The sequence below is a fragment of the Lampris incognitus genome, chromosome 9 (genome assembly GCF_029633865.1).
Source record: "Lampris incognitus isolate fLamInc1 chromosome 9, fLamInc1.hap2, whole genome shotgun sequence".
NCBI lineage: Eukaryota > Metazoa > Chordata > Actinopteri > Lampriformes > Lampridae > Lampris > Lampris incognitus.
The window spans coordinates 61,831,803-61,975,981 of NC_079219.1; the positions used below are offsets into that span (position 1 = coordinate 61,831,803).

General features: G+C 44.6%; 2 protein-coding genes across 3 annotated transcripts; one reads left to right on the plus strand and one right to left on the minus strand.

Annotated features, from left to right (window-relative positions):
- The first annotated feature begins 10,367 nt into the window (after positions 1 to 10,367).
- Positions 10,368 to 26,116, plus strand: LOC130118630 (amyloid-beta precursor protein-like). Its single transcript, XM_056287071.1, has 5 exons — positions 10,368 to 10,543; positions 11,569 to 11,631; positions 15,874 to 16,034; positions 21,402 to 21,449; positions 25,626 to 26,116. The coding sequence occupies exons 1-5, from the start codon at positions 10,368 to 10,370 to the stop codon at positions 25,799 to 25,801; spliced, it is 624 nt and encodes a 207-aa protein (XP_056143046.1). The 3' UTR covers positions 25,802 to 26,116.
- A 5,530-nt stretch (positions 26,117 to 31,646) lies between these two features.
- pik3r4 (phosphoinositide-3-kinase, regulatory subunit 4) lies at positions 31,647 to 108,886 on the minus strand. Of its 2 annotated transcripts, XM_056286032.1 has the most exons (22): positions 108,630 to 108,886; positions 108,417 to 108,487; positions 107,235 to 107,969; positions 106,510 to 106,643; positions 103,875 to 104,088; positions 103,009 to 103,416; positions 98,031 to 98,165; positions 93,643 to 93,864; positions 93,042 to 93,215; positions 88,396 to 88,541; positions 81,091 to 81,294; positions 75,989 to 76,190; positions 72,542 to 72,633; positions 65,049 to 65,271; positions 59,342 to 59,507; positions 52,160 to 52,324; positions 51,553 to 51,764; positions 50,720 to 50,851; positions 46,548 to 46,648; positions 43,625 to 43,713; positions 39,488 to 39,608; positions 31,647 to 31,951 (listed from the first exon to the last, which is right to left on the minus strand). In XM_056286032.1, exons 3-22 carry the CDS (start codon positions 107,950 to 107,952, stop codon positions 31,781 to 31,783), a joined length of 4,029 nt encoding a protein of 1,342 aa, XP_056142007.1. In that variant the 5' UTR covers positions 107,953 to 107,969; positions 108,417 to 108,487; positions 108,630 to 108,886; the 3' UTR covers positions 31,647 to 31,780. The 2 variants fall into 2 exon arrangements, with proteins under 2 accessions (XP_056142007.1, XP_056142008.1); XM_056286033.1 differs by lacking the exons at positions 93,042 to 93,215; positions 108,417 to 108,487.
- Between the last annotated feature and the right edge of the window lie 35,293 nt (positions 108,887 to 144,179).

Consider the following 144,179-nt stretch of genomic DNA (forward strand, 5'->3'; position numbering starts at 1 on the left):
GCTTCTATTACTCTTTCCCATATCTTCGTGCTGCGGCTGATCTTGAGCTTGAACAATGAATAATAAGTTTTTTCCCCATATTTCCCATTCAATCAACTTGGGCGCTGTGCAAAAGTCTTATAATGGCAGGAAAAACAGTTTTTTCTTTCTGTGTGTGCATGTATTTCCCTCTTCCAGTAGGTGAAAAAAGGGGTGGTTTGTCGCCAAGTTCAAACACCACAGAAGGGGAGATACGTGCACCTGGCGGAGATCTGCACTCTACTGAGTGCACTCCTAGTTTTACTTTTGTTTATATTAGCGATGATATTAATGTATATCAATATGGTGTTCTACTCTTTTGATTTAATCATGGGGGGGTTGGGGTTCTGGATTGTTTTGGTTAAATGAATTACGTAATACTACAGTACATACTAACGCATTATAAAGGGACAAGACTTCTAACAGACTAACACAGTCCCACAATACTTGGCTCAGTATAGGTGACAAATGAAAGACAAAATCTGCTTAACCCCATACAGTGAGGGGGCCCGGGGGCTCTGTTATGCTGTAGGGGATATTTTCCTGGCATGGTTTGGGTCCACTTGTCCCCTCAGGGGAGGGTCACTGCTATACAAAGTTATTCTGAGTGATTGCCTTTATGATGAAACAGCTATGATGAAACATGTCTAGCCTGGTGGGAGTGGTCTCTTCCAGGATTACAGTGCTGCCATCCACAGAAGACAAGGGGTCGCTGAATGGTTTGATGAGTATGAAAATTATGTAAATCATATGCCGTCCTGATCAAAAAGAAGAGGGCCTTTAGAGCTGGCAATAAGGAGGAGTTGAGAAAAATCCAATGGGACCTTAAAGTGAGAATCAGTGAGGCTAAAGATAACTACAGGACGAAGTTGGAGCAAAAACTCCCGACAGAACAACGTGAGAAAGGTCTGGAGTGGTATGAAGACCATCACTGGTTTCAGGCTGACTGGCAGCAGAGCAGTGGAAGGCAGCGTGGACTGGGCCAATGAACTTAATGTGTTTTTTAACAGATTTGACACAATGACCCCTCCCCGTCCCCCCCAGTCTCATCTGTTGCCTGCCCTCACCAACCATCAACTTCACTGCCCCTCCACCGCCTCCTCCTTACATCCCCCCAGCCTCCAGTGGGGCCCTACCCCCCCCTCCCTGGGTTCCTGGACTAATGGCCCTCTCCATCCTTACGACTCCCCCCCTCCCCCCTACCTGTAACACTTACAGTGTGCTTCACGGTTGACCATGTCAGAAGACAGTTGATGAGACTTCACCAAGCAAGGCGGCAGGCCCTGATGGTGTTAGCCACAGGGTGCTCAAAGCCTGTGCCCCTCAGTTATGTGGAGTGCTTCACCATGTCTTCAACATGAGCCTTAGACTTCAAAGGATCCTCATGCTGTGAAAGACATCCTGCCTCGTTCCTGTGTCTAAAACGTTGCATCCCAGGGACTCCAAGGACTACAGACCGGTAGCATTGACTTCACACATCATGAAGACTCTGGAAAGACTCATCCTGGAGCAGCTTCAGCCCACGGTCAAGCCGCACTTAGACCCCCTCCAGTTCGTCTACCAACCCCGACTGGGAGTTGAGGATGCCATAATTTTCCTGCTTAACCGTGCCTACACCCACCTGGATAAGACAGCAAACACTGTGAGAGTCGTGTTCTTTGACTTTTCCAGTGCCTTCAACACCATCTGGCCAGCTCTACTGGGTGAGAAGCTGACAGCAATGCAGGTAGATGCCCCCCTTGTCTCCCTTCCTTTTCACCCTCTACACCATGGACTTCAACTACCTCACAGAGTCCTGCCATCTTCAAGTTCTCTGATGACTCTGCTATAGTCGGATGCATCAGTAAGGGCGAGGAGGCTGAGTACAGGGCTGTGATGGGAAACTTTGTCACATGGTGTGAGCGGAACCATCTGCAGCTCAACATGACTAAGACAAAGGTTGATGTGGTTGATCTGGTTGTTGGTCTGGTTGTTGATCTGATGAGGGACATGACACCAGTGACCCCTGTCTCTATCCAGGGGGTCAGCGTGGACACTGTGGAATACTACAAGTACCTGGGGGTGTATCTAGACAATAAACTGGACTGGGCTAAGAACACTGATGCCCTCTACAACAAGGGACAGAGCTGTCTCTACTTTTTGAGGAGGCTGAGTTCCTTCAACATCTGCCAGACAATGCTCAGAATGTGGTGTGAGTCTGTGTTGGCCAGTGCTCTCCTGTTTGCTGTTGTGTGTTGGGGCAGCAAGTTGAGGGTAGCGGATGCAAACAGGCTCAACAATAAACTGATCCACAAGGCCGGTGACGTTGTGGGGGTGGAACTGGATTCTCTGGCGGCGGTTTCTGAGAGGATGCTGTTGAAATTACGTGCCATCATGGACAATGTCTCCCACCCCCTCCATGACATGCTGATTGGGCACAGGAGTACTTTTAGTAACAGACTCGTTCTGTCGAAAAGCACCACAGAGCTCCACAGGAGGTCATTCCTGTCTGTGGCCATCAAACTTTACAACTCCTCCCTCAGACTCAGACTGTCAGACACTCTGAGTTAATGGTCATTGGACTGGCCCTGTCGGGTTTTGTTTGTGCTGCTTGTTGTGTGCTGCAGTAGTGCAGTATAGATAGGGTGTTATGTGCACCATGCTTGTTGATATATTTTGTTCTTATTTCTATTTCTTATTTATCTTTTATTTCTGTTTGTTTCTGTTTCTATTTTCTTATCTTGTATCTTGTTAGTTTTTAGTTATTAGAGCTTGAGTGTCTGTAATAGAACCCAATTTCCCCTCGGGGATGAATAAAGTATTCTGATTCTGATTCTATGGCCTTTGCAGTCACCAGATCTCAACGCAATAGAACACCCATGGGAGATTTGGACTGACATGTCCACCACCACAATCTGCTACTACTACTTTTGTCTGTTCCCATTAGGGGTCATCACAGCAGATCATCCGTTTCCATCTCTTCCTGCCCCCTGTATCTTCCTCTATCACGCCAGCAACCAGACTGTCCTCCCTCATCACATTGATTAACCTCATCTCTGGCCTTCCTCTTTTCCTCTTGCCTGGCAGCTCCATATTTGAATCCTTTTCCCAGTATACCCAGCATCTCTCCTCCACACATGTCTGAACTCATCCACATCTGTCACCTCTGTTCCTTCCATCCTCACCATTTCACTGTCCTCCCTCTAATTCACACATATGTATTCCCTCTTGCTCCTACTGACTTTCATTCCTCTTCTCTCCAGTGCATACCCCCACCTCTCCAGGCTCTCCTCAACCTGCACCCTACTCTCACTACAGATCACAATGTCATCAGCAAACATCATAGTCCACAGAGACTCCTGCCCGATCTCATCCGTCAACCTGTCCATCACCATTGCAAACAAGAAAGGGCTCAGAGCCGATCCTTGATGTAATCCCACCTCCACCTTGAACCCATCTGTCATTCCTACCACACACCTCACCACTGTCACACTTCCCTCATACATATCCTGCACCACTCCTACATACTTCTCTGCAACTCCCGACTTCCTCATACAATACCACACCTCCTCTCTCGGCACCCTGTCGTATGCTTTCTCTAAATCTACAAAGACACAATGTAACTCCTTCTGGCCTTCTCTATACTTCATCAACATTCTCAAAGCAAACATCACATCTGTGGTGCTCTTTCATGGCATGACACCATACTGCTGCTGCTGATCACCACCTGTCCTCCTCTTAACCTAGCTTCTACTACTCTTTCCCATATCTTCATGCTGTGGCTGATCAACTTTATACCTCTGCAGTTGCTACAGTTTTGCACATTGCTCTTATTTTTGAAAATTGGTACCAGTATGCTTCTTCTCCACTCCTCAGACATCCTCTCACTTTCCAAGATTGTGTTAAACAATCTAGATAAGAACTCCACTGCCAACTCTCCTAAACATCTCCACGCCTCCACAGATATGTCATCAGGACCAACTGCTTTTCTCCTTCCTTAGTGTCCAACCTCTCATACAACTCACCATACTCCTTTTCCTTTGCCTTTGCCACCTCTCTCTTTGCTTTACGCTGCATCTCCTTGTACTCCTGTCTACTTTCTTCATCTCTCTGACTATCCCACTTCTTCTTTGCCAACCCCTTCCTCTGTATACTTTCTGTACTTCCTCATTCCACCACCAAGTCTCCTTGTCTTCCTTCTTCTGTCCTGATGACACACCAAGTACCTTCCTAGCTGTCTCCCTCACTATTTCTGCAGTGGTTGTCCAGCCATCCGGCAACTCTTCACTACCACCCAGTGCCTGTCTTAACTCCTCCCTGAACTCCACACAACAGGCTTCCTTCTTCAACTTCCACCATTTGATCCTTAGCTCTGCCTTCACTCTCTTCCTCTTCTTGATCTCCAAAGTCATCCTACATGCAGGCCACCATCCAATGCCGCCTAGCTATGTTCTCTCCGTCACCACCTTGCAGTCTCCAATCCCTTTCAGATCGCGCCTCGTACATAAGATATAGTCCACCTGTGTACACTTTCCTCCACTCTTGTTCATCACCCTGTGTTCCTCCCTCTTCTAGAAATATGTATCCACCACAGCCATTTCCATCCTTTTCACAAAATCCACCACCATCTGTCCTTCCACATTTCTCTGCTTGACACCATACCTGCCCATCACCTCCTCATCACCTCTGTTCCCTTCACCAACATGCCCATTGAAGTCCAATCCAATCACCACTCTCTCCTCCTTGGGTACCCTCTCCACCACTTCATCCAACTCACTCCAGAATTCTTCTTTCTCGTCCATCTCACATCCAACTTGCGGGGCATATGAACTGATAGCATTCATCAACACACCTTAAATTTCCAGCTTCATACTCATCACTCTGTCTGACACTCTCTTCAGCTCCAGCAACCTCTTGACATACTCTTCCTTCAGAATTACCCCTACCCCATTTCTCCTCCCATTCACACCATGGTAGAAGAGTTTGAACCCACCTCTGATGCTCCTGGTTTTACTCCCCTTCCACCTGGTCTCTTGCACACACAGTATACCTGCCTTTCTTCTTTCCATCAAATCAGCCAGCTCTCTCCCTCTACCAACATTCAAAGTTCCGACTCTCACCTCCACACTCCTACCCTTCCTCCTCTCCCACTGCCTCTGGACATGCCTCCCCCCTCTCCTTCTCCTTCACCCAGCAGTAGCATAGTTTCCACTGGTTCTCTCCTGGCCAACAGTACATGTGGTAGTCATTGGTAACCCGGGCCTCGACTGATCCAGTATGGAAATCTGATTTATGATCCGCATGTTTGATTTAGCAAAGGTTTTATGAGGGATGCCCTTCCTGACTCAACCCTCCCCAATTATCCGGGCTTGGGACCAGCACTAAGAATGCACTGGCTTGTGCATCCTCAGTGGCTGGGTTGTCCACTACCACAATCAAAACACCAAATGGGGGAAAATCCTTAGGATGAATGGTGTCCATCCCTCCAGTAGGGATCAGAGACTTGTAGAATCTATGACAAGGAGCACTGAAGCTGTTCTGGAGGCTCGTGGTTGCGCAACACCACGTTATGTTAGTTTTTCCTTTAGTTTGTCACCCATCTGTATCTGTTCCTGCCAGTTCTGGTTGAAGTGATTGTGACTTTGTCTTGGCTGCAGGGAGCTCCTGGACTGGCAGGAAGTAAAGGATCAACTGGTCATTGTGGCAGCACAGGACAGAAGGTGTGTGATATCGTTTACTCGACTTTAGCCATGGTCCTATTCAAACGGTGCTGTCTGGTACAGCTGTCCCTGCTGTGACGATGGGTTTGTTTGTTTTTTTCTTTTAGGGACAACCAGGTGAACCAGGAATCAAGGGGGAGCCAGGGTCCAGGGGTCCAAGGGGACTGCCGGTAAAATGTGACTTACTCTGTGTGTGAGGGTGGTGTGTGTATGTGTGTCTGCTTGTGTATTTGATTGTGAGTGCATGTACATGTGTGACCATGGAGAATGCACAAGGACTTACTTCGTTTATATGTGTGTGTGTGTGTGTGTGTGGACATATTTTGTGTGTGCACAAAAATGTAGGTGTGTGAATCCCCGTGTTACCTCCGGCTTGGTCGGGCGTCCCTACAGGCACAATTGGCTGTGTCTGTGGGTAGGAAGCCGGATGTGGGTATGTGTCTTGGGTGCTGCCCTAGCGCCTCCTCTGGTCAGCCGGGGCGCCTGTTCAGGGGGGAGGGGAACTGGGGGGATAGCGTGATCCTCCCACGTGCTATGTCCCCCTGGTGAAACTCCTCACTGTCAGGTGAAAAGAATCGGCTGGCGACTCCACATGTATGGGAGGAGGCATGTGGTAGCCCTCCCCGGATCAGCGGGGCGGGGGGGTGGGGGTGGAGCAGAGACCGGGACGGCTCGAAAGGGTGGGGTAAATAGCCGGACACAACTGGGGAGAAAAAGTAGGTGTGCTTGTGTATGTCTTTGTGCAAGCATATGTGTGCACAAGTGTATGTACTTATCTGTATGCACACGTGTGTGTGTGTGTGTGGGGGGGGGTAGAGGGTGCATATGTGTGTCTCACCCTCTGCTTGCTGGCTCACTGTTGTGTACACCAGGGTCAGGATGGCAGAGACGGCTATGGTCCCCCTGGGTCAGTGGGTGTAAAAGTAAGATGCAACACTCACACAGAACAGACACAGTAACAAACAGCCAACGTCTTCATGGCGCTAACACAAAGATGATGCGAAGTCAGAACGCCACCGTAGTCACGGCGAGGCAGCTGAAGACTGCGGACATTTGACCAGAGACGAACCGTGGCTGAAGACTGCGGACATTTGACCAGAGACGAACCGCAGCTGAAGACTGCGGACATTTGACCAGAGACGAACCGCAGCTGAAGACTGCGGACATTTGACCAGAGACGAACCGCAGTCCTCCAGAGACGAACCGCAGCTGAAGACTGCGGACATTTGACCAGAGACGAACCGCAGCTGAAGACTGCGGACATTTGACCAGAGACGAACCGCAGTCCTCCAGAGACGAACCGCAGCTGAAGACTGCGGACATTTGACCAGAGACGAACCGCAGCTGAAGACTGCGGACATTTGACCAGAGACGAACCGCAGTCCTCCAGAGACGAACCGCAGCTGAAGACTGCGGACATTTGACCAGAGACGAACCGCAGTCCTCCAGAGACGAACCGTGGCTGAAGACTGCGGACATTTGACCAGAGACGAACCGCAGCTGAAGACTGCGGACATTTGACCAGAGACGAACCGCAGCTGAAGACTGCGGACATTTGACCAGAGACGAACCGCAGCTGAAGACTGCGGACATTTGACCAGAGACGAACCACAGCTGAAGACTGCGGACATTTGACCAGAGATGAACCGCAGTCCTCCAGAGATGAACCACAGCTGAAGACTGCGGACATTTGACCAGAGACGAACCGCAGTCCTCCAGAGACGAACCGTGGCTGAAGACTGCGGACATTTGACCAGAGACGAACCGCAGCTGAAGACTGCGGACATTTGACCAGAGACGAACCACAGCTGAAGACTGCGGACATTTGACCAGAGATGAACCGCAGTCCTCCAGAGATGAACCACAGCTGAAGACTGCGGACATTTGACCAGAGACGAACCGCAGTCCTCCAGAGACGAACCGTGGCTGAAGACTGCGGACATTTGACCAGAGACGAACCGCAGCTGAAGACTGCGGACATTTGACCAGAGACGAACCACAGCTGAAGACTGCGGACATTTGACCAGAGACGAACCGCAGCTGAAGACTGCGGACATTTGACCAGAGACGAACCGCAGCTGAAGACTGCGGACATTTGACCAGAGATGAACCGCAGTCCTCCAGAGACAAACCGCAGCTGAAGATTGCGGACATTTGACCAGAGACGAACCGCAGTCCTCCCTAACCCTAACCCTAACCCCTAACCCTTACCCTAACCCTAACCCTTACCCTAACCTTGACTTAACCTTAACCTAACCCTAACCCTAACCTTAACCACACAAACTAAATGCCTAACCTTAAACTTAACCTAACCCTAACCCTGACCCTTACCCTAACCTTAACCTAACCCTTACCCTTACCCTAACCCTAATTCTTACCCTAACCTTGACTTAACCTTAACCTAACCCTTACCCTAACCTTGACTTAACCTTAACCTAACCCTTACCCTAACCCTAACCCTTACCCTAACCTTGACTTAACCTTAACCTAACCCTTACCCTAACCCTAACCTTAACCACACAAACTACATGCCTAACCTTAACCTAACCCTAACCCTGACCCTTACCCTAACCCTTACCCTAACCTTAACCTAACCCCAACCCTTACCCTAACCCTAACCTTAACTAACCCTAACCCTAATTCTAACCGTAACCCTAAAATCAACTCCTAACCCTAAAATACACCCTTCTGCACAAGGTGTGTCCTGTCAGGTTTTGCTATCCTTGTGTGGACATTTGGTCTGCACAAGGATAGCTAAACATGTACACACACACACACACACACACACACACACACACACACACACACACACACACACACACACAATAGTGTTGCTATGAAAAAGTCCATAATCACCCCAGACCCCAAGAAACCATGTCCCATAGTGAACGAATTTAGACTCATCCATAGTAATGAAGTTATTGGAGAGAATCATGGTAGGATACTGACACACAGATGTCCAACCATCCTGAGACCCCTACCAGTTCTCCTACAAGGGGGAGGGACACAGACAATGCCTTTACCCCTACCCGTTCTCCTACAAGGGTGGGGGGGGGACACAGACAATGCCTTTACCCCTACCAGTTCTTCTACAAGGGAGGGGGGGGGCACAGACAATGCCTTTACCCCTACCCGTTCTCCTACAAGGGTGGGGGGGGACACAGACAATGCCTTTACCCCTACCAGTTCTTCTACAAGGGAGGGGGGGGGCACAGACAATGCCTTTACCCCTACCCGTTCTCCTACAAGGGTGGGGGGGGGACACAGACAATGCCTTAACCCTACCTGTTCTCCTACAAGGGTGGGGGGGGGACACAGACAATATCTTTACCCCTACCAGTTCTCCTACAAGGGGGGGGGGGACACAGACAATGCCTTTACCCCTACCTGTTCTCCTATAAGGGGGGGGGACACAGACAATGCCTTAACCCCTACCTGTTCTCCTACAAGGGGGGGGGGACAGACAATGCCTTAACCCTACCTGTTCTCCTACAAGGGGGAGGGACACGGACAAAGCCTTTACCCCTACCCGTTCTCCTACAAAGGGTGGGGGGGGGACACAGACAATGCCTTTACCCCTACCAGTTCTTCTACAAGGGAGGGGGGACACAGACAATGCCTTTACCCCTACCAGTTCTTCTACAAGGGTGGGGGGGGGACACAGACAAAGCCTTTACCCCTACCCGTTCTCCTACAAGGGTGGGGGGGGACACAGACAATGCCTTTACCCCTACCCGTTCTCCTACAAGGGTGGGGGGGGGACACAGACAATGCCTTTACCCCTACCTGTTCTCCTACAAAGGGGGGGGGGGCACAGACAATGCCTTTACCCCTACCAGTTCTTCTACAAGGGTGGGGGGGGGACACAGACAAAGCCTTTACCCCTACCCGTTCTCCTACAAGGGTGGGGGGGGGACACAGACAATGCCTTAACCCTACCTGTTCTCCTACAAGGGGGGGGACACAGACAATGCCTTTACCCCTACCAGTTCTTCTACAAGGGAGGGGGGGCACAGACAATGCCTTTACCCCTACCAGTTCTCCTACAAAGGGGGGGGGGACACAGACAATGCCTTTACCCCTACCTGTTCTCCTACAAAGGGGGGGGGCACAGACAATGCCTTTACCCCTACCTGTTCTCCTACAAAGGGGGGGGGGACACAGACAATGCCTTTACCCCTACCTGTTCTCCTACAAAGGGGGGGGGGGGACACAGACAATGCCTTTACCCCTACGGGGGGGGGGGGGGACACAGACAATGCCTTTACCCCTACCAGTTCTTCTACAAGGGAGGGGGGGCACAGACAATGCCTTTATCCCTACGGGGGGGGGCACAGACAATGCCTTTACCCCTACCCGTTCTCCTACAAGGGGGGAGGGACACAGACAATGCCTTTACCCCTACGGGGGGGGGGCACAGACAATGCCTTTACCCCTACCAGTTCTTCTACAAGGGAGGGGGGGCACAGACAATGCCTTTACCCCTACCAGTTCTCCTACAAAGGGGGGGGGACACAGACAAGGCCTTTACCCCTACGGGGGGGGGGACACAGACAAGGCCTTTACCCCTACGGGGGGGGGGGCACAGACAATGCCTTTACCCCTACCAGTGCACACAATCTGCTTTTAAACATCAAAAGCGCTCAAAAGATGATCATTAATCCTAAATCTATCGGGGACCACACACCCATTGGTGGTGACTCCATTATACAGGTGAGCACAAACAAGTACCTGGGGGTCCGCATGGATGCACAACTGAGTTGGTGTACCCAGGTCGACTCTGTGTGTGCACGCATCCAGAGCCCTAGAAAGAGAGAGTTGCGTCAGTGAGGGGTCGGAAGGCGAGAGGGTCACGTGGTTCATGTAGCCGCCGAATAGTTCCAAACGAAGCTTGACGGGTCATTTAAATGAACTGCTTAGCCGCGATTTCTGCTAACTACTAACCAATATTTTCAGATTTTTACATTTATATATAGATATATTCCAACGTGACACATATTCTATGCGCATGTGTAGGAACACTAAAACTAATATTTTGTTTGAAATTGACGCGCTATCACGCTTTAAATTACATCGTTAATTTGATTCAAACGTGCTTGTAAAATGGTCCTCATTAAAATGTCAACTGTAGCTTCTTACCTGTAAATTAACCTTTGATTAATACGAGAAACACACCTTCGCCATGGAAACCCTGTTGCCCCGGCGGGTCGCACGGTTTGGAAGTACCCGGGGCTCCCGTGATCCGCCATTGCTGTTCAATAATTGGCCCATTGACGTCTACGGAGTTGACGTAACGCTCTCTGTCTGTCCAGGGCTCTGCATGCATCCGACATGCCTCAACGTCCTCCGTAGATTCGTGTTCTGTGGGGTGAGCGGCACATCGTGCTCTTCTTCTACGGATCCAGCATCGAGTCTGTGCTTTGCTGCATCCCCACCTGACTTGGCAGGATGTCAGAGTGGTGAAAAGCCCTGGTCCAATGCCTGGTCAAGCTGACAGGAAAAATCACGGGTGTGCCACCTTCCTCCCCTCCCCAGGAGATTTTTTAGGAGACCGTCATTAGGCAGGCCCTCAAAATCACATCCGACCCCTGTCATGTCTCAAATCCTGAGTACCAACTCAAGCTCTTCAGTAGGGGCTATAGGCTACCCAAATGCAGACTGAATAGGTGTAAACCGTCATTTGTCCCTCTGTCAATCAAACTGATAAGTGACATTTCTTCTGGGTGGCAATAATGCAAATTTGTAAAGCTAACCAAATGCCTCAGAGGCTCTCGTGCTGTAAAAAAACCATTCAATGAGTTACTGTTTGTTCCGTCATGTTTAGTTTGACTTCTCTTCTTCCTGTGCTCAGGGTGAAAGTGGCTTCCAAGGGTCCGAAGGAGGACCTGGCCCCAAAGGCAACAGAGGCAGAGGGGTAGGTGACTTGCCTGTGTGTGGGTATGTGTGTGTATAGTCAAGTCAGTTTTATTTGTATAGCCCAATATCACAAATTACAAATGTGCCTCAGGGGGCTTTGCAGCAACACAACATCCTGTCCTTACACCCTCTCATCAGATAAGGAACAGCTCCCTACAAACCTTTAACAGGAAGAAAGCTCAGAGAGCACCAGAGGAGGATCTCTCTCCCAGGATGCACAAGGTGCAATGATGTTGTGTTTACACAACTTACACAATACAACATTGAAAGAGAATAACACAATTATAATGGACATAAAATGTATGAAGAATATGATGTGCAGGATGCAGTCACTTAATGAAGTTGATGAAACGTCTTTTTTTATATTTTCTCTTGCTGGCATATTTAACACAAAAACTAAGCATGAATATGCAGATCATGAATACTATATGGTATATGAATACTATATGGTAGGAATCAGGCCATGTGTCTACTGGACACCTGTACATCCATGCTACAGACATACATACATACATACATACATACATACATACATACATACATACATACATACCTGTACATACATACATACATACATACATACATACATACATACATACATACATACATACATACATACATACCTGTACATATACACCAAATATATACATATCTGTACATACACGCTACATACATACCTGTACATACATGCTACATACATACATACCTGTACACACACACTAAATATATACATATCTATACATACACGATACATACATACCTGTACATACATACCTGTACATACATACATACATACATACATACATACATACATACATACATACATACATACATACATACATACATACATGCATACATACCTGTACATACACACTACGTACATTCATACCTGTACATACACGCTACATACATGCATACATAGTACCTGTATATACACACTAAATATATACATACCTGTACATACACGCTACATACATACCTGTACATACATGCTACATACATACTGTCACGTATCTGGAAAGAACCCAAAAGCAGACAGGACAACCAGGTAAAGGAAGAAATCAAGTCTTTATTGAAGTGACCGATCTCAAGGGTAGAGCAGGAGTTGGCTCAGTGGCAGGTAGACTGGCAGGCAGAAGTCCATGAATGGCGACGTTCCAGCGAAGACTGGGCCACAGTGGAGGCCTTTTAAGGGTGAGGGCGATTGCTTTGATGGCCAGCTGGTGTGCCGGAGTGAAGGGGGGGTCAGCAGGTGTCAAGGGCGATTGCTTTGATGTCAAGGGAGAGAGGGCGATTGCTTTGATGGCCAGCTGGTGTGCCGGGGTGAAGGGGGGGGGGGTCAGTAGGTGTCAAGGGAGAGGGGCTGTGACACATACATACCTGTACATACATGCATACATACCTGTACATACACGCTACATACATACCTGTAATACATGCTACATACATTCATACCTGTACATACACACTACATACATACATACATACATGCATACATACATGTACATACATGTGCTACATACATACCTGTACATACACACTACTTACATACATACCTGTACATATACGCTACATGTATACATACCTGTACATATATGCTACATACATACATACCTGTACATACACACTACATAAATACATACCTGTACATACACACTACATATATTCATACCTGTACATACACACTACATACATACATACCTGTACATACACACTACATACATACATACCTGTACATACACGCTACATACATTCATACCTCTACATACATGCTACATCCATACATACGTACCTGTACATACATGCTACATCCACACATACCTGTACATACACACTACATACATACATACCCGTACATACACACTAAATACATACATACCTGTACATACACGCTACATACATTCATACCTCTACATACATGCTACATCCATACATACCTGTACATACATGCTACATCCACACATACCTGTACATACACACTACATACATACATACCCGTATATATACACTAAATACATACATACCTGTACATACACACTACATACATACCTGTACATACATGCTAAATACACACATACCTCTACATATATGCTACATACATACATACATACATACATACATACATACATACATACATGCTACATACATACATACATACATACATACATACATACATACATACATACATACATACATACATACATACATACATGTACATACACACTACATACATACCTGTACATACACACTAAATACATACATACATGTACATACATGCTAAATACATACATGTACATACATGCTAAATACATACATACCTGTACATACATGCTACATATACTGCTCAAAAAAATAAAGGGAACACCTAAAAACACAATATAGACCTCGATGAATGAAATATTTCAGCTGAAAATCTTTATTTATTAGACAGAGCAATGTGTTTCGAGCAAAATAAGCTAAGAATGATCAATGGAAATCAAAATCATTAGCCCATTAAGGTCTGGATTCAGAATCATACTCAAAATCAAAGTGGAAAATGAGAACATAGGCTGATCCAACTTCTGTGGAAATTCTTCAAGACGATTCAAAATGAGGCTCAGTAGTGTGTGTGGCCTCCACGTGCCTGTATGCACTCCCTACAACGTCTGGGCATGCTCCTGATGAGACGACGGATGGTCTCCTGAGGGATCTCCTCCCAGACCTGGATCAGGGCATCGGTCAACTCCTGGACAGTCTGTGGTGCGACATGGCATTGGCGGATGGTACGAGACATGATGTCCCAGAGGTGCTCGACTGGATTCAGGTCTGGGGAACGTGCAGGCCAGTCCATAGCATCAATGCCCTCGACATACAGGAACTGCTGACACACTCTGGCCACATGAGGACAAGCATTGTCATGCATGAGCAGGAACCCAGGGCCCACTGCACCAGCATATGGTCTGACAATGGGTCTGAGGATCTCATCCCGGTACCTAATGGCAGTCATGGTACCTCTGGCTAGCACGTAGAGGTCTGTGCGGCCCTCCAAGGATATGCCTCCCCAGACCATCACTGACCCACCGCCAAACCGGTCATGCTGGAGGATGTTGCAGGCAGCAGAACGTTCTCCACAGCGTCTCCAGACACTCTCACGTCTGTCACATGTGTTCAGTGTGAACCTGCTCTCATCTGTGAAGAGCACAGGGCGCCAATGGCCAATCTGCCAACCAAGATGTTCTCTGGCAAAGGTCAATCGGGCTGCACGGTGTTGGGCTGTGAGCACAGGCCCCAATTGTGGACGTCGGGCCTTCATACCATCCTCATGCATTCTGTTTCTCACTGTTTGAGCAGAAACCTGCACATTAGTGGCCTGTTGAAGGTCGTTTTGTAGGGCTCCGGCAGTGCTCCTCCTGTTCCTCCTTGCACAAAGGACCAGATAGCGGTCCTGCTGCGGGGTTGTTGTCCTCCTGCGGCCCCCTCCACATCTCCTGGTGTACTGGCCTGTCTCCTGGTACCTCCTCCATGCTCTGGACACTGCGCTGGGAGACACATCAAATCTTCTTGCCACAGCACGCATTGATGTGCCATCCTGGATGAGCTGCACTACCTGAGCAACTTCTGTAGGTTGCAGATACCGCCTCATGCCACCTCTAGTGGTGAGGGCACTAGCAAAATGAAAAACTAACCAAAGATCGGCCATAAAGGTGAGGACAGGCAAATGGTCTGTGGCCACCACCTGCAAATCCATTCCTGTTATAGGGGTTGTCTCGCAAATTGTCTAATTTCCACCTGGTGGAAATTAGACAATTTACCAAAAGGTGAAATTGATTCACAAATCAGTGTTGCTTCCTAACTGGACAGGTTGATATCTCAAAAGTGTGATTGACTTGGAGCTACATTGCATTGCTTATGTGTTCCCTTTATTTTTTTGAGCAGTGTATATACAATTAATGTGAAATGAAATAGATCTGGATAGCAAACGTGAGTACAGCTAGCTCCATCAGGGCATGCCCTACAGAGCTTTAAAAGCACCTACTACCTGGAGGTTATTGTTCTTTTAGCAGTGCAAGTTTACAAATAGAAAATAAGATCATAATCCTCCAAAGAGCTTGGCCACTGCCATTAAACTGAAGCCAAAGATGTAGCTAACCCTCAAAATATGGAATTAAAAAGATGTCAACAGCCCAGGTTGGGTTGGACAATTTATGCAAATTCTCAGCCCAATCTGATTGCTTAATAATTTGATTGGTTGTGTATCTAGCCAGGGGGAGGCGCAGGAGGAGGAGCTTGGAGAAGAGGGACAGGAGGAGTTTCAGGAGCAGACAGGAGAACAAACCCAGACAGACCTGGGCCAGTTGGACCTAATCCAGACATTGTCCAGAGGTGATGGGGAGACCTTCCCAGCTCGACCCAATCTCAGCGGTAGTATTTCATATCATCAGACTGATGGCTCACCAGTTCTCTCATGGGAATCATCATCATCGTCATCGTCACTGCCTACACACTGGTTACACTTTGTTCCAACTGGGTGATAGATGACAGATGGGTGGACAGTGTTTTACTCGTAAGACCACACCACTAGTTAAGACGACTCCAGAAAAGCATGCCACAGCCAGATTCCCCTGGTAGTCCTGGCCTTATCTGCACCTTGAAATTGCCCTGCTACACTAAACTCAACCCATTCTGACTACCCGAAATCAAAACAGAACATGCTGTTGTTATGCCGAGGTGGTGTGCCGAGATCCAAAAGTGTGTGAGAAACATGTGAAATCTAAAAAGCTCTCCTAAACACACTATAAATCTAATCCTTTATTATTATTATTAATAATAAAAGTAGTTAGTCTGAAAAACAAGTTTCACTCCTTCCACTACAGCTAGAACAGGGAAAACTGCAGCTTCGATGGAACCCTGGTATATTTTCTTTAGTTGTGATTTTTTCTTTTTAGAGGGAGGTATTTTACGAGTTGGCTGATATGTGACTGCAGCCCTACAGTCGACTGACAGAGTATTCCTGCATTTTGTTAGCACGTTGCAAGGCCAAAGCTGTGCACAGGATGTTTAAAGCATAGTAGTAAGTCGGCAGTCATGACCGACGGTCTTATTTCATATCGTTCCAGCACAGATAACTGATTCCACCCATTTTCATTTAAAAATGACTCTTCAGTGTTTGTTTGCAAACTTTCTCCCCATCCTGTCTTTCTTACTTACTGTTTTATATACACGTATGTACATACAACTATGTACAGTAACATGTCAGTATTACAACATCAGCGTCACATTAATACAGCAAGCACACTCGAGATAATAGGCATCTGTTTTTGTTCCCAGACACCACTTTGCTTTCTTCTGGCTGTCTCTCTGTTAACCTAGCATCATCTTTTGTGTATTGCATCAGAGATACTGTCCGTTGGTCTGAACCTGTGCCAACACAAGAAGCCTCAGCAGCAACAAAAGCCAGAAGTGCTTCATGCTTTTATGACAGCTGGCGATGAGCAGGGGCAACAAGAGGTGCAATGCCAGCATCCAGAGGCACAATTTAAACCTGAGCTTAAGTCAACTTCATGCACTTTAATGATGACACACTGAAACAGCAACCACCTGAAGAAGGGAGGTCTTCCTACTGCACCACAGACCTGAAGAAGGGAGATCTTCTACTGCACCACAGACCTGAAGAAGGGATGTCTTCCTACTGCACCACAGACCTGAAGAAGGGAGATCTTCTACTGCACCACAGACCTGAAGAAGGGAGGTCTTCCTACTGCACCACAGACCTGAAGAAGGGAGATCTTCCTACTGCACCACAGACCTGAAGAAGGGAGGTCTTCCTACTGCACCACAGACCTGAAGAAGGGAGATCTTCCTACTGCACCACAGACCTGAAGAAGGGAGATCTTCCTACTGCACCACAGACCTGAAGAAGGGAGATCTTCCTACTGCACCACAGACCTGAAGAAGGGAGGTCTTCTACTGCACCACAGACCTGAAGAAGGGAGATCTTCCTACTGCACCACAGACCTGAAGAAAGGAGATCTTCCTACTGCACCACAGACCTGAAGAAGGGAGATCTTCCTACTGCACCACAGACCTGAAGAAGGGAGGTCTTCTTACTGCACCACAGACCTGAAGAAAGGAGATCTTCCTACTGCACCACAGACCTGAAGAAGGGAGATCTTCCTACTGCACCACAGACCTGAAGAAGGGAGGTCTTCTTACTGCACCACAGACTTGAAGAAGGGAGGTCTTCCTACTGCATCACAGATCTGAAGAAGGGAGGTCTTCCTACTGCACCACAGATCTGAAGAAGGGAGATCTTCTACTGCACCACAGACTTGAGAAGCTGTTGGCCACAGCTAAAACTGATGTCTGCAGCAAAGCCTTGAACAATGCTCCTCATTGCTGACTGTTGCTAGGAGGGGTTGTGGCATGCAGCTTGCTGCCAGAAAGACTGCTGTTCCCATGATGCTTCAGGTGTGAGTGCAGGGCATCACAGACACACTGGCGTTAGTACACTACAGTGGACACAAAAAGGCTCCACACTCCTGTTAAAATATGGCAGGTTTTTCCATCCATCCATCCATTTTCCAAACCCCTTGTCCTGCTCTCAGGGTTGAGGGAATGCTGGAGGCTATCCCAGCAGTCATTGCGCGGCAGGCGGGAAGACACCCTGGACAGACCGCCAGGCCATCACAGGGCAGGTTTTTGGGATGAAAAAAAAATTGAAACCAAGATAAATCATGTCAGAACTTTGGCCACTTTTTTTAATGCAACCTATAAAAAAGTGAAAAACAATCAGCAACATTTGAGGTAAAAAAAAATACAATACATACAGTACCCTTGTTGCATAAATTGTGCACACCCCTACACTAATATTTTGTTGAAGCACCTTTTGATTTTATTAAAGCGCTCAGTCTTTTTGGGTAAGAGTCCATCAGCTTGATACATTTTGACTTGGCAGTATTCAGTCTTCCTTTCAAAAACATTCTAGATTCATCTAGTTGTGAGGACATCTCCCGTGCACAGCCCTCTTCAGATCACGCCACAGATGTTCTATTGGATTCATGTCTGGGCTCTTGCTGAGCCATTCCAAACTGTTGATCTTTTGGTGAAACCATCCCTTTGTTGATTTGGACATATGCGTTGGGTCATTGTTGTGCTGAAAGGTGAAATTCCACTTCATCTTCAGCTTTCTAGCAGACACCTGAAGGTTTTGCTCAAGAATCAACTGGTATTTGGAGCTGTTGTTGATTCGCTCCACCTTGACTAAAGCCCCCGTCCTGGCTGAACAAAACCATCCCCAAAGCCTGATCCTGCACCACCAAAAGAGCACCACCAAAACAGCACCATACCCATGGTGAACAAGGGTATGGTGCTCTTTTGGTGATGTGCTGTGTTGCTTTTGCACCAAACATACCTTTTGGAATTATGGCCAAAAAGTTCAACCTTGGTCTCATCAGACCATAACACATTTTTCCACATGGTTTTGGGAGACTGGATGTATCTTTTTGCAAAATTTAGCCAGGCCAAATTTTGTCTCTAAGGCTGAGCCCAGACACCCTATGGAGGAAACTCATTTCAGCCGCTTGTGTCCACAGTCTCACCCCTTCGGTCACTACCCAAAGCTCATGACCATAGGTGAGGGTTGGAACGAAGACTGACTGGTAAATTGAGAGCTCTGCCTTCTGGCTCAGCTCCCTCTTCACCACAACGGTCCAGTACAACGTCCACATTACTGCTTCTGCTGCACCAATCCGCCTGTCAATCTCCCGCTCCATCCTACCCTCACTCGTGAACAAGACCCCGAGATACTTAAACTCCTTCACTTGGAAGTAACAACTCATCCCCAACCCGGAGGGAACAATCCACCATTTCCCGGTAGAGAACCATGGCCTCAGACTTGGAGGTGCTGACTGTCATCTTGGCCATTTCACACTCAGCTTTATATATATATATATATATACAGTGCATCCGGAAAGTATTCATACCCCTTCACTTTCCCCACATGTTGTTATGTTACAGCCTTATTCCAAAATGGATTAAATTCCTTTTTCTCTCATCAATCTACACACAGTACCCCGTAATGACAAAGCGAAAACGGTTTTGTAGAATTTTTTGCAAATTTATTAAAAATAAAAAACTGAAATACTGCATGTACATAAGTATTCACACACTTTGCTATGACACTCAAAATTGAGCTCAGGTTCATGCTGTTTCCACTGACCATCCTTGAGATGTTTCTACATCTTGATTGGAGTCCACCTGTAGTAAATTCAGTGGATGGGACATGATTTGGAAAGGCACACACCTGTCTATATAAGGTCCCACTGTTGACAGTGCATGTCAGAGCAGAAACCAAGCCATGAAGTCAAAGGAATTGTCTGTGGACCTCCGAGACAGGATTGTATCGAGGCACAGATCTGGGGAAGGGTACAAAAACATTTCTACAGCTTTGAAGGTCCCGAAGAGCACAGTGGTCTCCATCATTCGTAAATGGAAGAAGTTTGGATCCACCAGGACTCTTCCTAGAGCTGGCCGCCCAGCCAAATTGAGCAATCGGGGGGACGGGCCTTGGTCAGGGAGGTGACCAAGAACCCGATGGTCACTCTGACAGAGCTCCAGCATTCCTCTGTGGAGATGGGAGAACCTTCCAGAAGGACAACCATCTCTGCAGCACTCCACCAATCAGGCCTTCATGGTAGAGTGGCCAGACGGAAGCCTCTGCTCAGTAAAAGGCACATGACAGCCCGCTTGGAGTTTGCCAGAAAGCACCTAAAGGACTCTCAGACCATGAGAAACAAGATTCTCTGGTCTGATGAAACCAAGATTGAACTCTTTGGCCTGAATGCCAAACGTCACGTCTGGAGGAAACCAGGCACCTCTCATCACCTTGCTAATACCATCCCTACAGTGAAGCATGGTGGTGGCAGCATCATGCTGTGGGGATGTTCTTCAGCGGCAGGAACTGGGAGACTAGTCAGGATCGAGGGAAAGATGAATGGAGCAAAGTACCGAGAGATCCTTGATGAAAACCTGCTCCAGAGCGCTCAGGACCTCAGACTGGGGCGAAGGTTTACCTTTCAACACGACAACGACCCTAAGCACACAGCCAAGACAACGAAGGAGTGGCTTCGGGACAAGTCTGTGAATGTCCTTGAGTGGCCCAGCCAGAGCCCAGACTTGAACCCCATTGAACATCTCTGGAAAGACCTGAAAATAACTGTGCAGTGACACTCCCCATCTAACCTTACAGAGCTCGAGAGGGTCTGCAGAGAAGAATGGGAGAAATACCCCAAATACAGGTGTGCCAAGCTTGTAGCTTCATACCCAAGAAGACTTGAGGCTATAATCGCTGCCAAGGGGGCCTCAACCAAGTACTGAGTAAAGGATGTGAATACTTATGTACATGCAATATTTCAGTTTTTTATTTTTAATACATTTGCAAAACTTTCTACAAAACCTTTTTTGCTTTGTCATTATGGGGTATTGTGTGTAGATTGATGAGAGAAAAAAGGAATTTAATCCATTTTGGAATAATGCTGTAACATAACAACATGTGGGGAAAGTGAAGGGGTGTGAATACTTCACACCATGTCACCACCAACACACCAGCACACTATGTCGCCACCCATGGTGTGTTGGTGGTGACATGTTGTGCTGGTGGTGACATGGTGTGTTGGTGGTGACATGGTGTGTTGGTGGTGACATGGTGTGCTGGTGGTGACATGGTGTGCTGGTGGTGACATGGTGTGCTGGTGGTGTGTCTGCTGTTGCTGACTGTTGTGTCTTTGACAGAGCCAACGGCCGTGCTGACAACAGAACAAACCAACGTTCTCACCAAGGGTAAGTCCCACAGCCCCTCATCACTGCTTCTTCATTACAGTACACATACACACACATGAACTGTTGGCAAACAATAACGTACTACATGTTCATGCGTTAGACTACTTTTAGGGGCTGGTACGACTGTGTTCACCTTCATGTGAAGCTATGTGGTCAGATGGTGGAGTCAGGAGGTGTTTCCAGCAGCCAGATGCTGAACATCTGCTCTGACTCCTCTGCAACCAGCAGCCACCTTAGTCATCTTCTGGTGGATGGTCATGGATGGTCACATGATCATCTTTTAGTGCAGGGGTCCCCAACCTTTTTTGCACCACGAACCAGTTTAATGTTGACAATATTCTGGCGGACCGGGGGAGGGGCGGGGTGGGTTAATAACGACCGGAAGATAGGTTAGGCTTGTAAGTCAATAGTATCATAACATTTAAAGTAAGGTTTGGATTTTAAACACACAGCACATATTTTCCTTGCGTTAGCATAACATACATATAACATCATTGCAACTCACCAGTATCACTGAATCAGTGGGAGCCCTGGGCTGGTTTCCCTGCAGCAAGACGGTCCAATCGAGGGCTGATGGGAGACAGCAACACCCGAAGGGCGTTTGTTATGTCCAGTCTATTCCGCAGTGTAGTTTTGGTTGTATTCATTGCAGGAAAGCCCGCTTCACAGAGATATGATGTTGGAAATGGAAGCAGGTGTCAGTGCTTCCGTGGCCTTCTGAGGACATTCAGCCTTGACTTTATCCAGAATGTCGGCAGAGCTGTGACATCAAACATACTTCTCAGCCCACCGTCATTTCAAGCTCGCGGAGTTGACCTTCCTCCCACGCTGACATGGATGATTCGCTGGAGACATTCCCAGATGGGTCACGGATCCATTCCTTTACATCTCTTGGGTCATCTGCGGCCGGGAAGTAACACTCAAATTCTGCTGACAGCGAAGCCAGGTGATCGTGCACCAGCTGGGAGCAGGGGTGCCGGAATGGGGGGGAGCATTAGCCCCCCCTCTTTCCACATTTTTTAAAGTCGAGAATCCCTGTATCCCCGCTAATCAGTGGCGTGGCGTCCACTAGGGGCGCTAGGGCGCCGCCCTACCTACAGTTCCAGTTTGGAAAATAAGTATTGTAATAAATAAGTTACTTTTAAACTGTGGTGCCGTGTGTGTATGAAATCCAGTTGTTATGTTTGCATACAGCAGGCATGATGATAGGAAAGTGTGGCAACTGGTGAAAAACGCTGGCTGCTGGCCACCTTTGTCTGCGGGCCGAAGCGTATGCTCAGTAGTCGCTGGTGCAGAGCAGGGAGGCCCCGGGGAGCTGGCTAGCGGGGAGCTGGCTAGCGGTTAGTGAAGTGGCGAGTGTAAGGACGTGCTAGAGGAACACGCTGCCCCCAGCAGGGCTGACTCCGTCTGAAGACCCATGTGAACGGAGGCGTTAGTGTCCTGGGTCCAGATCAGCCTCTTATCGAGCCTGCATTACAGAAATGAAGTACAGTGTCACACGATGACAGGCAAACGGACAAATAAAGGAGTTCGTTAAATATATGCTATTGTGGCAGGATGAGGAAAAACACAGGAGACGAAGGCGAGTTTGAACTTTATTCCTCAGCTCCAAAACCAAACTGAAACAGGAACAACCCTGCACCAGAGAGCCCGGGAACGTAAACCACGCCCCCACTGTAAACCACGCCCCCGGCTCACAGCCCTGCTGGGTGAGAGGCGCAGCCCCTAGTGGCCGCCACAATATCTGTTTTTATTTCTGAAATGCATGAGAGGTTTGGAAGTAGACTTGTGTATGTTTCTTAAAAATGATTAAATGATGTGTCCTACGGGACTAGACTCTTATGCCTGCTGTGTGTCAAGAAAAGTTATTGTAGCGAATTCTGGGGGCAGTCTGGGAGACCGTCGCCACAGCCGGGACGCGAACCCGTGTCTCCCACTCTACACTACCCCCCTCCTTCGGGAAGCGCGGCACATCAGCTCCCTCACGCCTCTGGGCGCACGCGCTTCCGATGACCTCACGGTCTCACCATCCCACTTCTGACACCAATGTAGCGAATTCGGGGGGGGGGGGGGCGACCACAAGAACTGCGGCGGCCGGGACGCGAACCCGTATCGCCCGCACCGCGGGAGACATCGCTGACCGCTCGACTAAAGGCTCAGAGCTGGCGGCCAACGTGTCTACTACTCCATGCACGTTACATTAGAATTCTGACGCGCTGGATTCAAAGCAGCCCCACCTAGTCGAAAAGTCACGACACGCCACTGCCGCGAATGCCCCTATATTGCAACACTTACGGTAACAAGACGTTTCAATGATTCCCGTCCACTGTAAGAAATGAGGTCAAATAAAGCACGCAGACATAAATCAGGAAGAATATTCACATTTTAATCCAATCAAAGGCGACACTGCAACACAAATCAAATGCATTGTAGCCTACATAGCAACCAATAACATGAAGTGTGTTTGCGTTGTCTGTGTGTGTGTGTGTGTGTGTGTGTGTGTGTGTGTGTGTGTGTGTGTGTGTGTGTGTGTGAGCCGGTAACCTAGATAACGTCACAGCTCTGCTAGCTGTCACTATCGCCCTGCAGCAATGTCCAAAGAACCAGCGAGCAAGTAAAATACAGCCAAACAAAACCACAGCTGAACAGTAACGCTACACCCGCCGCCGTCCACAACGCCACTGGAGCCTGGCCCCCCGAACCCCGAACCAACGCAGCCAGAACCCCGACGCTATGCACTACACAGTAGAGCACTACACAGCACACCCCTGCACACGCGCATATATATATATATATATATATATATATATATATATATATATATATATATATATATATATATATATATATCATTGTTGCACCCCCCCACTTCTGCTTATAATCACATACAAGCTAGTTATAAACACATCCAAACTGCTTATAAACACATACAACCTAGTTATAAACACACACAACGTAAACACACACAAACTACGTATAAACACATAAACAACTTATGAACACGTACAATGTACACATTCAAACTAGTTACAAACACATACAAACTACTTATAGACGCATACAAAGTAGTTAAAAACACATACAAACTAGTTAGAAACACATACAACTGCTTATGTAGTTGTATGTGCTTATAACTAGTTTGTATACGTTATAACATAACACACACAACTAAGCAGCTGTGTGTTGCTTAGTTGTATGTGTTTATAACTTGCTTATAAGCAATTGTATGTGTTCATAAGCAGTTTGTATGTGTTAATAACATGTTTATAAGCAGCTGTGTGTGTTTATAACTAGTTTGTGTTTATTAAGACGTTTATGAACACGTTTATATAAACATACAAACTAGTTATAAACATGCAAACTGCTTATAAACACAAACACTGCTTATAAACATACAAACTAGTTATAAACACATACAAACTGCTTATAAACACACAAATTAGTTATAAACACAAACAACTGCTTATGTAGATGTATGTGTTAATAACTAGCTTGTATGCGTTATAACATAACACATACAACTAAGCAGTCGTGTTGCTTAGTTCTGTGTTTATAACATGTTTATAAACGATTGTATGTGTTTATAACTAGTATGTGTTTATAAGCAGTTTGTATGCGTTTATAACATTTATAAGCAGTTGTATGTGTTTATAAATAGTTTGTGTGTGTTCATAAGTAGTTGTATGTGTTTATAACTAGCTTGTATGTGTTTATAAGCAGTTGTGTGTTTATAACTAGTTTGTATGTGTTGATAAGCAGTTGTGTGTGTTTATAACTATTTTGTATGTTTATAATCAGCTTTTATGTGTCTATAAGCAGTTTTCATGTTTATAACTAGTTTGTATGTTTATATAAACGCACAAGCTAGTTGTAAACATAACTCGTCTACTTTAAGGTCTACTTTAAGCATCTTCGCTGGCAACTGAAACTAAAATTTCCCGGCCCAACTTGCTGGTCAGTGGGGACAGAGTCCTGCTGTGTTTCTGATGTTTCTAATCAGAATCTATAATTTGATGTACTGTTAAGTTAGAAGGCCTTCTTCTCCTCTTTCTTTGTCCTCTTCCTCTTGTTTTCCTGCTAAACACTTTCTCTCCACTCCACGGGGAACTTGTTCTCTCTGTCTCTCACTTCCTCCCATGTCTTCTTCTCATCCTGTCTTGGTGTGCCTTTCTCCAGATGCCTGTTTGCTGAGGCAGGACCCCGGCGGCTGTCAAAACTACACCATGAAGTGGTTCTTTGACACAGAACAGCGTGAATGCTCTCGCTTCTGGTATGGCGGCTGCGAGGGGAACAACAACCGCTTTGAGACGCAGGACGAGTGCGAGATTGTCTGTCTGAGCACGAGGCGATGAGAAGAGGCCCCGCAGGTTCCGAGGCCTGGACCACCTGGAGACTGATTCATCAGATCAGCCTCTCTGCTTGTGAGCCTCCCACATATCCCAGGCTGCCATGCAGACAATATGTTAACAAGAAAACGAGGTACTTCAGAAAAACAACCAACTGTTGAAAACTGTTTCTGCCCTCTGTTGCACCTGACCCAAGTCATCAAGGACACGGCAGCCTCTAGACAGAGACCACTTTCACCAGCTTTCCTGCAGATTTAATTGGGATTAATGGTATGGAGCTAATCAATTCAGCCAGGGGCCAGATGCTTAGAAATTCACCAAGGTTCTACTACTACTTTTTTTGTTGAATTTTTTATGTTTAAAAATTCACCAAGTCACTAATTCACCATTCATCAAGTAAGATAAATATTGGATTGGATTCCTGTGTGTACATAAACATTGTTCATGAATTATTTACACAAATGATTACTTAGGCTCGTTGTTAATTCCCTTCTGGTGCAATAAGCAGCTAAGAACAAAAGACAAAGAAAAAAATCTGCGAATAATAACAACAAAACGCTCCATTCCAAGAGCAAATCATCATTATCACTCACTCACTGTGGGCATCCGGTGTTTCTACATGCACAGCGTTCACGTGACCCATGGGCTGTGTATGAACGTGTTCATGAGTTGACACTGACTGCAGCAATCTGGATGCAGGAGTGGATGTCAGACAGTTAAGATGATGTGTCTATTGGCTTGAATGTGGACAAATCCATCGATCTGGGGACACAACAGCAGCAGAGAAACGTTCTTTATCCCTCCGCTGTTTAGATTCTGTTACTACATACTCCATCGTGAATGTTATGACTGGTGAAGTGTGGGTTTTCAGTCTGCAGGGGTGGGGTTATAAGGACATGGGACAGATCTCAGTGGATAAGTGTATGTTTTTCCCTTGCATTTGTGTAGTCTCACATTTAGTCCACAAAGAGAAACACATCCCTGATTCCTCAGGAACAAAGCTCACTTCTGCTTCAGAGCCTGAACAGGAAGTCCTCGTTTCCTGTTTGACAATGTGGAATCACTTCAGCGTCTCTGTTGTAGAAAACCCAACAATGGTGCTTAATGGGCAAATTAAAAACAAGCAACTGAATAAAAAATACCCTGTGGAACTCCTTTGGTGTTGCATTTATGTAGCTTTTTTGTGCAGGTATAAAAGTGCAAAAAAATGTCACGATCGAAACTTTCTGTCATGTCTACTTAACATGTTTGTTCCAAATCGTCACGGACATGAAACGATCAGTGCAGGACATCTTCTTCTTGCCGCACCTCCCTCAACGAGGGACATACTGTCAACTGAAATAACAACTTACTTTGTCCTTCCCAACTGGTTTTTACCAGTGCTGCCCAAAGGACCAAATGTATGTTTGTATGGCCGACTGCTGCTTTAGCCAACAGCCTGACAGTTTCATGTACGATGACAACCGCCACCCTACACCACAATAACCCCATGTGACACGCATGTCTGTCCTCTTTAAATGAACAAAGGCAATCCATTTCTAAAAGGCGAGCTGAAACAACTGTGCATTAGAATCATCTGACATGCTTGAGCGGCATGGTGCCGATGGGGTCACCAGCTTCACCTGGCCTTGGACTCTGACCTCTGGCCTCACTTGTTGATGACAGTTCGGCCATTTTATTTTCAATCAGCCCAACCAATTTGATTCAAACCAACTGAAGTCTAACACACCAGCATCGAGGTACAAAAACCACATGAAGTCTAACACACCAGCATCGAGGTACAAAAACCACCTGAAGTCTAACACACCAGCATTGAGGTACAAAAACCACCTGAAGTCTAACACACCAGCATCGAGGTACAAAAACCAACTGAAGTTTAACACACCAGCATTGAGGTACAAAAACCAACTGAAGTTTAACACACCAGCATCGAGGTACAAAAACCACATGAAGTCTAGCACACCAGCCCCAAGGTACAAAAACCACATGAAGTCTAACACACCAGCATCGAGGTACAAAAACCACATGAAGTCTAACACACCAGCATCGAGGTACAAAAACCACCTGAAGTCTAACACACCAGCATTGAGGTACAAAAACCACCTGAAGTCTAACACACCAGCATCGAGGTACAAAAACCACCTGAAGTCTAACACACCAGCATCGAGGTACAAAAACCACCTGAAGTTTAACACACCAGCATCGAGGTACAAAAACCACATGAAGTCTAGCACACCAGCCCCAAGGTACAAAAACCACATGAAGTCTAACACACCAGCATCGAGGTACAAAAACCACCTGAAGTCTAACACACCAGCATTGAGGTAGAAAAACCACCTGAAGTCTAACACACCCGAATCGAGGTAGAAAAACCACCTGAAGTCTAGCACACCAGCATCGAGGTACACAAACCAACTGAAGTTTAACACACCAGCATTGAGGTACAAAAACCAACTGAAGTTTAACACACCAGCATCGAGGTACAAAAACCAACTGAAGTTTAACACACCAGCGTCGAGGTACAAAAACCAACTGAAGTTTAACACACCAGCATCGAGGTACAAAAACCAACTGAAGTTTAACACACCAGCATTGAGGTACAAAAACCAACTGAAGTTTAACACACCAGCATCGAGGTACAAAAACCACATGAAGTCTAGCACACCAGCATTGAGGTAGAAAAACCACCTGAAGTCTAACACACCAGCATCGAGGTAGAAAAACCACCTGAAGTCTAGCACACCAGCATTGAGGTAGAAAAACCACCTGAAGTCTAGCACACCAGCATCGAGGTACAAAAACCACATGAAGTCTAGCACACCAGCACCAAGGTACAAAAACCACATGAAGTCTAACACACCCGAATCGAGGTAGAAAAACCACCTGAAGTTTAGCACACCAGCATTGAGGTACAAAAACCAACTGAAGTCTAACACACCAGCATTGAGGTACAAAAACCAACTGAAGTTTAACACACCAGCATCGAGGTAGAAAAACCACCTGAAGTCTAACACACCAGCATCGAAGTACAAAAACAACCTGAGGTCTAACACACCAGCACCGAGGTAGAAAAACCACCTGAAGTCTAACACACCAGCATCGAGTTACAAAAACCACCTGAAGTCTAACACACCAGCATCGAAGTAAAAAGGCGAGAAACCCCCAAAAATAAATAAAGGCAACGCCTACACAAAAATCAAATACAATGTTGGACAGTCCGGTGGACACGTCACACCCATTTGTAGTCGTCACACACAAACCCATCATCCAAAAGGTTCAGTTCAAGTTTATGATGAGCTAAACACCAAGTTTTATTCCCATCTGGACAGTTACATAGTTTCATTCACATCTGGACAGTTACACAGTTTCATTCACATCTGGACAGTTACACAGTTTCATTCACATCTGGAGAGTTACATAGTTTAATTCACATCTGGACAGTTACACAGTTTCATTCACATCTGGAGAGTTACATAGTTTCATTCACATCTGGAGAGTTACATAGTTTCATTCACATCTGGACAGTTACACAGTTTACATGCTGTCACTGCACAACATGTGAAAAACCAAGTTAAGAGTTCAATGCAATATTTTGTACAACATTGCGATTACAATCTGTTCTTCAAGGAATTATGTCAAACTATTTACAAAAACCCACTATCAGCCACTACTGTTAACAGCAGGATGTGGAAGACAGTTTTTCCTGTTTGTCTGTACATGCAAACCAGTTGGTGTGGGTCTTTACTGTGAGCCAGCAGTTTGCCGCTTTTACAGTTTGTTTGTATGCATGCGAGTATGAACTGAATTAAATTAGCAGACAACTTGTGTGCATCTGTATATTGTCTGTGTGTGTGTGTGTGTGTGTGTGTGTGTGTGTGTGTGTGTGTATGGGTATATATGCTTGTGTGTATCTGTATATTGTGTGTGTTTGTGTATGGGTATATACCTGTATCTGTATATTGTGTGTGTGCATCACTTAACCCCTCTGACGTCAAAAACTACAGACCGGGTTCCCTTCTACCTTTTCTATCCAAAACTTTCGAACGTGCTGTCTTCAACCAACTTTCTTGGTACCTAAACCAGAACAACCTCCTGGACCCCAACCAGTCTGGGTTCAGGGTGGGTCACTCGACAGAGACGGCCCTCCTTGCAGTGACAGAATCGCTGCACTCTGCGAGAGCAAACTCTCTCTCCTCTGTCCTGATACTCCTGGACCTGTCAGCTGCATCTGACACATTGAACCACCAGATCGTCCTCTCTACCCTTGAGGGGCAGGGTGTGACAGGCTCTGCACTCTCAATATTTGCATCCTACCTGACTGGTCGCTCCTACCAGGTGACGTGTCCAGACTGACTACAGGCGTTCCACAGGGTTCGGTTCTGGGTCCTCTCCTTTTCTCCCTGTACACGACATCCCTGGGTTCTGTTATTCACTCGCATGACTTCTCTTACCATTGTTATGCCGATGACACCCAGCTGATCTTGTCCTTCCCTCCCTCTGACACACAAGTAGAGACACGCATTGCTGCGTGCCTAACTGACATCTCGGAGTGGATGGCGACACACCACCTGAAGCTCAATCTGGACAAGCTGATGTTCCTCCCGGGGAAAGGTTGCCCGCACCGAAACCCAACCATCAGTGAACACCATGGTGACGCCAACTCGGACTGCGAGGAATCTGGGTGTGATCCTGGATGACCAACTGTCGTTTGCTGAAAACGTTGCATCGGTTGCTCGCTTCTGCAGATTTTCCTCTAAAACATCAGGAGGATTTGCCCATTCCTCACCGACGAGACGGCACAGGTGCTCATCCAGGCTGGACTACAGCAACTCCCTCCTTGCTGGTGCCCCAGCATTGGCCCACAGACCTCTGGAGCTTGTTCAGAAAGCTGCAGCTTGTCTGGTGTTCAACCACCCTAAATTCTCCCACAGAACTCCCCTTCTCATGTCCCTACACTGGCTCCCAGTAGCTGCTCGCATCCAGTTTAAGACTCTGGTGCTAGCCTACAGGGCAGTGAAAGGAGCAGCTCCTTCCTATCTCCAGGCCATGGTCAAGCCCTATACCCCCTCCCGACCACTTCGCTCTGCAGTCTCAGGATGCCTGGTTGCCCCGTTGCTCAGAGGCCCCTGCTGCCGATCGACCCGGTCACGGCTCTGTTCTGTCCTGGCCCCACAGTGGTGGAATGAACTCCCCACTGAGGTCAGGACAGCGGACTCGCTGCCCATCTTTCGGTGCAGATTGAAAACTCACCTCTTCAAGAACTACTACCCTGTTACTTGTTCTTACCACTTATTGTATTCACTCATAAAAAGAAAAAAATCACTTTCTGGCGCTTTTACTTTAGCACCGGTTTTGCTCTTAGATGCTTGTTTAGATGCACTTATGACCTCTGATGACTAGTAGTTCTCCTGATCTCCTGCGTTACATGATGCTCTTATTGTAAGTCGCTCTGGATAAAAGCGTCGGCTAAATGACTGGAATGTAATGTAACGTGTATGGGTACATACTTCTGTGTATCTGTATATTGTGTGTGTGTATAGGTATATACTTGTGTGTATCTGTATATTGTGTGTGTATGTGTATGGGTACTACTGCTGTGTATCTGTATATTGTGTGTATGTATAGGTATATACTTGTGTGTATCTGTATATTTTGTGTGTGTGTATGGGATACTTGTGTGCATCTGTATATTGTGTGTGTGTGTGTATGGGTATATACTTGTGTGCATCTGTATATTGTGTGTGTGTGTGTGTGTGTGTATGGGTATATACTTGTGTGTATCTGTATATTGTGTGTGTGTGTGTGTGTGTGTGTGTGTGTGTGTGTGTGTGTGTGTGTGTGTATGGGTATATACTTGTGGTGTGGGACCTGGATACATAGTGGAGCATCAGAATCAATGAGAGAACTTTTACTCTGTGTGTAGTGTACATTTATGTGATGTTTATACACACACAGAAACACACACACACACATACACACAGTCCTTTACTTCCAAACTTTAACGATGCCGTCCCGAGAGGAGGTGACGATGAAGCCCTGTGTGGTTTGGAACGTGGCGATGTCGGTGATGATGTCATGGTGGCCTACAGGGAGGGACTCGGGGCCCCTGCGGGGCGTGTCCTCCGGGGCCCCGCTCTTCTGCTTACTGTGGATCTCCTGCAAAAATACACAAAAGTCACTGCTTTTTTTTATAAAATAACTAAAAACCTTTATGCAAAATTCAATTTTCATATTTAACCCAACATGTTTACACATTTCACTTTTTACTTTTAATATTCAACCCATGTTCACACATTTCACTTTTTACTTTTCATATTTAACCCAACGTGTTTACACATTTCACTTTTTACTTTTCATAATTAACTCAACGTGTTTACACATTTCACTTTTTACTTTTCATATTTAACCCAACATGTTTGCACATTTCACTTTTTACTTTTCATATTTAACCCAACGTGTTTACACATTTCACTTTTTACTTTTCATATTTACCCCAACATGTTTACACATTTCACTTTTTACTTTTCATATTTAACCCAACATGTTTACACATTTCACTTTTTACTTTTCATATTTAACCCAACGTGTTTACACATTTATCTTTTTACTTTTCATATTTAACCCAACATGTTTACACATTTATCTTTTTACTTTTCATATTTAACCCAACGTGTTTACATACTTCACTTTTTACTTTTCATATTTAACCCAACATGTTTACACATTTCACTTTTTACTTTTCGTATTTAACCCAACATGTTTACACATTTCACTTTTCACTTTTCATATTTAACCCATGTTTACACATTTCACTTTTTACTTCTCATGTTTAACCCAACATGTTTACGCATTTATCTTTTTACTTGTCATGTTTAACCCAACATGTTTACAAATTTCACTTTTTACTTTTCATGTTTAACCCAACATGTTTACACATTTATCTTTTTACTTTTCATATTTAACCCAACATGTTTACACATTTCACTTTTTACTTTTCATATTCAACTCAACATCTTTACACATTTATCTTTTTACTTTTCATATTTAACCCAACGTGTTTACACATTTCGCTTTTTACTTTTCATGTTTAACAAACGTGTTTACACATTTCACTTTTTACTTTTCATAATTAACTCAACATGTTTACACATTTCACTTTTTACTTTTCATATTTAACCCAACGTGTTTACACATTTCACTTTTTACTTTTCATGTTTAACCCAACGTGTTTACACATTTCACTTTTTACTTTTCATAATTAACTCAACATGTTTACACATTTCACATTTTACTTTTCATATTTAACCCAACATGTTTACACATTTCGCTTTTTACTTTTCATATTTAACCCAACGTGTTTACACATTTCACTTTCTACTTTTCATATTTAACCCAACATGTTTACACATTTCACTTTTTACTTTTCATATTTAACCCAACATGTTTACACATTTCACTTTTCATATTTAACCCAACGTATTTACACATTTCACTTTTCATATTTAACCCAACGTGTTTACACATTTCACTTTTTACTTTTCATATTTAACCCAACATGTTTACACATTTATCTTTTTACTTTTCATATTTAACCCAACGTGTTTACATATATCACTTTTTACTTTTCATATTTAATTCAACATGTTTACAGATTTCACATTTTACTTTTCATATTTAACCCAACGTGTTTACACATTTCACTTTCTACTTTTCATATTTAACCCAACATGTTTACACATTTCACATTTTACTTTTCATATTTAACCCAACATGTTTACACATTTCACTTTTTACTTTTCATATTTAACCCAACATGTTTACACATTTCACTTTTAATATTTAACCCAACATGTTTACACATTTCACTTTTAATATTTAACCCAACATGTTTACACATTTCACTTTTTACTTTTCATATTTAACCCGTGTTTACACATTTCACATTTTACTTTTCATATTGAACCCAACGTGTTTACACATTTCACTTTTTGCTTTTCATATTTAACCCAACATGTTTACACATTTCACTTTTCACTTTTCATATTTAACCCAACGTGTTTACACATTTCACATTTTGCTTTTCATATTTAACCCAACGTGTTTACACATTTCACATTTTACTTTTCATATTTAACTCAACGTGTTTACACATTTCACTTTTTACTTTTCATATTTAACCCAACATGTTTACACATTTCACTTTTTATATTTAACCCAACGTATTTACACATTTCACATTTTACTTTTCATATTTAACCCAACGTGTTTACACATTTCACTTTTTACTTTTCATATTTAACCCAACGTGTTTACACATTTCACTTTTTACTTTTCATATTTAACCCGTGTTTACACATTTCACTTTTTACTTTTCATATTTAACCCAACATGTTTACACATTTCACTTTTTACTTTTCATATTTAACCCAACGTATTTACACATTTCACTTTTTACTTTTCATATTTAACCCAACATGTTTACACATTTCACTTTTCACTTTTCATATTTAACCCAACGTATTTACACATTTCACATTTTACTTTTCCTATTTAACCCGTGTTTACACATTTCACATTTTACTTTTCATATTTAACCCAACATGTTTATATATTTCACTTTTTACTTTTCATATTAAACCAAACGTGTTTACACATTTCACATTTTACTTTTCATATTTAACACGTTTACACATTTCGCTTTTTACTTTTCATATTTAACCCAACGTGTTTACACATTTTACTTTTTACTTTTCATATTTAACCCAACATGTTTACACATTTCACTTTTAATATTTAACCCAACATGTTTACACATTTCACTTTTCACTTTTCATATTTAACCCAACGTGTTTACACATTTCACATTTTACTTTTCATATTGAACCCAACGTGTTTACACATTTCACTTTTTGCTTTTCATATTTAACCCAACATGTTTACACATTTCACTTTTCACTTTTCATATTTAACCCAACGTGTTTACACATTTCACATTTTGCTTTTCATATTTAACCCAACGTGTTTACACATTTCACATTTTACTTTTCATATTTAACTCAACGTGTTTACACATTTCACTTTTTACTTTTCATATTTAACCCAACATGTTTACACATTTCACTTTTTATATTTAACCCAACGTATTTACACATTTCACATTTTACTTTTCATATTTAACCCAACATGTTTACATATTTCACTTTTTACTTTTCATATTAAACCCAACGTGTTTACACATTTCACTTTTCACTTTTCATATTTAACCCAACGTGTTTACACATTTCACATTTTACTTTTCATATTGAACCCAACGTGTTTACACATTTCACTTTTTACTTTTCATATTTAACCCGTGTTTACACATTTCACATTTTACTTTTCATATTTACCCCAACATGTTTACACATTTCACTTTTTACTTTTCACATTTAACCCAACATGTTTACATATTTCACTTTTTACTTTTCATATTTAACCCGTGTTTACACATTTCACTTTTTACTTTTCATATTTAACCCAACATGTTTACATATTTCAATTTTTGCTTTTCATATTTAACCCAACATGTTTACACATTTCACTTTTCATATTTAACCCAACGTGTTTACACATTTCACTTTTTACTTTTCATATTTACCCCAACATGTTTACACATTTCACTTTTTACTTTTCATATTTAACCCAACATGTTTACACATTTCACTTTTTACTTTTCATATTTAACCCAACATGTTTACATATTTCACTTTTTACTTTTCATATTTAACCCGTGTTTACAAATTTCACTTTTTACTTTTCATATTTAACCCAACATGTTTACATATTTCAATTTTTACTTTTCATATTTAACCCAACATGTTTACACATTTCACTTTTCATATTTAACCCAACGTGTTTACACATTTCACTTTTTACTTTTCATATTTACCCCAACATGTTTACACATTTCACTTTTTACTTTTTATATTTAACCCAACGTGTTTACACATTTCACTTTTAACTTTTCATATTAAACCCAACGTGTTTACACATTTCACTTTTTACTTTTCATATTTAACCCAACGTGTTTACACATTTCACTTTTTGCTTTTCATATTTAACCCAACGTGGTTACACATCTGTGTAGCACCAACACACTGTGAAGCACCAACACATCTTTACTGTCTGTACTGTGAAGCACCAACACATCTTTACTGTCAGTACTGTGAAGCACCAACACATCTTTACTGTCAGGACTGTGAAGCACCAACACATCTTTACTGTCAGTACTGTGAAGCACCATCACATCTTTACTGTCTGTACTGTGAAGCACCAACACATCTTTACTGTCGGTACTGTGAAGCACCAACACATCTTTACTGTCAGTACTGTGAAGCACCAACACATCTTTACAGTCAGGACTGTGACGCACCATCACATCTTTACTGTCAGTACTGTGAAGCACCAACACATCTTTACTGTCAGTACTGTGAAGCACCATCACATCTTTACTGTCTGCACTGTGACGCACCAACACGTCTTTACTGTCAGTACTGTGACGCACTAACACATCTTTACTGTCAGGACTGTGAAGCACCAACACATCTTTACTGTCAGTACTGTGAAGCACCAACACATCTTTACTGTCTGTACTGTGATGCACCAACACATCTTTACTCTCAGGACTGTGAAGCACCAACACATCTTTACTGTCTGTACTGTGAAGCACCAACACATCTTTACTGTCTGTACTGTGAAGCACCAACACATCTTTACTGTCTGTACTGTGAAGCACCAACACATCTTTACTGTCTGTACTGTGACGCACCAACACATCTTTACTGTCAGTACTGTGAAGCACCAACACATCTTTACTGTCAGTACTGTGACGCACCAACACATCTTTACTGTCTGTACTGTGAAGCACCAACACATCTTTACTGTCAGTACTGTGACGCACCATCACAACTTTACTGTCAGTACTGTGACGCACCATCACATCTTTACTGTCTGTACTGTGAAGCACCAACACATCTTTACTCTCAGGACTGTGAAGCACCAACACATCTTTACTGTCAGTACTGTGAAGCACCAACACATCTTTACTGTCTGTACTGTGACGCACCAACACGTCTTTACTGTCAGTACTGTGACGCACTAACACGTCTTTACTGTCAGGACTGTGAAGCACCAACACATCTTTACTGTCAGTACTGTGAAGCACCAACACATCTTTACTATCAGGACTGTGAAGCACCAACACATCTTTACTGTCTGTACTGTGAAGCACCAACACATCTTTACTGTCTGTACTGTGAAGCACCAACACATCTTTACTGTCAGTACTGTGAAGCACCAACACATCTTTACTGTCAGTACTGTGAAGCACCATCACATCTTCACTGTCAGGACTGTGAAGCACCAACACATCTTTACTGTCAGGACTGTGAAGCACCAACACATCTTTACTGTCAGGACTGTGAAGCACCATCACATCTTTACTGTCAGGACTGTGAAGCACCAACACATCTTTACTGTCAGTACTGTGAAGCACTAACACATCTTTACTGTCAGTACTGTGAAGCACCAACACATCTTTACTGTCAGGACTGTGAAGCACCAACACATCTTTACTGTCAGGACTGTGAAGCACCATCACATCTTTACTGTCAGCACTGTGACGCATCAACACATCTTTACTGTCTGTACTGTGAAGCACCAACACATCTTTACTGTCTGTACTGTGAAGCACCATCACATCTTTACTGTCAGTACTGTGAAGCACCAACACATCTTTACTGTCAGTACTGTGAAGCACCAACACATCTTTACTGTCAGTACTGTGAAGCACCAACACATCTTTACTGTCTGTACTGTGAAGCACCAACACATCTTTACTGTCTGTACTGTGACGCACCAACACGTCTTTACTGTCAGTACTGTGACGCACCAACACGTCTTTACTGTCTGTACTGTGAAGCACCAACACATCTTTACTGTCAGGACTGTGAAGCACCAACACATCTTTACTGTCAGTACTGTGAAGCATCAACACATCTTTACTGACTGTCCTGTGAAGCACCAACACATCTTTACTGTCAGTACTGTGAAGCACCAACACATCTTTACTGTCAGGACTGTGAAGCACCAACACATCTTTACTGTCAGTACTGTGAAGCACCATCACATCTTTACTGTCAGGACTGTGAAGCACCAACACGTCTTTACTGTCTGTACTGTGAAGCACCAACACATCTTTACTGTCAGTACTGTGACGCACCAACACATCTTTACTGTCTGTACTGTGACGCACCAACACATCTTTACTGTCAGTACTGTGAAGCACCAACACTTCTTTACTGTCAGGACTGTGAAGCACCAACACGTCTTTACTGTCTGTACTGTGAAGCACCAACACATCTTTACTGTCAGTACTGTGAAGCACCAACACATCTTTACTGTCAGTACTGTGAAGCACCAACACATCTTTACTGTCAGGACTGTGAAGCACCAACACATCTTTACTGTCAGTACTGTGAAGCACCAACACATCTTTACTGTCAGGACTGTGAAGCACCAACACATCTTTACTGTCAGTACTGTGAAGCACCATCACATCTTTACTGTCAGGACTGTGAAGCACCAACACGTCTTTACTGTCTGTACTGTGAAGCACCAACACATCTTTACTGTCAGGACTGTGAAGCACCATCACATCTTTACTGTCAGTACTGTGAAGCACCAACACGTCTTTACTGTCTGTACTGTGAAGCACCAACACATCTTTACTGTCAGTACTGTGACGCACCAACACATCTTTACTGTCTGTACTGTGAAGCACCAACACATCTTTACTGTCAGTACTGTGAAGCACCAACACATCTTTACTGTCTGTACTGTGAAGCACCATCACATCTTTACTGTCAGTACTGTGAAGCACCAACACATCTTTACTGTCAGGACTGTGAAGCACCATCACATCTTTACTGTCAGTACTGTGAAGCACTAACACATCTTTACTGTCTGTACTGTGACGCACCAACACATCTTTACTGTCTGTACTGTGAAGCACCAACATGTCTTTACTGTCAGTACTGTGAAGCACCAACACATCTTTACAGTCTGTACTGTGACACACCAACACATCTTTACTGTCAGGACTGTGAAGCACCAACACATCTTTACTGTCAGGACTATGAAGTACCAACAAACAGACCAGCATTTACATTTAGGGATGACAATTAGATTAGAAAATCAGATCAGGTCAAATTGAGATTATTTTGAATTTCAGTTTGGGCCACTTTAGATCAGTTCAGATTACATGAGATTGTATTATAATGCAATCTATGTATTATAGTACATTATTTATTATAATACATTATAATACATAGAATGTACTATAATACAGATTGTATTATAATACCTTCTATGTATCACATAATACATTCTATGTATTATAACAAACTAGAAAACTGAATGGGAGATGATTACATCACTTAGTTAGATCAGATTCAGTGGGGTGATATATGTATTTGATCACATCAGATGACAAAGCATCTGACAAAAAGCAACGTTGTGTCCTGATGAACTGGTTGAATCTTCTGTGATCATCTGAGCATGCACTGACACAAACCAACAATATCACAACACTGCTGTGTGTAAATAATATGCATGGACACATTCTAGCATGTTAAGGAGTTTTATCATGTGTACCTGTACAACCTCTGTGCCCTCGATGATCTTGCGACTATAAAGGACAGAGGGGCAATGGAGGGAATCGTTGGCACCTCCTGCAACGATGTAGGACCTTTCTGGGTATGCCAAGTCCCAGAACCTGACAAAACACACACACACACACACACACACACACACACACACACACACACACACACACACACACACACACACACACACACACACACACACACACACACACACACACACACACGTCGATTCAGAACTACCAACTACTGTGGGTGAGAAACACAGACAGGGTGACACCCTCCTCCACCCTGAGACCCTCGACTTGGATGAGGAAAATCTCCACAGGAAAAAAACCAGCGTGTTGAACCTGAGGAAGACCATCAGTAAACCATCCCTCTTCCACAAGACAGAATGCAGTTAAGTGCCAAAAGAACAAAGTAGCAGACCAAGCAGTAACAGATTAAGTGGGGAACCCCCCCCCCAAAAAAAAACAATAAGAAGATTCTTGAGCTGTAGTTAATCACATGTCTCAGAGGAGGAAATCAGTACAAAGTGTCATAACTTTCTCAGGGTGATGCAGTTTTGGCCATGTTTTTACGACTAGTGAAAGAGAGCATACTATCAGCATTCCTTTACAAGGAACCATCTCTCAAGCTCACATCATCAGGAGAGCTGCAAGTGTCCTAGTGTCTGAGATCCAGCAGCTAGTGTGGAGACACGTGTGCGTTCCCTGGAAGAGCAGAGATGTGCTGGGAAAACCTGACAAAGCAGACGTCTGTCTCTATGTAATCGTTTCTGTGATGGGCTTCATCCAGGACTCCATCTCTCGAACAACGTCCACATGTGGTGTCATGGCACCACATGGCAATGGTCTCAAGTTTGAGGGCAAGCACATATCCTCTGGATGTCCCTTGTTTGGTGACAATGGCTGTTCCATGAAGTCCGTGATATATATATACACTCACTGGCCACTTTATTAGGTACACCTTGCTAGTACCGGGTTGGACCCCCTTTTGCCTTCAGAACTGCCTTAATCCTTCGTGGCATAGATTCAACAAGGTACTGGAAACATTCCTCTGAGAGTTTGGTCCATATTGACACGATAGCATCACGCAGTTGCTGCAGATTTGTCGGCTGCACATCCATGATGCGAATCTCCCGGTCCACCACATCCCAAAGGTGCTCTATTGGATTGAGATCTGGTGACTGTGGAGGCCATTTGAGTACAGTGAACTCATTGTCATGTTCAAGAAACCAGTCTGAGATGATTCGAGCTTTATGACATGGCGCGTTATCCTGCTGGAAGTAGCCATCAGAAGATGGGAACACTGTGGTCATAAAGGGATGGACATGGTCAGCAGCAATACTCAGGTAGGCTGTGGCGTTGACACGATGCTCAATTGGTACTAAGGGGCCCAAAGTGTGCCAAGAAAATATCCCCCACACCATTACACCACCACCACCAGCCTGAACCGTTGATACAGGGCAGGATGGATCCATGCTTTCATGTTGTTGACGCCAAATTCTGACCCTACCATCCGAATGTTGCAGCAGAAATCGAGACTCATCAGACCAGGCAACGTTTTTCCAATCTTCTATTGTCCAATTTTGGTGAGCCTGTGTGAATTGTAGCCTCAGTTTCCTGTTCTTAGCTGACAGGAGTGGCACCCGGTGTGGTCTTCTGCTGCTGTAGCCCATCTGCCTCAAGGTTCGACGTGTTGTGCGTTCAGAGATGCTCTTCTGCATACCTCGGTTGTAATGAGTGGTTATTTGAGTTACTGTTGCCTTTCTATCAGCTCGAACCAGTCTGGCCATTCTCCTCTGACCTCTGGCATCAACAAGGCATTTTCGCCCACAGAACTGCCGCTCACTGGATATTTTCTCTTTTTCGGACCATTCTCTGTAAACCCTAGAGATGGTTGTGCGTGAAAATCCCAGCAGATCAGCAGTTTCTGAAATACTCAGACCAGCCCGTCTGGCACCAACAACCATGCCACGTTCAAAGTCACTTAAATCACCTTTCTTCCCCATTCTGATGCTCGGTTTGAACTGCAGCAGATCGTCTTGACCATGTCTACATGCCTAAATGCATTGAGTTGCTGCCATGTGATTGGCTGATTAGAAATCTGCGTTAACGAGCAGTTGGACAGGTGTGCCTAATAAAGTGGCCGGTGAGTGTATATACTTTGTTAAAAGAAACACTCAATGGTAGGGAAAGTGCTCAACAAATAAGGAGCAAAATCATCCAGTGAGTCAAGTAAATTCTTTATGAGACAGTACAAGCCTGTTTCATGTCATAAGCAATCATCAGCTGTCTATAGATACACACACACACACACGTATACACACACACACACACACACACACGTTTGTGTGTGTGTGTATGTATATATATATATATATATATCTATATACACACACACACACATATATAAATATATATCATTTTTTAACTCCTGCTAATCTGTGCTCTATAGCTTATTGTGTTTTATTGTTGACTGTACTTGTTTTTTACTGCTTTGTTTTATTGTATTTGATGTAAGGTGACCTTGAGTGTCATGAAAGGCACCTGTAAATGAAATGTTTATTATTATTATTATTATTGTTATTTCATTTTCATTCATCATCAGCCACTTTTCCAGGGTCAGGTCGCGCTGGCAGCAAGCTAAGTAGGGCACTCCAGACGTCCCTCTCCCCAGCAACGCCCTCCAGCTCCTCCTGGGGGATCCCAAGGCGTCCCCAGGCCAGATTGGACATGTGGTCCCTCCAGCGAGTTCTGGGTCTACCCCGGGGTCTCCTCCCAGTTGGCCGTGCCCAGGAAACCTCCAACGGATGGCGCCCAGGAGGCATCCTAATCAGATGCCTGAACCACCTCAACTGACTCCTTTCGACACGAAGGAGCAGCGGCTCTAGTCCGAGCTCCCTCCGGATGTCCAAGCTCACCCTGTCTCTAAGGCTGAGCCCAGACACCCTACGGAGGAAACTCATTTCAGCCGCTTGTATCCGCAATCTCACCCTTTCAGTCACTACCCAAAGCTTGTGACCATAGGTGAGGGGTGGAACCAAGACTGACTGGTAAATTGAGAGCTTTGCCTTCCGGCTCAGCTCCCTCTTCACCACAACGGTCCAGTACAACGTCCACATTAATGGCCATTTCACACTCAGCTGCAAACCGCCCCAGTGCGCTGGAGGTCACATTCTGATGAAGCCAACAAAACCACATCATCTGCAAACAGCAGAGATGCAATTCTGAGGTTCCCAAAACAGACACACTCCTCACCTTGGCTGCGCCTTGAGATCCCGTCCATGAATATCTCAAACAGAATCAGAGACAAGGGACAACCTTGGTGGAGTCCGACACCCACGGACAGCGTGTTTGACTTTGTGCCAAGAATGCGGACACAGCTCTCACTTTGGTTATACGAGGACTGGATGGCTTGTAGCAACTGCCCCAGTACCCCATACTCCCACAGTACCCCCCACAGAGTGCCCCGGGCTACACAGTAGTAAGCCTTCTCCAAGTCCACAAAACAGATGTAGACTCGCTGGTCAAACGCCCATGCCCCCATCAGCACTTCTGCAAGGGTAAAGAGTTGGTCCGTTGTTCCACAGCCAGGATGGAATCCACACTGTTCCTCCTGGAGCTGAGGTTCAACAATTGGTCAGAGCCTCCTTTCCAGTACCCTAGTAGACTTTCCAAGGGAGGCTGGGCAATGTGATGGGCCAATAATTGGAGCAAACCCTCCGGTTATTATTATTATTATCATTATTATTATATTGTGCAGTGCACATTGCAGAGATAATATTACATCATTGTAATTTCACTTTGCGGCTCAAAACATTGTAAAATGGGGATGTCGCGATCTGTTGTAGGAGTCAATTAAATTAATTTGCATACTCTACTTTTTTGGGAAAATAAAACATTAATATATTTTTTACATTTTCTAAACAGTGATTTCACCTCTTATGTGCAGAGATACAGGCTAACAAACAAGACAGGAGAATGTGTTTCAAAATAATTTTTATCTAGGATCACATTCAGTTCTCTCTGAATATGTCTGAATATCTTGAGAATTTTTGGATAAGATGTGAAATGAGGTTAAATGTATGTGTGGGTGGGTATACGTATTGTAGACTGGAGCGTACCTGATCCTCATATCAGAGCCCGCAGTGAGCAGGAGAGGATTCCCATCAGCTGGACTGCAGTAGATCCCATGAACACTGTGTGGAGAGGGCTACACACACACACACACACACACACACACACACACACACACACACACACACACACACACACACACACACACAAACACACACACACACACACAGTTAAAGACGGATTAATTGATCGTCAGACTTAAAACTCATTTTAGTTCATTCAACACAGTGAACAGTTCAGCCTTCCAGGTTGAACCTTCTGTTGTGAACCTGAAGCGGGCGTGTCACCATGTCAGAGAAGTCATTAGGGTTGTCTTGCCATCTCAAATGTTGGGCTGATCTAGGCTCTATTTGGTTCTGGAATGTTCAAACCAGTACTTCTCGTGGCCAGCAATCACCTGGGAGGACCTAAACTAAAAGACTGACACAAAATGTGTCCCAGTAGACAACTTCCCCACTGGCCTAATGTGTTAAGGCCATGCTTAATGACAACTATGGTGAGATCAGGGCCAGTTTCATAGGTCTGACAATGTGCAATGTTGGTGTTAAATAGAGCATTTTAAGGTCATAAGTTTAGATAATCTTAGAGATGCTCTGTATTAAACTCAACACCATCAAGCCCTGTATGTTGCTTTTATAAAATCAGTGCTGTTTCCGCTTTGATATTTGGTGAGTGGATTAAATGAACGCACCCGACAAGGGGGGCAATAATAAATAACAGTTCAAAAAGAGTAGGGGTCATTGTCCAGCTACATGAGGTTGCTTGCTGGTATCATATGACCTAACCTCATAATTTATGACCATACCTATTTTTTTATAATTTAAATAATAAGGATTATATACCAATCAGCCAAAACATTAAAACCACCTGCCTAATTTTGTGAAGGTTCCCCTTGTGCTGCCAAAACAGCTCTGACCCGTTGAGGCACAAACTCCACAAGACCTCTGAAGGTGTCCTCCGGTATCTGGCACCAAGATGTTAGCAGCAGATCCTGAGCTAGAGTGAGTCATCTAGTAATTGGAAGGTTGCTTGTTCGATCCTCAGCTCCTCCAGAGAGCATGTCGAAATGTCCCTGAGCAAGACACTGAATCCCTGACTCCTGCTCCTGATGAGCAGGTTGGGGCCTTGCATGGCAACCTCCACCATCAGTGTATGAACATGTGTGTGCATGGGTGAACATGAGGCATACACTGTAAAGCGCTTTGAGTGGTCAGTAGACTAGAAAAGCGCTGTACAAGTGCAGATGATGAGTTGATGATCCTTTAAGTCCTGTACTTTGCGAGGTGGGGCCTCCAAGGATCTGACTTTTTTCCAGCACATCCCACAGATGCTCAATCTGACTGAGATCTGGGGAATTTGGAGTCCAAGGCAACACCTTGAAATTTTTGTCATGTTCCTCAAACCATTCCTGAACAATTTTTGCATTGTGGCAGGGCACATTATCCTGCTGAAAGAGGCCACTGCCACCAGGGATGATGGTGTTGAATGCTAAACTGAAGTCCACAAACAGGACCCTTGTGCATGTCCATGTGGAGTCGAGGTGTTGGAAGGTGTGCTACAATCCCATGTTGACTGCACCATACACTGACACCGTTTGCTCGGTACGCAAACTGCAGGGGGTCGAGCAGGGGGCCTGTGATTTCATTTAGGTGGGCCAACACCAGTCTCTCGAAGGATTTCATGACCACAGATGTTAGGGCAATGGGCCTGTAGTCATTTAATCCTGTGATACGGGTTTCTTGGGGACCGGGATGATAGTGGAGCTCTTGAAGCAGGAGGGGACTTCACACAGCTCCAGTGATCTGTTGAAGATCGGTGTGAAAATGGAGGCCAGCTGGTCAGCACAGCCTTTCAGACAGGAGGGTGACATTCCATCTGGGCCTGGTGCCTTCCTGGTCTTCTGTCTCTGGAAGAGCTGGTGCACGTCCTCAACACAGATCCTGAGAGTGGTTGGGAGTTCGGTGGTGAGGGGAAAGTGGCTGGCAAGTCAAGTAGGTTTTATTTGTCCCCGGAGGGGCAACTGTTGTGTAGCAGTGGCAACATTTAAACACAAGGGGGTGTTTAAATGGCAGGGGGTGCAGTTGGCTGTGTTGTAGCCAGAGAGGGTGAGGGGTGTGAAAGTTTGCTTTTGAAACCTACAGTAAGGACATAAGCCAGGTGGTGGTTCCCTGCAGTGCGGGGGGATGGTGTCCTGTAGTTGGTAATGTCTTTTAAACCACTGCAGACTGATGATGGGTCGTTGGCAGAAAACCTGTTTTTCAACTTTTCAGAGTAGCACCTTTTTTGCCACTCAATTTGAGCTACAGTAGCTCTTCTATGGGACCAGACCAGACAAGCTAGCTTTCGCTCCCCGTGTGCATCAATGAGCCTTGAACACCCATGACCCTGTCACCGGTTCACAGTTGTCCTTCTTTGGACCATTTTTGGTAGGTACTGAGTACTGTATTCCAGGAACACCCCACAAGACCTGCCATTTTGGAGATGCTCAGACCCAGTCGTCTAGCCATCACAATTTGTCCTCTGTCAAAGTTGCTCAGATCCTTACACTTGCCCATTTTTCCTGCTTCCAACACATCAATTTCAAGAACTGACTGTTCACTTGCTGCCCAATATAGCCCACCCTTGACAGACGCCATTGTAACAACATGCTCAATCTATTTCACTTATCTGTCAGTGGCTTTAATGTTTTGGCTGAGCGGTGTGTATTTAACCCAAAGACTGTAGTTTTAAAAGGGTGCCTGAAAACTTTGGATGTTCCAGCCCTCTTTCATCACATAATTATGCACACTCACTCACTTACTGACATAAACAAGCATACTGAGAGAAACACACACACACACACACACACACACACACCTAGACAGATACAAACAAATCCACACAGGCACGGACACAAGCAGACAAACAGACCTGCATCTCGGAGAGCGGTGGTGCAGAGCTAGCCCACAGGGTGAACTTGCGATCTCCAGTCTCCATGTCCCACATGGACACCTCATTATTGCCCTGGACAGCTACAATAGAGACAGGCAGACAGAAGGACAACTCATTACTGTCCTGGACTGCCATAGAAAGACAGGCAGGTTCACGTAAGACATCTCATACTGTCCAGGACAGCTGTAGAGGACAACATAGACCGCGTTTATTCTGGACACTTTTAGAAAGAAAAACAATGGGCCTCATTCATCAAGTGTTGGTAGGTATACATTTGTTCGTACACACCCATGGGATTTTTGAACCCTGAAGTTTGTCTCAGAGACCAGTATAGAACCTGGGTAACCACTGAATTTAGACACCAACTGGCTAACACTGATGTCTTTGCAGGCCTGGGTGACTGCTCATTGCAGAAAATAGATGATAGATTTTAGCGGGGGAGAAATTGCAAATAACCATCAGGTATTTTCTGCCTTCAGACAATCCTGAGAGCTAAAGAAATTCCTTGGGTGTGCAAGAACAAATCTGTGTGTATGAAGGATTGATGAATGAGGCCGATTGATACATGATGTCACTAACAACTAAGAACATAAAGCCAGGATCTTCTTCCTGGTGACCATGCACATTATAGGGCGAGGAGCTATGAAAGGTGTGTGTAACAGAATTTATTCTTTTTTTTGTTTCAGTCACAGCATGGGCATTTTTTTTAAAAATTTGTGTCGGGTCGGGGGGGGGGGTGTATGGGCCAACTTCGTCACAATTTGACATGTCCGATTCCATCTTCTAAGGCTCCACATTGCACAATATCTACCGCAGCTGGTGAGGGCATCCTCTTAAATACATGGAGCCACCTGCAGGTTTCTGAAAGGGGGAAGTACCACGTGCTCACACTATTTCCCCCACATTTCCCCACAGTACTGACCTCCCATTACATTACACATAGGAGTCAGAAACATGGGGTACCCACCCAGGACCACTGCCAGTTGTGCTAATCTTTATACAGATGGTACCTGGATTGCATTCACACCTGTTACCAAAAAAGTGTTTACAGCAGTCAAACGGAAAGTCCGACTGTACTTCCCACACAAACCACTTCAGTTCTTGTCTTTATGCTCAGTAACCCAGGTGAGGAAATCACACAGAGGTGAATCAGTCATCTGGACACAATGTTTATGGAGAGGAACATTTCATCTTCCCCTAAGTAACCTCTTCAGTCTCCACTGACTACAGGTACCCCCACTTAGATGATAATGAAATGTATCTGTCAATAAACATTGTGTCCAGATGACCTGATTCTACCTTCTGTGAATTTCAGTTCTAGAATCTAGCCAACTACAGGCAGGAATAGTTAGTGCGTGCAGGTTGGAAAAGTTAAGTTTTCTCCCTGTTTACTTTGAAGGGCTGTAATCTTTTGGGAGAGTAGCAAGATAGCATATATCTTGGCAGAAACAATTTCATTCATATTTAACAGACTTGCAGACACAATAATTCTCAAACAAGCTCCCGAGGTTGCTTAAACCATTGATTTATTACCCACCTGTTGTATCTTAGGTGCATTTACACCTGGGTTTTTGTGTGGGGAAAAAACAAAACATGATCTGCTACATCATTAGCCAAAATGCATTTTAATGTCTGGCGCAAACAGGGTTGAATTGTCCTACCTCTATGGTAATTCTATGGTACACCTGAGTCAATGGTAAGCAAGTACGCACTACCCAGTGATGGATTACCAATTTAGAAATGTGTTGAACTGGTCAACTATCTAAAGTACAAAGCAAAACTGGATAAAACAAGACGAGTGCACTCAGTTGAGAGCAGATCCCCATCAGGCGTACCTATCTCCCCTTCTCCTGTCGCTGTTTTTTTTCTTCAAATTTATGTCTGATTTTTCCCCTTTTCTCCCAATTTAGTCGCCAATCGATCCCTGTTTTAGTTCAAACACCCACCCTCGTACTGCATGCGTTCGCCAACTGCATCTCTCCGGCCGGCAGTCTGGAAGGAGACGCCTCGCCACTTTCGTGACAAGGTGAATCCAGGCCGAACCACTGCTTTTTCAAACACACAGAGACGCATTCATGTGACGAACACAAGCCGACTCCGCCCCCTCCCAAAGACAGCGCTGCCAATTATTGCTGCTTCATCGAGTCCGGCCGTAGTCGGATCTGACAAGACCGGGGCGCAAACCCCGGTCCCCAGTGGGCAACTGCATCGACACAAAGCCAATGCTTAGACCGCTACACCACCGCGGATCCCACCTGTGTTTGAACTTGGCGACAAACCACCCCTTTTTTCACCTACTGGGAGAGGGAAATACAAGCACAGACGAACAGAAAAACCAGTGTTTTTCCTGCCCTTATAAGACTTTTGTGCAGCGCCCAAGTCCACTGAACAGGAAATATGGAGGAAAAAAGTTTTAATATGCAGCAGTCAAGCTAAACAAATCTACCTAATAAACGTTTTGTTTGTTAGTCTTGGGATGTGCAGCCTCCTAGATGGACCCTCGCATGAAAGCGACCAAGTCTGACATGAAATGACAAGAGATCAAGCTATCATGATTTCAAATCCCTTATTAGAAGTCTTCAAATGTGTTTAACCATCACGGTTTTCATGACATAAAATGAATGAAGGTGAATGGCTGCTCTGCTGATTGACTTTCATTCATAAAACAAAGGTAAGAAAACATAGCTCAGCCATGGGAAATGTTTTGTTGTAGCTACTGAGATGATTTCCAGCTGTGACTGTGATTAAGCCTGCTTCTTGAAATTGTATTTTTATAGCAGAGTTTTAACATTGGAGACTATGGCACTTCCGCATGGCGGCAGGGTGAATAAGGCATACATTTGTGATTTATTGATCTGGTATACACCTTCTTGACCATTAAGATCTGCAGATGGAGCCCTGCTGGTTATTTCCAGGGTGGCACGGTGGCACAGTGGTTAGCGCAGTCACCTCACAGCAAGAAGGTCCTGGGTTCGAGCCCTGGGGTAGTCCAACCTTGGTGGGTCGTCCCGGGTCGTCCTCTGTGTGGAGTTTGCATGTTCTCCCCGTGTCTGCGTGGGTTTCCTCCGGGGGCTCCGGTTTCCTCCCACAGTCCAAAGACATGTAGGTTAGGTGAATCGGCCGTACTAAACTGTCCCTAGGTATGAATGTGTGTGTGTGTGTGTGTGTGAGCCCTGTGATGGCCTGGAGGCCTGTCCAGGGTGTCTCCCTGCCTGCCACCCAATGACTGCTGGGATAGGCTCCAGCATCCCTGCGACCCTGAGAGCATGATAAGCGGTTCAGATAGTGGATGGATGGATGGTTATTCCCAGGTGTCGGTTTGTCACAAAGGGTGATCGGACTTTTGCTTTTAGAGCCCCACACTATGGACCTCTCTTCCTGTTGAACTAAGACTAACCAAGTCTCTGGCTTCTTTTAAATCTCTTCTAAAACTTTGTTTTTGTCAAAGCTTTTACAAATGTTTGATATTTGTTTTTATTCACTGTTTTTATTTCTACTCTTATTTGGACTTGTTCTTATTTTGCCTTGTCTGGTTTTACTTCTTTGTAAAGCACTTTGTAACATTGTTTTAGAAAAGTGCTATATGAATAAAATCATTATCATATCATTATAAGGTGAATTAGTTTTGGCTGCTCCAGTGTTCCTGCCAGTTCTCGCTTACTTTGAAGACTCATACCAGAATGCATAATGCTTTGGTTTTTTACACTGCTGCTGCTCGATATGACTCAGCCATAGATGTGAGTCGTGCATGCGCACGGTTGACTCAGATCGGGCAGCAACAGAGAAAAACGTTGGTTGAGCAAGCTAGAGCGTGAATGAAGAGAGGGAGCGGTGATAGCGAGAACAAACATTTTTTGAGGGTTTTGAATCACCGCAACCACGAGTGGTTCTTCACCATACAGTCACAGCTGTGCACAAAAGAATTTAGGCTGGTAAATCCAGTAGTTTGTAAGATTAGCCGTGGACAGACACACACACAAGTGCAACCAAACACATAACCCCCTCCCAGGCTACTGCCTAGAGGAGACATTTGAAAATAAAAAACAAAAGGGCTTTGAAATTTTCCTTTCACCATTTTTCATGGTTTAAGGAAGGAAAGAAGAGGTATTCGCCTCTTCTTATTCAGGATAATTCATACATTGTTTTCTCACCAGCAATGACAGATGACTGGTAGAGTGGGTGCATGAGAACCCGTCTGATGCGGGCTCGGGCAGGGTGGGAGTGGTTTGAGATGGGAAGCTGGAATCTCATATCCCAACAGGCCATGGTGCCGTTGCTTGTGCCTAATGAGGAAGTAGAAAAGAAACAGAAGTAAAATGAGAACTATGGGAGCTGAGCTCTAACATGAGTGAAAAAAGTAACAATGGTGGACATACGATGATGGAAAACATAGCTTTATCAATAAGTCATGAGGCACGCTCAATAATGTGATGAAACATAGTATCTGTCAATAAACGTAGCCACATGGGCTGATCCCAGCTTCTTTGAAGCTCCAGCAACAGTTTTACGCATGTGCTACTGATGTTCTAGTTTCTTCTGTCTACTTGACAAGGTCCTGGTGTGTGTAACGCTATTAAACTGTGTGTGTGTGTGTGTGTGTGTGTGTGTGTGTAAAGCCAATAAAGTTGAACTTGAAAAGACAGGACAGATTTTATCTCATGTCACCAAGTCTAGGTGGATATTTACACTGCTGACTGGAATCATTGTTTTACCTGTGTACCTCCGTGTGTTTCTGTTTTTTGGTCTGTGCATGTGGACTTTGCTGTGTTTTTCAAGTTTACTGTTTTTCTATATCTGTCTCTGTGTAACACAAGTCACACACACAAACACAGACAAACATTCACAGAGAGCCATTATTGCTGCATGCTCAATGTTTCTACACACAGGTACAAACACAGGCCCAGCATTAGTAACTGTTTAATGTATGTACTATATGTATACACACACACATACACACACACACACACACCAAAACCTTCCATACCTAGGCAGAGCCAACACTGGTGCATGTCCACGGTGAAGGAGGTGATTAGACCCAGGCGAAGGTCATGGTGGAGGGTCCAAGCATTGGTGTTAGAGCGCAGGTCCCAGCCCACCACAGAGCCATTTACAGTGGCATAGGCCAACACAGACTGGGCCCCAGCATTAAAATGATGGAGGTCCACCACACAGCCTTCCTCCTGGGGGTCCAAAGACCTAGGACACAATCACAGCAGACAATGTTGAATACGAAGTGTGCAGTGGTCTCTGCTGTGTGTGTGTGTGGCACATGGCTACTGTAGCGTACTACACACTATGTCCTCTCCGTACGCATGCGTGTGTGTGTGTTACTCAGTTAAGTGGCCAATAGGACTGTAGTCCTGGAATAAGAACATGTCGTTGGTTGATTATCTGGTTTCCTTCGCTTTGATTAACAGTGACATGAGTGGGTATTTATATTACCAGCCTCGCTCAACATTGTTCTTTCAACTGATGGGTCACTAAGGTTCCCCTCTCTACCCAACTATCAAATGAAGGCTTAAATTTTCAAAGAAAGATTAAAAAAAAGAAATGACCACTAATGATATGGAGGTTGAGATTTATGGTGGTACCTGGTCTGGAAGGGCTGAACCTTAGGAGATTTGGGTGGCTTGTTAGCCTCCACAGCTAGCAGCTGGATGGAACCATTGTCAGAGGCAACCGCCAAGTAATGTGATCCCTGACAGAAGGTCAAGGTCTTCACGTGACCGCCAATACGAGAATATGTCAGCACTGACCTGCAGATAAGAAACAGAGAGATTCCGAGCTATAAAAAAAAAAGGGAAGAAGCAAAAACTAAAAAAACAAAACAAAAAAACAACCAAAACAAAACAAATGTAATCATGGTAAACAGTGTTAAATCTAGAGAAATCCATTCCTCATTGCCGGCACAGAAAAGAAGACTACATCACAAACAACACACAACTCCTTACAGTGAGCATATTGGTGTTGTTCAAGGTTATAATCTTGAGGACAGACAAGTCTGCTGAAGTGACTGATACCTGGGGTGATGTGTGGTACTTGCAGTGGTGTTTGAATACTCCAGGTCCTACAAAGCCTTTTAGCAAAGTCATTGTGTCAGCAACATTTCCCACGGCGAACAAAGAACATGGATGAATGGTTCCAGCTATTGATGCTGTAGTGTCTATTGGTAAAGGTCTGTTACCTTTTATGTCAAATCTGCTTGCTAACCACCTGCTAACCCGAACCACTACAACACTGCATCCTTCTTTACTCATCATTATCCAAAGGAGTTGAATCAAGTGCAACTGGACTAGGTATATATCCGTGAATATATACGGACATATACCGTACCAAATATACGGATATTCACGGATATATACCAAGTCCAGTTGCACTTGATTCAACTCCTTTGGATAACCATGACCTGGATGAATGAGAACATTCACAGACTTCTTTACTCATCATTTACCTGACTTATTTTTTAGCATTTGGCAATGATGGTAAAGACATTAAATGCTATGTACGTCATCATTTTGGTCCCTGAAAAGTACTGACAGCAATTATCAAAATCAGCAACAATAAAAGCCTCCATGATTTACATATTTGTTGAAAAGCTATATCAATTGAAAAATGAATGTTTACTTGAATAACAACAACTATAGCTGTAAAATATGTTAATGTCAGGATGGACTCTAGGGTAAAAACTGATGAGGAGGGTGACCTTGACCAAGGTCCTCTGCCCATTCATGTCTTCCAAAAAGATTCAATCATATCAATCATAAAGCAAACATGTGTTCTGTGGAGTGTTTGTGTGTTTAAATGTTGGCACTGCTATGCAACAATTGCCCCTCTGGGGACAAATAAAACCACTTGACTTGACTTAAATCGTCATGCATGGATATTAGTTGTGGTGTACCCCAAGGGTCGGTTTTAGGCCCACAACTGTTCATTCTGTACTTAAATGATATAATCAAGATATCAAAAATATTGAAATTTGTTCTATTTGCAGATGACACGAATATATTTTGTTCTGGTGAGAATTTACAGCAGCTTTTGGAGGTGACCACAATAGAAATGGAAAAATTAAAATGGTAGTTTGACAAAAACAAATTATCCTTAAATCGGAACGAAACAAAGTTCATGTTGTTTGGAAATTATAAAATAAACACCGAAGTAAAAGCAGTGATAGACAATGTCCAACTAGAAAGATTATATGAAAATAAATGTCTAGGTGTGATACTAGACCACAAAATCTGCTGGAAACCTCACATAACATGTGGCAAGGAGCATTGTAGTCATGGGAAAAGCAAGTCACATTCTGGATCATAAATCATTGTACACTCTGTATTGTTCATTTATTTTATTATATCTGATCTACTGTGTGGAGGTATGGGGTAACACCTACAACACCAACCTACAACCATTATGTATACTACAACATTATGTACACTACACAAAAGAGCCATGAGGACAGTTAATAATGTAGAATATGGTGAACACACCAACAAGCTATTTTTAAAGTCAAGTGCCTTGAAATTCAGGGATTTAGTAGAACTTAATACAGCACAAATAATATTCAAAGCAAGAAACCATCTACTACCCAGTAATATACAAAAATACTCTCAGATAGAGAAGGGGAATATAACTATATTATATATATAATATAATTTGAATATAATGGAATATAATTTGACAGGGAAATTAAACTTCAATAAATGATAATGTTGGTACAAGTTGAAGAGCATGGACATTTCAATTTGTGGGGTAAAATTGTGGAACAGCGTGAGCATGGAACTCAAACACAGTACAAACATTGTGCAGTTCAAGAAGTACAAAGCACAAGAGACGTAGGGACAATGAAGAGTTGTGTTAACTGTCTAAGTTTTATTTATCTCCAAACATTTCTTCTTGTTGCATGTTTTTTTTTTCCTTTCTATGACAGCGAGTGGATATTTGCGTTTTGGGTTTTATTTGGGATCTCAGTACGTAGCACTGAGATCTGTTTATTTTTGGTACATGACATCAGCATGTGTTTTTCTTTTTCTTTGTCCTCTTTCGCTCATATTTTGATGTGTTTTTTCTCTTTCTTCTCTTATTGTTCACAGTAGGTGAGTTTATGTTGTGCAGCACAACTTGCATTGAAGGTGAACTACACAGTACAGTGGGAAGTGTGTTTGTAATGTACAGCATCTGAATTAACAGTAGCTGAGAAGGGGTAGGAAAAAATAAGTGTACACTTCCTCCTACTGGCAAGCAACCTTCTGTGATTTTCTTATCAGGATTACTGAGCATGCATGAAGACACTTCCTCCTACTGCTTCTCCAACATGTAAAAATTAATGTGACACATACGGAGATGTGTTCACTGAGTTTGGTGCATGGATTTTTTGATCACTTGGATATGACTTATCTGTATGTTCTACCCTGCTTATTTACATGTTCGAAATAAATCATCATCATACTTCTCCATCAACACTCTCAAAGCAAACATCACATCTGTGGTGCTCTTTCCTGGCATGAAACCATACTGCTGCTCGCTGACCGTCACCTCTCCTCTTAACCTAGCTTCTATTACTCCTTCCCATATCTCTTAATCCAGCTTCTATTACTCCTTCCCATATCTCTTAACCCAGCTTCTACTACTCCTTCCCATGTCTCTTAACCCAGCTTCTACAAACCCCAATTCCAGTGAAGTTGGGACGTTGTGTAAAACGTAAATAAAAACAGAATACAATGATTTTCAAATCCTTTTCGACCTATATTCAATTGAATACACTACAAAGACAAGATATTTAATGTTCAAACTGATAAACTTTATTGTTTTTTTGCAAATATTCACTCATTTTGAATTTGATGCCTGCAACACGTTCCAAAGAAGCTGGGACAGGGGCATGTTCACCACTGTGTTACATCACCTTTCCTTTTAACAACACTCATTAAGCATTTGGGAATTGAGGGCACTAATTGTTGAAGCTTTGTAGGTGGAATTCTTTCCCATTCTTGCTTGATGTACGACTTCAGTTGCTCAACAGTCCGGGGTCTCCGTTGTCATATTTTGCACTTCATAATGCGCCACACATTTTCAATGGGAGACAGGTCTGGACTGCAGGCAGGCCAGTCCAGTACCCGCACTCTTTTACTACGAAGCCACCCTGTTGTAACACGTGCAGAATGTGGCTTGGCATTGTCTTACTGAAATAAGCAGGGATGTCCCTGAAAAAGACATCGCTTGGATGGCAGCATATGTTGCTCCAAAACCTGTATGTACCTTTCAGCATTAATGGTGCCTTCACAGATGTGCAAGCTACCCATGATGCCATGGGCACTAACACCCCCCCCCCATACCATCACAGATGCTGGCTTTTGAACTTTGCGCTGATAACAATCTGGATGGTCCTTTTCCTCTTTAGCCCGGACGACACGACGTCTATGATTTCCAAAAACAATTTGAAACATGGACTCGTCAGACCACAGCACACTTTTCCACTTTGCGTCAGTCCATCTCAGATGAGCTCGGGGCCAGAGAAGCCGGTGGCGTTTCTGGGTGGTGTTGATATCTGGCTTTGGCTTTGCACGGTAGAGTTTTAACTTGCACTTGTAGATGTAGCGACGAACTGTGTTAACTGACGATGGTTTTCCCGAGTGCTCCTGACCCCACGTGATAATATCCTTTACAGAATGATGTTGGTTTTTAATGCAGTGCCGCCTGAGGGGTCGAAGGTCACGGGCATTCAATGTTGGTTTTCGGCCTTGCCGCTTACGTGCAGCGATTTCTCCGGATTCTCTGAATCGTTTGATATTATGGACTGGAGATGATGAAATCCCTAAATTCTTTGCAATTGTACGTTGAGAAACGTTGTTCTTAAACTGTCAGACTACACTACCGTTCAAAAGTTTGGGATCACCCAAACAATTTCGTGTTTTCCATGAAAAGTCACACTTATTCACCACCATATGTTGTGAAATGAATAGAAAATAGAGTCAAGACATTGACAAGGTTAGAAATAATGATTTGTATTTGAAATAAGATTTTTTTTACATCAAACTTTGCTTTCGTCAAAGAATCCTCCATTTGCAGCAATTACAGCATTGCAGACCTTTGGCATTCTAGCTGTTAATTTGTTGAGGTAATCTGGAGAAATTGCACCCCACGCTTCCAGAAGCAGCTCCCACAAGTTGGATTGGTTGGATGGGCACTTCTTTGAGCAGATTGAGTTTCTGGAGCATCACATTTGTGGGGTCAATTAAACGCTCAAAATGGCCAGAAAAAGAGAACTTTCATCTGAAACTCGACAGTCTATTCTTGTTCTTAGAAATGAAGGCTATTCCATGCGAGAAATTGCTAAGAAATTGAAGATTTCCTACACCGGTGTGTACTACTCCCTTCAGAGGACAGCACAAACAGGCTCTAACCAGAGTAGAAAAAGAAGTGGGAGGCCGCGTTGCACAACTGAGCAAGAAGATAAGTACATTAGAGTCTCTAGTTTGAGAAACAGACGCCTCACAGGTCCCCAACTGGCATCTTCATTAAATAGTACCTGTTAGAGCCTGTTTGTGCTGTCCTCTGAAGGGAGTAGTACACACCGGTGTAGGAAATCTTCAATTTCTTAGCAATTTCTCGCATGGAATAGCCTTCATTTCTAAGAACAAGAATAGACTGTCGAGTTTCAGATGAAAGTTCTCTTTTTCTGGCCATTTTGAGCGTTTAATTGACCCCACAAATGTGATGCTCCAGAAACTCAATCTGCTCAAAGAAGTGCCCATCCAACCAATCCAACTTGTGGGAGCTGCTTCTGGAAGCGTGGGGTGCAATTTCTCCAGATTACCTCAACAAATTAACAGCTAGAATGCCAAAGGTCTGCAATGCTGTAATTGCTGCAAATGGAGGATTCTTTGACGAAAGCAAAGTTTGATGTAAAAAAAATCTTATTTCAAATACAAATCATTATTTCTAACCTTGCCAATGTCTTGACTCTATTTTCTATTCATTTCACAACATATGGTGGTGAATAAGTGTGACTTTTCATGGAAAACACGAAATTGTTTGGGTGATCCCAAACTTTTGAACGGTAGTGTATTTGCTCGCGCAGTTGTTCACAAAGTGGTGAACCTCGCCCCATCCTTGCTTGTGAACGGCTGAGCCTTTCGGGGATGCTCCTTTTATACCCAATCATGACACTCACCTGTTTCCAATGAACCTGTTCACCTGTGGAATGTTCCAAACAGGTGTTTTTTGAGCATTCCTCAACTTTCCCAGTCTTTTGTTGCCCCTGTCCCAGCTTCTTTGGAACTTGTTGCAGGCATCAAATTCAAAATGAGTGAATATTTGCAAAAAACAATAAAATAAATTACAATATAATACATTTCACGGATATATACCAAGTCCAGTTGCACTTGATTCAATTCCTTTGGATAACCATGACCTGAATGAATGAGAACATTCACAGACAAAAAACAATAAAGTTTATCAGTTTGAACATTAAATATCTTGTCTTTGTCGTGTATTCAATTGAATATAGGTCGAAAAGGATTTGCAAATCATTGTATTCTGTTTTAATTCACATTTTACACAACGTCCCAACTTCATTGGAATTGGGGTTTGTATTACTCCTTCCCATGTCTCTTAACCCAGCTTCTATTACTCCTTCCCATGTCTCTTAACCTAGCTTCTATTACTCCTTCCCATATCTCTTAACCCAGCTTCTATTACTCCTTCCCATATCTCTTAACCCAGCTTCTATTACTCCTTCCCATATCTCTTAACCCAGCTTCTATTACTCCTTCCCATATCTCTTAACCCAGCTTCTATTACTCCTTCCCATGTCTCTTAACGTAGCTTCTATTACTCCTTCCCATATCTCTTAACCCAGCTTCTATTACTCCTTCCCATGTCTCTTAACCCAGCTTCTATTACTCCTTCCCATATCTCTTAACCCAGCTTCTGTTGCTCCTTCTCATATCTCTTAACCCAGTTTCTATTACTCCTTCCCATGTCTCTTAACCCAGCTTCTATTACTCCTTCCCATATCTCTTAACCCAGCTTCTATTGCTCCTTCTCGTATCTCTTAACCCAGTTTCTATTACTCCTTCCCATGTCTTCATGCTGTGTGGATGATAGCTTTATATGTACCTCTGTAGTGTTTCATTTATTATGTACGTCTTCAATTCAACTCAATTTATTGTCATTAAAAACAATGTGCAGGTACATGTTAAGAATGAAATGAGGGCTGTGGCTTCACCAAACAGTGCAAGTTATGTTAGGTCATGTTAACTGGAACATGATGCTGTGACACTGTCACACCAAGCACAGACACACCAACTTTTAAAAGGGAACCATTTATTGAATAGAAGAGATATTGCTATTAAATAGATTTTTTTAATGTTTCAATATATTAAAAAAAAAAGTTCAGTCTTTTAAAAATATTTATTCAAGTAACTTTACTGTTTTTCTTGCAGAAAGCTTAAGGGTTCAATTCAAAGTTCTGTCAGACACCGAGACAAGCTCAAGATTATTCAGTATCTTGAATCCAAATTAAATTCTAATGTCAATAATAATTTAAAAACGCCGCCACCCCTCCCGCCACTCCCTGATGATTGGATAACTTATCAGCAATCTTGAGTAACAACAACTGGACAATATGAAAATAGAAATTATCGACCAACCCTAATTCCAGCAATATCATGGAATGTATGTGTGAAAGGGGCTGAAAACTACCTGGTAGTGATAGTATCAGCAGTTATCTTTCTAAACAGCTAGTAATGGCACTGTCTGTAAATACTGTTGGGGACTACCTGGTGGTTGTGGTCTTTCCCTCCATCTTCTGACTGTCCCACACCTTGACGGTGCCATCGTTAGAGGCCGTGGCGAAGATGGAATGTTCGTCAGACACACGGACTCGGTTGACAGCGGCTTTGTGCTCATGGAGGTGGGCCACCAGTAGGCCCTTAGGATGCCAACCTGGAGGAACAAACCACACACACACACACACACACACACACACACACACACACACACACACACACACACACACACACACACACACACACACACACACACACACACACACACACACACACACATACTGAAGGACTCGTATGCGAGGCCTTGTGTGAATTACACTGACCATGGAAAGATAAAACCTATTTCATATTTCATCTAAAGCCTTGTTTTCTAGAATTAAGATGAAGGTGGTTTTTCTAAGATTCTTTTTTTGGCTGGACCAGACCAGCTGGCAAGCCCTACAAACGTGAATGTTGCTGACTGAGTGAGTGAGTGAGTGAGTGACTGACTGACTAATCACGTTTGACACGATTAGGCAGCTGGATCAGGTGACCAACAACATCAATGAAGTTACACGATTGGTCGGCCAAGTGCTGACAGGCATGAGGGAGAGTGCACAGTTAAAGCATCTGAAATAACAATCACTCTGACAGAACACTCACTGGCAAATTCACAAAGGATTGCACCTCTTTTGTGGCTGCTAAACCTGCACAAATAAGACAAAAAGAAATCATGTAAATTCTCAAAGAACCGCAAAGGGTCAGATGCACTCAAAACTGCGCTGACAAACAAATAGCATCTCAGTGCTCCAATGCTATTTGCAAGTATTTAAATTAGGTAATATGCGTACATCTGGTGCAAAATTAGCCCCTTTCTATGTAAATGAGCCTCATTGCAAAAAAAAAGTCAAATTGACAAAAACCAGCACTAGTAGCCACTAGGGTTGGGTATCGAAAATGGTACCCATATAGCACCAACCAAAATATCTCGGTCCTACCGAGTATCAAACTCTTTGGAAAAAAACGGTGCCAAATTTCGATACTTTACTGTAGATGACATGAACGCTATCACAACCAGCCAATCACTACCAGCATTGTTGTACACAGATGACTGACTGACAAATCAGCATGACGCTATTTGGTATGTGTGTGCATCTCGTGACTGCGTTGGAGTTGAAAACTGGCGGGCAAGATTCAGTGAGCTACTATGCATTCCAAAGTGTGGCTACACTTTGTAAAAATAGACAGCAAACCTGATACAGTAAAATGCAATCGCTGCAAAGCAATCATCAAATGCAAGTCTGAGTGTTAAGCGTTGTTATTTGACGGTGCCCTTACTCATTGTATTACGGTACCAGCCGTATTATTGTTCTATCTAAGGCTTTACGGTTCATTCAGATGTGACGTCGCCACATTCTCTGTGTGCGACAGACAGTGTGTGCGACAGACAGTGTGTTGTAAGCTTGTTGTAAGAGTCGGTACTCGGTAGTAGAGAGCCAAGAGACCTGCTGTATTTGCCTAAATAAATATGCCTAACGTAAAAGGCTAAAGAGAAAACCGAGTCAAGCTTTGCTTATCCTCCATACGCAAGAAGAAGACTGCGCATCCCAGCTCAACTTGGAAAAAAATGGTGCCAAATTTCGATACGTTACGGTAGACGATGTGAACGCTATCACAGCCAGCCAATCACTACCAGCATTGTTGTACAGAGGCAACTGACAGACAACTCAGCATGAGGCTATTTGGTATGCATGTGCATCTCTTGACTGCGTTGGGAGTTGAAAACTGGCGGGCAAGATTCAGTGAGCTACTGTGCGTTCCAAAGCGTGGCTAAACTTTGTAAAAATAGACAGCAAACCTGACACAGTAAAATGCAAGTCTGGGAATACGTCGAATATGATGAAACATCTGATCACGCATGGGATAAATTTATGAGTGGACAACTGCTCTGTGTTTGACAACGTTAATGTCCGTGCTGCTGTCAACGTTAACATTAGCTCTGGGACATCTGCTACTGGGTCTTCTTCTGGTGCCACTGCTAGCAATGAAAAAACAGGTAAGGACGGTTATGATGATGTATATAAATAGGCTCACATACATTAAAGATGTCAGTCTGCACATTGACCTCATTGTCATTGTTGACCTCACTTTCAATCTCAAAGTGCTAGAGTACAGAACCAAAATAACACGATGTGTCAATGGTGCTCGCTGTATAGAAAAGTAGTTTGCTGATAATCCTGTAAGGTTTTCATACTATAAAGTATCCAAAAAGTATCGTTTAGGTATTGTATTGAATTGAAGGTATTGGTTTTGGTATCGGTATCGAAAAATTTCGAACGATATCCAACCCTAGTAGCCACATGAAGTCAGAGTGAAAATTATTAGCATCCACAGAGAGTTGGTGGTAACTGACGCCCAGACCATTCAGTGATCACGGCAGCTAGGTGAAGGCATCATCATGGCAGCCAGGTGAAGGCATCATCATGCCCGGCTTGCTTATGAGGGGATATTTTGAAGGACAGTATCGGTCTCAGTTAAATCAGAAGTGATACTGTTGCATTCGCAGATTCAGGTTGCCAGGTCAAAAAAGTCTTGCTATACTTGATGACATCAAGGATGACATTGACCCTGCCTACTGTGTTCTTGGCACAAGGCCACATTTACACTTTGCTACATGGAAAATTGCAATCAGACACAAAACAAGGGCAAATTGCACTCAGCTGCAAAACCTTATGGGCGTGTTTGGACTGTGATATCATCAGCATAATATCCTCTGTGAATCAGACCTTGAGACGGGGCAGATAACGGTCACAAGTGATGCGCAATTCATGGTGCCATTAGCGGCCGCAACCCATTCTTTGTGAATTTGCCTGTCAATACAGAGTGAGTCTTAGAAAAACGACAAACATCTGCAGATACGAGGAGGGGGAGGACTTAACAGATAACTAGAACAGGTATACTTCCCATTAAATTAGTTCTCTTTCAAATCAAACATCCCAAGATATGAGAGGAGAGTACTGTTCTTGCAACCGAATTCATACCTTTTTTTATTTTTTACGTGAACGTATCCTCACCATGTCATGTGATATGCTACTTCAGTACACTTTAACAACAAATATTACTGGGACCACTACAGAACACTGCAGACGAACATTTAATATCCAGGAATTCACATTACAGACACCACCACTGACTATCCCTTCCAACACACTGACCACAATCTCCAACACTGACCAGACATGGTCCAGACATGTACTAGGTCTTACCATACATGGCCCAGACATGTACTAGGTCTTACCATACGTGGTCCAGACATGTACTAGGTTTTACCATACATGGTTTAGATATGTACTAGGTCTTACCATACATGGTTCAGACATGTACTAGGTCTTACCATACATGGTCCAGACATGTACAAGGGTTTACCATACATGGTCCAGAAATGTACTAGGTCTTACCATACATGGCCCAGACATGTACTAGGTCTTACCATGTATGGTCCAGACATGTACTAGGTTTGACCATACATGGTCCAGACATGTACTAGGTCTTACCATACATGGTCCAGACATGTACTAGGTTTTACCATAAATGGTCCAGACATGTACTAGGTCTTACCATACATGGTTCAGACATGTACTAGGTTTGACCATACATAGTCCAGACATGTACAAGGTCTTACCATGTATGGTCCAGACATGTACTAGGGTTTACCATATATGGTCCAGACATGTACTAGGTTTGACCATACATGGTCCAGACATGTACTAGGTCTTACCATACATGGTCCAGACATGTACTAGGTTTTACCATAAATGGTCCAGACATGCACTAGGTCTTACCATACATGGTTCAGACATGTACTAGGTTTGACCATACATGATCCAGACATGTACTAGGTCTTACCATACATAATCCAGACATGTACTAGGTCTTACCATGTATGGTCCAGACATGTACTAGGGTTTACCATACATGGTCCAGACATGTACTAGGTTTTACCATATATGGTCCAGACATGTACTAGGTTTGACCATACATGGTCCAGACGTGTACTAGGTCTTACCATACATGGTCCAGACATGTACTAGGTTTGACCATACATGGTCCAGACGTGTACTAGGTCTTACCATACATGGCCCAGACATGTACTAGGTTTTACCATAGATGGTCCAGACACGTACTAGGTCTTACCATACATGGTCCAGACATGTACTAGGTCTTACCATACGTGGTCCAGACATGTACTAGGTTTTACCATATATGGTCCAGACATGTACTAGGTCTTACCATACATGGTCCAGACATGTACTAGGTCTTACCATACATGGTCCAGACATATACTAGGTCTTACCATACATGGTCCAGACATGTACTAGGGTTTACCATATATGGTCCAGACATGTACTAGGGTTTACCATATATGGTCCAGACATGTACTAGGTCTTACCATACATGGTCCAGATATGTACTAGGGTTTACCATATATGGTCCAGACATGTACTAGGTTTTACCATACATGGTCCAGACATGTACTAGGTCTTACCATACATGGTCCAGACATGTACTAGGTCTTACCATACATGGTCCAGACATGTACTAGGTTTGACCATACATGGTCCAGACATGTACGAGGTTTTGACCTGGTCTTACTATTGAGGTGGTAGGATGGAAAAAACTAGCAAGAGGTTTCTAGTTGGATCTTAACGTTAACTGAAATTGGTTTTCAGAATAATACTCTTTACGGAGTCCGCTCCATCTGCAGGGGTCTGAAAGACTTGGTTGGAAAACACATTATACATGTTAGTGATAAAGAGTGTTCTTGGGCCTTTGACTCCTAATGTTTTTGTGATTCTCGTTATTGAGCTCCATCTCTGCTCTTAAAAGAGGCTGTATAACTGGACTTTATAAGGCTTTGAGTGGGACCTGTCACAGCACTGTCATGCAAAGGCAAATTAAGGACCTTTCACTTAAACAGAACGAAATGATAGATTAACTCAAAATTACTGCCATTACTGTATCATGTTTAATTAAAACTGCTTTGAGGAGTTTGGGATTTTTTGCTGAGTTTTTGTTGACTAAAAGTTTTGCGGAAAAAAACTTCATTTCACAAAAACTTTCATAGATTTCTTGTTGTTCTTATTCTTGTTTTTACCATCATTAAACACTGCCTCTTGTCGCAAAAGTCTACATTCGCCCTCTGGTCGCTTGTGCATTTAGTTTGGTGAGAAGAGTGAGCGAGATAGTGGTATTTTGGAAAAACAGGTGTTTGCAAGACATACAGCAATGCGGTAATGCATCTCTTAATTCTGGCTATGCATCCTGTCTGTGCGCCACAAATCATCTCATCAGATTTCACAGGGACTCAACTTGAAGACAAGCACGTGGAGTCATTTTAAAGCAATATATAATCTTTTGGCTGAAGGTCTAATTTGCTTATGTTGGTAAAAAAAAAATGCATCAAAATTTTCACTGGATGCATTCTGAAAGTTAAACGATTCTCCTACATCGCACATATTTTGGTCATTAGTATTTAAAAAACAAAACAAAACAAAACAGCTATGCATTGGTGTCTCTTAAATAAGTAAGACAACATTTCTGTCCAGCACTGCAATGATTCTAGCTAGGTGCTAATCTAACCTTTAAAATTACACAAGACAAAATGGATTTGCTTATCTTTAACAAGTCTAATTTGCTAAAATAGTCTCCAGCGTGTTACCAGGTGGTGGAGGCCGGCTTTCCCATTCGGCGCTCTCCATCATCTGCTTGGCCATGCGTTCGGCACTGCTCTGCTCCCTCTTTTGCTGCACTAGCTGCTGCAGCTCTGCCTTGCATGTGTTGAGACGGCGCTGGTAGGTAGGACCCCCAGCCACGGATTGCACCACAGGGACAGCAGCAGGTACTGTGGTCTTCCTGCTGTGACTCACTGGACCCTCTGGGACCTTTGGGGGAGACACTACCACTAGTAAGAGAACTGACAGCCTAATGAGGGATGAATATGACCTTAACAAGATGGAGGCTTAATCAACTGGCAACAACCAGGGCTGGAAGTTGATTCCAAAGCGGAAGTATCTTAAGTTGCAGTTCTGCCCGGGCTAATAGGTGTTTAGCTCCAAGAAACTGGTCCAAGTCAATGAGACAATTCCCAATTTCTCCCTACAAACACAAAGTCAAACTTCTTTATTAGGAAGTTGTGGTCTCACTCGCTAATTTCAGGTCTTGCAGACAGTGTGAGGATGGTTATTTTGAAAAACATTGTTCTGCTCAGAAGACATTAAGCATTTAAAAAAATTGCATGTTTAGGGAATCTCTACCTTGATTGACTGGTCTGTCAAACTGTCTGACACCGAGGACCCACACCAGCTCCATGTGTAGTCCAGCCCATTGCCCAAATGTGGATTTTCTGGCTCCAACAACTGACAAGGTGGCAGCAATCATAAAGCCAAACTTTAAGCCTTAAAAGGCCCCTTCAGAAATCAATGGGTGATGTCACAGGTGCTACATCCATCTTTTTTATACAGTCTAAGGAAGGGGTGGGCAATCTTACCCAGAAAGGGCCAGTGTGAGTGAAGGTTTTTGTTCCAACCAGGCAGTTACATATCTGATCCCACTACTCAACCAGTAGAGTCTTTGCTGAGGAACTTGATTAGGAGACACAGGTGTGTAACTGTTTGGTTGGAACAAAAACCTTCACCCACACCGGCCCTTTCTGGATAAGATTGCCCACCCCTGGTCTAAGGGCTTGACAGAACGTAATAACACCTTAATGAGAATTCCACCATGCTCTTGTAGGAAATATATACATAGTTTACCTCTTTTTCTAAAACTGGTTAGGTTTGAGATGGGAGATCTTGCCCCCTCCATGTCCCTGTGCTTAACCTGACTGGTTGTTTTCTATTACAGGAAGAGGAGTGGGGACTTTCTTTCCTGTCAGTCTTTCTCTTTGTAACTATCTCTGTCTGTCTTTCTCATTGCATTCTTTACTTTGTTTGTTGTTCCAAACATTTAACCCCCATCCAAACCCCACATTACTGAATTTACCACATTTTTCCCCCATTTTTGCATTTCCATTTTGGAAAGAAAAATTTTGTAGCTGCTGTACCTACATTTTACATACATCTTACCACATATCTGTATTGTTATTGCATTGTGTTTATATTACATACCCGATGCTTAACTGTCATTGCACTGATATCAATGCCTAGATATGAGTGCATGATTGCAAACATTCTGTCTACTGGTATGCAATGAGCCCCACCAAGAATCACCACCTTAACGTGGTGGAGGGGTTTGGGTGTCCCGGTGATACTGGGAGCTGTGTTGTCGGGGGCAATAGCTCCTGGTAGGGTCTCTCAAGGCAAATTGGTCCCAGGGGAGGGGCCAAACTAAGAGCGATTCCCAAGAAACCCAATGAATTTACAACAGCAGAACCACAGCACCTCGCCTGGAAAAGGGAAACCGGGGCCCCCTCCCGGAGCCAGAACTGGGAAGGGAGCTCACCGGCGAGTATCTGGTGGCTGGGTCTTGGCCCATGGGGACCCACAATTTTATGTAATAGCCAGCACCCCCAGCTATGGTACTGAGCACAGATATATGGGTAACAACCAGTTCTTATCGATCCTCTCTATATGACAAATAAGAGAAGAATAATCAGTTTCAATGTAGACCAGAGTCTCAGAAGTTCTAGGTCATTCAGGAGAAAATGGGTACCGGCAGCAATAGTGAAATAAGACACAAACTCAGCAGTCATGTTTGAAAGATGAATAAAAATAAAATATTTATTTTCTGTTCTATTTATCTTCTTTTGTTTTTTTTCGTTTTTTTTTTCCTCAAATCTAATAAAGGTATACATTCAATAATAATTCAATTTATGCTGTATGTGTCTTCAAGCACCTCTCCCTTTCTTTTGAGCCAGCTCATGGGTTTGGCTCACCACTCCAGGACCAACTGCCCTTCTCTAACCCTAACCCTCCAACAGCAGCAAGCCAGGCTGAAAAATCCATGGATCCTGTACAACAGCAATAAACATAAAATGAAATAAAATAAAAAAACAACATGGAGCCACCACCCTGTGGACTCACCACCCGTGAGGATGAACATTGGGGTAGGGTGCAATGCAGGCCAGGCGGCAGGCAAAGGCGGGGACCAGGGTGTGCCGACTTCCAGCATCACAGACTGGTCCTTGGGATGTGGAATGTCCTCTCTCTGGCAGGGAAGGAGCCTGAACTGGTGCGGGAGGTGGAGTGGTATCAACTAGATATAAACTTAGCACAAAAAGTAAGGAAATTTGTGTTTAGATTATTTCTTTGTCGTAACAATGTTTCTTGGCAATAAATCTTATATCAGGCACCTGGATTGTCAGCACCTGGGGTACCAGAAGCTCTAAACAAGAGTAAATAGCAACAGCAAAATAAGCTGTTTGGCAGTGGCAGAGAAGATTTGGCAAATTTTTCACGGGCGCAACCCACATACTCAGCTCTGCTGCTCATCCCACAAATGCATGTTCCTTACAAATGTGGTGCCATTTAAAAGGGAAATAAACAGGCTTTCCACCGGTATAAGATTTATTGCCAAGAAGTATTGTTACAACAAAGATATAATCTACCAAACACAAATTTCCTTACTTTTTGTGCTAAGTATAGTTGGGCTCACCTCCACACAGCATGGGCTCTGGTAACAAATTCCTAGAGAAGGGCTGGACTCTTACTTTTCCAGAGGTGGCCAAGGTGACAGATGCCGGGCAGATGTGGGGATACTCACAAGTCCCTGGTTAAGCGCTGCCGTGTTGGAGTTCTCCCTGGGGAATGAGAGGGTCACCTCTATACAACTACGAGTCGCCGGGGGGAAGGCTCTGACTGTTGTGTGTGCTTATGCACCGAATAGCAGCTTGGAGTATCCAGCCTTCTTGGAGTCTCTGGGTGGTGTCCTGGATTGGGTTCTGCCTGGGGACTCTATAGTTCTGCTGGGGGACTTCAACACTCGCGTGGGCAACGATGGAAAAACCTGGAGGGGCATGATTGGGAGGAACGGCCTCCCTGATCAGAACCCAAGCGGTGCCTTGTTATTGGACTTCTGTGCGAGTCATGGATTGGCCATAACAAACACAGTGTTCCAACATAAGGGAGTTCATAAGTGTACTTGGTACCAGAACACTTTTGGCTGAAGATCAATGATAGACTTTGTGATCGTATCATCAGATCTGTGGCCGTATGTTTTGCACACTCGGGTGAAGAGAGGAGCAGAGCTGTCAACTGATCACCACCCAGTGGTGAGTTGGATCAGATGGTGGGGAACGCAGCCGGACAGACCTGGCAAGCCCAAATGTGTAGTGAGGGTAAACTGAGAACATCTGGCACAGGCCCGTCCATGAAGTCTTCAACTCCCAACTCTGGGGACATGAAGTCTGAATGGGCCATGTTCAAAGCCTCTATTGCAGATGCGGCAGGTAGGAGCTGAGGTCATAAGATCATCAGTGCCTGTCAACGTGGCAACCTAAGAACCCATTGGTGGACACTGGCAGTGAGGGAAGCTGTCAGGCTGAAGAAAGAGGCCTTTTGGACTTGGTTGGCCCAGGGGTCTCCTGAAGCACCAGACAGGTACCAGGAGGCCAGAAGGGCTGCGGCTTCGGCGGTTGTGGAAGCAAAAACTCGGGCATGGGAGGAGTTTGGCGAGGCTATAGAAGAGGACTTCCGGTTGGACACAAGGAAGTTCTGGCAAACCATCTGGCCACTCAGAAAGGGGAAGCAGGGCTTGACTCAGGATGTGTTCAGCCAGGGATTGAAACTGCTGACCCGGACTGGGGATGTTGTCGGGCGGTGGAAAGAGCACTTTGAGGAGCTCCTGAACCTGGCTAACATGTTCTCAGTGGAGGAGGTAGTCTGAAGACTTGAGGGTAGCTCCACCCATATCCCTGGAAGAGGTCTCTGAGGTAGTTAAGAAGCTCCTTAGTGGCAAGGTGTCAGGTGTGGATGAGATTCACCCTGAGATTCTCAAGGCTGTGGACATTGTTGGGCTGTCTTGGCTGACACACCTCTTCGTGTCACGTGGAGGTCGGGGGGACAGTACCTGTGGAGTGGCAGACTGGGGTGGTGGTTCCCATATTTTAAAAAGGGGACCAAAGGGTGTGCTACAATTATCGGTGCATCACACTAATCAGTCTCCCTGGGAAAGTCTACGCTAGGGTGCTGGAAAGGAGGCTCCGGCCGATTGTCGGACATTGGATCCAAGAGGATCAATGCAGATTCCGTCCTTCCCGTGGAACAACGGACTAACTCTTTACCCTTGCAGAAGTGCTGAGGGAGGCATGAGCGTTTGACCAGCCAGTCTACATGTGTTTTGTGGACTTGGAAAAGGCTTACGACCATGTACCCCTGGGCACTCTGTGGGGGGTAATGTGGGAGTATGGGGTACTGGGGCAGTTGCTACAAGCCATCCAGTCCATGTGTAACCAAAGTGAGAGCTGTGTCCGCATTCTCGGCACAAAGTCAAACACGTTTTTTGGTGGGTGTCAGACTTCGGCAAGGTTGACCCTTGTCTCCGATTCTGTTTGTGATATTCATGGACAGGCTCTCAAGGCACAGCCAAGGTGAGGAATGTGTCCGTTTTGGGAACCCCAAAATTGCATGTTGGCTCTTCGCAGATGATGTGGTTTTGTTGGCTTCATCAGAACGTGACCTCCAGCACACACTGGGGCCATTTGCAGCTGAGTGTGAAATGGCTGGGATGAGAGTCAGCACCTCCATGTCTGAGGCCATGGTTCTCTACCAGAATATGGTGGATTGAGTTTTTGCCTCAAGTGAAGGAGTTCCAAGTATCTCGGTGTCTTGATCATGAGTAAGGGTAGGATGGAGCAGGAGACTGACAGCTGGATTTGTGCAGCATCAGCAGACGTTGTACCAGACCGTTGTGGTGAAGAGGGAGCTGAGCCGGAAGGCAGAGCTCTCAATTTACCAGTCAATCTTTGTTCCAACCCTCACCTATGGTCATGAGCTTTGGGTAGTGACTGAAAGGGTGAAATCACGGATACAAGCGGTTGAAATTAGTTTCCTCTGTAGGGTGTCTGGGCTCAGCCTTAGAGATAGGGTGAGGAGCTCGGACATCCGGAGGGAGTTCGGAGTAGAGCCGCTGCTCCTTCGTGTCGAAAGGAGCCAGTTGAAATGGTTCAGGCATCTGATTAGGATGCCTCCTGGATGCCTTCCTTTGGAGGTTTTCCGGGTACGTCCAACTGGGAGGAGACCCCGGGGTAGACCCAGAAGTTGCTGGAGGGATACATGTCCAATCTGGCCTGGGAATGTCTTGGGATCCCCCAGGAGGAGCTGGAGGGAGTTGCTGGGGAGAGGGACATCTGGAGTGCCCTACTTAGCTTGCTGCCAGCGCGACCCGACCCCAGAAAAGCAGGTGATGAGTTGAGATGAGACGGTATACAATGATGAAAGATTACTAACTGTAACAGGTTTCATCCTTCATATTTTGCCTTTACCTTTATATTTATATTATCTTAACTTCACCTTTTTCATATATATTTTTTTCAACTTCCTTTTTGAGAGTGAATTCAAGAAAGTATGCCATTGCACTGACTGCACTGTGTGTGTGTAACTGTCACCAACAACACATACAATTGAAACTATTGTTTAAACCCCAGGTGCCACTCTAGCATTCTGAGGGACTGTACTGTGGTTTATACGCAGGTGCACTGTGGCAGTCAATAGAGACCAGCTTTCTCATTTACTACAGCCAAGTTTTTTTAGGTAACATCTCACCATGATGCCAGCCACCCCTGGCCGGCCCAGCATACTCATAGTAAGTTAATGAGTGGATATTTCACAAAGAGCTTGATTTATTAGAACCAATGATGAAGTGTGACTGACACACCTTGACACACATGACAAAGTCATGGTGTGGTGAACTTCTGCAGAGACCACACCCACAGCAGCCAATCGACCTGCACCAATTTGCAGTAGAGGCCTGAATAGAGTATGTCACATTCATGGCTTCTGTGCCTCCCTCCACTGGCTAATCCTTGTCCTGGACCTCTCATTATCACTCACCTGTCCTCCACCAAGTTTAATCACTGCACCATATTTAAGCCTGCTTTCATTAACTCCTTGCCAGAATGTCAAGTCGCTCTTGTCATACCTAGGCCATGTTTCTCTTGTCATGTCTAGCCCTGCTCACAGCTATTTAACTTGCCTAGTCTTAAGTTTTGATCCATGCAAAAGTTGCCATGCTGCTTTTGTCTGTTCTGCCTTATTTTTGTATTGTCATCGATATTGCCAAGCAAAGGCTTTTTCAGATTCACAAAAAGGCCATTCATGCCATTCCTGATTCCCCCCCAGCTGAGGCCTGCCTCTTTGTCTTCCCACGGCCGAAGTTTATTTCTCTTCTGCCCCAGCCCCCCAGCGAAGTTGCCGTTGTGATTCCCCTGCAGTAAAGCTGCTGTCACCCAACTCAAGTTTCTCATATGACTAGCTCAAGTTTCTCTTGTCATGTCCAGCCCTGCTCACAGCTATTTACCTTGCTTAGTGTTAAGTTTTGGTCCATGCAACAGTTGCCATGCTGGTTTTGTCTGTTCTGCCTTATTCTCATCAATGTTGCCAAGTAAAGACCTTTTCAGTTTTCAAACTACAACATGTCTCAGCCTTGTTTGTGTCTGTGCCTGAGTCCCACCTTGAAACGTGTCAAGAGCAAGGCACTAACACCACTGGGGTTGGGTTTTTTTTATTTCCTGTATAGTTCAATAGGCAGCACATGGTGCTAATACTACCAGGGTTTGGGTTTCCACCTTCTGTTTAGCAATGTTACACTACCAGTGCCATTCTGCACCCACTGAAGACCTACGATGTCTATGATACTGTGTCCGTACAATCCCATACCCATACATCCCTGGAACCCTCACTGGAAGATGGTTTGTATTTAAAAACGTCTCTGCACCCTCCATATTCACCACAGTGCTTGATGCCAAAATGGAGTTCAGAGTTAGAAAAATATATTTTTAGGGATAAAAGGGAGAAACCACAGAGCGTCAGAGGAGAGATACCTCTTCCAGGATGGATAGGCTTGCAAAAAGTGCTGAGTGGACAAGACAGTCTAGCCGTAACAGATTTAGAAATAAAATACTTCATCTCCAGGTATTCAGACTGGACAGAAACAAATTAAATCTCAATAAAAAAAAAAAAAAGACAAAAACTGCATCATGTTTCCAGGTTGGGTTACCGAGGACGGCTGTGTAGAGGCTGGCTCCTGGGATCCAAACATACTCTTCCATTCCTCATTCATGGTGGAGTCCTGCTTGGTGTGTTTCCTCGCTGTGGAAAGAGAAAAAAAAAGAGGTACAAAAAACAATCATGATGCCTGGCTGCTCCCACCAAACACTTAAAGCAGCAACTTTATGGGGTGCTACCACCAGATGGCATACGGTGCCACAAGATGCCAAACAGATGCAACTATTTTCAGGACTGTTTGTAATTACGCTGCAAAAATGTGTTAACCAGTCAATCTTGTGTCTTACTCTTGAAAAAGTAAGTGTTTTACAATCAAAGCTAATCTAATGAAGGACAAATTGCACTTTATTTATCTACTTTTCCAGTGCAATGCAAATTGTTTGAAAAAGCAGCTCAACTCAGGTGACAATGTCTTGAACAAAGTGGAATAACTGTTTTACAACCGGTGTCTGTTTCCGTAAAATTCTTGGAGTAAGGGTAATTATTTTGGAAACAATGATGTGACCATACTGACCGACTGTTGTGCTTGTCTGAACATAGACGGAGTTGTGTGATTCAATAGAATAGGAGACTGGTTAGCTAACATTTGTTTGCATGGGGGTGTAACTGAAATTGTTATTTTAGATATTCTAAGAGGAGGGAGGGAACCTGACTGATGTGGGGAGTTAAAAAGGAGTACAGATAGCTCAAAGCTTTTTCCTTTTGCAGTTACATCTGTTGGTCTACAAAACACAGACACAAATTCACTACAAACCGCATCATGAAGCTAAACAGAACTGGAGGATCCACAATCTATCCTTTACATAGATTTCAGTGTGGACGGTGACAGTAAGAGGAGTGGTGGATACTCTTCAGCAAAGCCTACAGCTGCATAACTATTCATACTGTGTCTGTTCAGTCCATAAATGCCTCACTTGAGTCTCAAAAGACTTGTCGCACAACAAGTGACTAGAAGTGGACGCATGCATAGAATTCCAACAGAGCCAACAACATAGAATGGAGTAGACATTTTTCAGCCCTTTAGGCTGTATCTAGCTCATATCAAATTCACTGATCTCTTATCTACATCTATCCAGATGTGTTGGGGACCACAGCTGCACTGTTGCTTCACAAGGCACACAGAGTGAGCTGGAGCTACATGGAACAAGCACAGCTTAACGCCAGGAGCAAGCACAGCTTAACATCAGTCACCAGCGATCCAACAATCCAAGAGGACATGGCCATGAGACTGCAATGTGCTGGCTGCAACACACAAACACACACTGTGAGGACAAAGGCACATACACTGCTGCTTCTGCATGGAGTGAAAGGCAAGACACCTAGGTAGAGGAGAGGAAGACCAAGGAAGAATATGTAGACCAAGAAAAATACAGCAGGAGGAGGTAAAGAAGGAAAAGTAAAGAGGATAAATGACAGAAAGAAAGATTGAAAGAAGGACCAAATATTAGCTGGACAGACAATCAGGACAGATTAAATAAAGTTAAGCAAAGAGACAGACATAAAAAGAAACTGCAAGAACGACAGCAAGACAGACAGACTGCACTCAGCTTGGTTTCACGATGTTGAACAAAGGGGTCATTTCAGTTCAAAGTTAATCAAATGAAGAAAGAACCAAAAACAAAACTGAAAAAGTACAACATTCATACATACTGCATTACATGAGGGCAAGTTCCACCTTCTCCTTGGTGACACAGACACTGACAAAAATGCCGGATGAAGAAGTACTGTCACACACACATAGGACACACACTGTGTTGTGTGCTGCGGTAGTGCAGTATAGATAGGCTGTTATGTGCACCATGATTTTGGGACAGTCAGGTGTTGGAAGCTAAATCCAGGGCAGATGATGGGAATTAACTTATCATTCTAACAGCACACATGCAAATCACTTGAAGCTTCACAACATGGCCGGGATGCCACATGTAGTGGCGATGGACTCTGTCAAACATTATATATAGAGACATAACAAGAGGTAAAGCTTTCAGCTGTGTTTTCAAGTTCTGAGTCACTGGAAGCCCCACACCACGACTTCCTGCCTACAGATGTGGAAAACAGCATAACCTGAAATTTTTCTTATTAAAATTGAAGCATTTTTCTGTCAAAAAAAAAGCCACATGAAGCAGCGACCGTACTGTAGAAGCCCAACACCTCCCACAAAACAATGTTAATGCTCAGCTAACAGGGAAACTGTGGAGGAGCAGGAAACTCTACCGAGCAACCCTAGCCCCTCCCAGTACACTGAGTCCTTTCATTCATTTTTCTACATTTTCCTTTTTGCTTGAAAAAAAGTTTCTTACAGAGCGCTTTAAGGAAAATGTCACACAACATCACAGGCACATCAACATTTCAACCTGTTTTGTATTTTCTAAACTACCATTATTTCCATGCTCATTTGAGTTTCTACAATGATTGTTATTCTCCATTGTTAACCAAAATAAAGTAGGATATTCTATATCTATATACTAGACTATTGTGTCAGATCATAACTTAGAAAGAATATCAGTTTTTAAGGATAACCCTGCCCACACTCTGTTGTATACACTGTACAACAGTTTAGTGTTTTTATGTTGTTTTTCTTTCCCCAAGTCTGCAACGTTACACTGCTTCAAGTCCACATGCTGCTGCCCCTAACAGTTCTCCTACACAGATGAACACAACTCATTTTATCTTGTTAACACTTCCCTACAGATATGAATACAACTCAACTTATCTTGTTAACACTTCCCTACAGAGATGAATACAACTCATCTTATCTTGTTAACACTTCCCTACAGAGATGAATACAACTCATCTTATCTTGTTAACACTTCCCTACAGAGATGAATACAACTCATCTTATCTTGTTAACACTTCCCTACAGAGATGAACACAACTCAACTTATCTTGTTAACACTTCCCTACAGAGATGAATACAACTCATCTTATCTTGTTAACACTTCCCTACAGATATGAATACAACTCATCTTATCTTGTTAACACTTCCCTACAGATATGAATACAACTCATCCTATCTTGTTAACACTTCCCTACGGAGATGAATACAACTCATCTTATCTTGTTAACACTTCCCTACAGAGATGAATACAACTCATCTTATCTTGTTAACACTTCCCTACAGAGATGAATACAACTCATCCTATCTTGTTAACACTTCCCTACAGAGATGAATACAACTCATCTTATCTTGTTAACACTTCCCTACAGATATGAATACAACTCATCCTATCTTGTTAACACTTCCCTACGGAGATGAATACAACTTACCTTATCATGTTAAAAGTAACGACCCACAGATAATAAAACAAGATACCATACAGGACCCAAAGTACAGGCTATGCTCCATAAAAAAAAAATCTATATAAAATTGTGAACTCCCATTTTATAAAATATCTTTTATGGATCATGTTATTATCATATAATTATACAGAATTATTTTTACCTCTCTTGTCATCTGTCTCAGCCTTGGGCTTGACCAGATCAACCTGGCGCCCAGTAATTCCAAGTGTTGCCAGGTCAATGACTCCGGTTTGGGCTGCCTCCCCAAGGTTACTCTGCTCCCCCATGTTGGCCTTGGCCTTGTTGGACTTCAGCATGAAATCTTTGAGTGCCAGCAACTTGTCTTCCTCTGCTTCAGTCATCCCCTGTTGAAAAGTAACAAGACTGAACACTATGTTTGCATGAGCTACAGGTGTCCCTCCTTAACGGAAAAAAAAAGAGAAAAATAATAAACACAAAAAGGATTTGTCTTGATGCATTCTCAATAATCTAGGCAAGGAAATCTGAGAATGTTGAATCAGTTCATCTGGATACAACGTTTAGTGGGGAAAAGGTTTCATCACTCATCGATGTGACTTAATCAGTCTCAGCTGACTGCAAGTATCCCCACCCTTATAAACAGCACAGTTGCATCACAAGCGAAACCAGCGATCTGTTTCATATGAAAATTGCTGTGACCATTAATTAGAGTTAAAATGGCCATGTGCAAGGATGTACACATCCAAATCTTTGAAAGTGTGGCCACTGGCCTGTAGATGGGTGCAAACCACAGAGTCCTGGCCTGACACATTAGCGCTTCTGTGTTGTGTTATCCTCTTCATCAGAGTCCCTTTGGTTTACCTGATGTACAACTGATGGCAATCCTCCTGGCACTTAACAACATACACTATATTATCGCTGTTGTGCCAGGGGACCCGATCATTGGGGTAGTCCAAATTCTGGTGCAGTGTGTTTTTGGATTTGAAAGCAATTGAGACGCAGTGGTTGGAAAATAAGTGTCTCAACTGTTCCAACACTCCCACCACATACGGAATCACCACTGGTTTAAGCTTAGACAGCTGCTGTCCTTCCCCTCTCTTCGATTAGCTGGTGCACCGTTTGTGCATCTTCCTGGCTTTGACAAACACCCAGTTAGGATAACCACACTTAACCAGGGTCTGTTTAATGTGGGATTTCTCCCCCTCCCTGGCCACTGTGTCAGTGGGGACATTGTCAGTTCAGTGGTACAGCGTCCTGATGAATCCTAGTTTGTGCTCCAGTGGATGATGAGAGTCAAACCTTACTAATCAGTATATATTGGTTTATGGTAAGCATCGACAATCAAATGTCCCCAATCCCCCCAAAAAATAAAGGGGACCTGCCTCAGGTCTGTTTTAGGAGTAACATTCTCATCAAGAGAAAATGAATAACAGGAGCCTGAATGTGGCATCTAGTTTTTAAGGTCCTGGATTTCTCTGTACAATGTGTGCCAGTAAAAACTGAAAGCATCCACTTTCTATCTCTACACCAATGTCTCTCCCACATCTCTTCCAGTAACGAATGTTGAAATTGTCAGCCCTCTGCAAGTTTCCCTTCAATGATAAGTTTGTATGCCCTTGGTGTTATGCCCTTTATAGGCATAACACCAAGCTACAGCTTCCTCTTAGCAGTCTGCAGAGGAGTTCACAGTCACCTGAGCCAAAGAAGTCCTGCTCTACTGAAATTCCGCTGACACCAAGGTCTCCTCTACGGGTATCGAGGTCAAAACAGGAAGGAAGTGGCACATGCAGGAGTCAGTTGAGTGGGCTGAGGCAAGGTTGCTGTACAACATCCTGATGGGCACTGTGGCAACTGGTCAGGCCGGGCTCAGAAGCAACTCAAGACCTTGCTATGGTACAGCCCGAGGAAAGGAGAGGTGAAAGCTGATCCAGGAGGAGGTACATGCAGAGGTGGAGGAAGCTTGGTAGAGCAGAATGGTGGGAATGTGTAAGAATGGGGCCTTGACTAAGTGGAAGCATAAAACTGGCCAAAAGATCACCTGTGTAGAACTCCAGAAGGCGGAATCACATCGAGATGTCTTTCCGAGACCTTCCTCCCTGTTCAGCTGGGGCTTGGTGGACTCACCTGCTTGCCAACTCTACAAGAAAAGGGGATCCTTGGAGCACATCCTGAGCTGTTGCCCAAAGGCCTTGGGAGAGGGGCGGTATTTTTGGCGCCATGACCAAGTTCTGCGGGCAGTAGCAGATACCATCTGCACTGGGATCAGCTACAGCAAGCAGCAACACCCAACAAAACCCACCATCACCTTTGTTCGAACAGAGAAGAATCCCCAGCCAAAGGCCCAGGGTGGGCTGCTCGCAACGTCAAGGGACTGGCAGTTCCTGGTTCACCTATGAGACAACCGAGGTTCCCAGATATCATCGCAGCTACCACACTCAGGCCAGACATGGTCCTGATGTCCATGTCACCCAAGCAAGTGGTTTTGATAGAGCTAGCTGTCCCCTGGGAAGATCAGATGTAAGAGGTGCAAGAAAGGAAGAGAGCCATGTATGCAGATCTGGTAGCTGAGTGTCAGAGGAATGGGTGGAAGACCCACTGTGAGCCGGTTGAAGTGGGCTGCAGGGGCTTTGCAGGCCAGTCTACACCGGGTCCTGGAAGTCTTGGGGATTTGTGGGCTGCAAAGAAGAAGAGCCATTAGGAACATCTTGGAAGCCGCTGAAAAGGCTTCCTGTAGGCTCTGGGTGAAGAGGGGTGACACGTGGCTTAATACGCTACCTGGACATGAGTCGGGGCTTGACTACCCCCGGCTGGGTCGCTCGAGCGAGGGTGTCTGATGTTAAGACCCAAAACACCTGATGATCCCGGGTTCATTAAAGACAATGTGTCCAGGTTGCACCACATGGTGTATCAAAGAAGTAAACACAATAGGTATTTGTAGTCTGTTCTGCTTGTACTGTTAGTTTATTTGGTAATGTTCTCTGCCTGTGTTTTGACGTCGTTTTTGGACTTGTCTGCTTTTCTGATCGACTCTTTGCTATCAATCCTGCCTATAATCTGGACCATGTTTTTTTTTTTTTTTGCCTGCTGTTTTTTATTTTTTACGTTTGCATGTCATTAAATTTTAACGTTTTGAGTCATCCCCTGATTCCGGTGTGCAATTGAGTCCCCTGCCTGTAAGCGTGACAACAGATAGGCCCCATCTTCAGTAATGGTAACATTATTTATTTAGTTATTTCCTGTCAGGCTACCATTTGGTCAGGTTAGGTTCACAACTGTAGATCATTTGAGGGAGCTTTAAGCTTGAGTATAGTACAAGCTAATTATTTTTGGTACAATGTAACACTGTCGGAATGAAGATGAGGTATCTTTTCAAGAAGAGACTGATTAATTTGAGAACTTTTGAGAACAAAGGCAGTTATTCAGTGGACCCTCTCTGGAATGCTGTTAAGACTGTTGAGACAGATGTGAGTCAGATACAGTTTAGATAATGGCAGCTTGTCCTAGCAAGGGCAGGAACAATGACCATCTGGTCACTGTTTTTAAGAGATGGAGGCACTGACATAAACACTCTAACTTAAATGACATTGTCAACAGTAAGTTTGTTGTGCCATGCCTTTAATGAATCTCCTGAATTGATTTCAATGGGTGCAGAGATGCGATACCTTGTAGGACAAAAACCTGGTAACTTCCCATTTTTCTGTTTATCTCCTTCAAATATGTGCATAATCAGTAGTCCCCACTTATATATTGATCATATTTTATGAATTTTCCATGACTGCTACAATCCATAGAGCTCTAATGATAGTGTTTGGACGTTAGCATGTTCTACTGTAACTTTAACCTAAATGTTTAAAGGTCACATAAAAGGGCGTTTGAGGCACCTCAAACTTCCACAATTTGACATATATAAGAATAAATGAAATAGCCGGGTGGAATTTTGTGAGGGGAGGGAGTTCGATTTGACTGACAGCCACAACAGCCAGGCACAAGAATGTGGACATCAATATGCTTTTGGCTAGTTTCAATTTGGTGATGGACAATCACTTGTCTTCTCTCAATCTCCCTTCCATACATTGGACATTTTTGTTTGTATATGTCTGCAAGTGCAGGATGACCAAGCTAAAAAGTTATAGTATTAGTCAGGAAGAGAAAAACAATTTGTTTGGCAAATTTCTAGAACATAGCATTTAATAGATACAGATTAAGAAATAGATATCAACCAAAGGGGCATCCGGGTAGCGTAGCTGTCTCTTCCATTGCCTACCAACACGGGGACCTCCGGTTCGAATCCCTGTGTTACCACCGGCTTAGTTGGCATCCCTACAGACACAACTGGTCTTAAGCTGGATGTGGGTATGTGTCCTGGTCGCTGCACTAGTGCCTCCTCTGGTCAGTCGGGGCGCCTGTTGGAGGGGGAGGGGGAACTGGGGGGAATAGCATGATCTTCCCACGTGCTACGTCCCCCTGGTGAAACTCCTCACTGTCAGGTGAAAAGTGGCTGGTGACTCCACATGTATGGGAGGAGGCATGTGGTGGTCTGCAGCCCTCCCCGGAACAGCAGAGGGGGTGGAGCAGCGACCGGGACGGCTCGGAAGAGTGGGGTAGTTGGCCAGGTACAATTGGGGAGAAAAAGGGGGGAAAATCCCCTTCCCAAAAAAAGGATATCAAATAGAAATACAGAAATAGATATTAAATAGATGTAAATTAAGTGCAGATCAAAGAGGTAATGAAATGTATCTTTCCCTTAATGGGAACTTTAGGGTTTTCTTAAAAGATTAATAATTATCATATTAAACTTCTAGAATTAGGTGTTATTTGGGCAATTTCCATTTGCACAAAAACTTTTAAGAATTTATTTTGCAGACATCAATTTCAGAAACCTGTTTTGCTAAGTTGTTCCGAATGTATAAACAGGCAGAGGGGGCAGCATCTCATAAAGAGGGAATGATATCATCATAACTGAGCAGTGAAAGACAGCGGGGCGGATGAGGTAATTAAAGACAGAGTGACAGACGGGGGAAAGGGATTTCATAAAACCTAGAAGTTACTGGTGGGGAGTGATGACAAGACAAGGGGAGGGATGTTCTAGTAAAAGGGAATTGCAGACAAAGAAACGTGGTCACAGAAAGAGGAATTATTTTTCCATCAGATAGAACGAAGTTGAAGACAGGGGAAAGAGGAATTATTTTTCCATCAGATAGAATGAAGTTGAAGACAGGGGAAGGGAGGTCAGATTGGGAGCGAAACATACAATATCACAAACAGGGGAAATGATAACTGTCTGACCTGCGACAGTAGTTTCTTGAGGAGCTGAGCAATGGCTGGATCATCAGGGTTGGGGCATTCTGGGATAGAACCCGCACGTTTCTTCTGCCGGAGAGCCAGGTGGCGGAAGAGGCTGCCAATGTCTTTGGAGCGCAGTGTGTAGTCAAAGATGGAGCGACTCACTGGCTCCTTCAGCACACTCAGCAAGACCAGCTCCTTATCAATCTGAGAACAGAGGCAAACTTACTGAGGGGCTGCTGGACATCTGCTTCATATCTGTCAACCAAAGTTCAAATGAGCCAAACTTTAAGGCACATTTTCCACATGCAAATTCAATGAGATTGGCTTTACATGAAAACAAATTAAACAGGTGGAAAAAAACTATATTAACTCACCATGAATTCTGCTCCCCCCCCCCCCCCCCCATTTATCTTTCCCCATATTGCTTTCAATATGCCTCTGCACCACATCCTGGGCATTTATTTTGACTTAAATCTCTTTTTGTAGCAGTGGAGGATAAGGTAACTTTGGCTTTGGCATTTCACTGGCCCACTTCTGTGGGAAATTTCACTGAACTTTCACTCGCTTGGAGACCTTTTTCACTGACTAAATTGTTCTATTAACCACGGGACTGTTCATCATGTATTCCGGTCGGTGTCTACATCTCACTTCAGGCCTGTGTTGCTGATCAAATTACAAACATGCAGGTCTAGCGGATCTCTGCTTGTTAATATAAACGTGGTAGCAAAATGTCTAGCGGATCTCTGCTTGTTAATATAAACGTGGTAGCAGACGGTCTAACGGATCTCAGCCTGAGCAGACGCTCTTTGCCACTGCTCGTCTGTTGTCGGTTGGATTCGCTGTTGTTTTCTTTTTTGTCTTCGCCGCCTTTTGTATGTTGTGACAACCATGGAGAACTTAGCACCCGACCCAACAACGAAACAGAGACCGTCGGCAAGTTGAGCCCGCTGTGGGCATTTATTCAAACCAAAGAGAGAAAACGTGCAACAGGAGTACTGCTCCTCGTCTGAGCCGGCTGGCTACCGTCTTCGTTGGCTCGTACGCTGGGCAGCCAAAACAACTATAGCTTTCTCTCTCCCCCCCCGGGCAGCTGTCTCTGGCTCCCTTTTATCCTGGGGCTCCTCACCAGCCTCCGATTGGGGCCAGGTGTGTCGCTCAGTCTCCCTCTTGTTGAGGGGGGAAGTGGTACAGGTGCGTTTCTGGGCTGTGCTGGGTCGCTGGCCATGGTGCTGAAGCTGGGCTGACCCTGGGGTTGTCACAATGTATGTCTGTTGTTTAAATCGGAGAGTACCGCTAGCGTCGTGTGTGGCTGCCGCTTCTCCCACCTTCTTGTCTGTCACCTCTCTGTCCCCGTTTTTTCGGCCCTCCGTGCTAGCCGCCTAACTAGCTAACTGGTTAACCACCACTCGGCTAATGTTAGCTTTACGTGAGCTCTCACCTCCTGGCTCTGCACGCTAGCTTCCAGATCTGGCTCCGTCCCCCAACCCCCGTTGAATTATTTATTTTATTTTCCCTCGACACTATCCCTCTTTGGGCCATCATCAATTGGGACTAGCGTAATCTGGACATCACCATCCCTGGCGGCACTCCCCTTCATATCGTGAGTAGCTAGCCCCATCCCATCCGTGCTCTGTGCTATCCCCCTTACGTTTCCAACGTTGTTAATCCACCTGTCTCATGGAACCAACACTCTGCCCTCTTCTGTTTTTACTTACGTTACCCCCCCCCTTATTACAACTACATAGAATGCCCTGGTTTCCCTTTTTATTTCCTCCCCTGATTAGTTTCCCTCCTCCTCCCTTACACTACTCTCCTGATGAACTCCTGTCCCTCAACAAAAACTACCGGCTATCCTCTGTTGCACGCACCTCCGCTCTGTCTGCTGGCGTCCTCCGCTGCCGCCGTTATCTTCATCGCGGCCCGACACTCCCGTCATCTACATCCTTCCACTAACCCTGATACGATATCCCACATCCAAACACTATGTTCCCACCGCCCCCCCTCCACTGCACCTCCCTGCACTGCTAACCTGGACAACCTCAGACCTCTCCAGCATGCCCCCACTACGTTGCCCTTTCATTCTATCAACCTTGCCCTCCTTAATACCCGATCACTAAATAACGAAGCCCTTATCCTATATGAAACAATCACTGATAATTCATTTGACTTTCTCCTGCTCACTGAAACCTGGCAACAACCTGGCGACTTTTTCTCCCTCAACGAAGCATCCCCCTGGTTTTGGCTACATCTGCAGACCCCGTCCCTCCCTTCGTGGAGGTGGTCTTGCTGTTTTATTCAATCAGAATTTCAGGACCACTGAGCTCTCACTCCCCACCGTCTCATCATTTGAATTCCTCGCCTTTAAAACCTGCTCAATGGCTGTCATTCTCATCTACCGGCCACCCACACCAAATCCATCTTTCCTGTCTGACCTCTCTGAACTCCTCACAATAGCCTCATCTCTCTCCTCACACCTACTACTGCTTGGTGATTTTAACATCCACAGTGATTTACCCACCTGTAAGTTTGCATCAGAATTCATCACTCTATTGGACAATTTCAACCTCACCCAGCACGTCACTTTCCCCACCCATGTCAAAGGTCATATCCTTGACCTGGTCTGCTCTATCAATCTACCGGTACACAACATCCATTCATCCATCCCCATTTCCTCTGTCAGACCATCATCTCATCCAGTTCACTATTCCATCCCCAACTCCTCAGCCACACCTCCTCAGAGAAATAACATTCCGCAATACTAAATCTATTGACCCCCTCCAACTCTCTGATCTGCTCTCCCCCTGGAACCAGCATCTACCTTACCTGATGATCTCACCAATCACCTCAACGCCACTCCGTCTGCCTCCCTCAACACACTGGCCCCTCTCAAAACAAAAACAGCCTCCTTCAACACCTCTGCACCCTGGTTCACACCTGAGCTCCGCACAATGAAACAGACTGCCCGCCAACTGGAACGACTCGTCAAGAAAACATCTCTCACTGTACATTAAGAAGCCCACAACCTCCACCTCTCTGCCTACAAAGATGCCCTCACTGCTGCCAAGTGTGCCTATTTTTCCACCATCATTAATGATTCCAACCGTAACCCCTGCACCCTCTTCTCCACTGTAAACAACCTCCTCAAGCCCCGTACCGATGCCCTCTCCAACTCTAGTGCTGAACAATGCAACTCATTTCTCCAATTTTTTGCAGACAAAATTGCCGCCATCAACAAATCACTGTCCCCTGCATCTGACTCGGCAGCACCTACTCCAGGCCCTCTTCTCTCCATTCCTCTTCACCTCCCTACCCCTACCCCTGATCGCCGCCTCTCCCGGTTTGTTCCAGTTGCCCCTACCACTATCTCTGAACTCATCAGCTCATCAAAATCCACAACCTGCTCCCTTGATCCCCTCCCCACCCCCCTACTGAAGAAATGCCTCCCTGCCATATGCCCCTACCTCACCAACCTTTTCAATTCCTCACTGTCCCATGGAATTGTCCCCTCTACCAACAAAACTGCAGCGGTCACCCCAATTCTCAAGAAACCTGGTCTTGATCCATCCTGCCTCAACCACTACCGGCCAATTTCCAATCTCCCCTTCCTCTCTAAACCCTGGAACGCATTGTCGCCACACAACTCCAATGCTACCCACACTCCAACAACCTACTCGAACCCCTCCAGTCCGGTTTTCGCCCACTTCACAGCACTGAAACTGCACTCCTTCAAGTCCTTAATGACCTCCTCACCTCTGCTGATACTGGAGCCCTTAACATCCTCATCCTCCTCGACCTGAGTTCAGCCTTCGATACTGTGAGCCACAACATCCTGCTCACCAGATTGAAAGATGTCGGTACTGAAGGCACCGTACTCAGCTGGCTCCAGTCCTACCCCTCCAACAGGTCACACTTCATCTCCCTTCACAACCACTCCTCTGTTCCATCCACAGTCACACAAGGTGTTTCCCAAGGTTCTGTACTCGGCCTACTCCTTTTCATCATCTACATCCTCCCTCTTGGTCAGATTCTCCGCCATTTCAACTTGGACTTCCACTGTTATGCTGATGACACCCAAATATCCCTCAGCACTAAATCCCCTCACAATCCACCCCTCTCTCACATCAACTCCTGTCTGTCTGCAATTAAAATCTTGTTGCAGCAAAACCTTCTCAAACTCAACAGTGACAAAACTGGACTCCTCTTCATTAGCTCCAAGTCCACTATCAGCCAAATCAACAACCTTGCACTCACCATCGATGGCACTACTGTCTCCCCTTCCTCCCAGGCACGCAACCTTGGTGTGATCCTTGATGCCAGCCTCTCCCTTGAGCCACATATCCACCAAATGGTCAATTCCTCCTTCTACCACCTTCGCAACATAGCAAAAATAAGATCCTCTCTCACATGCCCTGCTGCTGAGATATTGATCCATGCCTTCATCTCCTCCCACCTTAATTACTGCAACTCACTCCTATATGGCATCAGTGCTACCTCTATCAAGAGACTCCAATTGGTCCAGAATGCATCCGCCCGACTTTTAACTTTCACCAAATCCTGGAACCACATCTCCCCAGTCCTAAAAGACCTCCACAGGCTACCCATCTCCCACTGAATCAATTACAAAATCCTGGTTCTTACTTATAAAGCCCTTCACAATCTGGCTCCCCCATACCTCACCGATCTCCTCTCCCCCTACCAACTCTCTCGGTCCCTCAGATCCACCTCGGCCTCCCTTCTCTCCACCCCCAGGTCCAACCTCCACGGCTTTGGTGACCGAGCCTTCTCCAGAGCAGCTCCCAGGCTCTGGAACTCACTTCCCCAAATCATTAGAGACTCAGAATCCCTCCCACTCTTCCAATCCCGTCTCAAGACACACCTTTTCTCCATTGCCTTCTCGTGCCTCCCCATCCGCTCATCCACCCCTGGTCTGGGGCAGGCTGGGGACTGAGCGCTCGACCTGCCCCCTCCCTCAACTCCATCCCCAACTCCCTCCCCAAGCGCATCGGACACTGCTGCGGGGTGCCCATATTAAGGTCATTGGTCAGGACTCACCTCTTCAGACTTCATCTGTGATTTATGTGATTCATGATGTTTATTTTTCTTTCCCTTTTATATCTGTCCAAGTCAAGAGAGTACTGCTGGCATCGTGTGTGGCTGCCGCTTCTCCCTCTCATAGCCCCCCTACCCATCCACCCCTGTATGTCTATGTTATGTTTATCTGTTGTCTTGTTTCTTGATCTCTGCTTGTTAATATAAACGTGGGAGCAGAATGTGTAACGGATCTCTGCTTGTTAATATAAACGTGGTAGCAGAATGTCTAATGGCTCTCTGCTTATTAATATAAACGTGGTAGCAGAACGTCTAACGGATCTCTGCTTGTTAATATACAAACCCCAATTCCAATGAAGTTGGGACGTTGTGTAAAACGTAAATAAAAACAGAATAAAATGATTTGCAAATCCTTTTTGACCTATGTTCAATTTAATACACTACAAACACAAGATATTTAATGTTCAAACTGATAAACTTTATTGTTTTTTTGCAAATATTCACTCATTTTGAATATAATGCCTGCAACACATTCCAAAAAAGCTGGGACAGGGGCATGTTCACCACTGTGTTACATCACCTTTCCTTTTAACAACACTCAATAAGCATTTGGGAACTGAGGACACTAATTGTTGAAGCTTTGTAGGTGGAATTCTTTCCCATTCTTGCTTGATGTACGAATTCAGTTGCTCAACACTCCGGGGTCTCCGTTGTCCTATTTTGCGCTTCATAATGCGCCACACATTTTCAATGGGAGACAGGTCTGGACTGCAGGCAGGCCAGTCCAGTACCCGCACTCTTTTACTACGAAGCCACCCTGTTGTAACACGTGCAGAATGTGGCTTGGCATTGTCTTGCTGAAATAAGCAGGGACATCCCTGAAGACGTCGCTCAGATGGCAGCATATGTTGCTCCAAAACCTGTATGTACCTTTCAGCATTAATGGTGCCTTCACAGATGTGCAAGCTACCCATGCCATGGGCACTAACACACCCCCATACCATCACAGATGCTGGCTTTTGAACTTTGCGCTGATAACAATCTGGATGGTCCTTTTCCTCTTTAGCCCAGAGGACACGACATCCATGATTTCCAAAAACAATTTGAAATGTGGACTCGTCAGACCACAGCACTTTGCCACTTTGCGTCAGTCCATCTCAGATGAGCTCGGGGCCAGAGAAGCGGGCGGCGTTTCTGGGTGTTGTTGATATATGGCTTTCGCTTTGCATGGTAGAGCTTTAACTTGCACTTGTAGATGTAGCGACGAACTGTGTTAACTGACGATGGTTTTCCCAAGTGTTCCTGACCCCAAGTGATAATATCCTTTACAGAATGATGTCGGTTTTTAATGCAGTGCCGCCTGAGGGATCGAAGGTCACGGGCATTCAATGTTGGTTTTCGGCCTTGCAGCTTACATGCAGAGATTCCTCCGGATTCTCTGAATCTTTTATATTATGAACTATAGATGATGAAATCCCTAAATTCCTTGCAATTGTACGTTGAGAAACGTTGTTCTTAAACTGTTGGACTATTTGCTCACGCAGTTGTTCACAAAGTGGTGAACCTCGCCCCATCCTTGCTTGTGAACGACTGAGCTTTTCGGGGATGCTCCTTTTATACCCAATCATGACACTCACCTGTTTCCAATGAACCTGTTCACCTGTGGAATGTTCCAAACAGGTGGTTTTTGAGCATTCCTCAACTTTCCCATTCTTTTGTTGCCCCTGTCCCAGCTTCTTTGGAACATGTTGCAGGCATCAAATTCAAAATGAGTGAATATTTGCAAAAAGCAATAAAGTTTATCAGTTTGAACACTAAATATCTTGTCTTTGTAGTGTATTCAATTGAATATAGGTCGAAAAGGATTTGCAAATCATTGTATTCTGTTTTCATTCACATTTTACACAACGTCCCAACTTCATTGGAATTGGGGTTTGTAAACGTGGCAGCAGAATGTCTAACAGATCTCTGCTTGTTAATATAAACGTGGTAGCAGGATCTCTAACAGATCTCTGCTTGTTAATATAAACGTGGTAGCAGGATCTCTAACGGATCTCTGCTTGTTAATATAAATGTGGTAGCAGGATCTCTAACGGATCTCTGCTTGTTAATATAAAAATGGCAGCAGGGCCACACACATTTGAAGGTTTAAAAGGATTGCAGATGGTATGATAGAATCTGTTTTCAACAGATGTATGAAAACGTAATGATTATCAGAGTGATGGTGTATTGTGGGGTTAAGGTATGAGGACTCACCTGTATAATTGGCTGGGTGATAAAGGGGTTGAGGTGAGGCAATAGTTTACAGTAGATGTCGGCCACATTTAGGTGCTGAGCCACCACTGTGATAAAGCCCACCGCTCCATAGCGGATCCACAGGTTGGGGTGGCACAGGAACGGAGCTACGGCAAGCAGGAAAGGACAAATAATGTGCTCCATTTAAATGAATTAAATGCATACTGTGGATTCCCCCACCGACAAATCTTGGATAAAACAGTTTTCTGTGATTGTCTTCGTATGGCAACCATTTAAAAATCATAAAAGGAACAACAAAATAAGCCAGAGTAAAACAAAATGAAACATGAAATACAAAAACTGAATAATAGTTCTTAAATATAAGTTAAAAAGGAATTTCAAACTGAATTTTAAATCGAGAATTAAACATGATGAAAAACACAATTATAGAAAGAATAATAAAACCTTGTTTTATGTGACACTTGATGCCTTTGAATTGAAATAAATTGAAATAAAAGTAAAAATAATTTAATTTTACTAATAATAATAATTTCATTTTAATATTTTAACCGTGTTTTGTAAGGTGTCCTTGAGTGCTCTGAAAGACTCCCAGAAATAAAATGTATTATTATTATTATAAAAATATAACAGATATATACAAAAAATTATATATATATATATATATATATATCATAACCAATCACCAGCGGTCAATAAAGCTACATGGGAAAGAACATAATATATTAACTGCCTCGTCGTGCACATCACGGCACACACACACACAAATATATATATATAAACACTCTCCTCTGTCCTGACACTCCTGGACCTGTCAGCTGCGTTCAACACAGTGAACCCCCAGATTCTCCTCCCTACTCTCGAGGAGCTGGGTGTTACAGGCTCTGCACTCTCAATGTTTGTATCCTACCTGACGAGTCGATCCTACTAGGTGACATGGAGAGGATCTGTGTCAGAGCCTCGCAGACTGACTACAGGCATTCCACAAGGTTCGGTTCTGGGTCCTCTCCTGTTCTCCCTGTACACGACATCCCTGGGTTCTGTTATTCGCTCGCATGACTTCTCTTACCATTGTTATGCCGATGACACCCAGCTCATCTTGTCCTTTCTTCACTCTGATACACAAGTAGAGACACGCATTGCTGCATGCTTAACTGACATCTCAGAGTTGATGGCGACACACCACCTGAAGTTCAAGCTGAACAAGACAGAGCTGATGTTCCTCTCGGGGAAAGGTTGCCAGCACCGAGACCTGGCCATCACCATTGACAACACTGTGGTGACGCCAACTCGGACTGTGAGGAATCTGGGTGTGATCCTGGACGACGACGACTAACTATCGTTTGCTGTAAACCAGCGGTCGGGAACCTATGGCTCGCGAGCCATATATGGCTCTTCCGGTGACGGCATATGGCTCCCAGACAATTTTGAGTTGAAAATTTTTTTTAAAAAAAAATCAGTTTGGAACTGATTTTAAAATACTTGTGATATTTCTTAATAATACTGTGTCATTTTAAAGTAAACAGAAATTAGTTTTGAAGATAAATTTCACGGGTCACGGGTCACCCGTGGGTCGGGTCGGGAACCAATGGCTCGCAAGCATGTCCGGGTCATTGTAAAGTGAAGAAATCAATTTGATCAGATAGCCAACTAGTTTATCCGCTTCAACCCTTGTAACGGAAAAGATGGCGAAAAGAAAAAAAGACGATGATTACCGTGCATTCCAGGCTGCGTGGACAGAGGAATCTGCATTTGTGGAGAGAGCAGGATCTGCGGTATGTCTAATATGCAATGATAAAATTGCATCGATGAAACGGTCAAATATAAAGCGGCACTTCGATACACACCATGCTTCATTTGCATCGAAATCTCCAGCGGGGGACAGCAGGAAAAGGGCATGCGAGGAGCTACAGCGGAGAGTGCAGACGAGTCAGCAGCAACTACGTGTGTGGACCAAGCAAGGGGACGGGAATTCCGCTAGCTTTGCGGATGCTTTGGCAATAGTAAGGAATGGAAAGCCATTCACAGATAGCGAGTATGCCAAAACATTCATGCTTGATGTGGCCAATGAACTGTTTGATGACTTCCCAAATAAAGACGAGATAATCAAACGAATAAAAGACATGCCCCTGTCAGCAAGAACTGTGCACGATCGTAGCATCATGATGGCAAATCAAGTCGAGGAAACACAAATTAAGGACATAAACGCCGGGACATACTTTTCTCTCACGTTAGATGAGTCAACAGACGTTAGCCATCTATCTCAGTGCAGTATCATTGCCAGGTATGCTGCAGGTGACACACTGCGTGAGTAAAGCTTGGCTGTTTTGCCAATGAAAGGGACAACAAGAGGAGAGGATTTATTCACGTCTTTCATGGAGTTTGCTAAAGAAAAAAAACTACCGATGGATAAACTTATTTCTGTCTGTACTGATGGTGCACCCTGTATGTTGGGGAAGAACAAAGGATTTGTAGCGCTTCTCCGTGAACATGAAAAGAGAGCCATCCTAAGTTTTCATTGCATCCTGCACCAGGAGGCGCTTTGCGCTCAGACGTGTGGCCAGGAGCTTGGTGAGGTGATGTCGCTGGTCATTCGAGTGGTCAACTTTATTGTTGCCCGAGCTTTAAATGATCGCCAGTTTAAAGCTCTGTTAGAAGAAGTTGGGAATCATTATCCCGGTCTGCTTTTACACAGCAACGTGCGTTGGTTGTCAAGGGGGAAGGTGCTCAGCCGTTTTGCAGCTTGCCTGAGTGAAATCCGGACTTTTCTTGAAATTAAAGGCGTCAAGCATCCTGAGCTAGACAACACTGACTGGCTCCTGCAGTTTAACTATCTCGTGGACATAACTGGCCATCTGAACCAGCTCAATGTGAAAATGCAAGGTATTGGAAATACAATCTCATCCCTTCAACAAGCAGTGTTTGCATTTGAAAGCAAGCTGGAAGTCTTTCTCAGGGACATTGAAACAGGTCGTCTTCTGCACTTTGAAAGACTGCAACAATTTAGAGATGCATGCTTAGCAAGTGACTCCACTCAACATCTGGATCTCCAGCAGCTAGCTGGCTTTACGTCCAATCTCCTGCAGTCATTCAAAGCACGTTTTGGAGAATTTCGTGCGCGCACTGGTCTTTTCAAGTTCATCACTCATCCACATGAGTGTGCAGTGGACAAAATCGACCTGACATGCATCCCCGGGGTCTCTATCGGAGACTTTGAGCTGGAAGTTGCTGACCTGAAGGTATCAGACATGTGGATGAGTAAGTTCAAGTCACTTAATGGAGAGTTGGAAAGTCTTGCACAACAGCGAGCAGAGCTGGCGAGGGAACACAAGTGGACAGAAATGAAAAATCTTCAACCTGAAGACCAGCTGATTCTTAAACTTTGGAACGAGCTTCCTGTGACATACCACACAATGCAGCGTGTGAGTATTGCCGTACTGACCATGTTTGGCTCTACATATGCATGTGAGCAGTCATTCTCGCATATGAGGAACATTAAGACCAACCTACGCTCATGTTTAACTGATGGAAGCCTCAACACCTGCATGAAGCTCAACCTCACCACGTATGAACCAGACTACAAGGCCATCAGCAAAACCATGCAGCACCAGAAGTCGCATTAAAAGTAAGACATATTTAATTTATTATACGTTAAAAATACTATATGGCTCTCAATGAAATATATTTAGAAAAATTTGGCTTTTATGGCTCTCCCAGTCAAAAAGGTTCCTGACCCCTGCTGTAAACGTTGCATCGGTTGCTCGCTCCTGCAGAGTTCTCCTCTATAACATGAGAAGGATTCGCCCATTCCTCACCAACAAGACACAGATGCTCATCCAGGCTCTGGTCATCTCCCGGCTGGACTACAGCAACTGTCCTTGCTGGCGCCCCGGAGTCGGCCATCAGACCGCTGGAGCTTGTTCAGAAAGCTGCAGCTCATCTGGTGTTAAACCGTTCTCCCACACAACTCCCCTTCTCATGTCCCTACACTGGCTCCCAGAAGCTGCTCGCATCCAGTTTAAGACTCTGGTGCTAGCCTACAGGGCAATGAAAGGAACAGCTCCTTCCTATCTCCAGGCCATTGTCAAGCCCTACACCCCCGCCCGACCACTTCGCTCTGCTGCCTCGAGACGCCTGGTTGCCCCGTCGCTCAGAGGCCCCTGCTGCTGATCGACCCGGTCACAGCTCTTTTCTGTCCTGGCCCCACAGTGATGGAATGAACTCCCCACTGATGTCAGGACAGCGGAGTCGCTGCCCATCTTTCGGCGCAGGTTGAAAACTCACCTCTTCAAGAACTACTACCCTGTTACTTGCTCTTAGCACGTATTGTATTCACTCATTTAAAAAAAAAATCTCTTTCTTGCGCATTTACTTTAGCACTGGTTTTGCTCTTAGATGCTTGTTTAGAGAGAAGATGCACTTATGACCTCTGATGACTAGTAGTTCTCCTGGTTTCCAATGTTAAATGCACTTATTGTAAGTCGCTTTGGATAAAAGCGTCGGCTAAATCACTGTACTGTAATGTAATGTATAAACACAGCTGAGAAAAACAATGACAAAATGAGAAAAGAACAAAAATCCAGAAGAATTGAAACTGCGCGCACATTAGCCTGAATGAAATAATGCCAACTGGACATTGTAGATCTCACCGATGTCGCTGACAAACTCGTAGATGTGTGGTTTCTGCAGCAGGCCCAGTTGACACATGCAGGTGAGGGCGTTGAGAGCCTTGTAGATGACAAACTCCTCAGCATCACTCAGGCCCTGCTGGAGGAGGGGCTTCAGGATAGAGGAGCTCTGCCACCCTACATAGGCCGCCACACCTACACCACCCAACATAGGGTCAAGGAAGGGGAACAGTTGGAACAAACTAGATTTTTGATGGATTTTGCATTTTCTGCTCTGAACCCTGGTTATCTGGTAAAAAAAAAAAAAAAAAAAAAAAACATGTCTGATATCAGCAGGCCATGCTGCTGCCTCTGGTGTAGTTTCAGGTGTAGATATTTAAATGTCTTAAAAATTGACAAAAGCTAATACAAAAACTGCAAAACAATCAAGGCACAATACTTAATAGCACTGTGGCTGAGAGGTTGGCACTGTTGACTCACAAATCTGATGGTCCAGGGTTGGATTCCAGCCACTGTGTGTGGAGCCACGATCCACTATATAGGCATGTCCTCACTTTCCTCAAAGAGGTTGTCCAACAACCTGACCCCGCTGAAACATTTTCATTTTTGTAACCGTACTTACCCACAATGCTGTCAAAGAAGGCTCCACGCAGGTGCCAGTCATTCTTGTCATTGAGGAAGGTGATCATATGAGACAGCAGCACGTCATTGGCTTTCTGCCGCCCAAAGAAGACGCAGAGGCGTGTGATGCCATTCTCCATCAAAGACTGTTTGACAATGTTCTCAGAGTCGCTCAGCAGGGTCACCACTTTCTGCTGTACCATCTCATGCAGTGCCTGTAGCTCTGAGCACACACAAACACAAACTTCATTAACTCTTCTAGTGATATGTCTTTTAAGCAGTAAAGAATGAAGTACAAATCAGTGGTACTCAATAAATCAGTGGTACTCAATCACGTACCACAAAGAGCCACGTGTATGCAAGTCTTCATGCCAACACAGCACTAGACCATCTGACATCACTAATTAGTCCTCCTCTGTGTAATTCAAGATCCGTTAATTTATGACCTCATGTCGTGTAGTGTTTGGTGGCTTCATGTTGTAGTGTGGCGTTCAAGTGGCTCTCCATGGGACATGAGTGTTAAGAAGGAACACAGCAGGTAGAGATGAATGAAGATCAGAGATAAAGCTCAGTGCAGTGTAAATACTGCAGCGCAGCACCTTAACCAGACCGCTGTGTCCTGTGTTAATACTGCACAGCAGAGCTTTAATCAGACCACTTTCTGCTGTGTTAACACTACAGAGCAGAGCTTTAATCAGACCACTGTGTGCTGTGTTAACACTGCAGAGGAGAGCTTTAATCAGACCGCTGTGTGCTGTGTTAACACTGCAGATCAGAGGATTAACCAGACCGCTGTGTGCTGTGTTAACACTGCAGAGCAGAGCTTTAACCAGACCACTGTGTGCTGTGTGCCAACACTGCAGAGTAGAGCTTTAATCAGACCACTGTGTGCTGTGTTAACACTGCAGAGCAGAGCTTAAATCCGACCACTGTGTGCTGTGTTAACACTGCACAGCTTTAACCAGACCACTGTGTGCTGTGTTAACACTGCAGAGCTTTAACCAGAACGCTATGTGCTGTGTTAACACTGCAGAGCTTTAATCAGACCACTGTGTGTTGTGTTAACACTGCAGAGCTTTAACCAGACCACTGTGTGCTGTGGTAACACTGCAGAGCTTTAATCAGACCACTGTGGCTTGTGTTAACACTGCAGAGCAGAGCTTTAACCAGACCGCTATGTGCTGTGTTAACGCTGCAGAGCCTTAACCAGACCGTTGTGTGCTGTGTTCACACTGCAGAGCTTTAACCAGATCGCTGTATGCTGTGTTAACACTGCAGAGTAGAGCTTTAACCAGACCACTGTGTGCTGTGTTAACACGGCACAATTTTAACCAGACCGCTGTATGCCAACACTGCAGACCAGAGCTTTAACCAGACCACCGTGTGCTGTGTGCCAACACTGCAGAGTAGAGCTTTAATCAGACCACTGTGTGCTGTGTTAACACTGCAGAGACGAGCTTAAATCCGACCAATGTGTGCTGTGTTAACACTGCAGAGCAGAGCTTTAACCAGACCACTGTGTGCTGTGTTAACGCTGCAGAGCAGAGCTTTAACCAGACCACTGTGAGCTGTGTTCACAACGCAGAGCAGAGCTTTAACCAGACCACTGTGCTGTGTTAACACTACAGAGCAGAGCTTTAACCAGACCACTGTGTACTGTTAATACTGCACAGCGGAGCTTTAACCAGACTGCTGTGTGCTGTGTTAACACTACAAAGCAGAACTTTAAACAGACCACTGTGTGCTGTGTTAACACTGCACAGCAGAGCTTTAACCAGACTGCTGTGTGCTGTGTTAACACTGCAGAGCAGAGCTTTAACCAGACCACTGTGTGCTGTGTTAACACTGCAGAGCAGAGCTTTAACCAGACCGCTGTGTGCTTTGTTAACACTGCAGAGTAGAGCTTTAATCAGACCACTGTGTGCTGTGTTAACACTGCAGAGCTTTAACCAGAACGCTATGTGCTGTGTTAACACTGCACAGCTTTAACCAGACCACTGTGTGCTGTGTTAACACTGCAGAGCTTTAACCAGAACGCTATGTGCTGTGTTAACACTGCAGAGCTTTAATCAGACCACTGTGTGTTGTGTTAACACTGCAGAGCTTTAACCAGACCACTGTGTGCTGTGTTAACACTGCAGAGCTTTAATCAGACCACTGTGGCTTGTGTTAACACTGCAGAGCAGAGCTTTAACCAGACCGCTATGTGCTGTGTTAACGCTGCAGAGCTTTAATCAGACCACTGTGGGTTGTGTTAACACTGCAGAGCAGAGCTTTAACCAGACCGCTATTTGCTGTGTTAACGCTGCAGAGTAGAGCTTTAACCAGACCACTGTGTGCTGTGTTAACACTGCAGAGCTTTAATCAGACCACTGTGTGTTGTCTTAACACTGCAGAGCTTTAATCAGACCACTGTGTGCTGTGTTAACACTGCAGAGCTTTAATCAGACCACTGTGTGTTGTCTTAACACTGCAGAGCTTTAATCAGACCACTGTGGGTTGTGTTAACACTGCAGAGCAGAGCTTTAACCAGAACACTGTGTGCTGTGTTAACACTTCAGAGTTTTAACCAGAAAAAAATAATAAAAACATATGGAGCATGGTGCACATAACACCCAATCTATATCTTTCCACCCTCAATGTGAAATCGCAACCTATAAAATTCAAGTGAAAAACAAACCTTTCAGGGAAAAAAAAACAAACAGTAACCTTGTTACATAAATTGTGTACACCCCTACACTAACATTTTGTTGAAGCACCTTCTGATTTATTACAGCACTCGGTCTATTAAGGTAAGAGTCCATCAGCTTGGCAGATCTTGACTTTACAATATTTTCCAACACTTCTTTGCAAAAAACATTCTAGATTCATTTAGTTGCGAGGACATCGCCTGTGCACAGCCCTCTTCAGATCACGCCACAGATGTTCTATTGGATTCATGTCTGGGCTCTTGCTGAGCCATTCCAAAATGTTGATCTTTTGGTGAAACCATCCCTTTGTTGATTTGGACATAAGCGTTGGGTCATTGTTGTGCTGAGGTGAAATTCCTCTTCATCTTCAGCTTTCTAGCAGACATCTGAAGGTTTTGCTCCAAAATCAACTGGTATTTGGAGCTGCTGTTGATTCGTTCCACCTTGACTAAAGCCCCCGTCCTGGCTGAACAAAAGCATCCCCAAAGCCTGATCCTGCACCACCAAAACAGCACCATACCCATGGTGAACAAGATCATGGTGCTCTTTTGGTGATGTGCTGTGTTGCTTTTGCACCAAACATACCTTTTGGAATTATGGCCAAAACGTTCAACCTTGGTCTCATCAGACCATAACACATTTTTCCACATGGTTTTGGGAGACTGGATGTATCTTTTTGCAAAATTTAGCCAGGCTTGGACATTTTTTTTCATATGAAAAGGCATCTTACCACCCTACCCCAAAGCCCACACATATATGAAGAATATGGGAGATTGTTCTGACATGTAGGGAGCAACCAGTACTTGCCAAAACTGCTGCACCTCCTTTAATGTTGCCGTAGACCTCTTGGCAGCCTCCCTGACCAGTTTTCTCATCTTCTCATCCATTTTGGAGGGACGTCCTGTTCTTGGTGATATCACTGTTGTGTCATATTTTCTCCACTTGATGGTGGTCTTCACTGTGGTCCATGGTATAGCTAATGCCTTGGAGATTCTTTTATACCCCTGTCCTGATCGATACCTTTCAGCAATGACATCCCGTTCACACTTTGTAAGCTCTTTGGGGACCATGGCTTTTAACCAAGAAGACGTCAGGAAAATCCTACAGGAACAGCTGAGCTTTATTTGGGGTTAGTCAGAATCACATTAAATGATGGCAGGTGTATAAGAATTACTATCTAACATGAGTTTGAACATGACTGGTTAAATCTGCTCACAGCCACATCCCCAGTTATAAAAGGGTTACACCTAGTTGTTTTAAGTTTTGTATTTTGCTTTTATTGTCCCTACAATGTTTGATTTTTTTTCCACTTTATTTTTATAGGTTACAATTTCACATTATGGGTGGAAAAAGTTCTGACAAGATTTATCTTGGTTTCATTTTTTTCCATCACAAAAACCTGCCATTTTAACAGGGGTGTGTAGACTTTGTATGTCCACTGTACATGGCACATATGTATTAATACATGTGTCATGTATGGTGGGTAATCTCAGCATGAGTTGCATTTGAAAGTAATTCTTTTGGTCAACTGCAGCTGTGAATGGTTTTCTGCAGAGTTGAAAACACAAATCCTATTCATACCTGTACCCTGAGGCTCAGAACATACTGAGTCTTTCAAAGTTTGCATACTGGAGATATTCTGACTCTAAATACAACAGGGTTTTTGCCGTAACTCTATGAGAGGGGGAGGGGGATCTACCGGAGTCATAATTCTCATTGGGATGGAGTGTGTCCTCTGTGTCCTCCCCACTGACGTCCTGCTCTGCATTCACATTGTTCTCCTGTACCAGTTCCAAGAATCGCAGGGCCGTCTCTGCCAGGTGAGCAATATTCTCTGAGTGCAGTTGTAGAGAGGAAAAACAAAGACCCAATCAACAGTCAGACATGGTAGATTTGGTACAACAACAGCAGGAACATTACAGAAATAAAGTTGAATCAGGTCATCTGGACACACCGTTTATTGACAGAAACGTTTCATCATCATCTAAGTGACCTCTGCAGTCTCACCTGACTGCAGGTGTCCCCACCCTTATAAACAATACAGTGGCATAACCACCCCAACCAACCACTAGTTTCATATGCAAATTGCCATTACTATTAACTAGAGTTACAATGGCCATGTGTACTATTCACAGAGGGTTGGGGAACAGCTGCAATCACAGCATTGTAAGATGGTGACAGATGTACTCTTAGACCTCCCTCAGTTCAGGGATGGTCATTCCCTCTTCACATAGATGGCCTCTTTGACTCCCCGTTCAAACCAGCATTCCTCCCTATCAAGGATGGTCACATCCTCATCCCTGAAAGAGTGGCCACTGGCCTGAAGATGGTGTAGACTGTGGAGTCCTGGCCTGTAGATGGTGTAGACTGTGGAGTCCTGGTCTGTAGATGGTGTAGACTGTGGAGTCCTGGCCTGACAAGTTAGCTCTCCTGTGTTTTGCCATCCTCTTGGCCAGCGTCTGTTTAGTTTCCCTGATGTACAAGTCACGGCAATCCTCCTGGCACTTAACAGCTACACTATATTGCTGTTTGTGCTGGGGAATCTGATCCTTGGGGTGGACAAACTTCTGGTGCAGCGGTGTTTTGGGGTTTGAAAGCAACTGAGACACGGTGTTTGGAAAATACGCGTCTCAACTTTTCTGACACTCCCACCACATACAGAATCACCACGGGTTTACACTTAGGCAGCTGTTGTCCTTCTCCTCTCTTCGATCAGCTGGTGCACTGTTTGGGCATCTTCTTGGCTTTGACAGACACCCAGTTAGGATAACCACACTTAACCAGGGCCTGTTTAATGTGGGATTTCTCCCCTTCCCCGGCTGCTGTGTCAGTGGGGACATTGTCAGCTTGGTGGTCCAGCATCCTGATGACTCCTAGTTTGTGCTCCAGCAGATGATGAGAGTCAAACCGTAAGTACTGATCAGTATGTGTTGGTTTGTGGTAAACATCAGCAATCAAATGTCCCCCATCACCAATTGCTATTTCACAGTGTAAGAAGACTAACCTGTCATATTCCACATCCTCCCTGGTGAACTTGATGTGGTGTCCACAGAGTTAATGTGGTCGGTGAAATGTGCTACATTCTGAGATTTAATTTTAACCCATGTGTCGTCCACAAATCTGAACCAATGGCTTGGTGGTGTCCCTGGATATGACATCATAGCCTCTTTACCACTTCCTCCATATACAAGCTGGCCACTACAGGTGAGACTGGGGAACCCATCGCACACCCATGCCTCTGCCTATAGTACTGCCCCCTGTATGTGAAGTACGTGGACTGAAGACACAGCTTCAGGAGCAGACACACTTGGTCAGTGTTAAGGGTGGTCCTATTGCTAAGGGTGGGGTCGTCCTGTAATTCCATATGGACTACCTCCATTGCTTCATCAACAGGAACACACATGAAGAGAGACTTAACATCATAACAGACCACTGTTTCATCCTCCTCCATGATGATGTCCCTCACCTTATCCACAACATGTGGATGTGATGTTCATTACTGCCTACCAGCAGGTAAGAATAGATGCCAAAAACTTAGAGCAGTTATAGGTCAGCATCTTACAATGCTGTGATTGCAACTATTTCCCAGTCCTCTGTGAATAGTACACATGGTCACTGAAACTCTAGTTAATGGTCAGAGTAGTGTGCATATGAAACTGGTGGTTGGTTTGGGTGGTGATGCCACTGTATTGTTTATAAGGGTGGGGTACCTGCAGTCAGGTGAGACTGAAGAGGTAACTTACAGTGCTGCTTGAAAGTATGTGAACCCCTTGAGCAGTTTAGAGTTTTCTGTTGTTTTACCATGATTTTCTTATTCTATCATCACCAGTTTTTATGTATGACATGTCAGATATATGTTTATCAGTTGCAGGTACTTGTTTAGTGGGACTTGTTTAAGTAGCCCAAAAACTACATGAAACATGGAATTAGTGTATCTGCAAAAGTAAGTGAACCCCCAGTTGCATTGCTTAAATCAAGCAGGTAACAGACTCGGGTGAAACACATTTGGGTGCTTAATTAATCATTTAAGCAGACCAATGAAATGAGACATCCTTGGGGAAGGGTTTGGCCTGCACTAATTAAAAGAGAGAGGAAACCAACCAAACCAATGTGGTCCCATACAAATCAACAATGCCGAGAGCAAAGGAGATATCCGAGGACATGAAGAAGAGGGTAGTGATAGCCCATCAGTCTGGGGAGGGATATAAGACCATCTCCAAAAGATTCCAGCTCCATCCATCCACTGTAAGACAAATAATTTACAAATGGAGGGCCTTCAACATGACAGCAACTCTGCCTAGAAGTGGACGCCCATCAAAACTATCACCCAGAAGCACCAGAAAAAGAATAAATCAGGTAAAGGCCAACCCACACATCACCTCTAGAGAGTTGCACACCTCTCTGGTAGCATCTGGGACAAATGTGCATGCATCTACAATCAGACGAAAATTGAATAGCCATGACATTCATGGGAGGGTTGCTAGAAGGAAGCCTCTGCTCTCAAAAAAGAACAAAGCTGCCCATTTCAACTTTGCCAGAGAGCACTTGGACAAACCAGAGACCTTCTGGAAGTCCATTCTCTGAACAGACGAGTCCAAAATAGAATTATTTGGTCACAATCAAAACCAACATGTTTGGAGAAAAGCCAACACTGCATATGAAGAAAAGAACCTCCTCCCAACAGTGAAGCATGGTGGTGGAAATGTGAAGGTCTGGGGCTGCTTTTCTGCTTCTGGACGACTCCATATTGTCCAAGGAACCATGAATTCTCCAGCATATCAACAAATTCTTGACCAGAATCTCCTGCCATCAGTCAGGGAGTTGAAGCTGGGACGAAAATGGATTATGCAACAAGACAATTAACCAAAGCATTCCAGCAAAACTACAAAGGAATGGCTTCAGAGAAAGAGGATTCGTACTCTGGATAGGCCCAGTCAAAGTCCGGATCTTAATCCAATTGAAATGTTGTGGCGAGACCTGAAGAAGTTGGTACATACCAGATGTCCCTCCAACCCCTCTCAACTGGCTGAGTTCTGCAAGGAGGAGTGGGCAAAAATCCCCATAAGCAGATGCGAGAGACTGGTTAGTGGTTACAGAAGACGTTTGGTAGAAGTGATGGCTGCAAAAGGAGGAGCCACAAGCTACTAATACAAGGGTTCACATACTTTCGCACATGTTAAATTTTCAGTTTTTGTGAAATAAACCACATTTGTTGAATTAAATAATGAAAATATATCTCTTTTTGTGTGTGTGTCCATTATTTGGAAGGTGTGCTTTACAAATTGGGATTTGGATGTATGTGTAATAAGCTGATTTTAATGTTTTTTACAAAAACAGTGACCATGTCTGGAGGGTTCACAAACTTTCAAGCAGCACTGTAGATGATGATGACACGTTTCTCTCCATAAACGTTGTGTCCAGATGACCTGATTCAACTTTCTTTCTTTGACTTTCTGGATTACTGAGCATGCAAAAAGACAGGAACATCACAGTTTGTAAGTGACAAAATAAATTTCTTTTCTTAAAATACTTTTCAAATTTTTCAGTTTAAAGCAAACGGTTAATAGCAAATGCTTATTAAAGACGCATGAGGGAATGTTTATATGGTAAAATATTCCCCTTTAATTGCTATAAACATTGCAATTATCCCCAGAACCTCAATGGAAATAAAAAACCAAAACTTTTATTACATGGATTTGTCAACTGTCCCATGCTCTTCTGCAAAATCTTTACTGGTGCAAAGGAAGTGATGTAATTTAAGTATCTATACATTAGCATTTATCTATTGTTTACGTTGTTTACGTTCTATTTACGTTCTACGCTGTGTAAATTGAAACCGATTACTTTGAATTTGTTGGTTATACACAAATGAAAAAATATAATTAGTCACGGTGTTAGAGGCCAGGGTCCAAGATTGTTTTCTTGTGTCATTCAGTCGACATGAAACAGAATTTTGGAAATCACAGACAACTAAAACAATATGCTGCTTTGTCTACTGCCATTTGGGAAAAATTACCTCATGCGACTTTAAGCGTATATGGCTGGCTAACTTTTGGGTGGGCCCAGTGCCCCTGTTTAATAATAACTGTTATTTGTATTCAAAAAAGAGAAGAAAGAAATGAAATAATAAGCCAACAAGAGAGCATATAAAGAAAACCACAAAGTCACAAAATAATTACAACAAGTAAGCAATTTAAAGGCAAGATGAAATGTAGATGACAGCACACTGAAAATCTCCTCCATGGAGCTGAGTGACAGCAGTTTAAGAGGACTGACAAACTCATGTTCAAAAGCACTGTCACACTGGGCTTTTTTCCCAGTGGCAGACTATTAGTAACGTTCACTCAACAATGTCAACACCAACGTTGTAGTGCAAAACTAAAGCACACATTATTGCTCCAGCATCAATATTTCGTTACTAAGTAAAAACACACCAAACAAGGTGCTCAACAGTCAATGACAATATTAAAGAGTTGGTGTTACTATCCAGCTAAGTGATGCTACTTGATGGTATCAAATTACACCCAAACCTCCAGTCAAGAGGAATGTACCCCCTCTAATGGTGGCATTGCCTGTTATAAACTATTATAGAACAGCAATGCATGTTGCACGGGCTCACACACACACACACACACACACACACACACACACACACACACACACACATTGCTAGGCACCTGCATAGGCCAGCCTGACTATGGTGGCGTCGTCCTGGGCCAGGTGCGCGATGCCGGGCAGGATATACTCCGGGTATATGTTGATGTCATTGCGTGGCACCTCCTTCACAAGTGCCAGCACCTTGGTCAGGGTGCGCACAGCCTGTGCACGCACACGGGGCACGGGATCATTGCAGAAGTGGAGCAGGTAGGGCGTGATGCGATCCAGCAGGATGTCCACACTGAGCCGTGGGGCCAAGTGGAGGACCAACTCTAGGGCTGCCAGTTTGGAATCACATGAGCGCAATGTTTGCAGGCAGGAGGTGATGACAGAAACTAGCACGATGAGCCCCTGCTCCTCCCGCACACTCACCGCTCCACTGCCGCTCTCCTGGGATGCCTTCTCCAAGGAGGAGGAAGAGGAGTGTCCTGGTATGGAAACAGTCCTTGCTTTAATATTTTAACACTTAGACTGCTGTTGTCTACTCACACACATGCTCGCGCTCATGCATGCACCTGCACCCACACCCACACACACACACACACACACACACACACACACACACGCACAGGCAATGGAAAATGATTCCTCAAATCAGTTTGTAATTCTGAAAAACAATAAATTTCAGTGGTTTTGACTTTTTTAATTGCTGTGTATTCATTTTCTGTCTATGTTGTAAGACGCATGCTTTCTCTTAGCCAGCATTCATTCAATTGTAAATCACTGTCCCACCTTTTCCTCCTTATGTTTCTGCCATGTTCTCTCTTTGCCTTTCTCTCTCCTTCCCCTTCTGCCTCTTCCTTCTTGTCCTTTTCTACCCCTTTGTTTCTCTCCCCCTTTTTCTGTCCCTCTCTCTTTCTCTCCATTCTGTCCTTGCCCCTCTCACCTCCTCCTCGTAGGTTGTGGATGATGTTGTCTAGGTCTTTGCGGATAACCAGTACACGCTCATCAGCAGACTGGAAGGTCTCTTTGGCAAACTGGGCCATGTATGGCTGTAAGAAAGTGTAGAAAATGTCAGGGAAGGCTTTCCCTTTCTGCTGCTTCAGATACTCCTCTGCTGTCAGACGCTTCTCTGGCTCCCGCTGCACCATCTGGGCAACCTGAGTGAGTGAGCAACAAACAAAAAGACCAACTGACAGGTTAGATGATCAGACAGACGGGGAGTGGGTTCTGTAGGCAGATCCTATTCAAGGCATTTCATCCTAAAATCATAATCCAACAACAAACTATTACTACTACTACTACTACTTTCAGCTGCTCCCGTTAGGGGTCGCCACAGCGGATCATCCGTTTCCATCTCTTCCTGCCCTCTGCATCTTCCTCTGTCACACCAGCTACCTGCATGTCCTCCCTCACCACATCCATAAACCTCCTCTTTGGCCTTCCTCTTCTCCTCTTCCCTGGCAGCTCCATATTCAGCATCCTTCTCCCAATATACCCAGCATCTCTCCTCCACACATGCCCAAGCCATCTCAAACTTGTCTTTCTTGCTTTGTCTCCAAACCGTCCAACCTGAACTGTCCCTCTCATATACTCGTTCCTAATCCTGTCCTTCTTCATCACTCCCAGTGAAAATCTTATCTTCAACTCTCCACCTCCAGCTCCGCCTCCTGTCTTTTCATCAGTGTCACTGTCTCCAAACCATACGACATAGCTGGTCTCACAACCATCTTGTAAACCTTCCCTTTAACTCTTGCTGGTACCCTTCTGTCACAAATCACTCCTGACACTTTTCTCCACCCACTCCACCCTGCCTGCACTCTCTTCTTCACCTCTCTTCTGCACTCCCCGTTACTTTGGACAGTTGACCTCAAGTATTTAAACTCATCCACCTTCACCACCTCTACTCCTTGCATCCTCACCATTCCACTGTCCTCCCTCTCATTCACGCATAGGTATTCCATCTTGCTCCTATGCTCCTACTGACTTTCATTCCTCTTCTCTCTAGTGCATACCTCCACCTCTCCAGGCTTTCCTCAATTTGCACCCTACTCTCACTACCGATCACAATGTCATCCACAAACATCATCGTCCACAGAGACGCCTGCCTGATCTCGTCCGTCAACCTGTCCATCACCATTGCAAACAAGAAAGGGCTCAGAGCTGATCCTTGATGTAATCCCACCTCCACCTTTAACCCAGCGGTCATTCCGACCACACACCTCATCACTGTCACACTTCCCTCATACATATCCTGCACCACTACAGCATACTTCTTTGCAACTCCCGACTTCCTCATACAATACCACACCTCTTCTCTCGGCACCCTATCATATGCATAATCCAACAACAAACAAAACTAAAATGCCTCACAAAAATATCACAAATATGTTTCCAAAATGTATTTTACCAGAACAGAATTAACAATAAAGTCATAAAACAATACCTGTGAGTAATTCCATACAATTGTTTGCTCAAGTTTGGCTTTTTCTTGTGCCCATCTTTGGAGGGAGGTGGTATACATATAATGACACACTTTGACACTTCAGCATAAACTAGCAATAACAGTGGCTGTGATCAGATTAGCAGCTTTCCGGCTACTAACATCCTCCTAAGGTTGTGGTCACACCAGAAATTAGCAGAGTGAAGTTCCTCTGCATTCCCTTGAGAAATAGGCAGGATGAGAAACTTGGCAAAGAAAAACACTTAACACAAAAAAAATAATGAAACAGAGTTATAGCATCTAGTCTGTTATATGGTTTGGAGACAGTGGCACTGACGAAAAGACAGGAGGCGGAGCTGGAGGTGGCAGAGTTGAAGATGCTAAGATTTTCACTGGGAGTAATGAAGAAGGACAGGATTAGGAACGAGTATATTAGAGGGACCGCTCAGGTTGGACGGTTTGGAGACAAAGCAAGAGAGGCAAGATTGGGATGGCTTGGACATGTGTGGAGGAGAGATGCTGGATATATTGGGAGAAGGATGCTGAATATGGAGCTGCCAGGAAAGAGGAAAGCCAAAGAGGAGGTTTATGGATGTGGTGAGGGAAGACATGCAGGTGGCTGGTGTGACAGAGGAAGACGCAGAAGACAGGAATAAATGGAAACGGATGATCCGCTGTGGCGACCCCTAACAGGAGCAGCCGAAAGTAGTAGTAGTTATAGCATCTAGTCAACCATGAGCACAGTAGAGCATAGTATAAAACTGAATGGTTATACATCGCTAAAGTGTTAGCGTCCTCTGTTTACTCTCTCTCTCTAGTGACTGCCCTGTCAGAGGTCAACACAGTCAAAGCAACTCTGTTATTGGTCGAAGGCTAAGTTTACAAAATTTGATTTCGATGCGAAGGCAATGAGGCAAATTCGCTTATAGTGACAAATCCATTGATATTAACTGAAATGGCCCCAAAATGTTGTGTTGACCAATCCCGGTGTGACCACAACCTTAAGCCAGCCTATCAACCTGCTGCCTGCAACCATCACACAATTTACACAATAATTGCCATAAAGGCATTATTCATTATCACCGCTAACAAAAAGAGTTGTGTTTTAGATTATTAGAGTTGTGTTATAGATTATTACCAACTCCCGAATGCTTCTGTCCTCTATCTTCATGAGAACCTGCTCTGTCTGGAAGTGCCCTTTGCGATAAGCCAGTAGTTGGGAGAGATCAAACAATGGAACACCCTCTGTGAAAAGTTCTGCAATCACACATCCTGAAAAAGACAAAAGAGAGCAGGCAGTGCATTCTGGGTAAAGTGTTATTATGTCACGTGTTACAGGTAACCCTTCCAAATACACATGTACCTGATCTGCTCAGGACATGAAACCAACTCTTTATTCCTCTCTCTGCAGTGAGTCAACACTTTCCAAAATTAACACATTTCTTTCAATTTTCTACCAATCCAAATGTGATTGCTAAAACACCGGAGAGCTGAATGCAGTTTTTTGGCAAACAAACTGAAAAGTAGTGATGCCAAACTCACAGCCTCAGTCCAAATTTACCTTGAACTGGTATATAGTTTTGAGGTCTTTACCCTTGTCTTGTTCACACTGCATCGCAAAATAAATTTAGATCAACTTTACCGAACAATCAAACTATTTCTACTTACAGTACAAACTGTAACCTTTCTTTATACTTTAAGCAAGACCACACAATGTCAAATTTTACCCGTGAAACCCTTTTAACAATCTATATTCACTGTAGACTCATAAGGACTCACCACTTAAGTGAATCAGTTTCTGGGTTTGAATGAGGATTCTGGCACCTGAGCTTGAAAGCAACACCTGCAAAAGCCTTGTCCTACCTGCAGAAAAAATGTCCATAGCCTGTTTGAGCTCTCCTCTGCTCCTCTGGTTGCTGCTGGTGAGGTCCACAAGAGGGGTATTCTGATCACTCTCTGTTGCAAACATGCTTCCATCCACGAACCTCTCGGGGGCAATGTAGCAGGTCCTCCGCCTAGACGTGTCGAAGAAGTAATTGAAGTCAGCTGGGTTATCCTCTGGCAGGTATGTAGGCTTGAAGCTAGCAAAGTCAGTTAGTAGCACCCAGTTCCAACTGGTCACCATGACATTTTCTGTCTTGATGTCACCATGGCGAACACCAGCCCTATGTGCCTGGTCAACAGCGTTGAGGATCTGGAAGGCGAGCCAACGCTTCTCCACACCGTTGAGAAAAGGCCGTGTACTGATGCGGTCATACAGATTGTCGCGTACATACTGACGGAAGAGGATGGCTGCCTTCTCTGTGAGGGAGGTCTTCTGGAAGGGCAGACAGTTCTGACAGGAAAACAGTCTGATTTTCAGCTCCTCCAGCTCCTGTTTGTAGCTGGTCAGAGGGAGGGAGGGGTCCTGGATGGCAAATACTTTGACCACCACCAAGCCCTCCTTGTGCTTTGCACGTGCCACCTTGAAGAAACGAGTGCTGCCCAGGCTCTTGTCATACTCATGGTCATGGATGTCAGAGAAGTAGCTGTCTACAGACAGAATCTGAGAAGGGGCAATCCCTGCTAGCTGATTCCCCATGACTCTTCAATACAACTCTGCAGGGAATTCAGATGTATAATTAGATAAGTAAATTGCAGTCCATTGAGAGCTAAATTTGCATCGAACTGATAGGAACAACAGATGAAACCAAAGCAAACTAAGCATGGTTTAAAATTTGACCACTCCCATAATTTCCAGCCAGATTCGACGTTAAATGAAGGAGATAACAACTTTCCAATGCAGGTCAGCTATCTCCATGGCGTGGGGGGTTGGTCACGTGATAATACTTAATGCTGTCTGGCCGAGAACAAGCGAATATGACAGTGCTACTTCAGCTTAATGGACAAAAATTAGCTTTTTCAGTCATGCATTAGCAAGAATCAGTTCATTAAGCCATAATAATAATAATAAATCAATCTTATATGGCGCTTTTCTAATACTCAAAGTCGCTTGACAATAGACGGGGTGGAACAAGACGACAGATAAACATAACACAGACGTACAGGGGTGGATGGAAGGGGGGCTACGAGAGGGAGAAGCAGCAGCCACACACGACGCCAGCAGTACTCTCCCACTTGGACAGATGCAAAAGGTTAAGAAAAACAAACATCATAAATCACATAAATCACAGATGAATTCTGAAGAGGTGAGTCCCGACCAATGACAATAATAGACTATTTAAATATAGTCAAGTGATAATGACGACGCTGCTTTACCAGATGTTGAAAATGAACCTGTGGTAGGTTGTTGACAATCTTGTTACTTCAACGCTAGGCTAGGTTAACGTTAGCTGCAAGCCGACAGCTGGGCTCGGTGACATTGACCGACTCTAGACGAAGCTTAAAGATATTTCTTATCGTGTTTTATCTGCGTCTGGAGTTTATAACCTTTGCGTAGTTGTCGTTTTGTGTAGCAGACATTAAGAAGCTTGAAAAGAGAAGCTGAATCTAAAATGAAAGCAGCAGACCGACTATCACAAGTATGGTTATGTATCCGGTCACAAAGGAAGTCGACGTCTAGTGCCTTCTTCTTCGTGTTTTTCTTCTTCTTCGTGTTCATCTTCGTGTTCTTCTTCGTCGTCGTGTTCTTCTTCGTCTTCTTTGTGTTCTTCTTCGTCTTCTTCGAACGGATCATTTATTTTTTCCACCGTTACACTTTTGAAAATCACAGAGGTGATAGTTGAATTGAAATCGTCCTTCGCTACTGACTATGTGTTAGTAGGTGGCGACTTTAATTTAGCGCCTATTGAGTGGCTTGGTAGGTGGCCATCCAATTATGCTACTTTTCACTATAACCCAGCTATTTTACAATTTAACATTGACAACCATTTAAATCCGAACGTGGAACAGTTCTCGTAGATTAAACCTAATGCAACTAGCAAGTCAACAATGGATTTTTGGCTTGGTACAGAAGCAGTGATGAGAGCCACCAGTAATTCCTCCATCACACAGGCCCCCTTAACGGACCCTTGTTTAGTCTCGGTAGTATTTGTAATAAACACGGAATGCCCAGTCAAACGGAGCAGGTTAAGTGACTACTTTATTCGGCTAACATGTCCGCTCTTTTTTTTAAGAACTTTATTAACAAAAGTATACAAAAATAGTATACAACAATGTCAATCAACAATAGTCACATTATCAAATGTATACAACATTAACACATATATTATCATAAATACGCCAGGGGGATTGTATAAAGTAAAACATAAATTACATACTAAATATTTTTTAAATCATAAAGTGCTTATAAGTTTTTACAGCTTTTTTGTTTTCACTAGCAGATATTGATGAAATATATTGTTTGATATACGCAGACAGCTTAGGAAAATTAGGTTTCTTGCTAGAGAATTTAAATCTGTGAATATAAAATTTTAAGATAATTAGCAAACTGATTAAATGAAACTGAGAATCGAGGTTCCTATCAAATTCAGTATATCCACACAATACATTTTTCCAACTCGGTGAAATGAGGGTAAATATGATCAATAATCAAACGAGAAAACCTACTCCACAGTTGTTTAGTGTGTGGGCAAGACCAAAATAAATGAACCAATGTTTCATTAAACAAACCACAGAGAGAACAACTCACATCAATGTCCTTCTTAAGTCTCTGCAAATATTGATTAGTTGGATAGAATCTATGAATAATTTTGAAAGATATTTCTTTTACTTTATTAGTCAAGAGGAGCTTATGGATTATGTTGCCCGAAAAATGGCTACAGGTAAAGCTCCTGGCTCCGATGGTCTCACTACAAATTTTTTCGGTCAGATATTAGAGAATTATTACTAAATGCAATAAAGGACTGCATAGAAAGACAGGAACTGACTCCAACTATGAAACAAGGAGTTGGTTGCCGGACGCTTCACGCCTTGTCCTGAGTTTTCATTGCTGTCTGTAAGTCTGTCTATTTGTTTTATTAAAGCATTGTTATCACCCAGTGTGTCTCCACTGTCTGCATTTGGGTCCTCAATCCCTGCTCCCATCGTGACACCCTTGAGCTGCAGAAGGCCCTGCTTAAACTGTTCAACCTGGTTCTACATGCTGGCTGCTTTCCTGACACCTGGAATAGGGGGCTTATATCCCCAATATACAAGAGTGGAGATAAATTTGACTCCAATAACTACCGAGGCATCTGTGTGAGCAGTAACCTGGGGAAGGTTTTCTGCTGTATTGTTAATATAGGCCTTCCTTACCCAACACAGTGTCTTGAGCAAGAGTCAGATTGGCTTTCTACCAAATCACCACACTACAGATCACATCTACACCCTGCACACCCTAATTAATCAACATGTTCACCAAAAAAATAAAGGAAAATATTTGTATGCTTCACTGATTTTAAGAAAGCATTTGATCTATCTGGCACGATGGCTTATACTATAAAATCTTCCAAAGTGGCGTAGGGCGTAAAGTGTTTGACATAATCAAATCTATATATTTGGAAAATAAGTGCGGAGTAAAACTTGGCGACAACAGAACAGAATACTTCACTCGGCTGCAGTTTGAGTCCAACCCAGTTCAATAACTACATCAATGAGTTAGCAGTGTTACTGGAACAATCTGCAGCTCCTGGCCTCACCCTAAACAACACACAAGTTAAATTCTTGCTCTATGCAGATGACCTGGTGCTGCTGTCACCCACAGAACAGGGCCTACAGCAGCATCTGGATCTGCTAAAGAAATAGTCAGAACTGGGCCCTGGCAGTAAACTTAAAAAAGACAAAAATTATGATCTTCCAGAAGAAGCCCAGGTGTCAGGAAAGTAGACACCTATTTACTCTAGGTAACGCCGCCCTAGAGCACACGTTAAGTTATGATTACCTGCAGTGCTTAATTTGTAAATGAGGAGGTCCCGGAGCACTGACAGGGTGCTGCTCCGGCAGGTTAGGGGTGAGAAAAAAAAGTCACAGAATGCGTTTTAAAAATGCACAAAACAGTACTTTTCATGATGCTGAAACATCACGTGCTTTTCGGCCAATAATTTTATTGTTGCTTTTATCAAATAGACGGGCCTAGCCTCATCTGACGTAGACACACGCACAGTAGCAAAGTTCGCCAAGTTAATGCCAAGCTAAAGAAACTTTCAAATGTTTGGACAAAAAGCATTAAACAACTTGCCAGCATACAATGCATATAGGCTACGGCGCCTGAACTACACAATCTGACCCGATACACTGATCACCACCACAAAACTATATTTAGCACAAAAAGTAAGGAAGTGTGTGTTTGGTAGATTATTTCTTTGTTGTAACAATGCTTCTTGGCAATAAATCTTATAGCGGTGGAAAGCCTGTTTACTTGCCTTTTAAATGGGGCCACATGTGTAAGGAACATGCATTTGTGGGATGAGCAGCAGAGCTGAGTATGTGGGTTGCGCCCATGAAACATTTGCCAAATCTTCTCTGCCGATGCCAAACAGCTTATTTTGCTGTTGCTATTGACTCTTGTGTTGAGCTTCTGGTACCCCAGGTGCTGCCAATCAGCTGCCTGATAGAAGATTTATTGCCAAGAAGCATCGTTACACCAAAGAAATAATCTACCAAACACACATTTCCTTACTTTTTGTGCTAAGTTCATAAGGCTCAGTTAACAACACTGCGGAAAATAATTTTTAAAAAGTACCTTTTATTTATATTTGTCCAAAACAGCCCACAAAACACCAATAGGGCCTTCAGCCTCCTCCTCCCTGCTTCTTACTGTACTCCTTGTGTCATGTGCAGTTCTATGTCCTTTAGTAATCCATGACCTCACATATGGAACGGGGTTGAACAGGGTGAGCGGTGGTCCAACAAGGCAAAGGAAGAGTACCGTGGAGATGGTGGATGTGTGAAGAGATGACCTGTTGGCGGTGCAGAGTAGGTTCGTCTGGGAAAAGCCCCTCTCACACTCTGCACTTGACATGGGGACAGTATTGACTGCTGCCAAGAGGTCTTTCAGTCCATCTGGGTCAAATTTCTTGTCCCTATATCCTCTATATGCCCGAATGACATTCCGCGCACCATCAATTCTAAACCACTGGCAGAGACTTTCGACTTCATCTTCCCCAAACAGTGCCCCAGGGGCGTCCGACCAATATTGTGGGTAGAGTACTTTTAAATCATCAATTAGCTTGTTGTATCCTGTTTGGTATTTCTCCATATTCCTTGCCAGGCTTCCGAAAAACGCCCTCTGATCCAAGGTTCTATCGCTCGTTTGCCCTGCATGGAGGGTACACCTTGAAAGAAGTTCTCTGTTTGCCTTTCTTGCTCTGTTGGCTATGACGGCCCGGACGCTCTGAAAGTGCTTCGAACACCCTGACCTCCGGACAGATGGCTTTATGTGCCATTATGATTGTGCAGTCTCGTTTTTGGAGCTCAAGAGACAGTTCCAAAAGTTCTTGTAATGCATCATACATGAGTCCTACATTGTTTACAAAAGCATAAGATGACAGGCGTTTGGCTAGGCCACTGTAGCTTTCACGGGTAGCGCTGTCGCGTGAGTTATGCTCCGCTGCTTGCGTAAAATGTTTGTAGAGGTCAGGATAATTTCGCCATACGGCTTCAACAGTTCTAAACCTGGATGCTACCCATCTGTTGTCCAGGACCCGGCCGATTTTGCACAACTGAATGTCTAAAGTGTGGGCACATTCTTTGAGCTCCATTCTGTTTTGTTGGATGTACTGTACACTGCATACAGTTTACCCATGATGATTCTGAAATGATTAATTGCCCCCATCTCTGTCGTCACATCAACTGCGAGTTCGAGCCGATGTGCGGAGCAGTGCCATATCATGAGGTTTGGGAAAAGGGTTTGAAGTCTGACTGCTGTAGTGTATGGAGATGCACACGAAAGCAAATGTTTTTAATTGCAGAAATATGTATTTTATGTTTGACCTCTGACCCTTGATGTCTATTGGTTGTGTATGTGGTATAAATGTACGCGTGCCACTCTGGTGCACGGCCCTTGGAAGAAGACAGAGCACGAGGGTCCCTCATGTGTTTCCTGCCTGCTTAACGCAGTCGTGTTGTAACGTTGCTACGGTCTAGCAAAGAAAAGAGGAAGACCAAGATACACCTTCATCCTTGTATAATTCAGTTATCCTGGAGATACACGACAGGTTTTGGGGACGAGGATGATGGGATCTTCCTCTTTATTGTGATGTGCAGCGGGTTGCTCCCGTCTGGACCGGTAATGTTGGAGCGATGCTAGCAGCTTAGCAGCTAACGTAGGCGACGGCTCTGTATAGTCCAGATACAGGACTGCAGTTCCACGTCACGGCAGAAACCTTCGGCCCTGATGAAGAAAGACTTCTGCAGCTCTTGTCTGCTAACCACATGGAGCAAGATGGGAGAAGAGCCGTGTTGTTACCCGTGGTTGGGCGGAAGAATGTGGCCTTGCTGAAGGACTTGATATCACCGGAAACGTTCAGTGAAGTTGCTTTTGAACCTTGCTACAGACGTTGCGGGACTTTTACACGCCAGAGAAGAAGTTATTGGCAGAAAGGTTTGCTTTCAGAAGCCGCCGACAACAGTCTGGAGAGACTTTGCTGATTACATTGCTACTAGCTTGAAAGGATTAGCTGCTACATGCCATTTTGGCGCGAGCCTGGAGGAGCAGCTCCGAGATCAGCTCGTGTGTGGGACATCTAACAAAGAGCTGCGCCGGAAGTTACTGATGCCGCCATTGGCGAGAGATTAACATGGCAAAAGATGGCGGAATTAACCAACAATTTCCAAGGCAGGAATTCTGGAGTAGAAAGCATGCAGAAGGGACAGTAGTCATCTGTGCATATGCGAGCGGATCATGTCGGAGTGCGGAGACACCGAGAGCCCAGGACTGCGCGGAACCAGAGGGAGGTCAGCGACAGCCAGCAGGACCGCTACCGGGGCCTCGGGGAAGGACACGGACCGGGGAGCTGCGCTTCAAAGACTTCCGGTGTCGCGGATGTGGAAAGAACGGACATCTGGAGCGAGCCAGTCGGAACCAGCGCACCGACGCCGATAGGGACCAAGGGAGGAAGTCTGCTGGACATTCGTCTGCCCGCCCGCCTCGGACCAAAGGCGGCCCGGAGGTGAACTTTGTGGACCAGGCAGACGCAACTCGCGGGCCGGACTCAGGGACTGATTCTGAGCAGCGAACTGATATGGGACTGTCTTCAGTAGAGACTGGGTGTGAGTATGTGAACCCTTACAAGGTGATGGTAGAATGCCGTGGTGTTAGGATGGACATGGAGGTAGATACCGGGGCAGCCATGACAGTTATCTCAGAAAGCTGTACAAAGCCAAACTGGAAGGGTGGAAACTGCATTCATGTGACGTGACATTGAGAACATACACAGACCAACCGGTAGCTTTGTGGGGTAAAATCCTAGTGAATGTGCAATGTGGGAAGCAGCATTTACAGCTGCCTTGCTAGTGGCCCGTGGTAAAGCTGTTACGGGACACTCGGGCGCAGACACAAAACTTTCTTCCAACTGACTTCGGAGTTTATTACAGGGGGCCAGCTAAGGCGACAACACACAGTGGAGGGAATTGGGCTGGGGAAACAGGACCGGGGGCAGAGACCGTGGGTGGTGGAGAGAGCCGGGCAGAGCAGAGATCTGGAGCAGGTGAAAATCTGGAGAATAGGGACCGGAGGCAGAGCAGGATGACTGCAGTGAAAAGGAGGATGTCAGTCAATCAGCAGGTTCAAAAAAATACTGACAAAAACAGATTAGCAAGCAAGGGCTGGATGCAGCACAGTGACGGATCAGAGGCTACGATCTAGCTGGGTGGAAGTGGCAGTGCTGGTCTTTTATAGCAGGTTGGCTTGATTATGGAATGGGTTGCAGCTGGTGAGGCTCTGCTCACCTGTCTCCACTCACAAACAGAGAGACTGACACCCGGGGAGTGACTCAGGTTAAGCAGCTTTTGAGGTGGAGGGTGTGGAAGGAGGGACAGATGTAACAGTACCCCCCACTCTCTACGGGCGCCACCTGGCGCCCGGCTAGGCCTGCGGGGGTGCTGGGTGTGAAACTTTCGGACGAGGGAAGCATCCAGGATGTGGCGGCGGGGAACCCAACAGCGCTCCTCAGGGCCATATCCTTCCCAATCCACCAGATATTGCAATCCTCGACCCCTTCTGCGCACATCCAACAGCCGATGGCTAATTTTCCAGCGCACTATGGATGAAGTATTACAAGGGCTTGATGGCGTGGTAGGCTACTTAGATTATATTTTGATAACAGGAACAGATACTACCGCACATCTGCACAATCTTAAACAAGTGTTACAGAGACTGGAAGAACATGGGCTGAGGCTTAACAAAGAGAAATGCGCCTTCTTTCAGAACAGTGTGGCCTACCTCGGGCATGTACTTGATGCCGAGGGTGTGCGCCCAATTAAAAGAGAACACTGAGGCTATTGACAAAGCTCCTGTGCCGAAACATGTGACAGAATATTTGTGACAGTCGTCCTTAGCCATGCTCAATTACTATGGCAAATGTATACCAAACCTGTCCAGCGAGAGTAAGCCTATGACTGAGCTCCTGCATAAAGATAAAGAGTGGGGTCGGACAAGAAAATGTCAAGAGGCGTTTGAGCGTACTAAAGCACAGCTTGTAGCCGCGCCAGTGCGTACACATTATGATCCTAAACTGCCTGTAATTTTGGCATGTGATGCTTCTCCTTACGGCATAGGTGCCGTGATTTCACATCAGTTTCCAGACAACAGTGAGAAACCTATAGCCTACGTGTCTAGGACACTCACTAAAACAGAAGTCAACTATTCTCAGATAGAGAAGGAAGCACTTAGTATCATCTTTGGGGTGACCAAGTTTAATGACGATCTGTATGGATGAAGGTTTACTCTGCTTACAGACCACACACCACTCCTAAAGATACCAGGGCCCAAGACTGGAGTGCCTACACTGGCAGCAGCTAGGCTGCAGAGGTGGTCATTAATTTTAGCAGCATACCAGTATGACATACGTTACAAGCCATCCTTACAACATGCAGATGCAGATGCATTATCACGTTTACCACTAAAGACTCAAGAGGCAGACTCAGATTATAGTTCTGTGTTTAGGGACTAATTCTTGGATAAAGTGCCAGTGTCCTCACAAGAGATTGCACAACAGACAAAGACTGATGCAGTACTACAGAGAGTGGAGCACTTCACATTGAATGGTTGGCCAAAGCATTTGAATGAAGATGAGTTAAGGCCATACTTCATAAGAAACACTGAACTGACTGTTGAATCTGACTGTGTGATGTGGGGTTTCCGGGTAATCATACCAGAGGTGTTAAGACCACAGATGTTACGCGAATTGCATGAAAATCACCAGGGAATGGTAAAGATGAAGGCATTAGCCCGTAGTGACTTTTGGTGGCCAAACCTTGATTCTGACATAGAGTCACTGGTAAACAGTTGCCAGACATGCCAGTTAAACAGACACCAACCTGCCACAGCTCCTGTTCACAATTGGAGCTGGCCTAACCGTCCTTGGCAGAGGATACACATAGATTATGCTCAGAAGGGAAAGTTCAACTTCCTAGTGGTCACTGATAGCTATTCACTTTGGCCAGAAGTAGCTTTGATGAGTAGCACTACATCTGAAAAGACCATAGAAGTTTTGAGGGGATACTTTGCCACTTGGGGTCTTCCAGATGAACTTGTGTCCGATAATGGACCACAATGTGTATCTGCTGAGTTTGAAACATTCCTGAAAAACAATGGGGTGAAACACATTAAGAGTGCTCCTTACCACCCAGCTTCTAATGGGGCTGCAGAGCGTTTGATGCAGAACCTGAAAACAGCTCTTGGAAAGGGAAAGGGTAGCAATATGACGTTGCAGCACTGCATACACACTTTCCTATTCTGTTATAGGAGGACACCACAGTCTACTACAGGGAAAACACCTGCAGGATTGTTTCTCAGACGTCAGTTCAAAACCAGGTTGTCTCTCACCAAACCTAATTTCACAGAGTCCATGCAACAGAGACAGGACAGTCAACAGTCCAAGCAAGCAGATAAGTTGGCACACGTCAGACACTTCCTACCAAGACAGAAGGTGTTGGTTCGAAACCACAGGGGAGGGGAAGGTGTAAAATGGGTGCCTGGGTGCATTGTAAAGGCACTTGGTCCTGTCACATATCTTGTGAAAGTGTATGGAAAGGTGTACAAGAGACATGTCAATCAAATGATCAATACGGAGATTGAGAACTGTAATGTGTCAGATGAATCTGATGATGATCTGAGGGTTGTTCCAAATGTATCACATGCATGTGGAGCAACGCCTGTAGACGTTCCAGAATCCACTGAGAGGGTTGTGCAGCAAGGATCCAGTGATACTGCTCCCTCATCAGCTGCAGAGGGTGTCCAGCAGAGGGCGCAGCAGCATGTGAAGCCGCCTGATAGATTAAATCCGTGAGAACCCAGTTGTTGTTATAACCATGTAATGTTGAAAAGATGTAAAAAAAAAAAAAAAGAAAAGAAAAGAAATGTTGTACCATAAATGTACTAGGTTCAGATTTCAGGGGAGGAGTGTAGTGTATGGAGATACACACGAAAGCAGTAATATGTATTTTATGTTTGACCTCTGACCCTCGATGTCTAGTGGTTGTGTATGTGGTATAAATGTATGCGCGCCGCTCTGGTGCGCCCCCTTGGAAGAAGACAGAGCAAAAGGGTCACTCGTGTTTTCGTGCCTGCTTAACGCAGTCGTTTTGTAATATTACTACAGTCTAGCAAATAAAAGAGGAAGACCAAGATACACCTTGATCGTTGTATAATCCAGTTATCCTGGAGATACACGCCAACGGCCACTCTGCTCTTTCGCCAAAGCATGACAGACGCACCATCACATGTAAGGCCGATTAGCGTTTCTGAGAGAAATGCCTCGTTGTGGCGGATGTAAAAAAGGAGACGAGACCACTTCTCCTTTTGACCACACAGCCGTGGGGTCGTTTATTTTCTCCAACTAAAACTAAGTCAGTAGTTCATTCTGCTAAACCTCAGCCTCGTGTCTACCCACAATATCCTTGCTAACCCCCGCCCACTGTCTTAAAGGCACCGTCTCTGGCCCGCATGGTGAATACGTAACCTGCAAGTAGGTCACTACATTGTTTAAATTAGCGGCCCTCAAAGAATCCAATAATTTGTGGACGATGCCTTCAGCTCTTAAGTCATCTGACTCAACAAGATCAATGAATATGTTCTCAGGCATTGTCATTTCCGGCAACTGAAGCCTCAAATACACAATTCATGCACTGTTTTTATTTAAGCCCGTTGCCTCATCCAGTATCAGTCCGATTTTTGGTTCACAATCAACTATCCTCTCGAGAATTTTTCTTTTCATTCCGGCTGAAAGCTGCTGTTGTATGTGGGAACACGCTACGTTAGAGTGGAGAATCCTCCCCATGTCAACACCGTTCAGTTCTTGACAGTCTATTTCATGCTCAAAGCCGTAAACTGGTCTATGGCGCTTGGCCTCCTTGTAAGCTGTACGAATGACACTTGCAGTTGCTTGCAGTTGGTGGGACTGGCTATTGATGACTGTCTTTGTGAATGTGTCCTCCTTTGCTTTGTCCAGAATATTTCATGCTGCTATATGTGCCCTAGTCTTTCCATGCCGCATATCTTTTTCCTTAAACCCCTTTGCCGTTTCTGGGGTTCGTGGCAGAGGATGGAACTGAGCAAGAGACCCATTCCTTAGCCAGTTTCATGCCAGCAGTTTTTTCTGGACCCAATGACCCGACTTTTTTTACAGATCTCACAGCCCAAACTACCCGTCTTGCTCATTGTAAGCCATGGATAACAGCTGTTTTTAATGCTGAATTGAGCTTCTGTCCAAATTACACCTGTCCCACCATCAGCTGCACTCGTGTCGTCTCCATCTCCACCATCGTCGCTCTCTGATCCTATGTTCTCCTCCTCTTTTCCCTCCTGCTCGTCATGTTTGCTAGTAGCAGGTGCTGCCACGATTCTGCTTGTTGTAATACAGTAATTTGACAATGGGTGTCGCTAATGCGCTGTACTGTCCTCTAGTGTCTGCTTGTAGTTCCGGTTTGACTTTCTGAATAAACACTTGAAAAAGCAACAGGTTATGGGCCCAGAGCGTCGCTAAAAGGTTGTTTTACACAGAGTTCTGTGTGAGATAAACGGTGTTGTGGAATTCCCAATGGAAGATACGCTGTTTATTGACAAGCTGAGCGGACCAGAGAACTGGGCAACGTGGACATTTCAGATGGAACACTGGCTGAAGGAGAAAGGACTATGGGGCCTGCTAATGGAGACGGATGTCCTAGCCCCAGATCACGCTAATGCACGCGCACAAGCTGAATTCAGGAGACGGAGAGAGAAGGCGTTCTCTGTGTTAGTGCTCAGTGTAAGTACGCCCCAGTTGTACCTGATAACAAGCTGTCAGACTCCAAAAGAGGGGTGCAACACGCTGGAAGGACATTTTGAGAGAGATACTTTGGCAAATAAACTGTTCCTGAAGAAAAAATATTTCAGGTGTGAAATGAAGGGAGGAGAAAGTTTAAATGAACATTTAAAACAAATAAGGAACTGACTGATCAGCTAGGAGCAATAGGTTCTGTGATTGAAGAGGAAGACCACATTATAACACTCTTGGGCAGTTTGCCACCAAGCTATGCTACAATTGTCACTGCGCTAGAAACAAAGATTGACAATTGACACTGCAGTTTGTTCAGCAAGCATTAATAAATGAAGAGCAAAAGCGAGTGAATGCTAACGATAACTCCAGTGGTGCTACGTCAAGTGGTGCATCAGCCATGTCATCACAATTTTGTGGAGATACGCAGACTAACTCCAAGGCAGTGGGAGCTGAAAGACCAAGCATGTGGGGATGTTACAAATGTGGGAAAGAAGGACATATAAAGCGCAACTGTCCAAGTTGGAAAAAGAAAACCCACAGGCCAAAAGCATGATGTGTGAAGATGCAGAAGATTCGTCTGAAAGTGCCTTTGTCGCTAAAGAGGCCACAACAGGTCGAATGGTTGATTTATTCGGGAGCATCAAAGCACATGACATGTGTGTAAAGTTCTGATGCTTATAAAATAAAGCTTCGACTTGAACTTTATGCTAGCTTCAGCTAGCTGCTTCTTTTGTAACTCACGTTGTCTCACTCTAGTGCTTCTTCTACTGCCTGTAATCACTTTCAATCTCACAGAGGTCCCTTGAGGTTATACTGCCACCTATGGGTGACCGTCTGCTACCACATATCACTACATCCCCCTTCAAAACAGGCAAACACAACATAAACCATATACCATATGCATCAACTCAGTGCAACACAAAATGTAGTCTAGCCCATAGACTCTATATGTATTCCAAAATACCATTAATCTCCTTGATCAAATCAAATGAATATCAAACACCGAATTACAGTATTGTTCTTCACATTTTACACAACTGTTAAAGTCAATAACACATTATAACATATAAATTCAGCACAAGGATGAACAATCCTTTTTTTTTATGTAACAGTGCCAAATGTCAACAACTTTCTTTCACATTATATTAGCTGAACAGTTCACTCTTGTTCTATGAGCCTCTCAGGAGGCTTCCTAGGTCTGGTAGACCTGAGTGTCACAGTCATTGGGGAAGGTGAAGGAGGCTCACTGTGGTACACATCTGGTGTAGCACCCTCTTGCTGTTCAGATCCAGTCTCCTCGGCTTGATTCTCAATGTCCTGAGTCTTTAACAGACTCCTCCTGTTTCTCCTTAACACTTGTCCATTCTCTGTCTTGATCACAAAAGACCTGGGACCTACTTCACTGAGGACTGTTGCTTTCCTGTCCCAGAACTCAAGACCCTCAATCCTCACAACATCTCTTCCCTGAAGAGGTTCCAGATGCCTTGCTGTTTTGTCATAGTTCATTTTCTGTCTGTACTTGAGTCTCATCCTTTTGTCAGTCAGTGTGTAGTTGTTTTTGTTATTATTGTGTCTTGGAATGTGTGGAAGTGTGGTGCACAGCTTGTGATGCATGAGTAGCTCAGCAGGAGACGCTCCACACTCCAGAGCTGCAGCCCTGTAGCTTAGCCAAGCCAGGTAAGGGTCAGCTTTATAGTCTTTTGCCTTTTTTAACAGTCTCTTTACAACTTGGACCCCTTTTTCAGCCTGTCCATTAGCCTGTGGATACAAAGGGCTGGAGGTGACATGTTTAAATCCATATTGCTTTGCAAACTCACTAAACTCACCACAGTCATGTTGCGGACCATTGTCACCGATGAGAATTCCATGTCTGGCAAAAAAAAACCTTTCATGTGTGTGATGACAGACTGTGCTGATGTACTGGACAGTTGTGCAACTTCTGGATAGTTAGAATAATAGTCTATCACCAGAAGATAGTCCTTGCCATGTAGAGGAAATAAATCACTGCCTACTTTTTGCCATGGTGCAGTGGGTGGGTCTGCTATTAGCATAGGCTCTTTTGTTTGTTTGTAATGATGTTTGAGACGTGTTTCACATTTCTGTATCATCTCCTCTATGTCTTTGTTGATGCCCGGCCCATAAACTGCCTCTCTCGCTCTCCTTTTACATTTCTCCACGCCCAGGTGTCCCTCATGAATGCGCTGAAGCATGTCCTGATGCATGGATTGTGGGACGACAATCCTGTTTGGTCGCAGCAGCAGTCCATTAGCCATACACAAGTCCGCACGCACAGGGTAGAACCCTGGGCAGACTCCTTTTGACCAATAATTCTGGATATGGTGGGACACTTTCTGCAGCAGAGGATCTTCTGCTGTCTCCTGTACAATTTGCTATAACATGACATCTGATGTTGGGAGTGAGGCAGTCACCATGTTAATGTGTGTTTCAGCATCATCAGTCACAGGGCTGACCAGCATGTCACTGTTTGGAGCTGGTGCTCTTGATAAAGCATCTGCAAGTACAATGTATTTTCCTGGTGTGTAAATAAGTTCAAAGTCATATCGCTGCAACGCCATCATCATGCGCTGAATTCTGGGTGACATGTCATTAAGGTTCTTTTTTCTGATTGATATGAGTGGTTTGTGGTCAGTCTCTGCTGTAAAGGTTGGCAATCCATACACATAACTGTGAAACGTTCCACACCCAAACACTAAGCCCAAAGTCTCCTTTTCAATTTGAGCATAGCGTTGTTCGGTCTCTGTCATCGATCTAGACGCTTATGCTACAGGTTGCCATTTGTCTTCATGCCTTTGTAGCAGTACAGCTCCCAAGCCATCTTTTGAGGCATCAGTGGAGATCTTTGTTGGTTTTGATGGGTCAAAGAATGTGAGGACCGGCTCTGTAGTTACAGTTTCCTTTAATTTTTTCCACTCCTTCTCATGTCGAGCAGTCCATTCAAATACTGTGTTGTGCTGTAGCAACTCCCTGAGGCATGCTGTCTTGGAGGTAAGATTAGGAATGAACTTACCCAGGAAGTTGATCATTCCCATGGCTCTCAGGACACCTTTTTTGTCAGTGGGGGCAGGCATATCCAATATGGCTTGCACTTTTGACTGGTCAGGTTCCACCCCTTCACTTGTGACCTTGTCTCATAAGAAGGTCATCTCTGAGACACCAAAGAGACACTTGTCTCTATTCAGTTTTAGTCCATTCTTTTTGACTCTCTGTAAGAGTTTCTCCAGTCTTTCATCATGTTGTTGACGTGTTTTACCCCAGACAACCAAGTCATCTATATAGACTATTGTGCCATCCAGACCCTCTATCATGGACTCCATTGCTCTGTGGAAGATCTCTGGTGCAGATTTAATGCCAAATGGGAGCCTCAAGAAACAGTCCAAATGGTGTGTTAAAGGTGGTGTACTTGCTGCTTTCTGGGTCCAGCCTCAGCTGCCAGAACCCGTGTGAGGCATTTAATTTGCTAAAAAACTTAGCACCAGTCATTTCACTCATTATCTCTTCTCGTTTTGGGATCTGATAATGCTCTCTCTTAATATTTTCATTTAAATCTTTGGGATCAAAGCAGACTCTTAAAGCACCTGTATTCTTCTTTTTGACACATGTGATGGAGCAAACCCAGTCTGTGGGTTCCTCCACTCGTTCAATGACACCCATTTGAGCCATTCTTTCAAGCTCTTTTTTCAACCAGCTCTGAGTGGTGCTGGCACTCTCCTTGGGGCATGCACTACAGGCTTGGCATCATCTTTGAGCTGAATTTTGTAAGTGTAAGGTAATGTCCCATGTCCTTTGAAGACAGAAGGAAACTTATCTATCATGTCTGCACTTCCCTCACACTGTTGATGTTCCTGTCTTTTGCTTAGCTTGACTTTTAATGTTGTCAGTGTTTATCTGATAGATCCTCTTTACTAGACCTAGGTCCTCAGATGCTTTATCTCCTAAGAGTGACTCATGTCCATTCGGCACAATGGTGAATAACAGGTTATGCTGTTTGCCCTTTGCCGTTACTTTAAGTCTGCATCCACCTTTTGTTTGTATTGGCTGATTATTGTAAGCCTTCAGGGGTGTGACTCTTTCTGTGAATTTTTTAGGCTTCTCAGTCAGTGCATTAAAATCTTTCTCACTTATCAAATTAGCTTTAGCCCCAGTGTCAATTTTAAATGTTAGAATTGTCCCATTAACTAACAGCGGAGCAGTCCATTTGTCATCTGTCACTGTATTTACAGTCTGTCCTGTATCATTTATTCTCGAGGACAGTGTGTTAACATCTTCATCATGTGACACCATCTTTATGAAAAATGCTTCACTCAAATCATCACTGTCATCTGTTTCTTCCTGCACTGTGTGTACACCCTGTCCCTTCTTCTTAGCGAGACACATTCTGGCAAAATGATTTTGTCCTTTACATTTTGCACACATTTTTCCATAGGCAGGACATTGTCTTGGTTTGTGTTTTTCACCACATCTCTTGCAAGTGAACATCTCCTTGTTATTGTTTTTATTTGGGTGTCACCGCTTTCAAATGTGCTCCGTGGCTTCCCTTCCACGCACACGGCGTTCACCGCCTCGTGTTCCCGGTGCGCTGCTGCGTGAGCAGGCTCTCTCTCTACTGCTCCGTGAGCAGGCTCTCTCTCTCTCTGCTGCTCCGTGAGCAGGCTCTCTCTCTGCTGCTCCGTGAGCAGGCTCTCTCTCTGCTGCTCCGTGAGCAGGCTCTCTCTCTCTCTGCTGCTCCGTGAGCAGGCTCTCTCTCTGCTGCTCCGTGAGCAGGCTCGCTCTCGCTCTGCTGCTGCGTGAGCAGGCTCTCTCTCTGCTGCTGCGTGAGCAGGCTCTCTCTCTCTCTCTGCTGCCCCATGAGCAGGCTCTCTCTCTCTGCTGCTGCTCCGTGAGAAGGCTCTCTCTCTCTGCTGCTGCTGCTCCGTGAGCAGGCTCTCTCTCTCTGCTGCTGCTCCGTGAGCAGGCTATCTCTCTCTGCTGCTGCGTGAGCAGGCTCTCTCTCTGCTGCTCCGTGAGCAGGCTCTCTCTCTGCTGCTCCGTGAGCAGGCACTCTCTCTGCTGCTGCGTGAGCAGGCTCTCTCTCTCTCTGCTGCCCCATGAGCAGGCTCTCTCTCTGCTGCTGCTGCGTGAGCAGGCTCTCTCTCTGCTGCCCCATGAGCAGGCTCTCTCTCTGCTGCTCCGTGAGCAGGCTCTCTCTCTCTGCTGCTGCGTGAGCAGGCTCTCTCTCTGCTGCCCCATGAGCAGGCTCTCTCTCTCTGCTGCTGCTGCTCCGTGAGCAGGCTCTCTATCTCTGCTGCTGCGTGAGCAGGCTCTCTCTCTGCTGCTCCGTGAGCAGGCTCTCTCTCTGCTGCTCCGTGAGCAGGCTCTCTCTCTGCTGCTGCGTGAGCAGGCTCTCTCTCTCTCTGCTGCCCCATGAGCAGGCTCTCTCTCTGCTGCTGCTGCGTGAGCAGGCTCTCTCTCTGCTGCCCCATGAGCAGGCTGTCTCTCTGCTGCTCCGTGAGCAGGCTCTCTCTCTGCTGCTCCGTGAGCAGGCTCTCTCTCTGCTGCCCCGTGAGCAGGCTCTCTCTCTCTCTGCTGCTCCGTGAGCAGGCTCTCTCTCTCTCTCTCTGCTGCTGCGTGAGCAGGCTCTCTCTCTCTCTGCTGCTGCGTGAGCAGGCTCTCTCTCTCTGCTGCTGCTGCGTGAGCAGGCTCTCTCTCTCTCTGCTGCTGCGTGAGCAGGCTCTCTCTCTCTGCTGCTGCTGCGTGAGCAGGCACTCTCTCTCTCTCTCTGCTGCTCCGTGAGCAGGCTCTCTCTCTCTCTCTCTGCTGCTCCGTGAGCAGGCTCTCTCTCTCTCTGCTGCTGCGTGAGCAGGCTCTCTCTCTCTCTGCTGCTGCGTGAGCAGGCTCTCTCTCTCTGCTGCTGCTGCGTGAGCAGGCTCTCTCTCTCTCTGCTGCTGCTGCGTGAGCAGGCTCTCTCTCTCTCTCTCTCTGCTGCTCCGTGAGCAGGCTCTTTCTCTCTCTCTGCTGCTCCGTGAGCAGGCTCTCTCTCTCTCTCTCTGCTGCTCCGTGAGCAGGCTCTCTCTCTCTCTCTGCTGCTGCGTGAGCAGGCTCTCTCTCTCTCTGCTGCTCCGTGAGCAGGCTCTCTCTCTCTCTGCTGCTCCGTGAGCAGGCTCTCTCTCTGCTGCTGCGTGAGCAGGCTCTCTCTCTCTCTCTCTCTCTCTCTCTCTCTCTCTCTCTCTCTCTCTCTCTCTCTCTCTCTCTCTCTCTCTCTCTCTCTCTCTCTCTGCTGCTGCGTGAGCAGGCTCTCTCTCTCTCTCTGCTGCTGCGTGAGCAGGCTCTCTCTCTGCTGCTGCGTGAGCAGGCTCTCTCTCTCTCTGCTGCTGCGTGAGCAGGCTCTCTCTCTGCTGCTGCGTGAGCAGGCTCTCTCTCTCTCTCTCTGCTGCTCCGTGAGCAGGCTCTCTCTCTCTCTCTCTGCTGCTCCGTGAGCAGGCTCTCTCTCTCTCTCTCTCTCTGCTGCTGCGTGAGCAGGCTCTCTCTCTGCTGCTCCGTGAGCAGGCTCTCTCTCTCTCTCTCTCTCTGCTGCTCCGTGAGCAGGCTCTCTCTCTCTCTCTCTGCTGCTGCGTGAGCAGGCTCTCTCTCTCTCTCTCTCTCTCTCTCTCTCTCTCTCTCTCTCTCTCTCTCTCTCTCTCTCTGCTGCTCCGTGAGCAGGCTCTCTCTCTCTCTCTGCTGCTGCGTGAGCAGGCTCTCTCTCTCTCTCTCTCTGCTGCTCCGTGAGCAGGCTCTCTCTCTCTCTCTGCACTGCATGCGGGAAGGTTGGGTACGTCAGCGTGAGTGAGGGCGTTATATGAGCTTGAGCGTGTTTTTTGGATTAATTCACTTGTTCTCTACTGCTTTCACTTTTCTTTTCTTTTCTTCTCTACATGGTAATGTGAGGGAAGTTTAATTTTACTTCGTCGTTGGTTTTTGGAAAGTGACTGGAGTGGCTGGTCGGGGGTTGGTGGTGTGCAATATGGCGTCCCTCCCCGGTGAGGGCTCGCCTCCCCTGTCTATCAGACACGGGGTTAGAGTCGTGGTCGACCCGCGGTACACTGTGGAACAGGTTCTCCTGGCTGCAGGAGAACAGGTCGGTTATGAGAACATCACCTACGGCTCTCGGATGAACAAAGCCGTGGTGGCTTTTCTCCGAGAGGAGCGTTTAGTCCACCTGTTGGTCGAGAGGGGCCTGGTGCTAGACGATTTGTTTGTAGCCGTCTCGCCATTGTTTGTGCCGTCGACACGTGTTACCGTGTCAGGCGTACCTCCGTTTATCCCGAACGAGCTCATTGAGAAAGAACTGGGTCGTTTCGGGAAGTTTGCTGGCGGGTTCAGAACAGTCCGTCTGGGTTGTGGCGACGCCAGACTGCAGCATGTTAACTCCCTGCGGAGACAGGCCTTCATGTATTTGAATGATCCCTCAGAACATCTACAAGTGTCATTTAAGGTCAAATACGAACACGGCTCCTACACTTTGTACGCGAGTTCTGGCAGCATGAAGTGTTTTGAGTGCGGCGATGTCGGCCACAAACGTTCATCCTGCCCGCACAGGGAGCCCACAGCGGGCAGCAGTACAGGCGAGCCACAGCCTGACGGCGCCGCTGAGGGCGGTAGCCCGCAAACTGCGCAGCAGGCGGCAGGAGATACCGTAACCGGTGATCCGCAACCTGGTATGGAAGGAAATGTAACAACTGAAAAGGACAGCAATACTGTAAATGATGGTAATCTGAGTGGTACTGAAGCACAGGATGCGGATGTAAGCAGAGACGAAGGACAGACAGAACCAGCGGGAGACAGTCACCCAGCCGAGGCTGAGAGTCAGGTTCCTGCAGGTGAGTCACACTGTGAAAACGCTGGAAATGAAGATGAGGACATGTTAGAGGATGATAGCCTATCTCAGTTTGCTGATATTGTGTCACAAGGTGATCAGCAGTCATACTCATTGAAAGAGATTAATGATTTCCTTGACGAAACCTTTGGCAGACAGTCTGTGGATGTAACAGATTTCTTCTCGGATGTGGACAGGTTTGTTAGTTCTGTTATGAAAATTAGAAAAACAGCTGGATATGAAGAGCTCAGTAAGCAGAAGAGGTTTCGTCTGAAGAAGATTCTGACGAAACTCAGGAAAGAAAAGCGAGGGAAGGTTTCTTTACATGTACAAAACTGAAATATATGTGACACACAAAAGGTGTTTTTTCTCTCTTGGAAAGGTTTCACTGTCTTATCCTTCCTTTTCTCTCTTCTTTTAATGGACGGTTTGCGAGTAGGGAGTCTAAATATTAATGGAGGACGGGATAGAGTTAAGCGAGGTGTGGTAGCTGAGCTGATTAGAGCTAAGAACATAGATGTGCTCTTCCTACAGGAAACACACAGCTCCGCAGACAACGAGATAGAGTGGGGAATGAGTTAGGCAGGCCAGGCTTTTTTGAGCCATGGTACCAACTTTAGTGCAGGTGTAGCTGTTCTCTTTTCGCAGCGCCTCCTTTTGACAAATGTTTTGACATGTGAAGTGGAGCAGGGCAGGATCCAGGTAGTTCAGGCAACAATCCAAGAAATACCCTTTGTGTTTATAAATGTATATGCTTATAATACAGGCACTGGTCGCTTGAGATTGTTTAGCAAACTGAGGGATAAACTCAAACAATTTAATAGTGGCTCAATCATAGTGGTGGGAGGAGACTGGAATTGCACTACACACCCTACAGTTGACAGAAACTCAGAAGAGCCCCATCCACCGTCAGCTTCTTTTCTGTCCACTGTGGTTGCAGGAAACGACCTTAGGGATGTTTGGAGGACACTTAATCCAACAGTTAGGCAGTACACATGGGTAAAAGCTGCGGAGGGTAGTGTGAGGGCAGCCAGGTTGGACAGGATTTACCTCAATCAGACATACAACAACAGGTTGATTAAGTCCACGATATCACCTGTGGGATTTTCAGATCACCATTTAGTAGTGGCAGATTTTTCTTTACAAGTTCAATTTCGACACTGTTCCCACTGGCACTTCGATGTGCGGCTAACGCAGGATAAAGCCTTCTGTCAGTTCTTCTCTGACTTCTGGAGTCATTGGGGGCTGAGGAAGAAGGATTTTGAGAGCTTAGCTCGATGGTGGGAGGTAGGAAAAACACAAATTAGGATTTTCTGTCAGCAATACAAACAACACACTCTCGGTGTGGAGAAACTTTGTCTTGATGAATTAGAGAGAGAAATTAGGATATTAGAAGGCGAAGTAATTATTGGACATGATGGTGACAGCAGCACTTTGGAAAGTAGGAGGAAGGCTTTAGGTAGGTTCCTACATGAGAGGGCAAAGGGCGCTTTAATCAGGACCCGACTTGCCACCATCAAAGACATAGATGCTCCGACTTCTTTTTTCTTTAAACTCGAGAAGAAAATTAGAAAGAATAATGTGATGATGCACCTCAAACTTCCCAGTGGGGCAACAACAACTGATCCATCAGAGATGAGGAAGTTGGCCATAGACTTCTACAGCAGCCTGTTCAGTGCGGAGACCTGTGACTCTGGCTGTGTGGGGGAGATACTGGAGGGACTGCCTCAGCTGGGTGAAACACAGGTGACTTCGCTGGAGTCCCCCGTCTCCTTTGATGAGATGTCTGCGGCGGTTCAGCAGCTCAGCTGTGGCAAAGCCTCTGGAGTTGATGGACTTCCTTCAGAGTTCTACAAGACGTTTTGGACCCAAATTGGACGAGACTTACACGATGTTTTTAGAGAATGTTTGAACTCTGGAACTCTACCTTTGAGTTGTAGACGGGCTGTCCTGACACTGCTACCAAAAAAGGGAGATCTTGGCTTACTAAAAAACTGGAGGCCAGTTTCATTGTTGTGTACTGACTATAAGATCATTGCAAAATGCTTTTCGAATAGACTCAAACAGTGTATGGACACGGTTGTACATTACAGCCAGACGTACTGTGTTCCTGACCGTACAATTAAGGATAATCTTTTTTTGATACGTGACATTATTGCCATATCTAAGCTCCAGGAGCTGGATGTTGGCCTGCTTTCCTTAGATCAAGAGAAGGCTTTTGACAGGATAGATCATTGCTATCTGTTCCAAACACTTAAAGGTTTTGGTTTTGGGGATAAATTTGTTAACTGGATCAAGTTGTTGTATTCCGGCGCCAGTGTTCTGTTGAAGGTAGGAGGTGGACTCAGCCGACCTGTCTCTGTTAGGAGGGGTATCAGACAGGGTTGTCCCTTATCTGGGATGCTGTACTCCCTGGCCATTGAACCACTTTTATTTCAGCTCAGGCAGGGGCTCCCAGGGCTAACCTTTTCAGGGAAGATCACCACTGCAGTTAGCTTATCAGCATACGCTGATGATGTCACGGTTTTCATAGCAACCCAAAACGATGTACATTTTCTCAAACAGAAATGGCCTTATACGAACAAGCTTCCTCTGCAAAGGTTAATTGGTCAAAATCCGAGGGCCTCTTGCTGGGGGAGTGGAACAATAGAGAAAAGCCGACATTACAGCGGGGCTGCAGTGGAATACAGACGGGATAAAATGCCTAGGTGTCTTTCTAGGCAGTGACCGCTTCCTGAGCAAAAACTGGGAGGGTTTAACCGAGAAGGTCAGTGCCCGATTGTCTAGGTGGACTTGGATCCAGCCTCAGTTGTCCTATAGGGGGAGGGTCTTGATTGTTAACAACTTGATTGCCTCGATGTTCTGGCACCGGTTTACAGTTTTAGAACCTCCGGACACGCTCATACGGGAAGTACAGAAGACGCTAGTGGACTTCTTCTGGGGAGGCTTTCACTGGACCAAGTCTGCTGTGCTGTTCCTACCAATGCTGGAAGGAGGCCAGGGCCTGATTGACCTCCGCAGTCGCATCATGGCCTTTCGCCTTCAAACTGTGCAGCGCCTTTTATACCATGACCAGCGACTTTGGAGTGAAACGGCGTCTGTGTTGCTTCGGAGGGTCATGAACCTGAACTATGACAAACACCTGTTCTTTCTGGACCTGGCTGGCATGGATTTCACGACAACACCCTTCTATCAATCTGTTCTCCGCGCTTGGAGAACGGTCTTGCGCACCAACAGGGACTACTCCCAGCTCTATGGCAGTGTCGGGGAGGAGCCACTGTTCCATAACCCACTGATACACTGCAGGATGCTCAGCTCGGCAAGTGTACAGAGATCCCTCATAAGAGCTGGACTTACGAAATTAGCGTGTCTCAGATCAGGAGGACAGTGGAAGACGGCGGGCATTTTGAGCCAAGAGACTGGCTTTAAATCTCTTCGTTTGATGGAGAGATTGTTGGGAGAAGTGATCAGTGCACTTCCTGGCTTCTTCAGGGAGGTACTAGGAGCAGAGTGTGGAGAGGATCAGCCAGCTATGCTGCCTGTCTTTCCATCTTTGTCAGTCCGTGCGGCAGTGGAAGAGCAGGAAGAAGTGAAGGGGGCCATTCTGTCCTTTAAAACGCCGGAACTACATGACCTCTCAAGCACGTCACAGAAGGCCTTGTACGCAGTCACTGTAAAGGTTCTCAACAGAACATCACTAGCCGGCGTGCAGGAGTCGAGGTGGTTGAGTTTGTTGGCACCAGGCTCATCCCCCAGGGGCAGCTGGAGGTCCTTGTACAAACCCCCCATTGAGAAACGCACTGCGGATCTACAGTGGAGGGTGGTACACGGGGCTGTGGCTACGAACAGACATGTGGCACACTTTGATCCTAGGGTAGGGAGTCAATGCTCTTTCTGCAATGATGAGGAAACCCTACAGCACTTATGGCTTAGATGTCCCAGGTTGGGCCCTCTTTTCTCTGTACTGCAGCGGTGGCTCAGAGGTTTAGGAGAGGTTCTTGCGGACAGCCTGTTTGTCTTTGGTCCGAGGTACATGGCAGCACAGTGCAGACGTATCACCTTGGTTAATTTTTTGATAGGACAGGCGAAAATGAGCATTTGGCTTAGCAGAAGGAACAAGATGAAAGGCACAGGGTCCACAGACGCCATGCTCATGTTCAGGGGTCTAGTGGCTGCTCGGCTGAAAATAGAGTTCATGTTCTTCAACCTTAGTTCAAACCTAGAAGGGTTTATTTCTATGTGGGGACATGGGGATGTGCTGTGCACAGTGGAAGACCAAGTGCTTATTCTTAATCTTTGAAAAAAGGGGAAATAGGGGGAAGGTGTATCCTTTGTTTTTACTGTGTATGGCGATTGTTGTGTTTTTCCACTATGTATATGAGTTTTTGTGTTGATGTTATCTTGATGTGACTGAAGAATTGGAACATTAAAGGCTTGGTTAAAGGTCAGGTCTCTGCTGCTCCGTGAGCAGGCTCTCTCTCTCTCTCTCTCTCTCTCTCTCTCTCTGCTGCTGCGTGAGCAGGCTCTCTCTCTCTCTGCTGCTCCGTTTAAGCTCACCGGCTTGCCATATTCTTACAGCCCCGTCCAACGTGAGGTCTGTCTCCCTCAACAGTTTCTCCCGGAGCTTCTTCTCATTTGTTCCACAAACTATTTGATCCCTTATCATAGAGTCTCTGAGATCACCGAAATTCCAGCACTGGGCTGTAATCTTGAGGTCAGGGAGAAAATGATCAAATGACTCACCCTGGTGCTGCGAGCGTGAGCGAAAGACGTATCTCTGGTACGTTTCAGTTTTCTTTGACATGCAGTGCTCGTCAGATTGCTTTCAGACCTCTTCACACTCGGCTGCGTCTCCGGGTCGAGCAAACACAAAGGTGCTGAAGACTTCAGCGGCCTCTGGGCCGGCCGGCGATGGTGAGTGGCAGCAGCAGGGCTGTCCGCCTTCCCTCCGCTCCTTGATCCACTCCGACCGCAGCGGGGACTGCTGTTTAAAAGCCCTCCAACTTGCATCGACCTTTCCAGTCAGTTTCAACTGACCTGGCGGCTTTACTGCATCCATTGTGTCGCTTCTTTTTCTTTAACCCCGTCCTGGTACCATGTAAAGTTCAGATGCTTATAAAATAAAGCTTCAACTTGAACTTTACGCTAGCTTCAGCTAACTGTTTATTTTGTAACTCACGTTGTCTCGCTCTAGCGCTTCTTCTACTGCCTGTAATCACATTCAATCTCACAGAGGTCCCTTGAGGTTATACTGCCACCTATGGGTGACCGTCTGCTACCACATATCACTACAATGTGGTAAAGAAATTCTTCAAGACTACCAGCAATTCTCAAAAGCAGTCTGTGAAACTCGGTGACGGCAGGGTGGTTGTTGACGCCCTAGGACTTGGCAATGTCAAAATGAAAATTACTTTCAAAGTAAGTGATGTAAAAAATGTCACAATGTATGACGTGCTGTATGGTCCAAAGCTATCTGGGAATCTATTCTCAGTGGGAGCTGCTGTCAGAAAAGGAAATATGGTGCAGTTCAAGAAGTCTCGCTGCTACATACGTGGGAAAGATGGAACTTTTCAAGGAATGGGAACACAAAGATCTGACAGGCTGTATCAGCTGGACGTCGAAGGAAGTGCATCAGCCAACTTTTTTGTACCGAGCTTCCTCTTTTCCAAGTGTCATGGGCAATTTTGGGAGTTTTTCTGAGATTTCATACTAAAAAAATCAAGTAGTAAAAATCAGAGGTAATTCCACTCTCCTTGGGCTGCTCCCCTGCTGACACTGGAGTATTTCCATTTAAATGGCTACCACTGGGGATGAAATATTTGAGTATAAGATTGACTACAGACTTTCTGGAGATTGTTCAAATTAATATAAATCCAGTGCTCTAAAATATTAAGACTAGCTTTGCCAAGTGGAAAATGTTGAATTTATCTCTGTGGGGAAAATAAATGCAGTTAAAATTATATTTTCAGAGATTATATTTCTGTGATGCTTCCTTTAAATTTTCCTGTGTCCATGTTTAAGCAGTATGATTAGGTAGTTAGGGATTACTTGTGGAATGGGAAGAAACTCAAATTAGTCAGACTTAAGTTGTTTAGGCCTCCTCCACCCTGAAGCGCTGTGCTGATCAGCTGTCTCCGGTGTTCACAGACATTTTAACACCTCACTGGTTATATGCCACATGCCAGCCTGCTTCAAGACCTCCCCCATCATCCCTGTCCCCAAAAAGCCAAGGACCACAGGACTGAATGGCTACAGACCCGTCGCCCTGACCTCTGTGGTAAGGGAGTCTTTTGAGCGCATTGTTCTATCCCACCTTAAAACTATCACTGACCCACTCCTGGACTCCCTGAAGTTTGCCTACAGAGCCAGCAGGTCTGTGGACGATGCAGTAAACATGGTGCTCCACTTCATCTTCCAGGACCTGGACTCTGTAGGAACCTACGCCAGGATCCTGTTTGTGGATTTCAGCTCCTCCTTCAACACCATTGTCTCAGATCTGTTGCAGGACACGCTCTCCCAGCTGCACGTGCCTGTCTCCACCAGCAGGTGGATCACCGGCTTCCTATCTGACAGGAAGCAGCACATGAAGCTGGGGAAACACGTCTCTGACTCCTGGACCATCAGAACTGGTTTGGTTCCCCTTAAGGCTTTGTCCTTTCCCTTCTACTCTTCTCCCTGTTAAAAATAGCTGCACCTGCAGTCACCATTTAGTCAAGCTCCTTAAGTTTGCTGATGACACCACCCTTATTGGGCTCATCTCTGGTGGAGATGAGTCTGCCAATAGGTGGGAGATTGACCAACTGGTGTCCTGGTGCAACCAAACCAACTTGGAGTTAAATGCGTTAAAGACAGTTGAGATGGTTGTGGACTTCAGAAAGTAGGATAGGCCCAAATCAGGGTTTTTTGCCAGCAATACACATACAATTCCACAGCCAACATTAAGAGAGCTGTACAGGAGTTAGAAGACGAGATAAGAGACCTGGAAGGTGTTTCCACCTCACAGCCTGATCAGCAGCATAATAATCTCTTACACTGTAAAAGACGGCACCTGAACTCCTTCCTGCGAGAGAGAGCTAAAGGAGCTTTATTCTGAGCACGCTTCACCAGACACCAAGACATGGATGCACCAACTGCTTTCTTCTTTAATTTAGAGAAGTCAGTCGTTCAAAAAACAAAACAGATGGTGTGTCTTCATCTGCCTGATGGAAAGGTGACTACGGATTCTGCTGAGATGAGGAAGCATGCCGTGGACTTCTACACAGACTTGTTCAGGGCAGAGGGCTGTGATGTAGACTCTGCTGTGGAGCTTTTACAGGAACTTCCCCAGCTGAGTCCAGCAGAACAGCATACATTGAGCATGGACATAACGCTAGATGAACTGACGGCTGCGGTGTCTCAGATGGCATCGGGCAATGCTCAAGGAATAGACGGCTTACCACCCGGCTTTTTTAAACACTTCTGGAGTGTTTTGGGACAGGATCTTCTGCACATGTTTAAAGAGTGCTTTAAAAAAGGGACACTACCTGCTTCTTGCAGGCATGCAGTTCTCTCTCTGCTGCCTAAGAGGGGAAATTTAGCCCTTTTGGAAAACTGGAGACCAGTAGCTCTTTTGTGTGCAGACTATAAAATCCTCTCCTAAGTTTTGTCTAACAGGCTGAAATTGTTTATTGAACTATTGGTTGGAGCGGACCAATCCTATTGTGTTCCAGACAGGTCTATGGTAGATAATTTGTTTTTGATGAGAGATGTGTTTGATGTATGTAAACTATATGATATAAATGTTGGTATCTTGTCCATTGACCAAGAGAAGGCTTTTGACTGTGTAAATCCCACTTTTCTTTTCTCTACCTTGCAGGCCTTTGGTGTTGGGAGGGGTTCCTGTCCTGGATAAAGCTATTGTATAGTGTTGCATGTTGTGTAGTGAAGGTGGGGGGGGGGGTTGAGCTGTCCTGTGCCAGATAGGAGAGGGATTAGGCAGGGCTGCCCCATCTCAGGCCAGCTCTACAGCATTGCCATTGAGCCTCTCCTATGTAGGTTGAGGAGCAGGCTAAGGGGTCTCTCTCTACCAGAACTAACTCAACACCCTTCGGTTGTTGTATAAGCATACGCTGATGATGTTTATATGTTTGTCCAGGGAGAGGGAGATGTTCAGGAATTGAAAGAAAGCCTGGCCTTGTATGAAAAGACTTCTTCAGCCAAAGTCAACTGGGGGGAAAGTGAAGCTTGTTTGGTGGATCAGTGGGAGTTTGGGAGTGATCCTAGTCTTCCTGGGGATATCTTAGGTGGGGGGTAAGAGGCATTAAAGTCCTAGGAGTATATCTGGGTAGTGAGGACTTTCAGAGGCAGAACTGGGAGGGAGTGCTGGAGAAGGTGGAAGCCAGGTTGTCTAAATGGAATTGGATGCTACCCCAGCTGTCCTACAGGGGAAGAGCTCTGATAGTTAATAACCTGGTCGCCTCATCTCTCTGGCACAGACTTGCTGTTTTGGCGCCACCGCCAGGCCTTGCAGAAGAGATGCAGAAGCTCCTGGTGAAGTTTTTCTGGTCTGGTCAGCACTGGCTGAAGGCATCTGCCCTGTATCTCCCTGTGGCAGAGGTAGGACAAGGACTTATAGACATTCGGTCCAGAACGGTGGCCTTCAGACTACAGATGGCGCAGAAGCTGCTGTATGGCTGCGGTCACCGCTGATTGGCTCCTGCTCGGCTGCTTTTTCGGAAAGCTGGTCGGCTTGGGTTGGATAAGCAGATTTTTTTTTTTACTGAGATCAACAGAAGCTGACCTACACCTGGACTCGCACCCTTTTACAACTTGGTGGTTGAAGCCTGGCAGATGCTGAAGGTCACACGAACTCCTGACCCTAGACCAGGAATATGGCTTTTTGAGGAGCCACTGTTTCACAATGACCTCCTTACGAATACCACTTTCTCCACTGCGACGGTACGGACTGCATTTGTTGAGGCTGGCATTACCAAACTGGGCCATCTTATGAGAACATCCTTGGAAACACTTGGTGGCATCATCAACATCAGGTCCTCCAGAGTGCTGAAGAGGGTTGTGGAGGAAGTCTGGGAGTCCCTGCCTGGGCCACTGAGGGCATTTGCTGAAAATCGTGTTCTAGCTGACCAATGGGATGATGACAATGAGTACGTTTTTCCCTCCCTGATTGTCAGGCCTGCATTTGGGGCATGGCAAGGGGGGAGCAGACTGCTTCTTTCCCTGAGTACACCAGTGCTGGATAGTTTCAGCTCTTGTGGGAAGAAGCAGCTTTACTACAGCTGTGTGAAGGTACTCAACCTTCACTCTGTAGCTGAAGTCAGGGAGTCGAGGTGGACTGAGGGTTTTGCTTCAGACTGTACCCCTAAAGGCAGGTGGAGGGTCCTGTATAAGCCTCCTGTTGAGAAACGGATGGCTGACCTCCAGTGGAGGATTATACATGGAGCAATAGCCACAAACAGACACAGGGCTCACCTCGATCCAAGCACTGAGGAGGACTGTCCTTTCTGCATTCAGAGGGAAATGTTAGAGCATTTAGTGGTCGCTTGTCCTTGACTTGTGGGCTTATTTAGGGTACTGCAGGAATCGGTGGAAGCTTTGGGTGAGGTTTTCTCCATCCCCATGTTTGTTTTTGGGCCCAAATACACGGCAAGAAAAAGGCTGCTTCTGGTCCTAGTCAATTTTTTGTTTGGAACTGCTAAGCTAGCGATCTGGAAGACCAGGGAGAATCAGATGCTGGGTCAGCGCTGGACCGATGTGGTGCAGAGTATGAAGGGTTTGGTGGCGGCTCATCTGAGGATAGAGCACGCTTTCTACACCCTGACCAGTAATCTGGACTCTTTCAGGGCTCTGTGGGGGTTACGATGTGTTTTATGTTCACTAAGTGAAGATGGGTCACTTGTTCAGAATTTCTAATTCATGGTCATGTGTGGGTTTTTTTGATCGAGTAATGATGCATGTAATTTAGTTTTTCTAGCTTAACAGTTTGTTTAATGTTGACTTGATGGGAATGGATTGTTTGTTTTTTACTGTGATGTAAATAAAAGTTATTTTAAAAGTCAAAGTCTCTCTCTCTCTCTCTCTCTCTCTCTCTCTCTCTCTCTCTCTCTCTCTCTCTCTCTCTCTCTCTCTCTCGCTATTTAAAAAATAGCCGATTTAAAATGCATCAAACATAGACAAACAAGCGATTTACAAAAAACGTCAATGTGAAATAATAGAGTGACCGAACAGATAACACTAAATATTAGAGAAAATGTTTTTACAGATTTTTATAGTGACGAAAGAGGTGGCGGAGCCAATCAAATAGGTGCCGTTCGAAATCTGGGAGGTCCCAGAGCATGCTCCGGCTTGCTCCGGCACAAATGAAGCCCTGATGACCTGGGACTGAGGGTCAGTGGGACTGAGGGACTGAGGGTCAGTGCCTCGGGAAGCTTTGATCTGGTAGTGAATGCACTTAGAGAAAGCCTGAAGAGCTTTCTATGCAATAAAAAGAAAATTCTATTAAACAGACATCCCAATTAAAATCTGGTCCAAAATGTTTGACAGTGTCCTCCTGCCCACTGCAGTATATGGAAGTGAAGTATGGGGTCCACTCAGTCAGCAAGACTACACTAGATGGGACAAATGTCCAATAGAAGCCCTGCATGCAGGATTCTGTTGAAAATTACTAAATGTACAAAGAAAACGGCAACAGATGCATGCAGGGCAGAATCAGGCCGTTTCCCATTGATAATAAATATCCAAAACAGATCACTTAGTACATTTTGGATGCACCTTAAATCAAGTCCCCACCACACTGCAATGTAAAGCATTCCCAATCCAAGAGCTAAGAAAGAGGCCCCTCAGTCAGCTGGTTGTGAAACTAACTGACCCCGTAACCACTGACACAGATGAGTTTCAGACTACCACTGCTAACCAACCACAGACTAGAGGAAACCACATCATCACACAATGCAACAACTCATGTGTGGAACACTGGGACATAGAAACCAAATGACAACACAAATGAGAATGTTATGGGGCCTGAAAAGAGAAGACAAACTGGCTGACTGTCTGTCCACTGTCAGAGACAGTCAGCACAGACACATCATTACACAGTACAGGCTCACTGACCACAGTCTAGCCACTGAAAAGGACAGACACACAAAACACCTTGGCTACCAAAAGAGCAAAGAATGTGTGGTCAGTGTACGGCAGGTGAGGTGGAGACAGAGATGCACTTCCTGCTAAATTGTGAGACATTCCAGAACATAAGAGAAAAACACCAGGAGACATTTGAAAATCAGATTCCAAATGTTCTACTGCGGGATAAGGAAGAACAATGGCCACTTATTTTAGGAGAGGGTCAAAGGTCACACCCTGTGGCACAATATGTGTCAGAATGCCATAGCCTAAGGGTCACTGAGTAACCAAAACACTGTCAGTTACTGTCAGTGGCTGTTCAAATACTATTCTATATTTCTACCAGTTCTACCTATTCCTTTTTCCTTTTATTTCAATGTATTTTATCTCATCTGATCTGATCTGATCTCATCTTCAGCCGCTTCTCCGGGGTCGGGTCTTTGAAAGTCACTATACCTTCTGCGCTGTCAAGATGGGTCACAGTTTGGGCAAGAGACCTAGTTTATCATCTCATCTCATCTTATCTCATCATCAGCCACTTCTCCGGGGTGGGGTCACGGTGGCAGCAAGCTAAGTAGGACACTCCAGACGCCCCTCTGCCCAGCAACGTCCTCCAGCTCCTCCTGGGGGATCCCAAGGCATTCCTGGGCCAGATTGGACATGTAGTCCCTCCAGCGAATTCTTGATCTACCCCGGGGTCTCCTCCCAGTTGGCTGTGCCCGGAAAACCTCCAAAGAACGGCGCCCAAAAAAAGATAAATAATTTATTTTATTTATCTTTTTTTTAATACTCTATTAACCAGTTCATTGTCACCTGCTTTGGCAACATTGTAATGATGCAGTCATGCCAATACAGCGTGACTGAATTGAGAGAGAGAGAGAGAGAGAGAGAGAGAGAGAGAGAGAGAGCTCAGTGCAGGACAGATGAGGTGGAGACAGAGGGGCACTTCCTCCTTAATATGTGACACATGTGGAAAACAGCGCCGGGCTTTTGTCCAGGAGCTGGAACGTGATTCCAGAGTACCCGGAAATGGACGACGCAGGTAATTCTGGGAGGGGGGCCAGAGGGGAGCATTGCAGCAAGATTTCTATTTTCCTGCCACAACCTGAGAGACAGTGGGAGACGGCACCTATCATTGGTTGTTATTCGCTGTCGTCATTATTTAGCGAATGCCTCTTGGCAGACGCTTTTGGTCCGGGGCGATGTGCGGGCACTAGGTGGGGCATTCTCAATGAGTGTGACCCCCTGGGGCCAAGTGCACGGCTGTGTTCTTGCCGGCGAGGCCGCGGAACCATAAACTATTATTGCTTCTGTTGTTGTTTGTTATCATAATCATTGTTGTTGTTGCTGTTGTTACAATCATTGTTGTGTTGTGCTGTTGTTTTACATGGTTTGGCAATATGTAGAGAAACTTATGTCATGCCAATAAAGCACATACTGAATTGAATTGACAGAAAGAGACAGAGACTAAGAGAGAGAAAGAGAGAGAGAGAGAGAGGGGTTGACAAAAAGGGGTTGACTGCTTAGGTGGGGAAAGATATGGAGCATGCTTATGTGATGACAGCTATGTATTATTGTGAGATGTCATGTGAACTTGATGCGAGTTTAATATGTGATGTCATGTTGTAGTCCTTTGCAAACTACTTTGGCAATGGCATATTTTCTGTTCATGAAAACAGCTATTTGAGATTTGAGACAGAGTGAGAGAGAGAGAGAAACAGACAGAGAGAGAGAGAGAGAGACAGAGAGAGAGAGAGAGAGAGAGAGACAAAGAGACAGAGAGAGAGAGACAGAGAGAGAGACAGAGGCAGAGACAGAAACAAAGAAACAGACAGAGAGACAGAGAGAGAGACAAAGAGACAGAGAGAGAGACAGAAAGAGACTGTCCCTTTGATCATGTGCCATCAGCAAGATAGGTCAGGTCAGGTCCCAGCCTGAGAGACATGTCAGGTCATGTCCCAGCCTGAGAGACAAGCAGCATAACACATGACAGCTGTAGTCTCCTCACCACCCATGCTCCACCTTCTGATCTACTTCTGTTTGTCTATTGTTATGGCTGTGTTATTGTTTCTTTATTGATCGTTACAATGTTGTGTTGATGTTCATTATTAGTGTTACTATGTACCGTTCAGACTGTATTTTGATGCTTTGGCAACATTGTTGTAAAGCTTTCATGCCAATAAAGCCCTTTGAATTGAATTGAATTGAATTGAATTGAATTGACAGAGAGATGGAGAGAGAGGGAGCAAGAGAGACAGAGAGAGCGAGAGACAGAGAAACAAAGACAGAGAGAGACAGAGAGATAGTGAGATTTTTTGTTTATTTTTAAAAAGGTACATTTATCCCGAATATGTTACAGTCCAGCAGCTTTACCCAAACACAATGATCACTTTATGATCCAGCTCATACAAAAAAGAGTTTCAGGGAAAAACAAAAAAACTTTGATTAGTCTGAACAAGTATTTGTAAATAACAGAACTTCAGAATAACACAGCCCAACATAACAAACACAAATTCACCTCAGGGGGTTTGCAGCAACACAACATCTTGTCCTTAGACCCTCCCATTGAATGAGGAACAACTCCCTAACAAACCCCTTTAACAGGGAGAAACATTAGAGAGAACCCCCAGGGAGAGCACCAGAGGAGGATCTCTCTCCCAAGACGCACGACATGCAATGATGTTGTGTTCACACAATGTACATTACAAATAAATAAAATAAGAAGAAAACCAAATCTTCACCAACTCCCACTAAGCACACTACCAACCCAAGTTCTGGGGTGTGAACGCTCTGCTCCCCTGTCGTATCAGACTATAAAACAAACCATCAGGATAAATCAGACTATAAAACAAACCAACATGAGGATAAATCAGCTATAACACAAACCAACATGAGGATAAATCAGACTATAAAACAAACAGACATGAGGATAAATCAGCTATAAAACAAACCAACATGAGGATAAATCAGCTATAAAACAAACCAACATGAGGATAAATCAGACTATAAAACAAACCAACATGAGGATAAATCAGACTATAAACAAACCAACATGAGGATAAATCAGACTATAAAACAAACCAACATGAGGATAAATCAGCTATAACACAAACCAACATGAGGATAAATCAGACTATAAAACAAACAGACATGAGGATAAATCAGCTATAAAACAAACCAACATGAGGATAAATCAGCTATAACACAAACCAACATGAGGATAAATCAGACTATAAAACAAACCAACATGAGGATAAATCAGCTATAAAACAAACCAACATGAGGATAAATCAGACTATAAACAAACCAACATGAGGATAAATCAGACTATAAACAAACCAACATGAGGATAAATAAGACTATAAAACAAACCAACATGAGGATAAATCAGACTATAAAACAAACCAACATGAGGATAAATCAGACTATAAAACAAACAAACATGAGGATAAATCAGCTATAAAACAAACCAACATGAGGATAAATCAGACTATAAAACAAACAAACATGAGGATAAATCAGACTATAAACAAACCAACATGAGGATAAATCAGCTATAAAACAAACCAACATGACGATAAATCAGCTATAAAACAAACCAACATGAGGATAAATCAGACTATAAACAAACCAACATGAGGATAAATCAGCTATAAAACAAACCAACATGAGGATAAATCAGACTATAAAACAAACCAACATGAGGATAAATCAGACTATAAAACAAGCCAACATGAGGATAAATCAGCTATAAAACAAACCAACATGAGGATAAATCAGCTATAAAACAAGCCAACATGAGGATAAATCAGACTATAAACAAACCAACATGAGGATAAATCAGACTATAAACAAACCAACATGAGGATAAATCAGACTATAAACAAACCAACATGAGGATAAATCAGACTATAAACAAACCAACATGAGGATAAATCAGACTATAAAACAAACCAACATGAGGATAAATCAGACTATAAAACAAACCAACATGAGGATAAATCAGCTATAAAACAAACCAACATGAGGATAAATCAGCTATAAAACAAACCAACATGAGGATAAATCAGACTATAAAACAAACCAACATGAAGATAAATCAGCTATAAAACAAACCAACATGAGGATAAATCAGCTATAAAACAAACCAACATGAAGATAAATCAGCTATAAAACAAACCAACATGAGGATAAATCAGCTATAAACAAACCAACATGAGGATAAATCAGCTATAAAACAAACCAACATGAGGATAAATCAGACTATAAACAAACCAACATGAGGATAAATCAGCTATAAAACAAACCAACATGAGGATAAATCAGACTATAAAACAAACCAACATGAGGATAAATCAGCTATAAAACAAACCAACATGAGGATAAATCAGCTATAAAACAAACCAACATGAGGATAAATCAGCTATAAAACAAACCAACATGAGGATAAATCAGACTATAAAACAAACCAACATGAGGATAAATCAGACTATAAACAAACCAACATGAGGATAAATCAGCTATAAAACAAACCAACATGAGGATAAATCAGACTATAAACAAACCAACATGAGGATAAATCAGACTATAAACAAACCAACATGAGGATAAATCAGCTATAAAACAAACCAACATGAGGATAAATCAGACTATAAAACAAACCAACATGAGGATAAATCAGCTATAAAACAAACCAACATGAGGATAAATCAGACTATAAAACAAGCCAACATGAGGATAAATCAGCTATAAAACAAACCAACATGAGGATAAATCAGACTATAAAACAAACCAACATGAGGATAAATCAGCTATAAAACAAACCAACATGAGGATAAATCAGCTATAAAACAAACCAACATGAGGATAAATCAGACTATAAACAAACCAACATGAGGATAAATCAGCTATAAAACAAACCAACATGAGGATAAATCAGCTATAAAACAAACCAACATGAGGATAAATCAGACTATAAAACAAACCAACATGAGGATAAATTAGACTATAAAACAAACCAACATGAGGATAAATCAGCTATAAAACAAACCAACATGAGGATAAATCAGACTATAAAACAAGCCAACATGAGGATAAATCAGACCATAAACAAACCAACATGAGGATAAATCAGACTATAAACAAACCAACATGAGGATAAATCAGACTATAAAACAAACCAACATGAGGATAAATCAGACTATAAAACAAACCAACATGAGGATAAATCAGCTATAAAACAAACCAACATGAGGATAAATCAGACTATAAAACAAACCAACATGAGGATAAATCAGACTATAAAACAAACCAACATGAGGATAAATCAGCTATAAAACAAACCAACATGAGGATAAATCAGACTATAAAACAAACCAACATGAAGATAAATCAGCTATAAAACAAACCAACATGAGGATAAATCAGCTATAAACAAACCAACATGAG

Bases quoted from the DNA above. Each gene is read 5' to 3' on its own strand.
- pik3r4 (XM_056286032.1), bottom strand. From the start codon at position 107,952: ATGGGGAATCAGCTAGCAGGGATTGCCCCTTCTCAGATTCTGTCTGTA. The intron at 81,295-88,395 runs GTGAGTCCTCAT...CTCTGTTCTCAG, and splicing joins TCACCCAGCCAATTATACAG to ATTGATAAGGAGCTGGTCTT. The intron at 43,714-46,547 runs GTCTGTTTGTCT...GTGTGTGTGTAG, and splicing joins CACCGCTCTCCGAGATGCAG to CCCTCTCCACACAGTGTTCA.
- LOC130118630 (XM_056287071.1), top strand. From the start codon at position 10,368: ATGATCATTAATCCTAAATCTATCGGGGACCACACACCCATTGGTGGT. The intron at 10,544-11,568 runs GTGAGGGGTCGG...TCCTGTGCTCAG, and splicing joins AGAAAGAGAGAGTTGCGTCA to GGTGAAAGTGGCTTCCAAGG. The intron at 11,632-15,873 runs GTAGGTGACTTG...TTGTGTATCTAG, and splicing joins AAGGCAACAGAGGCAGAGGG to CCAGGGGGAGGCGCAGGAGG.